General features: G+C 37.8%; 1 protein-coding gene across 1 annotated transcript; it reads right to left on the bottom strand.

Moving 5' to 3' along the window:
* Positions 1–29278: 29278 nt before the first annotated feature.
* Positions 29279–115862, bottom strand: zmp:0000000926 (uncharacterized). The gene is made up of 3 exons (XM_028811808.2): positions 115459–115862; positions 36943–38520; positions 29279–33028 (listed from the first exon to the last, which is right to left on the bottom strand). Exons 2-3 carry the CDS (start codon positions 38374–38376, stop codon positions 32666–32668), a joined length of 1797 nt encoding a protein of 598 aa, XP_028667641.2. The 5' UTR covers positions 38377–38520; positions 115459–115862; the 3' UTR covers positions 29279–32665.
* Positions 115863–144179: the final 28317 nt, after the last annotated feature.

Below are 144179 nucleotides of genomic sequence, written 5' to 3'. Positions count from 1 at the left end.
TGTAACCTATTAGTTGATCCCTGAAGAAAGGCCCATTTATAATATTCTGAAATTTCCTTTAATTTTTTGATACCCTCAACTTTAATTTTAAACATCTGGCAGTTTTCTGCTTATCTTTTAGATCCTTCATTGCATTTCAACTGGTTAAATTTGAATAAAAACTGAGATGTTCTAAAACTTTTGGCAGGTAGTGTATACATAGACTAGAGGTTTTCAGACAACACCTAAATGAAAAAACAGGATAATAGAAATAATGTACTCTGCACGGATGAGATGAAGGTGATGCTATCAATTCCTGAGTCTGATTGGTAAAAACCAAACCGTTAAGCATGGTGGGGAAATAATTGTAGTTTGGGGCTGCTTTTCTCAAGGCCTGGACAGCTTACCATAACATGAATTCCACATTTTACCAGAGAGTATGTGTTTAAAACTGTTTAAAAGTTGAACCTTAAATGAAGAACTATGTAACAATACAATGACCCAAAACAGTCAAACAAATCCACAAAAGAATGGTTCAAAAAGAAGATGGTTATGGAATGGCCAAGTCAAAGCCCAGATTTTTACCCAGAAGGAATACTGCTGGTGGACATGAACACACAAGAAAGCCCACAAACATGACAAGGAGTACTGTAAGGAGGAGTGGGTAGGAATTTCTCCAAGGAGACTGATAGACCATTATATGAAGCACCTGCAAGGAGTTATTACTGCTAAAGGAGGAAACACCCTCTATTGAGTGTTCCAAGAAATACTATTGCATTTCTGACTTTTTTTGTTGAAAAATTGATTGCAATGAATAATTTTCAATGTTATTTATTAAATTAGATAAGTAAAATATTGTATATCAGTATTGATAAATTGAAAATCATATACTGTATCTTTACATGCAAATTGGTCAAAGAATACATATTTTTCCTGGGGTGTACTTAATTTTTCATACCAGTGTATATGCACATTTTTCAGGTAAAATCTTAATATGGGACTTGCATAAAGTGCAGGTCCACTAGTTTTTTTTTTGTCATTTTTTTAAATGTGTTTTCTTGTCATGCTGTTTTATAAAGTAAACTGTCACATTCAAACTTGCCAACAATGTAAACCAGAGTTAGGCTATTAAAGCAACACTTTACACCTTCTATTTCAAACTAAAGAATGTGCACCTTGAGTGGAGTTTATAGGTTGGCGCAGGCTTCTGTGCACTCTGTGTGTGCTCTGCATGTCATTACTGCAGGTTTGCTTAGTTTTTGAACCTCATTCATTGCTTTTTATTTTGTTGCAGTGTTTAACATGCTTTTGCAATCTTTAATAGTCTTGCTTTATAAATTGCTTTAACCAGAATATTTCCTTTGCCTTTTTCTGTGTAATTGCAACAGACAGGTAAAAAAAGAAAAGGAAAAATATCTGTTTAATTATGGGGCACCTACCATGAATGTATGTGAGACTTATAGCTATAAATTAATATTTTTGTGTCATATCTAAATTACACTAAATGATTAATCTAAAGTGCAGTGTTAACACAAAACCAGAATGTTATGCTTGATAGGTTAGGTAATAAAGAAGACAGATTCACAAACATGATAGATAGATAGATAGATAGATAGATAGATAGATAGATAGATAGATAGATAGATAGATAGATAGATAGATAGATAGATAGATAGATAGATAGATAGATAGATAGATAGATAGATAGATAGATAGATAGTTTATTAATCCCCAAGGGGAAATTCACATATTAGAAGGAATTTCAAAAAGACAAAATTTTCTGTTTCCTATGCTAGCTAACAGCAAGTGCTGAGGTGGGAGAAAATAGGTTAGTTTTTCAGTTCTTGCTCAAACCAAACCCATGCACTAAAAATATAGAATATGAGTGAGACTTTAAACAACACTGTAGGAGTGATTTAATGCATACCATAAGACCGTCTATCAATTCTTATTTAAGTCGACCTCATACTACATGTCTTGTCCAATGATTTTCAGTCATAGCTTTCATTTAAACTTAAAATTTTAAGAAAATCACATAAGCTGCAGTCCTTCGATTTCTCGATACTCTTTGACAAGAAGTCACGTTGAGTCCTGTAGTGTACCAATAGCTGTAGATAGACATTATTTAGAGGTTGCTTTGGTTTGGAAATGAAAATAGTATTCTTATGAAACTGTAAAATGACTTGTTTCAACTTTCTTGTTTGTCTCTTACACTCATTCTTTACCCTGTGGCACTGACCCTGTCAAACTCACTGGCATGTGCGCCACATGTTCATTAAAGGTGGGGGGGGGGGGGGGGGAACTGGAGTGCCGCAGTTTTTTGTGGTAATTAAAACAATGAGAACAAGTATATTTTTTTTGTCCCTTGCATAAGTATTGTATCTGTACTATAATCTCTTAGAGTAAAAAAAAGACATTTCATCAGTTTATGTTAACGAAACACAGTCCAACAGATGGCGTACTCCAAACGTTAGCACCGTTGCTGAGATTCCTATACCAAATGCCATGCCCATGCTTAAGCAGAGCACTTGGATTTAATTTGATTTTTGCAGTGTTGCAATGAAGAAAGTAATAGTATAAATTTGGAATTTGCAAATATTGCCATATTAGTATGAATTCGTTACAGGGGCAAATTACCGACTAGAATTTTATTTCCAGTTTTAGCTGCAAGGAGTGCTTGAAGACAGAGTTATTTCATAATTTACATGTAAGAAACTGATGTGATAATGGAAAAAGTGAGGAAGCAATAAACCTCAGCTGATATCGTCGTCATATGCAAGCTCCTATGTATACATTGTTTATTTGTCTTGAAAAAGGAATAATAATGAGTTATACTATCTCCATTATTCTTTTTGCCCAAGTCAGCTGAAGTGGAATGCAGAGCCCTCAGACCAGGTGGGGTGTATGCCAGACCCCCAGTAGAGAATTTATGGATGACTTGATGATCACAACAGCATTGGTCCCAGGAAGTACATGGATCCTACAAGGACTTGAAAACGTTTTAAGCCCACTAAGTCGAGGTCAATGGTGCTGAAGAAGAGCAAAGTAGTCGACAAATTCCACTACTTATTATCTGGAACTACCATCCCCTCCATAACAGATCAACCAGTCAAGAGTCTGCGGAAGCTCTTTGACTCAAGTCTAAAAGAGACCCTTGCCATTCAGAGGGCAATCAAAGATAGCGAAGCATGGCTCACCAGAATTGACATGTCAGCCTACCCAGCAGATTCAAGGCATGGATTTACCAACATTCCATCCTGCCTTGAGTCCCATGGCCTCTGCCGGTTTATGCAGTTTCACTAACAACAGTTGAGTCCGTCGAAAGGAAGATCAGTGGTTTTCAGCAGTTTCCACAGCACAGCTATGTATGGGACCAGTAACATCTTGCAGCTTCCATTCAGTGGATTCATAGAAGAGTTTATGGTTGCACACACAAGAGAAGCTCTACAGTACATGGACTCCAGTGACCAGAAGGTGTCATCAGGGGGCACTGAAGTGAGGTCTGGGCAAAAATGGAGGGCAGATTGGGGGACGGCATTAACTGATACACAAACAGTAAACGGGACAATGAAACGAGACGCACTCAGAACTGACATTTAACACTAACTATGTGGCCCCACTACATTATAAATGAATGGAGGTGGCATAATCACTTCTAAGACAAAAAGTGATGGTGGGCTACATAGCAGTGGGAAGATTTCCATTGTGTCCAGTTCCCTGTGCAAGTTATCTATAATGCCCTACCTAGCCCATTAAACCTACATATCCTCTGTGCTCTGGAAGAAGATCTTTAGAGCACCTCCTCAGCATCTCCCCAAAGGTTCTTGGGGAAGGCTGCTGTCGCTGGTGATACGACCAGGTGCTCCGGGTGGTTGCCAAGAGTATTGCCAATGCCATCCCGTACAGCAAGTACCATCACACCTTAAAGAAGATCTCCTTTATGAAAGGTGAAGAGACACCCTGCCAACAACCAGAAATGAGGAAGAGCCTTCTCTCTATGGCCCCCAAGTAGCAGCTGCATGTTGACTTGGACAAACAGCTGAAGTTTCCGCAACATGTCATGACATCACTCCAGCCAGATAAGATCATCATTTCTGAGGTAACAAAACACTTGATCATGCTGGAACTAACAGTGCCCTGGGAAGAGCGGATTTAAGAAGCGGATGAGGAAAAAACATGTAAAGTACCAGGATCTGGTGGAGAAGTGTTGGGACAGAGGCTGGAAAATGCTCTGTGAGCCCACAGAAGTTAACTGTAGTAGTTTTGCAGGACATCCACTCTGCAAAGTAATCAATCAAGTGGGCGTTAGAGGAGAGGCAAGGAGAAGGGCCATTAAATCCGTGAGTGAATCCACAGAGAAAGCCACCAGGTGGCTTTGGGGGTCACGTGGGTGAGGGCATCTGATTTTGAAAGACCAAAACATTCCATGACCCCAGGGACATTGCTGAAGATGTGTCCCAGGGCATCCAGAAGATGAATCTTTCACGCATTCCTGTCCAGAATGGCATTTTTTTCTGCCCGAGTTAAAATTACGCTCCATGAGCAAATGAAAAGAAGGCAAGCATACTTAAAATAAAAAGGTAAATGGATGCAAAGCATCATAGGATTGTTTTCCCGTAATGGTTAATTATTACAGAATTTTTATCAATAATTGAAAACTGAGTAGCGGTAAGTACATTTGCTTGTGTGTGAAAGTGTAATTATTTCTCGAGAAAATATTAACAGTCTTTAAGTAATGCATAGCAATGTACATGTATGTAGGCCCGAGTATTTTAAATTTGAAATATTCAAATGTCTCTCCTACAAACAAGAACTCTCATCTCAAAGGGATTTGTCCGGTGCATAGCACAGATTATGTACCAATGTCTGCATTAGGTACAGTAAGTAAATATTCTCCACAGTTTTCTACTCGATGCTTGAAATTCACCTCCATAGTTTAAACATCCAGTGGTTTCTATGAACAGGTGTAACAGATTGACCTTTTTGCCTGTGACTTCAACTTTCAAACTAATAATTTATAGAGAATAAACTATTGTACAATTGAGATGTAGTACCTAATATATTGCATAACATAAAAACATCAGTGACATAAAGATCGGGATAATATTGTACTGTTGACTTCCTGGCAATTTCCCCAAATATTCTTGCCGTTTTTCAGTAGATAGTTTATAGTGCACACAAACGCTCATGTCCTGGGAAATGATGCTTTGATTTTCCATGATCTCACTGTTCTCCAGTTACTATGCAGATAGATTTATTTATATAAATAATAATTGCCCACTTGGACATTCAATACATATTACTCATCCGTAGTCATTGGTGGACGATTCCCATGTAATCAATATCCTTGGTTCAGAAAAACAGGAAGGGGTTGTACACATTGCCAAAACTCTAACTGGAATTTCTCAACATCTAATAAAATATTGGTATTACTTGTTAATACAACTAGAAACAAATATTAATACTACAGTGGCCTTTAATATCAAGTTACTATTTGGTATCTTTATTTTCTCATTTTCTAACTTGTATGTAAAAATAGAGTTGCATAATTTGTTTCTTTAAATAAAAGATGTGCAGTTCCATGAAAAGCATATGCCTCCTGTGTCATTTCTGCATTACTTCATAGTTTCCACACAGTCATGATGACATAGTCCCTGCACATTAGGGCATGCGTCTTGCCACAATCAAATTCTGAAAAGGTCTGAAAAAAAGTTACCAATTAGAACACAGAAAATTGCCCTAGTAAATATTAATTATCGTCAACATACCATCAATCACTCAGAATATAGAACCAATGCAGGATACACTTCAAGGCAGAGAATTTTTTTTCTGTTGCTCCTCTACACAGTAATCACTCTTTTCAACCTTCTCAGACATACACAGCATTCAATCTTTGGAAAATGTCCAGGATTAAAACACTTAGACAAATGTACGCAGATAATGTTTTTGCATCTTATGAACAATTACACTTAAAATGTAACTTCCCAGCAGCACAAATTTTCCACTACTTTCAAATTAGTATTTTTGCTAAAGGAAACCTACTAATTTTTCACACCTCCCACTCATTTCTATTCCAGTAGAAATGCTGATCAGTCCTGAAGACTCTGACAGTATTTCAACAATATATAAAAGCATCTTAAAGAATCTTCCTTTCAAAGATTCTAGAGTATGGTGGGAAAAGGATCTTTCAATTAACATCTCAGAAAAGAAGTGGAAGACAGCCATTCACAGAATACACTCTAGCTCCATATGCATAAAACATTAAATCATTCAAATTAAAATATTTCACCGATCACATTTATCTCATTTAACATTGTACAAAAAGTATCCAGGCCAAGATCCAACCTGAGAGCATTGCAATCTAGCTCTAGCCTCAATGGGCCACATGTCTTGGAAGTGCACCAAATTAACATCATTCTGGACCAAAATCTCTAAATGCCTTTCAGACAGCCTTGGAGTCACAATCCCTCCTAATCCACTAACAGCTGTGTTTGGTGGACTCCCAGATGGACTTCAAGTGGAGAAGGACAAATTGAATGTAACTGCTTATACCACACTACTAGCACGAAGAAGTATCCTGCTTAACTGGAAGAATCCGAACCCACCTGGGTAATTGATGTTCTATACTATTTGAAATTGGAAAAAATCAAATTCTTGCTTAGACGTTCTGTTCAAAATGTTTTTCAAATATATCAAGATTTAATTAACAAAATTTTATAATAAACATTTATATCAGGGGATAAGGACATTTTCTGTTTTTATTATTTCCTAACTATTTTTATCCATTGGGGTTTGGGGTTGAATTCAGTTTGGTTAGGTTTTGTTCCTGCTTTCTTTTTTTAACTTTATAGCTGATTTTTCTTTTTTCTAGTTGGACTATGAAGTCATTTGTTGCATATTTTTGACTTTATTGTATACAATATTATTTTCTTCAAATAAAATAAATAATAAAGAAATGCAACACAAATACTTATCTTGCTTATATTTTTCCAGGATGAAACTCAAAGCTTCTTAAACAATGTCCTATTATGTGATAGGACCTAGATGACTTACCTTTATAGAAAGAACTATTAATTCTGCTTAGTATTTGGGATTCTTCTGAACAATGCCTGGTTATTTATCAGTAAGATGAAGCTGCTTAGTGCCCAGGAGACTGATTGGAAAACATTTAAATTTAGAGTTTATGAATAGCCCAGTTAAAATCTAGACATAAACGCCCGTGAGTCGTTGTGGCAGAATGCAAGGAAGAGTGGGCCAGAATACCTCCACATGTTCTGAAAGAATGATCTCTAGAGAAACTAGGGGGCTCCGCCCCCTGCTCGCTTCGCTCGCCAACCCCTGGTGTTGGGAATGACAAAGAGCGTGATGTATGAATGAGATATAGAATAGTGTGACGGTGTAGATGATGCAAATAGAAAGCAAACAATAAAGTGTGTGGCACAGTGTAAAGATTTATTTGAAAATTTCTTTGTACACGCCGTTTAAGTGTAAAAGGTAATTCCAGCTCAGAACTTGTAAGGTTAATGAAGATGGTTATTGTTGTGATCAGAGTCAAGTTTGTCAGAGCTTAGAAAGAGTTGTGTCTCTCCAGGAAGTAATGGAATGACTTGGGTATTTATGTTTTGCACATTAATATTTTTTGGACCTAACATAGTGCGTTGTGTTAAAAGGGGCATTTGGTCTAATGAGATTGCTGTTCCAAATCTCTCTGTAACTAAGTTGTCGCAGATAAAGGCTTGAGGAATTGTAATAATATGTGGCTGAAGTCCATCTGTATTGGTGAGTGTACCATCTCTCAGTTGTAATAAGCAATTGTTATGATTTGGTTCTGGACATCGTATCTTTTTTACTAACTGTATCTTTTGAAAGCAATGCCAATTGTCTGCGTATTTTAATGTGCACTGAACAATAGCTGAGTGCATGGCATCTGGAAGAATAGCTAAGCACTGTCTAAAATCTCCTCCTCATAAAAGTACCTTTCATCCAAATCGAATATTATTATTCATAAACGTTTGTAGAAGTTTATGAATGGTGTTGAGTAAGTGACTTCATGCCATTGTACATTCATCAATAATTAACATTTTTTCAAGACGGATGTCACGTGCAGTGCCACCGTTAATGTTCATAGTGGATACCGATTTGTAGGATCTAATGCAGTTGATAAAGATTTCACTTTCAGGTACATCGTTAGTTAGAAGTTTCTGTAGATATTCAGTATATGAATGTAAAGAAGGCAGTCTAATTTGACCCTTTTGACAACAACGTGTAAATGTATTACTTGTATTGCCAGTTGTTTCTTCAGGGAAGTGAACTGAATGACAATGATTGCAAATGACATTCATTAATCCGAATGAATTTTCCTGGTGTATGTTTTGCTTGTGCCGTTTGAGAGGCGCGTTGTTGCATGTGTAGTATTTGGGACGAGTTGTTTTGGAGCTGTAATCGATTTGCCTGTGCTGTGTGAGAAGCCGTTGTAGCCTTCGCTGCCGTTAACGTATGTCTGAGACGGGAGGTGTTTCGTTTTGAATCCGTGACTGTTGCGATGCAGCACTTTGATTGATAGATTGCGTCATGTGGATCTAGGATGTAGATTTGTGCATATTTGCGTTGTTGATTTGTTTCAGGGTGCACTGTTCCAATGCGATGCAGTATTTGTGCACATATGGGAAAGCAGTATGGGCCATTGCCTTTTGGTGGCCTGATATTTACTCCGGTAGATGCAAAAGCAAATGAACTATTGTAGGATCTAATGCAGTTCATAAAGTTTTTTACTTTTAGGTACATCGTTAGTTAGAAGCTTTAGTTGAGCTTTGCGTTTTTGGAGTCGAGACATTTTTTCTTTTAGAAATATGGATAAGTAATAAGGAGTATTGCACTCACTGTTAATATGGAGCCTTTTTATGCGGTTGAACGGTTAATAGTGCCTTATTGTAATGAGATCCACCTATGCTGCATAGCCGTCTATTTTGTTGTTTCTTTCGTGTTCGTGTGTTTGTTCCTGTTGTCATTTCCTTTTCGTTTTGTACCCGTGACCGTGTATTCATGACTTGTTTCTTTCTCAGCATGCGAAATATGGATAAGTAATAAGGAGGATCGCAGTCACTGTTAATATGTTTCCTTTTTCTGCAGTTGAACGGTTAATAGTGCTTTATTGTAAGGAGATCCACCAATGCTGACACCTATGCTGTCTAGGGTGAAGGTGTTGACGTTCACTTTAGAATATGTGGCTTTGGGTGTCACTTCTTATGGATGTGTGTGTGTTTGTGTGTGTGTGGGGGGGGTGGGGGGGGGTTGAGGATTGTTGTCGCGCGAGCGTCTTCTTTCTTTTTGTGTTCCTGTGTCTTGTTGAATCCCCCCTCTTTGTGTGTTTCCCGTCCCTTGCTTGTAGGGTCTGTGGGGTGGTTTTGTGTTCTTTTTTTTGTGTTCCATGGGCTTGTTGAATCCCCCTCTTGGTGTGTGTCCCGTCCGGTGCCTGTAGGGGGGGGGGGGGGGGGTTGTGCCTTGCTGTTGTGCGCGAGCCTCTTTTGTTTTTTTTTTTTTTTTTTTGGGTCTAGTTTCGTGTGCAATATGTTTCGTGCTTTGCTTGCGTTTGAATACTTTTTTATGTGCCTTTTCCTTTTTTCAGTGCTCTTTGCGCCTCATTTCTCCATTTTTCCTGTGCTCACTCCTTTTTTCTGTGGTCTTGTCCGCCTCTCTCGCCCTCTTTTGTCCGCCTTTCTCGGCTCCTCAGCCGACTCTCGCGGACTGTTTTTGCGCCTGCGCAGTACGTCTTTTTGCAGCTACGGCCCATTGCCGGATGTGCCTGCGTCCATCATCCGGTTTAGCATTCTCGGTTAGTAATATGGATCTATCTATCTATCTATCTATCTATCTATCTATCTATCTATCTATCTATCTATCTATCTATCTATCTATCTATCTATCTATCTATCTATCTATCTATCTATCTATCTATCTATCTATCTATCTATCAAACGTTTTAGAATACCTCAGTTTTTCCATTTCTTCTGTAAATGTAATCAGTTTAACTGCAATAAATGACCTAAAATGGTGAAAAGGTAAACTGTAAATTGAGTATTACAAATGGACCTTCTTCAGGGAAAGCCATTCTTTAAAGGACAAAACAAGGCCTGGAAATACCAGCTGTGGATGACTGCAGACTGGAAGAAAGTCTTATGGACCGATGAATTAAAACTTGAAATCTTCGGTTCATCACACAGGGTGTTTGTATGTTTTTGAGTTGCTGAAAAGATGGTTCCTCAGTATGTGACACCATCTGTCAAACATAGTGAAGAGTGTGAGATGGTCTGGAGTTCTTTTGCTGGAGTTGGTGACTGGCACAGAATTACAGGGATTCTGAATCAAAAGGATTACCATAGTTTGGCTGTTATATCAGCAGAAGGTGGCTAGTTTGATGAATCTGAATAAAATTTTGTAAACTTAATGATTCCTTGACTTATTTTGTATTAGCCATTGTTTATTTGTTCTATGCATTAATTTCATGAAACATTAAGACATTAAACTGCATGCATTTTCATAAAAACGGAAAAAAACGAGGTGTTCTAGAACTTTTGACTGGTGGTGTATCTAACAGTTATAATTATTTAATGTATTTTTCAGAATGTTCCATCTATTTTTTATTCTAAAAACACACAAATGTGACCTAATAATAGAAAATATCACTACTGTATACTATCAAATGGAGCAGTGTGTATCTCTGTAGTTTCTGTGTGGACGACTGCATTTTCTTTCTGCTTAGGGGGCTGTTCACAAAGCAGTTTGAAACCCTGCAGATAAAGCTTATGCACCGCTTCAACATTTCTGAACAAACCTCTCACAGCATGTACTTCTTGTTGCTAAGTGACCAGACAAAAACAAATTAATGTAGACAAAGATCAGCAGAAACAGTTAGAAAGCTGTAGGAGTAAATCAAAGTACTGTAAATGAATTCTGGATGCAGCCAAAGTGAGTTGATATTTCTTTATAGTTTGGTCTTTTGTTCAAAACAAAGTAGTGCTAGTTCCTCATATCATACATTTCTGAACGAGCTAGCTCAAGAATGATCTGCCAAATTGTCTTAAGAAATTTAAGGAGAGATATGTTAGTTCTGATTGATGTCACTTCATCACATGTTGGTTGAAATACATAATAGTACAACAGAAAAGTTAATATTTATTATCTCCTGACATCATGTCCAGAGATTTATGTGGACCATGCTGCCCTTTCCCATTTTCCCTATAATCTGCACTGTCAAGTCATAGTTCTAACTGTCAGGAAGGCATCTGAGCTTCACTTCCATTGTCAAGACTGTCAGCTGCTCTCACCTGGGCTTCCCAAAGGACATTGCTAAATAGTGTTCTAAACCAGAAGCAGAACCAAAAGTCAGTGTTTGTGCTATGGTCTTTTTTGTTTTAGATGTGAATACAGCTATGTGTAAAGGTAAACAGTTAAATGCTTGCAATCACTTTGATGTAGTAGTGACACTACTAAAAAATGGTTTAGGTCTTGTATGTTGTACTGGGTTCTCAAAATTCTCCCATGGTTCCCATTTCCCAGGATGCCTCAGCACTGAAGCCTCTGTTGTTTAACATCTGTGTGCTGATTGTCACTGCTATGCTAATGATACTCATTTGATATTCATACCTGTTGGCAATCAACTGTGCGTTTGGTGGGGAGCTGGTAAGCAGTGGTCCATGTTGTGCTATTAATTCTTGTCTTTTCTGATTCTGCTTTTCAACTATCTGTGTCTTACTTTCTTTCCTTAAGATATTTCCTTTGCAAACCGTTTTTCGGAGGGTGGGTGTGAGTGATCCAGAGTTGTTTCGTCGTGTAGTGGGTACAGCAACGCACTGTACCAGTGTATGCTCCCCAGCTTGACATGACTTGGTGCGAGTGGGTGCCATGGGAGTTGTTGGTTATTGTCGCTGTTATTTTTTCAGGACTGTTATTTGTTATTATTTAAGTCAAATGAAAGAAATATTCTCTAAAAATATACTCAGGGTTGTATTGAACTTCCACATTTCTTCTACCCCCTAATATTATGGCCTGCATGCATGATATCAAGTTATGGCTGAAATCTGTTTTTCAAATCAAACAGAAATATTGCTTATTTTCAATAAGTCTCAGCTGACTAGGAGACGTCATTTTACAGAAGAGGTGAATGGTATTTCTGTCCAGACTTCAGTTATAGTTGGAAGTCAGGGATTTACATTTGATTCTTCTGTGTAATTTATTCCAAAAGTTAATAATATAGTGAAAACATCATTTTTTCGTGTAAAAAATTTAGCTCATCTTACACTATCTTTGACTTTTGCAGATACTGAATATTTAACTACTGTAATAGTTTATTGTATGGACTTCCAAAGTCAGTTCTAAATAAACTGTGGTATATGTGGAACTCTGTTGCTAAGGTTCTGACTCACACCAAGTCATCACGCCAACTCAGAAGGGAAGTACATTTACTGCCAGATAAATCATGTGCTCGTTATAAAATATTTGGCTAACTTACAAAGCCTTAAAAAGATCAAGCTTGATGCTATCTTTTGGATCTTCTACACTTTTATGCCAGCATGGTGGTGCAGTGGTAGCGCTGCTGCCTCGCAGTAAAGAGACCTGGGTTCACTTCCCAGGTCCTCCCTGCGTGCAGTTTGCATGTTCTCCCCTTGTCTGCGTGGGTTTCCTCCCACAGTCCAAAGACATGCAGATTAGGTGCATTGTTGATCCTAAATTGTCCCTTGGTGCGTGTGTGCCCTGCAGTGGGCTGGGATTTGTTCCTGCCTTGTGCCCTGTGCAGGCTGGGATTGGCTCCAGCAGACCCCTGTGTTAGGAAGTAGTGGGTTGGAGACTGACTGACTAGCACTTTTATGCTCCTGCCAGCCAACTATTGACTTTGGAATCTAGTTCTACACTCACTGTTCTAAAAGAAAGAAAATATTATTGGGAAATAGAGACTTGTGTGTCTCTGCTGATACCTTTTGGGGATCTCTTCCTCAAAGCCTTTGCAAAGTCAACTCACTTCCAGTTTTCAGAGTCAAGTCAAGGGGCTTCATTATCATACCATCCAGTATTGCAGCATAAAATAGTGCAGTATAAAGTAGTATGAAATATGGTTATGTACATAAACACACTACAAGTGCAAGGCAGGTAACAAACCATACTATAACATTATAGATTAATTAATAAATAAATAAATAAAAGAATAGATAGTAGGGCGGCACGGTGGCACAGTGGTAGTGCTGCTGCCTCGTAGTTAGAAGACCTGGGTTCGCTTCCCAGGTCCTCCCTGCGTGGAGTTTGCATGTTCTCCCCGTGTCTGCGTGGGTTTCCTCCAGGCGCTCCCACGGTCCAAAGACATGCAGGTTAGGTGGACTGGCAATTCTAAATTGGCCCTAGTGTGTGCTTGGTGTGTGGGTGTGTTTGTGTGTGTCCTGAGGTGGGTTGGCACCCTGCCTGGGATTGGTTCCTGCCTTGTGCCCTGTGTTGGCTGGGATTGGCTCCAGCAGACCCCCGTGACCCTGTGTTTGGATTCAGCGGGTTGGATAACTGATGGATGGAATAGATAGTAATAAAGAAATAAATGGCAACAACTATTAATAAAAAACAATAGTAGTAGCGAATGTAACAAATATTCTGCAAATAAATAAACCTCCAGCAGCAGCTCTGAGGAGAGGGTCCAGGCAGCCAAAGGGTAGAAGCTGTTGCAGAATCTGGCAGCACTACTTCTGATGATACATACTTTCTGCCAGATGGAATTGGGACAAAGAGACTGCGGGAGGGGTGGTCACAATGCTATAAGCTTTGCAGGTGTAACACTTGAAAAGGTTGTCTTTAAAAGAAGGTAGAGAGGATCCAATGTTCTTTACTGCTGTGCTACATCTTATATTCAGAAACACTGCCATTCCCAGACCAGATGGTGATGCAGCTGGTCAGAATGCTCTTGATGGTGTCCGTGTAGAATGTTGGTGAGAATGAGAGGAGGTAGGCTTCACTTTCTCAATCACCGAAGGAAGTGGAGACTCTGCTGTGCCTTCTTAGCTAAAGAGTTGGTATTAATTGTCCAATTAATGTTAGCTACCAGGAGTTTGTTGCTTTTAACCAGTTCCATAGAAGATCCCTCAATGTGCAATCTGGTACAGACAATATGGGCCTTCCTGGAGTCAACATTTATCTCTTTTTTCTTTTTGATATTAAGAGGCAGATTCTTGCTTTTACACCAGTCTGTTAATCATTGTATCTCCATTCTGTGAGCTAACTCATCCCCATTGCAGATGAGAAGCACCACCATTGTGTTGTTAGGAAACTTAATGATGGTGTTAGAGCTGTATGCAATTGTACAGTCATAAAGAAGATGGAAGTGGATTAAACTGGCTGCCGAGGGTGGTGCCAGTGCTCAGTGTGATTTGCTGGAGATGAGGTTTCCAATGCAGACCGTCTGGGGTCTCTCTGTCAGGAAATCCAGGATCAAGTTGCATAAATTTGTGTCATAGCCTAGCAGACTCAACTTCCATATAAGCCTCAGAGGGATTAGGTGCCTGCGGTGGGTTGGCACCCTGCCCGGGATTGGTTCCTGCCTTGTGCCCTGTGTTGGCTGGGATTGGCTCCAGCAGACCCCCGTGACCCTGTGTTCGGATTCAGCGGGTTGGATAATGGATGGATGGATTAGGTGTTGAATGCTGAACTGAAGTCTATAAACTGCATTCTAGCTTAAGTGTCTCTTTTGTCCACATAGGACAGGGCCAGATGAACAGCAGATGATATGGCTTCCTCAGTGGAACAGTTTGGGTGATATGCAAACTTGAGAGGGTCATGTGATGTGTGAAGTCTGGCTTTCAGGTGTTCCAAGACTAGAATCTCTAAGCACTTCATGATGATCAGTATGAGTGCTATATGGCGATTCAGTTATTAAGGCACAAGACAGATTACTTTTTCTGCATGGGTATGATGGTGTCAGTTTTAAAGCACTTAGGGATGAATGCCTGCATCAGGGAAATGCTGAAGATATCCCTCACTGCTCTGCCCAGTATGCTATCTGGTCCAGCAGCTTTGCTGAATTTACCTTCAGCAAAGTTCTTCTCAAATCAGCTGTGAACACGCACAATAACTTTTACTCCTTAAGAGTGATGGAAGGATATAAACTGATGTTTGTGTACCACTTTTGTCTTTGAAAATTAACTTTGGTATTCGTTTAGTTAAAAATATAATTTAGAGTAGAATGACCAGTGAAGAAGGTTTCTTTTTAAACTGTAGTTACAAACTCTTCAAAATGTCATGAATAGTTAGTAAACAATAATTCAGATTAAATCTAATAATGAAATTGAATATACCTTTACTTTTACACAAAACTCTTAAAGTACGGTCCTATCAGAGTTAAATTTCCCTGTGTTTATTCATAAAAATAAAAAAAAATCCATTCTCAGTCTTCTAATTCAAGCAATTTTGGATTTCTATACTATAATGCTGATATTGTTCTGTAAATTTTCAGGTACAAAGACAAAGGTTTGGAGGTAAGTTGTTACACTCACTAGTCATGACGCCAGATAGTGGTGACATGTTGCATGTTTGCCTCATTCAGGTAAGAATTTCACTGTACACGTGATAATAATGACACCATAAACCTATAAAAGCAAATTTAAAACATATTGTGAGCAGGGAGGCTGATCGCATCCCTAGAGGATATGGACGCTCCTCTAAAAAACGCTGAAAGACTACCTTCATATTGCTCCCTTTCTTGCTGGGTTTACTTGCGGCTGCTCTGTCGCACGATATGCTTCCCGCGCGGTACTTCACATACTTAAAAGCCAGAACAACACCTATTGGTTTTTGATTGATTGCTTTCTCACTCTCTCTCTGACATTCTCTGCTCCTGATGTGCACTCCTTTGAAGAGGAAGATATGTTTGCCTTCTTTTAATTGTGAGACGGAACTGTCATCTCTGTCTTGTCATGGAGCACGTTTAAACTTTTGAAAAAGAGACAAATGTTCGTTTGCAGTGTTTGAATAAAATTCCTGTCTCTACAACCTCCTGTGTTTCTGTGCAAATCTGTGACCCAAGTGGAGCATTGGATAAGCATCAAATTTAGAGACCTTATTCAAGAGCCTGAAATTGATACAGAAGCGAACCAAACCATCTTGTTTTGGGACTAATATGACCGGACTGCACCAGTCACTTTTACTTTCACGAATTACACCCAATGCCAGCATCTTTTTGACTTCCTCACGCACAATATTTCGTCACGCTTCCGGAATCAGATATGGGCATATCTGCACCCTAACACTGGGTTCAGTAGTGATTTTATGTTCTGCAAGGTTAGTCACGCCTGGCAAGTCTGAAAAAACATCAGTGTTCTGTTCAATCAAAGTTAACAACTCTGTCTTTTGCGAGTCAGTCAAATCGTCTCCAATGGCAGCATCGGTCTGGGAGACAACAGCCAAGGAAGCGTAAACCCCCTGTAGGTCATGCCACTCCTTCTAGAGATTAACATGTAAAATCTGGAATGGTTTGCACCGGCCCGGTATTCTAACCTTGTAATTCACTGGCCCCATACGCTCCTCAATAATGGCAGGACCCTGCCATTTCGATAGGAATTTGTGCAGGTCAGATGGAATCAGAACCAGAACATGATCACCAGGTTTGAATTCACGGAGCTTACAGTGTCTATCGTATAGACGTTTCTGGGATTTCTGTTCACGTCGCTGATTCCCCACAGCAATAGAAGAAAGTTTAGAAATTGTATCTTGCAATGAAATGACCCGATCTGCAAAGCTCGGCCCGTGAGCTGTTGTCCCGATTCCTGTCCATTCCTCTAATACAACATCCAAGATGCCTCTCGGGCACCTGCCAAACAATAACTCTAACGGACTGAAGCCAATGGATGCCTGCAGCGATTCCCGCACCGCAAACATAATAAAAGGCAGGACAGAGCCCCAAGACGTCGGATCATCATGAGTGACTTGCCTGATCATCTGTTTTAAAATCTTGTTAAATCGTTCAGTCAAACCATTCGTTTGTGGATGGTAAACAGTGGTACTCAATTTCTTAATAGCAAAGCTGTCACACAATTGTTTCATCATGCGAAAAGTAAAAGGCCCTGATTAGTTAAAATTTCTCTAGGGATGCCAATACAAGTAAAAATCTCGCACAAAGCTTTGGCTACAGTGTCGACGAATTGGCTTTTTTCAAAGCAGCCACTTCCGGATATCGCGTTGCATAGTCAACCAACACAAGCATATATTGATACCCATTTTTAGTCTTAGATAGAGGGCCTACAATATCTAATCCCACCTATTGAAAGGGGACTTCCAAAATAGGCATAGCAGAAAGGGGAGCCCGAGGAGGTCTATAAGCAGAGACGATCTGGCAATCAGGAAATGAAGTACAGAATCGCTCCACATCTTTCCCCATATTCAGCCAATAAAATCATTTGATAAACGTTCTCTAGTCTTATCAGCCACCAGGTGCCCACCCAAGATGTGAGAGTGAGCTAACTGCAAAAGAATGCCCCTATGTACTTCAGGTACAACTTACTGTTCAATAAATTCCCCCACTAAATGATCTGATATCACTCTAAAAAGGCAGCTGTCTTTCTCAAGAAGGTGCAGGGTTTTTAAGCCCCCGGTTGCACGCTCTTGGTAATAAGAGTCACTAGCAGAGCAAGCCTGTTTATACGCATAATCTAATGAGCTATCAGCATGCTGCAAGTGCACAAAATCCGTCTGCTCACCAGTGCTCTGTTTGTGTTCGGAGGCATTTGCAAGCTGAGAAGTTGTAGATGGGCCAGCCAGTCGCTCTAGGAAATTGGGGGGTGTCTCCCTCAGTCTCGTTGGAGAGATCAGGTTCAATATCTAATCGGGGCTTGAGATCTTCCCCAAAAGCCACCAGTTCTTCTTCTTCCCCTCCGCTAAGCCTGACAGGGGGCTCGATTACTGGTGCCCGACATTTGGTCATGAGTCTAGGAAAAAAGGCATTCCTCCTGCCGATCAGCAAGGGCCAAGGGCAGGAGTCCGAAACGGCAGACCAAACTTTAAAGTGCCGACCCTTATATGTTAAAGGAAGAAGCAATGTCTGATAGTCTTTAACATCTCCATGTACACAACATATGTTTACAGTTTCAGTGTTAAACAGGTACCCGTCGTCAAGACAGTTCTGTCTGACAATACAAAGGTTACTTCCTGAATCCAATAATGCCGAGATCTCGCGGCCCACCAACTTCACCAAGATCATTAAGCCATCCTTTTTATCTGAAGAATAAGGAACACAGGAGCAACAAACTTCGGCCAAACCAATTTCCATTGATTGAGCAGGGGATATGCGACATTCCCTCGCCAAGTGGCCGGGTTGATCACACCGGAAGCATCTTTGTTCAGCTCCACTGCCGAAATATCCACGGCAACGTCCATGGCCTCCTGCCAAACCAGCTATGGGTGCTACATCAACAACTGGATCCCCTGGAGGCCTACCTGAGGAAACCCGATTTTCAGGTTGTACAGCTTGTTGATGCTCTAACCTTCGTTCAAAGTGACGAGTATTCACTGGGTGATCCCTTGGAGGATGAAAAACAGCATAAGGGACAGCAAATCCACCGCTTTTTCTCCAAGCAGTTTGAGAACCCTCCAAACGTTTGGCTAAGATTGTCAACGACTCGACATCATGACGAAGAAATTAATCTCGGAGAACAACCTGCTGCATCAAGAAATCATAATCGCCGAGTTTATCACGAGGCACATTCTGTAACATTCTGGCAAGTAAGGCATCCTCAGACAAAAAAGGGGTGATGATAACAGCCCAGTTTTGTTTGTCCCATCCCATCAAAGTCGCCACATGCTCAAAAGCTAAAAGAAACATCTCTGGGTCCTCGGAAGGACCCATCTTCGTCAGCACATCCTTGGAATTAGCAGGTGGAGCAGGAACTGGATCATCCTTCGGGTCGGGAGGAAGAGGGACATTTTGAGTGATTTGAAACAACTCCTCAGCGTTCATCTGTGCAACCACTTCTGGTACCACTTGTCACACTTGGGTCACAGATTTGCACAGAAACACAGGAGGTTGTAGAGACAGGAACTTTATTCAAACACTGCAAACGAACATTTGTCTCATTTTCAAAAGTTTAAACGTGCTCCATGACAAGACAGAGATGACAGTTCCGTCTCACAATTAAAAGAATGCAAACATATCTTCCTCTTCAAAGGAGTGCGCGTCAGGAGCAGAGAATGTCAGAGAGAGAGAAAGAGAGAGAGAGAGAGAGAGAGAGAGAAAAGCAATCAATCAAAAACCAATAGGTGCTGTTCGGGTTTTTAAGTTTACGAAGTACCGCGCAGAAAGCATATCGCGTGACAGAGCAGCTGCTAGTAAGCCCAGCAAGAAAGGGAGCAATGTGAAGGAAGTCTTTCAGCGTTTTTTTAGAGGAGCGTCTGTATCCTCTAGGGGTGCGATCAGTCCCCGTGCTCACAATATCTATTTGTGATAGCCTATTTTTATTTGATTTATTATATTTTACTTCTATTTATTTATTAATCATTCATTTTTGGCTGTTTCTATACCTTAGACCTATGCTTTGAAGACGTGTTGTAAATAAAATATTATTTCAAGCAAAACTGTTTTCTAATTTATGTATGGTAATACTTGCTTGACCTTTAAAAAAGATTAAGTGAAATTAATCTTTGTAATAGACCGGTAAATTACATAGTTACACCCCACTTCATGGTAAAAGAAATTTCCACAACTCATTTGCTTCAAGTGAGCATTTCTTTACATACAGAACTGTAGTGACATGGAATTACTTACAAAGCAGTCGAGGCTAGTCGTTTTCTAGTTTAGTCCTTGAGGCCCCTCTGCACTGTAGGTTTTTTTCCCAACCAATTTCAAAATCATTGTGTCATTCTTACTTTTAATTGATCTTGTTGTTTTTAGTTGTCTGGCTTACAAATGTGTTTATGAAACTCCTAAATATTTGTATGCTTTGCCATAAATGTAAATATCTCATGTTTCTTTTTCCATTTTCTTTTTAGTTTATTCTTTTCTATAGAGTTTGCTGACTTAATTGCATCCAAATGCTGATCACTATTAATGACCATTTTCACTTGCCTGCTTCTTAAAGGAATACGCCTCCCAAAAATATTTTATATTTTAAATCTTATGTTTTCATGCAGAATGGAGAGAAAGAAGTTTATGACATAACCAAATTCAACAGTAGTCAGTGCTGTACAATGGCAACAATGTAAAAAAAATCCATGAAAAAAAGAAAAAAAAATCTCACGTTACTTGTTTTGCATAATCCACATGTCAGTTATCTGGACAAAGCAAATGCTTGGGGTCTTCAAGTCAATAAGTCACAGGTTAAATTAAATATAAAAACATTTTTGGTTTAAGTGTTCCTTTTTTTTTTTTTTTACAAATGAGCAGACAACTGAATGTGGCACTCAGGTCACTGCTGTCCTTTAGCATTCAGTGTTGTCAACATTTGGAACAATTGCTGTCTAAACTCTATAGAGCTGAGTATAGAAAATGGTAAAATCAACTTAAACATTTCAAGTTTTGGCAAACATATGAATATTTTAGGATTTCCTTAAAGAGAAGAATAAAAAGGCCATATTGCTAAGCACTGAGTGCAGTTAAAAGTAAAACTGTTGAAAAGAATGTGAAATTAGTAGGGGTGAAAAGGGCTTCAAATTTCAGCTTTCCCTTATTTTGTAAACATTAAAAAACAGGAATTCATGAGATAGTTAAGTAGTACTTACCCAAATTGTTGATGCGCAGATCTGAATAGTTGCCTCTGTTCTGTAGATAGCTAGGCAATAATAAATGAAAAAGATACACTTAATATCGCTTATATTCTTCCAGTATGAATGAAGGTTATTTCACTATTAAAGTGACCGCTTCCACCATTCGGAGACATGTTCCTTCGCCTCCAAACCCGATGGTGCTGCTGCTAAACAATAGTGGCACTCTCGTCTGCAATTGGTTACTCAAAGTTGCGAACTTTAGCGCCAACAAACAGAACAGCCTATCGCTTTAAGAGGCATTTCTAGGTGTTGAAAACATCCGGGCATTTGTTTTCCATTTGACTGTTAAAAAATTGGAACCATCCTGCTGTCTACCCATTCTATGGAAGCGTATTAGGGCCATCTTAGGAGAAAAAAAATATATGGAGAGCCTCCTCACACCCAGCATCAAGAGAAGGGTCTAGCTGCAGCTTGCAATATCTATGACATAGATCAAGTAATGCCCACAACGTCAGTCACAAAACGCCCTTTGACTCAGATAACCCTCCTACAACCCTAATCTTAACCATAGTGTAATGGGGCCCTAATGTTAACCATAGTCTAATGTGATGGGTGTTACGTGACTAACGTTGAGGGCATTTCGTGATATTGGGGCATTACATGACTGACCTCGTAAGTACTGCAGTCTACAATTCTACCACTCTGTTGGGCATCAAAACTCCACTGCGGTTCCTCTAATTAGGTCGAGTTTAAAACTGCTGCTTTTAGACTGTTAGTAGAAAATTTTGCTTCTCAGTAAAGATGCCCTAGTTCTAGAAGTGTTGTTTCCAAAGAATTAATAAATGCACCAGTAAGATCCAGGCAACTGAATGGTTTTAAAATTGATGTGTATTTAAATACAATATTTTTAAATTGTAGATAATCTTTGGTTTATTTAAAATGTTTTAATTAACATAAGTGGCGCATTTTGTGCTGATAAGTTGGCCCAATATTTTAAACAACACTCCCCGAACCGCTGTCAAAGTAATTGGAATAGTTCACATCAGATTGAAACAAAAATATACCCCCTTACAGGGGGAACCTATCGGGCTAAATTGCACAGATGTTTTTATTCAAAGTAATTTACCAAATTACGTCTTTTTTCTGTGTATAGATAGATAGATAGATAGATAGATAGATAGATAGATAGATAGATAGATAGATAGATAGATAGATAGATAGATAGATAGATAGATAGATAGATACTTTATTAATCCCAAGGGGAAATTCACATAAATATATTAACATAAATATATTCACATAAATATATTCACCTTAGGTAATATAGGATAAAATTTATGCATAGGACTGCTTGTCTGGGAATAAAGTATGATTAGCTAATATTTTGTCTGTTGACCTTGCAATTAATAAATGCCTCCAGTGGTCCATCGCAGGACCACCTGCTCTAACAGTGGTCGGCTAGCCACCAGAGGACCGATGTTAACCCACTGGATGGTTACCACTAGCGTTCTATCAGCTGCGAGCCGCTGATGAGCCGCTAACTACCGAGAGGCCAGCTGCCAGTGTGGGCCACCGGCTGAAAACTACCGGCTTGATGCTGTTCCCCCGCTGTCCGTTCGCTGACGATTTGATAACAGGCAGCGTGCCGCCCCTAAACAGACAGAGGACCGACAGATGCTTGCTTACTGGGGAACTAGTAACAGTAACAAAGCCTTTGCCAAATACCTAACAAATATTTTCACTAATGACTAAACTCTTATGGGTGTCCCCGTCAATATTCACAGTCAGTTTTGTTGTCATTGTTTTCTTTGTCTTTTTTTTCTGGTTTTGTTCTGCGTTGTAAGGTTAAAGAAGTTAAAAAAAGCAATAGGTTATATGATACAGAAGTAACAGCTCCCTTTTAATGTCATTTGCACCTCTCTGCTTTGCTGTTGGTTAAATGGATACGATTAAGAGTGGAATGTCAAATAAAAAATATAATTAGAAAATGACAAAAGAAATTTTTAAGTTTGTAAACTTATGGCAAACATTATACATTTCTTATAAATTTGTGATTACCATACCACGGAGAACAAAAACAGAAAAAGACTAATTATGAGATCAACAAAATTAAATTAAAATGTTTAACTCCTTGATTGCTGTTTTGAGCAAATTCCCCAGGAATGAACCTGAGAAGCACTCTTCTGAATGGCCGCAGCTTTTTATTTTTTTTTAATGTATTTTCCTGACAATATCGTATGCCTGTAAATAATATGACCGTGGTGATTTGAAAATTAGGAAACCTCTAACATCAGAGAGCAATGAAGTACTTGGTTTGATAGCACACGATTATCATTTGTATGAAAAATCAAGAAACAGGCTTAACTGGATGAAATTTATTTGTCTGTTTTTTCTGCTTGTAATTGTTACAGGTCACACAATTTAGATGACTGTGCTTACCAGTACTCGGTGCTGCAATTGGAAAGGTCCCACATACTGTAGTTTCATCTGCAGCGATGATCTGAATCAGGAATATTGGATGTCAAGTTGATGATTTATGTCTCCTTATTGTATGTCCAAATTTTGCCCTGCTCAACTGCACATATATAGCATAAAGATACTCATAATCAGTTTTAATGTGTGCCTCTCCATTTGGATAGGGACACTGATTTGCAATTCAGAAAATGTTATAAACAAGCTCTGTCTCAGTGTTTTACTCAGTAATTCAGATGAAAAATATCTATAAGCAGATAAATGCAAACATTTAAAAAATACTCAACCTATCCTAGAAATAAGAATGCTATGAAGAGCAACAAGACACACACACACGTGTGTCAGTTTTAGGTTATAATGTACACTTGGTGTATCTGGGAAAACAAAAAGATGATCAGGTTCACAGGTTTATCACTAGACAAGTAGCAGTTACAGGTTTCCATTCATACATTATTGTTTTCACTTATTTGTAGCAATTTATTGTTAAAAAATCCTGCATTCATCTTGCATAATTTTTCTTAATTCTCTGTCTTTGTATGTCCATCATTAGTCCCTTTACCTTTCCATGTATTTCTAGTTGTCCCTGATTGTTATCAGTATCTAATAGTTGTTCATAATTTTCAGCATTTAATAGTTGCTCCATTTACTACTAGTATTCAATCATTTTGTTGTTTAGTGATGTTTGTTATGCTGTTATTACTTTTTTCCTCTTCTTTCCAACGTCCCATACATGTCCTTGCTATCTTCTTTGCATTACTTGTCTGTGTGTTTGCTTCTCCTGTGCTGCTCTAAAGCCCCAGTTAAATGCTTCATTTTCCAGTCCTTAAATGTTATTGACTTCTCCCTCACTGCTTTCCCCACATGATCATCATTTCACCATCACTCCCTCTCCTCTGCACACAATCAAGTGGACCCTGTTTACCTGATTGTCCCAGTACCCCTCACTTTTTTCCTGCTCTTCTCCAAATGAGTCTTTTTCTTCTTGACATCCAAATGTGATGTCTGGGTTGGCTGCAGCTTGCATACTCCCTTGAACCTGGGATAGTGATAGTCATAGACTGAGGATGAACTGGGCAATGTGGACGCGTAACAACAAAAGTAGGTGCAAAATAGTCTGCTTCTTTTTTCCCCAATGCAGTGTTCCAAAAGCAAAATGCAGTGCAACTTCAATAAATAAATAATCCAAGATAAAAGCGGTGTTTGTTTATGTTAAAAGCAGTCATCAGCATAAATAAATTAAAATTGAGAGTTATAATAAAGTTAGGATCTTCCATTAAAAATAAATCATGATCCTCTGTACCTCTTTCTCAACTAGTGCTTCCTCTTCTCACTCTTTAGGTTACCTCAGCAAACAGATGACGCCAACTGGCAAGCACAGTCAATCCTTTTTGTTTGGCTAGTGTTATTGGTGCCAGTCCTTGGCATCCGCAAGGACCCTGTGAGCCATGTTCCACTCTCCTGCCACCATCCCTCAACCTTCAGCAAGAGCATAATTGAAGTGGTCGGTTGCTCCTGCTACTCTAGACACTCAGCAGGGTGACCCTACCGCAGCCGTTTGCTTTGTTTGTGCCTACTTTTCTGTTGCACCCGCTCTGCCTGTTCTGTTCTTCCTGTCAATTTAACCTTCTATCTTTTCTTTTTTTTCTTCATTTTCCAATGCCAGTCAATTGCACTGCTTTGACATTGCAAGCTTGGCATCGTCATACCACCTTCTTCATGTCCTTTTCCGGCTTCTTTTATAGTTGAGTGGGCGCAGTTGCCTAATTAAATTGGCTGAAATTGGCTGAATTGTGTTCATCTACACATGAATACTGGCTTGGCATTCCCCACAATAAAACACCCCAGTGCCTCTCGTCCATGCTACTGCAGAGCACAGTATTTTAGTCTAAAAGCCTGTACACAAACACAGACCCTAACATGAATCATCACATCTATCTGAGGTGAATATGCTGGCGTGGCATTCCTGATTTCATTGTATAAATAATAATCTTACTTTAAACAGTCTTTAACTTATTCCTTATAATATCCATCACCTTATCCCTCCTTTCTTTTAACTTTCTTTTATTTTCTAATCTGTAAGTCCCTGTCTCCCTAGGACTCATTGCTTTGAGCTTTATTTACAGTACTTCACAAACGATAAATCTTTTCCTCACCTCTCTAACACATCTAAAGTTTTTCTTGTTTTACCGATCATTGATGTGACATTCCAATACTAATACACATTCTTTCAATTGTTTTTAGTAACACCTTTATGTCATCTTTGGCACCCTAGTTCATTTCTTACAATAGTAGGGTGATACTGGCACATGTTGCCTGCAGGGAGCACCCTAGTACTTCTTCTTTTTCTTTCAGCTGCTCTTGTTAGGGGTTGCCGCAGCGGATCATCTTTTTCTATATCTTCCTCTCCTCTACATCTTGCTTTGTGACACCCATCACCTGCATGTCCTTCCTCACCACATCCATAAACCTTCTCTCAGGCCTTCCTCTTTTCCTTTTCCCTGGCAGCTGTATCCTTAACATCCTTCTCCAAATATACTCAGCATCTCTCCTCTGCACATGTCCAAACCAACGCAATCTCGCCTCTCTGACTTTGTCTCCCAACCATCCAACTTGAGTTGACCCTCTAATGTACTCATTTCTAATCCTATCCATCCTCGTCACACCCAGTGCAAATCTTAGCATCTTTAACTCTGCCACCTCCAGCTCTGTCTCCTGCTTTCTATTCAGTGCCACCATCTCCAACCCATATAACATAGCTGGTCTCACTACCATCCTGTAGACCTTCCCTTTCACTCTTGCTGATAATCCGTCTGTCACAAATAACTCCTGACACTCTTCTCCACCCATTCCACCCTGCCTGCACTCTCTTTTTCACCTCTCTTCAACAATCCCCGTTACTCTGTACTGTTGATCCCAAGTATTTAAACTCATCCACCTTCGCCAGCTCTACTCCCTGCATTCTCACCATTCCACTGACCTTCCTGTCATTCACACACATGTATCCTGTCTTGTTCCTACTGACCTTCATTCCTCTCCTCTCCAGAGCATATCTCCACCTTTCCAGGGTATCCTCGACCTGCTCCCTACTCTCACTACAGATCACAATGTCATCAGCAAACATCATAGTCCATGGGGACTCCTATCTAATCTCGTCTGTCAACCTGTCCATCACCATTGCAAATAAGAAAGGGTTCAGAGCCGATCCCTGATGTAATCCTCCTCCACCTTAAATGCATCCATCACTCCTACTGCAGACCTCACCACTGTCACACTTCCCTTGTACATATCCTGTACAACTCTTATGTACTTCTCTGCCACTCCTGACTTCCTCAAACAATACCACAACTCCTCTCGAGGCACCCTGTCATATGCTTTCTCCAGGTCCACAAAGACACAATGCCACTCCTTCTGGCCTTCTCTAAACTTCTCCATCCACATCCTCAGAGCAAACATCGCATCTGTGGTGCTGTTTCTTGGCATGAAACCATATTGCTGTTCACTAATCATCACCTCACTTCTTAACCTAGCTTCCACTACTCTTTCCCATAACTTCATGCTGTGGCTCATCTATTTTATCCCCCTGTAGTTACTACAGTTCTGCACATCCCCCTTATTTTTAAATATCAGCACCAGTACACTTCTTCTCCACTCCTCAGGCATCTTCTCACTTTCCAAGATTCCATTAAACAATCTGGTTAAAAACTTCACTGCCATCTCTCCTAAACACCTTCATGCTTCCACAAATATGTCATCTGGACCAACGGCCTTTCCATTTTTCATCCCCTTCATAACTGTCCTTACTTCCTCCTTGCTAATCCATTGCACTTCCTGATTCACTATCTCCACATCATCTCTCTGTCTCTCATTCTCTTCATTCATCAGCCTCTCAAAGTACTCTTTACATCTGCTCAGCACTTTCCTCACTTCTGAGTACGTTTCCATCTTTATCCTTTATCACCCTAACCTGCTGCACATCTTTCCCAGCTCGGTCCCTCTGTCTAACCAATCGGTACAGGTCCTTTTCTCCCTCCTTAGAGTCCAAACTCTCATACAACTCATCATACATCTTTTCTTTAGCCTCCGCCACCTCTCTCTTCACTTTGTGCCTTATCTCCTTGCATTCTTGTCTAATTTCTAGATCTCTCTGACTACCCCCCTTCTTCTTCGCCATCCTGTCCCTCTCTATACCCTCCTGTATTTCCCCATTCCACCATCAGGTTTCCTTTTCCTCCTTCCTCTTTCCAGATGTCATGCCAAGCACCCTTCTTGCTGTCTCTCTTACTACATCTGCTGTAGTTTCCCAGCTGTCTGGTAACTCTTCACTGCCACCCATTGTCTGTCTCACCTCCTCCCTAAACTCAACCTTGTAGTCTTCCATTTTCAACTTCCACCATTGGATCCTTGGCTCTGCCTTCACTCTCTTCCTCTTCTTGATCTCCAATGTCATCCTACAGGCCACCATCCTATGCTGCCTAACTATACTTTTCCCTGCCACCACTTTGCAGTCTTCAATCTCCTTCAGATCAACTCTCCTGCATAGGATGTAATCTACCTGTGTGCATCTTCCTCAACTCTTGTACATCACCCTATGTTCCTCCCTCTTCTTAAAATTCGTATTCATCCTTTTGGCAAAATCCACTATCCTCTGACCTTCTTCATTTCTCTCCTTGACACCATAGCTACCCATCACCTCCTCATCTCCTCTGTTCCCTTCACCAACATGTCAATTGAAATCTGCTCCAATCACCACTTTCTGTCCCTTGGGTACAATGTCCATCACCTCATCCAACTCACTCCAGAAATCTTCTTTCTCATCCATCGCACACCCAACTTGTGGAGCATATGCACTAACAATATTCATCATCACACCTCCAATTTCCAGTTTCAAAATCATTACTCTGTCTGACACTCTTTTCACCTTCAAAACACTCTTAACATACTGTTCCTTCAGAATAACCCCTACCCCATTTCTACTCCCATCCACACCATGATAGAACAATTTGAATCCATCTCTGATTCTCCTGGCCTTACTCCCCTTCCATTTGGTCTCTTGCACGCACAAAATATCAACCTTTCTTTTCTCCGTCATATCAGCTAACTCTCCCCCCTTACCAGTCATATTGCCAACATTCAACGTTCCTACCCTCAGTTCCACTCTCTGTACCTTCCTCCTCTCCTATTTCCTCTGGACATGTCCCCCCCTTCTTGTCCTTGTTTGGCCACAGTAGCCCAATTTCCTCCAGCACCCTGTTGGCTAACAGTACTAGTGGAGGTCGTTGCACCTGAATACTTCTAACAATCTTATATTAATCAGGAATGATTTATAATCTGGCATTGAGTTTTATGACTACATGCCCTATCTGACATCAGTCACAGTTTCAGCAGTACATCTTTAACTAAACTGTCTGACTTACAAGGCAAATGAAAAAGTCCTGTAAGAGCAGAGAGATAGGAATATGTATACAGTATATATCTGAGCTTAAAGAAAATGAGTTAAATGAGACATGCACACAAAGAGTTGAAGAGTAGAGGTAGTGCCTCCAGCGATTTGAAAACTTCATACTTTTCAGCCTGTAAAACGTCTGAATATTTCTTTACTTTTATGTAAACAGTTCACTATGGAGGATACAATTTCTGAAATAACTTGTTATTAACCAGTTAAGTCTCCATTTTCTCTATTAGTTTGAGTCCTTGTCAGTTGTATGCAGGAGAGGAGTTGGTTTACATGGTAGAGTTCAGAAGAGGGTGAGACACAAGGGAAAAAAAGAGCAGAATGCATTATTTTATGTCAGGAAAGTAATTGGGATGCTTGTAATGACTTTGTAAAAAATGGTCAGCTTTTGTTTTCAGTTGTTAAAGTATATTGTTAGTTACTTAAGTAACAAAGTTCTTCAGGCTAATCCTTGGCTACCTTAATAAAAGAAATCTTTATTGTGTATTAGAGGAGAGTTAACTATTGATTAAACTATTGTGTTAATGTTATGTACTAGTCCTAATCGAAAATTATTGTACTTTTTAACATCATTTTATTGCTTTACTGTTTATTCATATTGTTTTCTTTCTTTTTTTAAAAATTTTATGTGGTGCTGACAAAACACGTGTGAGTGTGAAGCCAGTGTTTTGGTCAAATATTGTAGGAATATGGAAAGCATATTAGCCAGTTTTAATAAAACAGAAACACTGAACACTTTTTTTAAAAAAAAAAATCTATAAAGTAGTTTTTATTTGTAGGCTTTTACAGGTCATTTTTGCAGGTTTAAAAATAGACAATCTTTAAACTGAATACTAAAAATATTTACATTATCCCCTCATCAGATACACCCCACGTAATAAACACTATATCTCAGAGCTTTGCATTGCAGTTGGACCCACTGTTGGACAAATTGTTACAGATATGTCAAGTTCAGTACTCCATAAAAAATGGATCTTAATAGTTTAAGAAATTTTTAAAGTGACAGGTATTTTACATTTCTTTTTAATCTAAAAAGTTCCTTGCATGTATGAATGTTATGTATTTCTATTTCCTCTACAAGTATATGTGTGCTTTCGGTAAATCCTTGTTAAATGTTTATTTATACTAATTATAGCAAATGTGGTAAGACATGATTGATGTTTTCTCAGTAGGAGATGGCAGTTGTGCACAATTTGCAAATACTGTATTTATTAGGTGGTGTATTAGTCAAGAATTTTCTAACCACTACCATTTTTCAGGTAAGTTTCAAAAATGGTTACATTTTTGCAACTCCTGACAAAAACCTGCTTTGTAATAAATAAGTATGGCAGGAGAAAAATAATCACATTTTTCTTACTCTCATGACACATTTTCTTGTTGACTGTCAAGCCTGATGAGTTTTTCATTACTAAAAAAGATCTGGTGAAGTATTTTATTGAAGTCAAGACATATTTGGGATATTGTGGGCAATGTCAGTTATGACATTTTAAAGCCATTGACATTGATCACAAACATTCACAGTTTGGTTTGCTTGGATCTGAATAGCTGTTCTCAAGACTTTTGTTAGTCTCCTCTTGTTGTTTTTGTCTGCATATATACACTGTACATTGCATTCCTAAACACTCAGGTCTATGCATAGTTAAACATTTTGTTGCTATAATGAAAACAGTCATAACACTTGATATGTGCCACTTTATATATTTGTTATAAAAGAGCAGAAGTTCATGGGCTGAATTTGGTATTAGAACCAAATATTTTGACTGTATTTTCAGCCGGTGAGAATGTCTAGTAATAATTCAGTTTACGGTTCTGAATACATTTTTATTCTATTTTTCCTGACATTTTACTATGCGCTACAGCATTCAGGATTTAAATGGGTATTTGCAATTTTGCAGAAACAGAAAAGAAGAGCTATAGATTACTTTTGGAAGCTATAGTATGTACAATTTCAAATTTGTTTTTTAATGTACTTTTTTGTAGATCAATGGTATTCAAAGCAATTATTTTAAAGTATTTTAATTAAAGATAATGAGGCATTTTGCTTACTGTAACTTTAATGTTTTATAGAAACAGCACAATAAAATGTTGAAATATTTGCCTCTGTAAAGTTACATAGCCCTTCTTAGCAGCGGTCATTCACCAGGCTGGAAACAAGCCTGATTCTTGTCCCATTTAACTGCAGGGCACATTTCCTGAACTGCAGGTTTACCAATTATTGTAATCGGAACAGAAGAGATGACGAAAATGGGGTAGCTGGAGGAAAATCCATGGGATGATGGTGCAGGTTCAACTGAAGATGTGGCAAGGCTGGGAATCGAACCAAGGTCTCTTGAGCAGGATAAAACACAACACTACCATGCCACCTTTGTTTTTGTTTCAGGAGATGAAGGTGGATGTCATATTTATGACCAAATCATTTAAGACTTTATATTCCTGCAGTGAAATCTGAGATACTGAGAAAATAGAATCTTTTAATTTTATAGCAAAATACTTTGCATTGATAAATTCATATGGCAAATTTCTGTTTAAAAAAATTGTGCTTCATATTTGGGAGGATACAGTAGTATTGTACAGTATGTAGAGTTTCTACAATTACGAGTTCATTATGTTGAAAATACTATATGGAATAATATTTTACTTGTGCAAATGCATATCAAAGTGCCAATATAGTTTTCTGCTGTGAACTGCAGATTTGCAAATTAATACATTGATAAGTTCTAAACATCCAGTAAGTTAAAATGCAACATTATTACAGTTATTTCTGTAAATTAATGTGAATTGGAAGATAGCCGATTTTGCATAAGAGTCTGATTGTCAAAGCTTATTGCGCACAAACCTTGTTTTCAGAATTTCAACAAGTGATTGATTAAAAATTATATCTTTCTTTTTTTAGCTAAACAATACAATGTAAGGGAACATAATTAGATTCCTTTTGCAGGTAGCAGAAAATAAATTCTTAAAACAACTCCAAATAAAATTATTATATTGCAACTAGCCTTTTACCAAAATGAGTTAATCTTACATATGTGCATTAAGTGCATTTTTATGCTGTCCAAATGCAATTTATTTTTCCAGAAGATTTTGAAAATTCTGTCGCTTAAAGTTTTTAAAAAATAGTACACATAGGTTTATATTTGAAATTCTTCATTTTTCCCCTTACAGTTTAAAGTAGCTGGTCATTTTTTTTGTGTTAATACTGAAGTTATCCTTCAAACAGGACTATTCTAGTGAAACTGTCTTAGTTCTTATCTTGGCTTCTTTTAGAAAGTATAACCTGTCAAAGAAATACTTGTATTTTTTAACATTCATGAACACATGGAAATGTGATCTTCAGTGTTATCTATAGATTGCTAGAGTGACCAGCTACAGTATGCTTTATTGTTAAACAAAATGAATAATCTCTCATCTATGACTGACTGATGAGGTCTTATCAATGGCAAGTCAAAACATTGCCTGCAATAGATACACTTTAATAAGATTGCTCATCTTGAATATATTGGCAAAATGGCCAAATATGAAAAATGTTTAGTTAGTTCCTCATCAAAGCAGTTAATGAAGAGGAAAAGGTGCCAGAAATGCCCTTCTTAACTTGTACAGGTAATGAAGGGTAGACAAGATGTTGTTAGGGTCTAAGATCAATTTCTGCAGAAGGTCCGCTTACATCAAAATACTAAACATTTAACCATACACTTTTGTGTACTTACTGCAGGTAGATCTGAGCCAATTTCCAATGTACCACTTAATTTTATCGAATTCCAAAAGCAGTAAAAATAGGAAAATAGTAATATTGTCTTAACCACAACTAGAACAGCACAAAGGAAGGAAAGTATACAGATACTTCACTGAGTAATTTTACAGTACATATGGGTATTTTTTTTAAAGTGGTCCTTATTTGTTCATTCCTTTACAGTCTTAACAATAACCTTTGGACTGAGAAGCAACTTGCATTCCAGTTTTGCTGAAATTTAGTAACCAATGTGGAAGGATTTTCCAGTGGCACTCCCCAAATTCATTCCACTGAGGTTTTGTCATTTAGTTCTGTATCTAAAGGTCCTTCATCTCTGAGTAGCTGTTGCTAATATCTGGAGCAGACCGATGTCGCCTTCTTGAAGTAAAAGTAGTCTGAGCATTTCTCAGTGTAGGTACTGCGCCATTTGGCAAACTATTAGAATCCAGTGACTTTTCCTGTGGTAGTTCTTCTCTAGGTTGGCTTGATGGTATGATCCACTTTTCATCAACTTTATGGCTGTGTGGAGTGGCCAGTGGGGTCAGTGCAAGGCAGATGTCTCCCACGGTAAGCTGGTGGCAAGGAAGGCCATAGATCTGTGTAGTTTTTTCTGGACAGCATGAAGACCATCCCCGGTTGCAGACAAAGAATGGGTATTCAAGCAGAACCTCAAGCAGTTCCTGTGTGATAAAAATAAATGAGCATATTATAGTAGTAATTATTAAGTAATGTCGTTTTATGTGGCAGATTTCTTTGTAGAAATTTTATAACAATCTAATCATCTATGGTGTTTGAAAAAAAATTTTTTTGAGATACTTCTCAATTATTTTCAATTATATTTGTAACATTGTTAAAAATTAAACCTGTTGGACATCTTTATCAATTTGCTTAAGCCCTTCCCTAGTGTCGGGGTCTCTCTTCTCTAGTAATTATAGGATCTCCATAAATCAGGTGGTTTGTTGTTTTGTAATGCTAATTTCTAACAACACATTTAAAATGATCATTAAGGAAAATCAATCTTCAATCAAAAAGTAACAGATTCAAGATTTTACATTGTTTTTTATGTTTATAATGGTCTCCTGTCAAACATTTTGCTTTGTCTTTCTTTTTTACATCCTTCTGCTGCCATCTTGTGATAGTTAAGTACTATCAGAATTATAATTCTGGTCTTTCTGAGATGCAGATTTTTATTTCTTAAGTTGGGGAAAAAAACAGTTACTTTATGTCTGAACAGTTATCCCATCCACGAAGAGGTTCTTATTTCTCATTTTTTTGCTGATGGGTCCCTTGTAAACCACAACAGATGCTAGAATGCATGCAGAAGGTGCATCACAAAATATATGCCATGGATTTTATAATTATGTGAAACTGCTAACTTGGGGACAAATTCTAATCTAATCAAACTGCTGTTTCAAGACTGCTAAGGGTTATAGGGGTGGTTATGGCTAATGCTAAATCTCTCAGGACAAGTTTAAAAAAAGACATGCATTGTATCAGATAATTATTAGGGCAGGAGTATCTTTAAAGTGCAAATTAAATCATTGGACAATGTGGATATCTATAACTATCATTTGTATTACTTTAATACATCGTTTGACCTGACATAGGGTCCCTTATAGGGGAATGGTTATGTATAGAATATCATGACACAGTTCAGTGACGTGGACCTTGGGCTTTGCTTCCCTTTTATGAACTCATACTAACTGCCCTTGTTCATATGATCATCTGTTTAATTGTGAGTATTTGTTTGCTTTTTTCTAGATTGTTGGCTTCAAAGATTGTTTATCTGAATACTAGATATTAGTTTTTTAATTAATGAGAGAGGTGTAGGATTTAAGCATCTTTATAAAGTTAGTAATGTATTTTCGGATGACTCTATGAATGTAGCTTTTCTATCCACAGTTTGTACTTTAAACTATTTACAGCAGGGGTGTCGAACTCCAGGCCTGGAGGGCCGCAGTGGCTGCAGGTTTTCATTCTGACCCTTTTCCTAATCAGTAATCAGTTTTCACTGCTAATTAACACCTTTTCCCTTCATTTTAATAGCCCTGTTTTTAAGGATTCAGTCCTCTGAATGTATTCCTTTCTTCATGAAATGATAGCCAAACAGAAATGAGATGTGAAACGAGCCGACAGATGACCAGATAAGCTGGAATTTCAAACTCCAATCACTTTCTTAATGATAAGCCGATTCTCGCTGTTAATTAAACTCATTATTTAATTCCATGGCTTGTTGCTGCTCTCATTCTGCCACAGCAGACATTTCCAAAACTGTTGATTTTTCTGTTTTTTCTAAGAACACCATCAAAATTGTGACCTGACAGGTCAGCCTTACTGAGAACTTCACCTTTCTTAATTTTCAGATACTGTGTTATGGGCACAGGGGAGCTGGTCAAGTGGCGCATCGTTTTGTGTCTCATTATTGTTTGGCTGCTAATTAAGGAAAAAGAGACGACTAAGGGGCCTGAGTCAATTTAATTAAAACTAAGGCAAAAGAAGTTAATTAGCAGAAAAAAATCAGGTCCCTAATGAAGAAGAAAGTTAGAATGAAAACCTGCAGCTACTGCGGCCCTCCAGGACTGGAGTTCAACACCTGTGATTTACAGTATATTCTTGGAAATTACCTTAAATAACATAGAGATGAAGTCACATGTAAATGTACGCAATGCCTTTTTGATTCTGTCACATTTTAATTGACTCCATAAGGAAGCATACTATAAACATGTTAAGACTTCTTATTTTTATGCAGAAACGAAACCTCAAAGTCAATACCATGTTTGGTGAAATAAGTCACCTGCTTAAGTTGCTTTGGCAGAGTTAAATAATCAGAGGTGAATAAAGTCACTCAACCACTGTACTTTAATTGCTTCTGAAGGGGGATAGTCAAAGCTTCATCCTTTCAGAATAAATGCTCCAACCCTTGTATGAAGAAAAAGCAAAAAACTGTACAGTTGCAAATTTTGAGCAACCCAGTAATTTGTCAAAGGGCATGGATCAACAGTAAGAGTGGAATCCGGCTTCTGGCTGGGGTGCACAGTAGGGTGACGTTTTTAATGAAATGGCATTTTATTGCTGAACAGCAAAGATGCTTGTGTTCCAAACCACTCTGTAAACTATGTATTATATATGGTGTGAGGAGCAGTAAATCTCATATCCTATTTGGAGTTTTTAAAAAGAGTTTTAAGTGATACAGGTAATTTTTTTGGTCTGATGTGAAAAAACTGGGACTTAAACTCTGAACAGCACATTGAACAGTTCACAGCAGGTAATGGCTACATTATGTTTTGGGGATGTGTCATGGCAAAAGAAACTGTAAAGTGCTGGGGAAAACAGACTGAGTGTGTCTTTGGGGGGGAAAAAAGATTAAATTTGCAAAATTTCAGGATAATTAAAGTTCAGCTTCTGGTATGGTCATAGTTTTGCTGATAAGGTATGGTATTACTCCTCTAAGGAACCTTTATTAGTGTTCACTTCCTGCCAGATATGCATACATCAAGAAGAAAGGCAAAGCAGAAAAAGCAAAAATAGTGTTTAAAGTGCTAGGCAAAACAATATTTGAACTTTCTCAGCACGACTACAATGCTTTCTTTTAGTATATTCTACCAGATGTTATGTTAAAAGTTATGTTTAGAACTAACTGGAAAAGTGAAAACTGTGCTAAACTGCTGGGGGAAGATAGCCGCTAGTCAGCATGGTCCATCTTCTTTCTCGTCAAATCCAAAGAAAAATGAAAAAGGTTGGGTCAGCTTTGTTAACAGAGATGTAAATTACACCTCTTGTAAAGCTGACAGGGACTTGTACACCTAGAATAGCAGCTAGATTGGCAGGTAAAGGCCAAGCCATCGGATATAGAATGAGTACTAATTATATGTAGTTACCTGACAGTTTTTAATTGATTTTTGCTTTGTTTGGTTTATACCATTTTCACCCATTAGTGTTCAGTTTTCAAGCTTCTACTGTTGACTAAAAATATTTACTTCACACTATACTTATGCTAATTTTTTAATCTAAGACAACGATAAATAGTCTTTAAAGACATTACATACACAAAGTTCATCTATCAATTATTTTTTTAAAAACCTGTAATAGAAACACTAATTATGGGGAGCTAGATGAAAAGTAATAGTCTTCATTGGATACATTTATAGACCATCAAAAGATAAGCTCCTACACTAAACATAATGGACCTTTTTAGATCTGCCAGTTAATCTGAAGAGCTCATCTTTATGAGATGGGCAGGAACCAGAGTAAACACATGTAAACATAGAGAAACTGTACAGGTTCAACCCAAAGCTCTAGAACTGGGAGGCTGCGGTGATAACCACTGCATTAAAAGTCAATTTTAGTATGTATAATACACAGGTAGGGAAATGCAATATTCTATGTTTTTAAACTCAATTTTTAGTGCAACTCAATTTATTTACTATTCTCTGAAATCCAATTTTACATATAACTTGCTATAATTACACTAAACACATGTTGGTTTTTACATTTTTTTTCCCTACATGATGGTCTGGAGGTCACATTTGTGACTTTGGGTTTCTGATTTCTTGCTGATTCACTTCAAAGTGTTCTTTTCTGAGTTAGCACACACCTGAGTCTTGTACTTGGCGAGCACAACCTGTAGCTGAGCAAAACCCAGGTTTTGGCTCTCTCTGATCCGCTGCACCTTACAGTAGCTGAGTTGAAATTCAGGACTGATATTTGCACACTGCAGAAAATCATTCATGCTCATGTCCTCTACTTTCTTCAGCTGACCTGTGCTTAATTCTATGAGTGAACCTTTTGTGAAATGAGGTAGGATGTCTAGGGATTTTACATTCTGAGAGGCTGAAGTGGTAGATGGAGTAGTTTTAGAAAGAGAACATGTGGTTGTAGATTGCCTATATGTTGATACAGCAGATGAAGATTGATAATCATTTGGAAACATCGTAGAAAAGTCCTGGTGGACACAGAGGGGAGAGTATATCCTTGAGAGTGGATCTGTGCTGGAAACACTGCTTAGGCATGATGTTCGGACTGTCTGGGCATGTCTTTCTTGCTGGCTGTACATGGGAACAGTTAGAATTGGATGGTTGTAGAGTGGATATGCTACTGAGGGGAGTGAATTGTTAAAGAACTGCAATGACGTTGGAACCCTGTAGTACATATTTGCACATGTATTTGAACTTGGTGTGCTTTCATTCTCTGAGGATCCAGTGGTCTGGATCTTGTTAAATAATTCTTGGTCTTGTGAATGTGGCAAGGAATGTTGTGTCTCTTCTGCTGCCCTTTTGGGTTTGGAAGAAATGTCTGGGAAAGATCTTACATCCCTGAAGGCCTTTCTTTTGCCATTTCTGACATCTCCTTGAGCACTGTCATTAAAGACTGAGGTCAGCTTTTCAGAGTACTGAGATGCTGGCCTGACTGATCGACCTGCAAAGACCATGTATCCATCACCCAAGCGATTATGTCCATTAGCACCTTCGTATGACTGGTATTCCTGTTTATGAGGAATGTGAGCACTTGAGTTTGATATTTTCTGAGGTTGATGAAAAACAGCCGAGGAAGGAGGGCCAGTGAATTCATGTTTCTTTGTTGGTGGCAAAGACCAGAGTTCTCTTGTTTCATAACTTAACTTTTGGCTCCTCACAGAATATAGGTGCTGTTGTCCACTACTGTGTTTCGGTACATTTTTTACAGGTAGTCTAGGGTGGATAAAAGTAGATGAGGTATTATCAACCCCAGTATACTGGTTCCTCAGTGAAGTCCGTAGGCCAGCAGTATCTCCTGTCTTGATGCCAGCAAGTACTTGGGGTACTTCAGGAATTGTCTCAAAGGAAAGCTTTTGAGCAAGTGGGTTTCTGTAGTGCATTGAACCAATTGTTACTTCCTGACTCGGACCTCTGTGCTGTGCTTGCTTTGCCTCGGGCCTCACATGCTTTGGTGAGGGTTGCTTGAACTCTTGGAAGGAGTCCTGCTTCAGTGCCTGGAATTCTCTCTTTTTGGGAGGTAAACATCCTTGGCTGCGATCCTGAGATGAACTCATTTGGCTTGCAGCAGGTTTGTACTCCTCAGAGGTGAGACTTAAGTCACATGGGCCTCCTGAATGAACACAGGTTTCAGAGCTGACAAATGTTTAGCGAACATCACTGATGAGTATAGGCATCCAAGGCACCTTTTGATTTCTTACCTGCATTAATAATAATAAAAAAAGTTATTAGAATAAATCCTTGAAAAGTTGCCATGTTCAAACAAGATGTTTAGGCAGGAAAATCACATTGGAGATGTTACATAACCAAAATGGTGCCTGTGGCACCATGTGAGCAAGGCAAAATAGGATAAGAAACCTTTTGCCAAAAGTTTCAACATTTAAGTAAAATGTAAGTTTGCTTTAACTGAAACATTTGCAAAATACACATTCAAATTATGGCGGAGATGGGATAAAATGCTAGTAAGTGGCTCTTAAGTAACTCGGATGTAAATTTAGCCACTGCACCTTTTCAGAATATGACCTAATTGCTTCATCTGAGACATGGGAATGTAATTTTGTACAGTAGCTTTGCTGTCCCTCTGCTGGACTGACATTCTGTCCCCTGTGTCAAAATCCACATTATTGGTCTTTGGAATTCCATCATTCCAAGCATTCAAGTCCTGAATGCAAACTAGCATGTTATCCATTGCATATCAAGAAAGACCTAAAATGTGATTCTTTCTCTCCTCTCTCTCTCTGTTTTTTTATTGCATTACTTGTGTCTAGAGATTCTCTCACAACAACTCCAAAACCAAGGTTTGTATTTCTATGTAACATCTGGAAACATCTGCCTGGACTGAAACACAATCAATCCACATTCCTGTACAGGTTGACTTAGAAGTGGAAGTATAGTTTAAGTGGAAAAAATGGTGGGGATAAAAATTACTAGCATGCTGTAAACTGTGTAGTGTGAGAGCAAAAATCTCTACTGTGCAAAAGTGTATTTTCCATATGCAATATGAGCCTGATGTTTTTCTAGAAGGCATTGTGTTACTTCCTTTACAGTGAAACAAACATTTATTCTTATAACAGCATGTGGGTTAGAAAAACCTGTTAAAATTTCAGTTGACAACAATGACAAAGTGTTAGTTTTCATAATCAGTTTTCCTTTTTTTTTAATAATGATGTCACATATTGGCTGTGCAGTGTCTTATTACTTATTTATTTGTAAAATATGTCAAATTTCACATCTGCTGTAAAGGTACTTAGGTTAGTACTACGTGTAAGTTTCAATTATGAATAAATTGACAAATGTCATCCATTTCAAATTCTAAATACTAAGTTAAACAATCCATGGACGTGTTTTTTTCTTTTGTAAGTACAGTACTTGCTGTGAGCTGGTGGTTTATCTCATTACAACTCTTGGACAGCATCATCAAGTCAGATATTGTGAACTTGTAGTGTGCAGCAAATATAATCAGTATGTAGAATGTCCGCTTAATGTATCATTTAAATGTTTGTTAGTTTAACATTTGCTTTTGCTGTACAGTACATATATATTTTAGAAATTAAACTTTAATTCATCTACACTTAAAAATCTATTTAATAGTTTAGACTCTTTAAAATATACAAATATACTGTAGAAACAAAATTCATACTTTTAAACAAAATAGACCTGAAAATCACACAGAACAATCTTTAATTTAATAAAAATTTTACTGCAGTATTCTGGTGACAGAGAAATAGAGACAATTTATTAGAATATTTTATGTAAATGATTAGAACATTAGAACACTCTAGATGAGAACAGGCCATTCAGCCCAACTAAGCTCGCCAGTACTATCCACTTATTTCTTCCAAAATAACATCAAGTCGAGTTTTGAAAGCCCCTAAAGTCTTACTGTCTACCACACTACTTGGTAGCTTATTCCAAGTGTCTATCAGTCTTTGTGTAAAGAAAAACTCCCTAATGTTTGTGCGAAATTTACCCTTAACAAGTTTCCAACTGTGTCCCCATGTTCTTATTGAAATCATTTTAAAATAACAGTCTTGATCCACTGGACTAATTTCCTTTATAATTTTAAACACTTCAGTCATGTCACCTCTTAATCTTCTTTTGCTCAGTTTGTATAAGATATTTGTATAAGATAATAAGAGTAGTCAGCATACCCCCATTGGGGTTTATCTCTATATTTTAACATTAGACTGCTAGAAAATGTTATTGCACTTATTGATATATAGTTTTTTCCAAACCAAACCACCTAGATGCTGCTAAAGAACTTAGAACTTGGCAACAGACAAAAAACACTTCTATGTTACAGCTGCACTAAGACCCTTACTCTGGCGATGATGATACTGTACGCTCTTTGTTTCAGTAACGGCTTGAACGTGCAAATTAAAACCAATGTTAAAATTCACACGAAATGGTCTTTTTTTTCTACAGTTTTTGAGTGCTTTATTCCTTGCCGGAATACGCAGGTTACAGTTGGTCCAAAATGCTGCCGCTCGCTTTCTGGTTGGGGCAAGAAAGTATGACTCTGTTTCTCCTATTTTAGCTTCTTTACACTGGCTGCCTGTCAGTTTTCGAATTGATTTTAAAATCTTACTACTTGTTTTTATATCTTTACATGGGCGTGCTCCTGCCTATTTATCTGAACTGTGTGTTTTACACCAGCCATCCAGAGTGCTTAGATCTTCTAGTCATCTGTCTCTGGTTGTCCCTCGTACCAAGTGTAAAACTAAGGGGGACAGGGCTTTTGCAGCTGCTGCTCCTCGCCTGTGGAACTCTTTACCTCATCATATAAAGGAGTCGTCTACAATTCAACTGTTCAAAATAAGACTAAAGACTCATTTCTATTCACTTGCATTCCATGACCTTCAGTAATACTGATGGTTCCCTCTTTGTGATTATATAACATTACTTTTATTTTTTATGTATATAACATTACTTCTATTTATTATGTATGTTATTTTATGTTCATATATTTTATTTCTATTTGTTTTATGTTATTTTGTTTTTCTTTTATTCTATTATTGGAAAGCACTTTGGCCACAGCATTACTATGTTGTTTTAAATGTGCTATATAAATAAATTGACATTGACATTGACATAACTTCTACATTGCAGTCACTGTTTCTGTGCCCCAAGACAGTGTAATGCAAAAAGAACGTTCAGAAAAAATATGGATGGATCAATCAATGGCTGTGTTGGGGAGTACTTGTACCGTATAAATAAAATGTTATTTTTTTGCTTTCTTACCTTGCATTACAAAAAAATAAGCATTTAATAATAACTGATATGATGAAGGAATATGACTCTTCACAATTACAGAAAATAAGACAAACTAAGTATACATTCTTGAAATATATACTGTATTATGGAATGTTATGGGCTTCTGGAAACTCACATTGGGATGTATTTTATTGATTTAGTTTGTTGTGAAATAATGTTTTATTTGTTAGAATTTTAAAATTTTACAAATCTTGAGTGACATCAAAGTAACAAATTGAGGGGTGAGGGGGGACAAGCTGATTACCTAAGTTTGTCTCATGCAAAAAAATGTATCAGCAGTAATTCCTGAAAGAGACTTCGAACAAGGTATGTTTATTAATCATTTAGATATTCTTTATATTAAGGGTTGTGTCTTTATTGCAGTCTGAGCCTGATGGAGGGTAAAAGACAAATTTCCATTTTTAAACTTTAAACAAAAGTTTCATTCTAATAAACCTTTTAAGCTTGAGCTTGGGCTGTTTTTTTTCCATTTACAAGTTGTGGTAATTTTTTTTTCAGCTTAAGAAATGCATTTCTGTGCAACATTTTGTGGCTGTGAACCACAAAATTACGTATAATCATTCTGTGATAAACACTGGATTATTCAGCTAGATTTAGGATGCTAACAGTTTCCATGGTGACAAGAGTGACTAAGTATGGAAAACCGGGTAGGATGAAATGGTGAACAACCGAAAGCAGAAATCTTTAAGCTAAAAATATCTTTTTTTCCCATATTGCTTCACTATAATTATGCAATTCAGATTTGTCCATTTGCTTAATAACAGGAAGAGTAGCTTCAAAAAACTCTCAGGAACCCGGGGCACTACCCTGATGGTACTGGGCATAAGGTGGACCCGGCCCTCAGTCTGATGCTAGGCTATCATTGGCAGATAGCCATAAACTTAAACTATGTGATTGTGTTAATTTGACCCATTATATCCAAATCAATGCTAACTGATACAATAACAAACAGCCCTTGTTTTATGTTGTGCCTTTCTTTAGTGAACACAGTCTGAAGAACCTGTGAAAGTTCTGATACTTGGTCCAATTTTTTTCTTTCTAACACCTGAAGCACAGGCATGTTAGTGGTCAGGGTCACACAGTACATCTGGGGCAAGCACAATGCCTTTGCGTGTGTGCGTCTGTCTTTCTGGATACACAGGCATACATGTACACAAAATGAGTAATGGATATAATACAGATAAACCTATAAATGGATTTTAACTGAGAAGAACAGTGCATATTTAGGTAGCACTGTTTTCATTATTTGTGTGTTTGCATGCGTGCTTGTCAATATACCTGATAACCGCACTTCCATAAAGACTAAAAGACTAGTAAAATCTGGAAAAGTATATACTCACTTATATTAGTGAGACATGCTTTGCTGGTCATTAAAATTGCACCAGTGGGGAAAAATATGTCATATTGGTCCAAAACTTACAGGATGGATAAGTCATGGTAGAGTCTAAAAATGATTACAAGTGCAGCACATATACAACTGATATGTACGAGTTACACCTCCTGGACTTCCCCACAGTTAGGAATCAAAGGCACTTGCAAAGAGAATCTCATTGACTGCCTGGTGGTTGGAGTACTCTTGGGGATCGAACATATCATGGTGAAGAGGACGATAGACATAAGTCCAGCTCTCAGTCTTTCAACAAGGGAAAATTATGGTAATGCGGGAAGGTGAATTATCCTGCAAGGACATCAGTGCTTGTTTTGGATGAAATGCAAGCACAGTGATGAGAGTGTGACATTGGTGGTTAGGGGAGCATCAGACCCACCAAGGTGAGGGTTCTGGAGTGCCACAACGCGCAAACTAACAGGAGGACAGAAATCTCGTGTGTGTGGCAGTGATGGACCAAAGTGCTATATCAAAGACCCAAGCCCAACAGTTTGGGTCTGTCACATGTCAACAGGTGTCCGCACAAACTGTTCGACACCATTTGCAGCAGCGGGGCCTTCTCGATCACAGCTCATTGCTTTACTTACCCTTGACACTTGAAAATGGGCTTCTTGAGACTACATTAACGGCATGAACGAGTCTTAGTTCAGTTTACTGCACTGTGATGGATGGATCTGTGTATGAAGGCAATACACCTGGATATGTGCATTCTACAGAACCATACGGGCAAATTCATTGCCGGTACCTTGAACAGACAGTGATAAAACACAGGAGTGTGGAAGGCTGAGGCAGTACCCTATCTCCAGAGGTTCCTTGGTGCCATATTCCAACAGGAAAATGCTTGACCAAATGTGGCATAAAAAATCTTAGAGGTCAAGGATGACCATCATATGCCATTAATTCCCTGGCCATCATGTTCTCTGGATTTGTCTCGCATTGGGCACATCTGAGACATAGTCAGAAACTGAATGACGTGCCGGAGACCACCAGCAGTTCTGTCATGAGAGGGGTCTGTAGCATTGAGAGTTTTTAAGCAGAAAAATAGTACAGAAGCAATGGTAGTGGTTTTAACTGCTTAATCCTTCTTTAGTGGCAGCACTCCCTGCTATAATGTGTGGAGAGTGCAAGTGTCAGCTTTGTTTAATAATTAGGCAATGAAAGCAGCACCGCAATCTGAGGGTGACAGCTGAGAGGGGCATGAAGAATAAAAGGGAGGTGGGTCGAGTGCAATGGGGAGCTGAAAAACGAGAGTGAAAAGAAAGGAAATGAAATGGAAAGAGATTGCTTGGAGTAGGAAAGGCAGATCATGAAAGGTGTGTTGGGCCGCTCCAGTCAGATGAGAAATGAACAGGGAGAAGGACAAAGGGTGACGTTTTCATTGGCTTTACAGCTGAAGAGGCGGAGCTGGTGAGAGGGTGTGAAACACCTGCACTGTTCTTTGTTTTAAGCACTCTGTTTTTGAGGAATATCTCATCATCTGTTGCTTGTTTGTATATTCGCTGTACTGGTTCATCCTGTTCATGACTATTGATCATTCTGGGTTTAAGGACAGTGTGTCAGCTGGAGCTCACCCAGACTGTTGCAGGTTGCCACAGATTAACTTTGCCTATAGAGGCTACTTTGTACTCCATTCCACAAATACACATACTGATATTGTGCATTCCTCATGTGTGACCAAATTGTACTTCTAATCATGTAAGCCATATATCATAAGTAATCTGCCATAGCAATACCACTATAAGTTACAATTTTAATTGACCAGCAGCATATAATAGAGGGATAATATACTTGGGAGCAATACATGATAAAACACCACTGAGCAGAATCTCAAAGACCTAACTTAACTCTTGTGGAGATGCAAACCATTCAGTGGAAGCAGTTTGCCGTCTATCTCATGCTTATGCAATTTTCATTTTATTTCTCAGATTATCTTGACCATATGTCTCGTACATAATTACTTCATAAACCATATTCCTTTTTGTTCGTCAGCCCTGTGAGATTTGTATCTGTGCTTGCAGCAGATTTTTTCAAACGATAGAAAGAAATACCCAAGGTCAACCAACTTCAGTGCTCCCTGCAGATACCAATTTCTTTTGCCACTTCAACGTCTTTTAATTTAAAGCCAGTGTCTGATCGAATGCTCCATTGTAGATAAGGGATGCTCTTAGGATAAAGGTGTATCAGGGTGTGTGATACAAAAAACACAAAACAGTGCTACCGTCGCTTCAGAATAGTTCAGGTATTACCATGTTGTCACGTAGGCACAATACATAGAAAAAAAGGCAGTGTGCTTTGTGGCTACTCTCTTAGGTGGGCGTTAGCATATCATAATCTCTTGGACCAATAGCGTGAGTTTCCGCATTTGACTTATACGACCGACATTATAAAATGCCGGAAATTATACAGTAAAATAAAGCCCTGACTTATCCGCGGGAGAACTTAAACATGGTACGATACTAGTTTCTCACACCCTGTTGTAACTAAAGTAGCACATTAAATGCTTCGTATTCTAAGTTTTCCCCAACCCAGCTGTTAATGTGCTTCTTAAACGGGCTTTCTCTTACACCGACAAGAGCGTGCAGGCACTAATCACCATACAGAATACATTACATTCATGATATTACAGCTCTCAGACCGTTTTAGCATACTAAGATGTGTAATTGATATAGTTTTCATGATGAAATGCATTAAAGCATGTATTAAACATGTGGAGGCATGGTGGTGCAATGGTAACAATTAGCTGGTGCCCCATTCAGGAATTGTTCCTGCCTCAGCATGAGGTTGGCTAGGATAGGCGCGACCCTGAATGGAATAAGCTATTACAGCAGTACTGTCTCTGTCAAACCCCCAATTCCTGTCCTTCCGTTTTCTTTTCCCATGTAACTAGTCGCCACACAATAAGCATCTGTAATAAATGTAAAACCAGCTGTAAGCTTAGAATGCCGATTCTTTGAAACTTTTAAGGAACATTGAAAAATCTTCACTACATGTTTAATTATTCCATCCAGGGTTCTGCCAGTTGTAGCAAGCATAGAGTGTGAGGCAAGAACAAACTGTGGAGTGGGCGCAAGCTCATTGCATGGTGAATATAAGCACACATATACACTAGTTAATTTAGCATTGCCAAATCCCCTATCTTCCAATCCTCTGGAAAAAAAAAACAAAGCATGTGGGGAAAACCCACCTGGAAAACATCTAAACTCCAAATAGGGGGCACCTGGGACATGACCCCCTTACTGCAAAACAGCAGCACTTCTGCTGCTTCGCTGTGCCCCAAATATTTAATTATTAACAGCATACAATTATTTAAATAAAGTTTTATTTGTAAAATGTAATATACATACCTTAATACATTTCTTCATAAAAATATTAGCTATAGATCCTAGTATTCTAACAGCACACAGCTCTAGTAGCTCTTGGAAATCTAAATCGATCTAAAAGCCATTCATCATCATAGACAGGAAATTAGAATGATCTCTAAATACGTGGTGCTCTCTTCTAACAGCGCTAAAGCAGCCATGGTAGTTGGAACATTTTGGCCATTCTGTGCACCATGGTTATAGAATGATTACAATCAAGTAAATTAAGTTTGTAAACGATATGCGATAATTTAGTTGTAGTTGATAAAGCCTGTGTTATGGATGCAAATCTAGAAAAGAAAGGTAGACCACACAGAAACAGCAGCATTGTTTTGAGCAGAAACATGCACTTGCATGGTCTGAGGCTGCTATGAAAATGTGCATGGCTTTACGGCAAGTTTAGCTTTTAAACATCTTGATGTGAGCATGGAAATGGGTATAGTTAACCTTTTTATGCATACCCAACGTTTATATATGAGGCCCTGGAATGGGAGAAAATTGTGATCTCAATGATGATCACCATGGCATGATTGTTAGTGCCAGACAGGCTAATTTGAGTATATCTGCAACTGTTGATCTCCTGGGATTTTCATACACGACAGACCTCTAAAGTTTACTCAGTATGGTGCGAAAACAAACAAACATTCAGCGAGTGGCAGTTTTGCAAATGGTGGTCAGAGGAAAATAGCCAGAATGGTTTGAGCAGACAGAAATTCTACAGTAACTCAGATAACCACTCCTTACAGCTGGGGTGAACAGAAAAGCATCTCGGAATGCACAGCATCTCAGACTGAGCCGGATGGGCAGCAACAGCAGAAGACTACGTCATTTCCACTCCTCTTACCCATGTACAGACAGTTGAGGCTGCAGTGGGCACAGGCACATCAAAGCCGGACAGTCGAGTACTGGAAAAAGTAGCCTGTTTTGATTGATCTAATTTTCTCTGGAGGCACACAGATGGTAGGGTAGTATAAGAATCTGGCTCTAACAGCATTAATCTATTCACCCAGCCTGTTTTGTGTCAACAGTCCAGGCTGGTGGTGGTGTAATGGTGTGAGGAATGTTTTCTTGGTATAATTTGGGCCCATTAATACCAATCAGTCATTGTTTTATTGCCAGGGCCTATCTGAGTATTGTTGCTAACCATGTGCATCTCTTTATGGCCTGAATTTACTCCTCTTGTAATGGCTATGTCCTGCATGGTAATGCATCACATCATAAAACAAATGTCATCTCAAACTGATTTCATGAACATTACAATGCATTCCGTGTTCTTCAGTGGCATTTCCTGTCATTGGATATGAACTCAATAGAACATCCTTGGGATGTGGTAGGTGATTCTCAGCATTAACGTGCAGGTGACACATCTGCAGAAATTGCATGATGCAGTCATATCAGCACAAACCTATCTCAAAGGAATCTTCTGAAATCCATGCCATGAAAACTTAAGGCTGTTTTGAGAGCAAAAATAGGACCTACCATTGATCCTTATAATTTTCTCAGTGAGTATATACTGTATAAATGTTATGCACATGCTTAATTTTTTCTATTAATGTATAATATTTTTTAATCTCTGTAATTGCCCTGAGTCTGTTTTTGGTGAAGTCCATTATATAACAATAAACTGAACTGATGTAGGTGTTCTAAGATACATTTATATCCTGATGTTTAATCTCTTTCAGGGACTTAGTTGGTTCTACTTGTCAGCACATGGACCAGGTGTGAAAACATGAAATTGTTTATTTAGGATTTCCATAGTACTAGGGTATTGTACCGCGTTAGCCATTATGAATGTAGTGAAAAGTCAAGCAAAATGACACCTTTTATTGGCTAACTAAAAAGATTACAATATGCAAGCTTCTGAGGCAACTCAGGCCCCTTCTTCAGGCAAGAAGAAGGGGCCTGAGTTGCCTCAAAAGCTTGCATATTGTAATCTTTTTAGGATTTCCAGAAATAGTAGAATAACTTCAATATATTTTTATTGGTAGAGACATGGAATACTTTTTTATATTGTCACACAAGTGCGAATAGGAAGATGTTGTATGGACCAAGCAAAGGTAATTCCACGCCAGGCCAGGGGGTGGCGGGGTGCACTAAACTTTCTCCTGTTATCTCTGCAGACCAGCCGCGGGAAAACCTGTCTGATTTAGAACAGAAGACATCACTTCCGGTTCCGGCACCCAGAAAAATATCACTTCTGGTTCCGGCGCCTAGAAGATTATCACTTCCGGCATCTACTCTGACTAATGAAGAACATCACTTCCGGTTCCCTTACATCACTTCCTGTCCTATCCCTTAAAACCACCATCTTGACAAACCATCGACAGTTCTGTTTTGGACTCGGTATAGAGAGCATCTCTGTATTTCAAAGACTCTTTTGCAGTCAGGAATAATATACGGGTGGCTGCCCCAAACCTTTTTTAAGTGTGTCGTGTCTATTCATTTTACAGGATGGTGACCTCCTGGAGAGAACAGAAGTCAGAACAAAACAAAGACTCGACACACTTAAAAAAGGCTTGGGGCAGCCACCCGTATATTATTCCTGGCTGCAAAAGAGTCTTTGAAATACAGAGATGTTCTCTATACCGAGTCCAAAACAGAACTGTCGATGGTTTGTCAAGATGGTGGTTTTAAGGGATAGGACAGGAAGTGATATAAGGGAACCGGAAGTGATGTTCTTTATTAGTCAGAGTAGATGCCGGAAGTGATAATCTTCTAGGCGCCGGAACCGGAAGTGATATTTCTCTGGGTGCCGGGACCGGAAGTGATGTCTTCTGTTCTAAATCAGACAGGTTTTCCCGCAGCTGGTCTGCAGAGATAACAGGAGAAAGTTTAGTGCACCCCGCCACCCCCTGGCCTGGTGTGGAATTACCTTTGCTTGGTCCATACAACATCTTCCTAGTCGCACATGTGTGACAATATGTATTCTGAAGAATAAGGGGCTAAAATTATTTATGAATTTTCCATATCTGGGTTTTTTTTTCTGAACTCTCAAATGTGAGTTACATTACGTTCAGCCTCTTCTAACCTGATTTTGAACAATGCTATCAGACCTACTAAATAATGCACAATATATACAGCATACATTTAGAGTACATATGCATTAACTAGTAATAAATGCTACATATATCAATGGGGAATTAATACAATGATTGTCATTGCTGCAGTATTAACAGTGCAGGTCCTGTCATTTCTTCAAATAGTCTGGAGTTCTCATATATTTTCCTACACTTTTGCATTGGGTAATGTCATCCTGGTTTGGCTTTACACAATATATAGTATGTAGGCCACAATTACATTTTCTTAGCACATTTCAAAGAATATAATTTTCACTGCACGTCAAACAGATGCATAATGAATAAATAAGCTGTTAAAGGATTTTGCATTCAGAATGGAATAAAGGAATTGTACACGCTGAGATTAAAAATTATAGCACTTTCACAGATTATGTGCAATATGCTCTGTAGGTGTAGCTCCCATTAACGCTGAGGAGATGGATGCAAAAGAAACTAATTTTCTTCTGTGTAATCACTGTTATGTAACCCAGTTAAACATTTTTAAAAATGTGCTTTTAGAAGCTGTTTTGCCTGTTTGTGTTATCACATGATCATACAAGCCTGGCACTGTGAACATAGTTGAAATACTGTACAATATAATATGCTAACTGTAAAGGATAAGAAGTACCAGCAGGATGGTGCTGTTTGTATGAAAGAAGGTAGGTGTGTGTTGAAAGTTTGATTTAGTCCATGCAGGCCTGTAATTCTGATCATCTTATACACAAATTTCTCACCTTGGTAGTGTTGTATTCTAATATGATAACATCAATAAATAAAGTTTTACCTTTGAGTCACACACTTCAAGAATTGCTTGACCTGTGCCGACTGACCACTATTCATCACTGCTGCACTTTTGCATCACCTCCCTTTACACAAACGACTGCACGGCTGCACATGACTCTAACATCGTTTCATTGTTTGTTAATAATGCAACTGTGGTAGGCCTGATATCTAACAACAATGATCAGGCTTACCTGGATGAAGTGGAGAGTCTCCTACACTGGTGTTGGAACAGCAGCAATGTAGACTTTGGGAGAAAACAGAAGAGGCACTACCACCCCCTCAGTATTAACAGCACTTAGGTGGAGAGAGTAGACAGTTTCAGATACCTTGGTGGCCACATCATGGAGGACCTGACCTGATCCAAGCACATCGGCAACTTGGCGAAGAAGACACCGCAGTATCTTTAACACCTCAGATGCATCAGGGATTTTAGGCTGCCCACCCAGATACTTAAAGAACGTGTTTTTACATCCATTGTCAAAAGCATTCTGGCAGGAAGTATCACTGCCTTGTTTGGAAAAGGCACACAGTAAGGAGAGCAAGACTGAGTGTGAACTCTCAAACGTCCGGGACATCTATACCAAGTTATATCAGACCAAGGCAAAGAAAATTATCTGTGACACCAGCCATCCCAACATTGGCCTGTTTTCTGTCCTGTGGTCAGGTAAATACTACTGCTGCCTAAAGTCCACTTCAGAGAGACAAGAGGAGGAGGTTTTCCCCATAGCCCATCCTCATCTTGAATAAGCAGAGTTTCTAGAAATGCATGATGCCCTATTGTTAACTCTCTAACATTAAGGTATTAAGTTACTTTAGGTATTTATCATGTACTTATAATTCCTGTAATTATCTTTCAATTTCATAAAGTCATGTATTATCCATGTCCCTTTATATTCTTCTTAAAGACACAGTCATTGGAGATGAGCAACAAAGTATTTCACTACATATTGAACTGTATGTATAATTTGTATGTGACAAAATGTGAAATGATTTGATTTGCTCAACAATAGTATGCTTAGTGACTTATTCTTTTGCTGTTAGGATTGCAGAATGCTTGTTCTGTCCTTTATGAGTCTGTTTGACTTTATATAATATTGCTATATGTCTAATTGTTATACAGTATTCTGGAAAGGAAACACTTGGCTACAAATAGCAAATTTCAGATAAACGGAAAACCTAAAGCAGAAAAATAGTCCAAGTGAAACAATTTATTTTCTTTTTTTAAACTTTCATTGCTATTACAAACGTGTAGGTAGGTAGAGAGCTCACATTTATGAAAACCAGCACGGTACTTTTTAGATTTAGAAATTAATTAGATCCTACACTGAATTTTCAATTTGTCCTTTCCAAGTATTAAAGCCTGATGAGGTGTACAATATTATATGAATTATCGCCCACTGGTGGCACAGATAATAACTACAGACTAAGTAAAAGACAGGACAGACCTGGAAATGGATGGTTGGCTGAAAAGCTGATTTCTGGTATTTTCAAAATTACTTAGTCCTTCAGATCAACCAAAGTAAAACATTTTAGGCACGCGTGACCCACTGGCTAAGGCTTTAGACTTCAAACCTTGGTGGTTGTGGGTTCAAATCCTGCTGCTGACACTCTGTGGGCATGAGCAAGTCACTTTAAAGATGATGAGGTTTGCTCGGTAGGTTTTGCTGCATAGCAGTAACCTTTCACTTGCTAACACCTCTTCAATCTCTTTCTCTATAAAGTACAAGCACTGGGTGTGTAGTGTAGTGAACTCACATAATCCACATTTCAGCTCTTACCACCACATGCCCTCCCACTTTAATACATGATTGATTGCTTCAAGTGTACTCAAGAAGAAACTTCTTATCATCTGGAGCTGTGACCTATGTGAAGGATTGATGCTAGCAGCTGAATGCCCACGACACCTTCCCCATGAAAGACAACGTTTAATGTGGGAGAGTGTAGCAAAGCTTGAATGAACAGTGTAACAAAACATTCAAGAGACTTCATGACATGCAGAAATAAGTGTGAAAAAAATGACAGTCTGTCAAACATATTCATTCAGGTGGTCTCACCAGTATGCGGACTTAGTCAGCAATGATACTTTTACTGTCCTGCACTTCCCCCTTTGTTTGTTTCTTGGCTGCTAGACAAAAACATTATGTATCCACATGAGACATGCAGGTTAGGTGCATTGGCGATCCTAAATTGTCCCTAGTGTGTGCTTGGTGTGTGGGTGTGTGTGCCCTACGGTGGGCTGGCGCTCTGCCCGGGGTTTGTTTCCTGCCTTGTGCCCTGTGTTGGCTGGGATTGCTTCCAGTAGACCACCGTGACCCTGTATTTAGGATATAGTGGGTTGGATAATGGATGGATATATCAGTACAGAGTTACAGCAGCGATCCCATTAGTACAGAGTGCAAGACAGGAAACAATCCTCTGTAGGTCATGCTCATTCACCCACCCATGCTCATCGCCTAGAGTCACCAGTCAGCATATTCTGCATGTTCTTGGGCTATGAAAGGAAAACTAAATAACAGAGGACATGCACATATTGGCATGTGGTGAACCTACACCAACACTCACTAAGCTGGGAATTGAACCTAACATTTTTAAATTGTAAACCAGCAGCATTAACCATTACACCGTCATGAACCAAACAAATAAAAATAAAAACTAAAATCACTCAGATTAACATACATGTGTTTAATTTATTTATTTATTTTTGGAAATTTTAATGATAAGTAATGACATCCCTTGACTGAGCTCACTTCATCTGTTACACATTCTTAGAAAAGCATATTAAAAGCTATTAGACGTACGGGATGACTAACCTGTTCCTCACATATTTCTTTGCTGTTTGACTGTCCCAATCTCCAACAAATCCAGGAATCCAGATTAATTTTTCCAATTATATCTCCAGCCAAAATGAAAAACATACATGCAAAAAAAAAAACCAAACCAAAAAGCGACTACATGCAGATGACACTAAACTTGCAGCAGCTTCACTGGTTAAAAAGTTCAAATGAGTCTACAGTCCTAAAGCAATTTTAACTTGAGTGCTGTGAAGCAATAACAAACTATCGCAGCGCTACCCGAAGCACGTCAGTGCTACTTCAGCTCAGTTCTAGGTCGGTTGCTGCCACCCCCTCATAATTAGTCACTTAGAAAGGGCACTGTGGCCAAGGTAGACTGGAATAAAAAGAGAGTTGGCTTCAGCACGCTACAAAGACAATGAAATACAGCGGGTAAAACCAAACCCAGCCCACGCTATCCCCGAGCTGTCAGGAGCTGACTCAAATCCAGAGTGACTTCGGAAACGCTTGAGCCTTGTGAGACTGTGGTCTTGTTTTTATTATTTTTTTTTTTTTACTTTTTTTTTGTTATTGAGGCATCTTATCATGATGGCCTTTTAATGATTTTGTTACTCAAAAATGCATGCATCAAATCCTTCACATGCTTGAGAGATACCAGACCTGGCCTGCTTTGTTTCTGCTAACATTACAGTGCAAATTTCAACACCTAATTAGTCTAGAGGTGAAAAAATACAAATTCTTTATGTATTTCACCCCTTTAGGTGGCCTGACATGTTTGTGTTGTCCATGTGGCTTCATTTTGAGTTTTATTTTTTTAGAATTCTACAAGCAAATACAGGATTGATAAAAATGAATTCAGTACTCTGAAATGTGGTGAATGAACAAGGTGAGTAGTGGTAGGAGGAAGTTGAATATTTATTAAGAAAATGAGAGCACAAATGTATGTCACTGTAAAAAAAATCCTGAAAAGAAAAACCCCTGTCTCACGATGTTGCTTCAGGGGAACTTGAAGCCTGTATTTTTACTTTTGTTTTTCTTTTAAAAGATTGTTTGCACTGGAATAGTTTTTGCATTATCATATCACTGGATATAATGTGCTTAAAAGGAAAACTGTTGTGGATTTTTACCCAAATCTTTACATATCGGTATACAGTGTTGGCAAGATTTGTTGCTTTTATGCTACAGTTATAGTGTGAAGATAGAAGGTCGCTTCAGTGTTTTTGAGGTAGGTGTGCAGTTCTCCTTTTTTCATTTCTCCTTGTAAAATTAGCTAAGAGACTGAAGCTGAGATACAGACAAGGTTCTGGCCACTGTGTGTAGGTTTGTGTAGGTAAGGGTGCATTTGTATCTTTCTACTGCTTTTTCTACGTGTTGCTTTGAAACTTTTAGCTTGGTTCCTCCAGTTTCTGCTAAATTTTGACCCTCACGGTCAATTCAAACCCTGCCCCTCATGCTACACTATACCTGCAAACAGCCTCGTTTGGTGACCCTCTGCAAATATCTTCATTGCATAACACTTCTAGGTGACACGTTTTGACATATTTAGTGAGAGGGCTGAGAGGAGTGAAACACATTTTGTGTTCTTTCAACTTAAGAGAAAGGCCATTCTGCCAGTGCTAAATTAATTATAGGCAGATGATGTTCAAACTGCAGATATCTTTTTGCATGGTAACTTCTATATAATTGGAAAAGAGCATAAATTAACTTTTACAATAAGATATATCAAATGATTATTAATATCTAAATGTTGCTTATTTGACTTTTTTTTTTTCAATTATCCCGAACAGGATGTTTTCTTTTAGCTTGGTTATATAAAACAAAAGCTTTTAATTTCAAAAATACTGCAACATTCAGCAAGGATAATCATGTTGCATTTGCTTCAGTGTACAGTGACTGCCCCAACAATCTGGCAATTGATGTCTCGACTAACCTCTGAAACATGCAGTTGTATTAGGACAACTATGGTTGTGGAACAGAGGAGCTTCACATACAGTATTAACCATAATAGCCACTTACTTTTAGGATCTGTAAACAAAGTTTGGGAAAATAAGGTAAATTGAATTTCTGCTTCTTTGAGTATGAACTTGAAATGTCTCATCTGACTAGGGTTTGGTGCTGCAAGAGAAACTGCAGACATTTTTTCAGATAATAGATTCTTTCACCTTGCAGATCATAAAAGAAGAAATGCGCATACTATCTGCATGAAATCAAACATATGACAATATGAAACACTACCTTTATCAATGTTTCCTATGACAGAGTTGCATTCTGTTCAATGTTGGCACGTACCTGATGTGGTTGGGATTAGTCCAGGCCCTTAAAACCCTGCACCATAACTTAGAGTTGGATGAATTGATGTTTTTGAGATTAGTCTGTGTTTTGATTATGTCTAGGTGCCTTGGTTTGATAGTTTTCTGGCTTTGACTGCTACATTTTAACTTAGCAGAAAAGTTGATTACTTTCTGTTTATCAATAAATAATGAACCTAGTACCCACTGTCTAGAAGATCTATTTTTCTGGTCTGCTAGATAGTGACAAAGAACACAGCATAGACCAAAGAGAGCACCTACAGCGGCGGAGACAGGAGATGGCAGAGGAAGTTGTATTTACCAATTTTAAAAATATTATTAAAAATAATTCAAAGTTGATTTAAAACGGCTGCAATCACAACTCAGTATTGGCGTCAAAGCATAAAAAAAGAATTGATTCTTTATATAATGGTCACGAGTACTTGTGTACTGACAAACAGTAAAAGTTACTAATTGTTTTCATTCATTCATACATGGCGTCCTCAATTGTTCTGCTAAATTTCTACCATATTATAAACAAGACTGTCTCAGAATATACTATACAAATTTTGGCAATTAATCTACAGTGTTTCACTCTGTTTCCTTTTGACTTAGATTATATTGCAGTATCTGCTTTTTTTATTTCCTCAATAATTTCCTTATCTTGCATGGATATACAATGCCACAAAAACGTAGCTATATCCTAACTAGAGGGTCATGGCGGTCTGTTGGAACCAATCCCAGCCAGCACAGGGTGCAAGGCAGGAAACAAACCCCGGGCAGGGCGCCAGCTCACCACAGAGCACACACACACACACACACACACACACACACACACACACACACACACACACACACACCAAGCACACACGTGGGACAATTTAGGATCGCCAATGCACCTAATCTGCATGTCTTTGGACTATGGGAGGAAACCCACGCAGACACATGGAGAACATGCAAACTCCACGCAGGGAGGACCCGGAAAGCAAACCCAGGTCTCCTAACTTCGTGGCAACAGCGCTACCACTGCGCCACTGCGCCTGCCACAAAAACATGTAACGTTAAATGCTGATTTGTTTTACAAACTTAGTAATAACATGAAGGTAGGTAGTGGTTTTGGGTTTTTTAAAAATCTTAAGGCAGGCCTATTCAAATGGTGGCCCGCGGGCCACATGGGCCCCTGAAGCAACCTCCGAGTGGCCCAGCCCATGGTTCTGCCAGGGCTCCAGACTGCAACTAAAATAGTCTCACATGCAACCAAAAATAGGTTTTGGTGATCATCATTTCAACTTAGTTTGCCAGTTGTTAATGAAATCATTGAAACTTTAAACTAATTATATTGTAACAAATGCAAATGGCCAATTTTTTTATTGTTAAATGGATGTGCCATTAACACATGAGTCGGTATAGGCTCTCCCTTGCATATCCCTGAGCCACATATAGGCTGGTTTAGATCCCATGCTGGGTGTGAGGGAGGGAGTCTCGGTGAAAACAACATCAGACTTGAAGATGAGTGCCGGAAAATATTTCTAAGCACACAGTGCCATGTATTCCAAATGGTGAATTTCGATGAGAGGCTGGTTATGCTTGTGCCAGAATAATAAACGAAGGGCTGAATATGATGCAACTGGTCATCAAAACAAAAGGTAGGTATGCAAAATGTTTGAAATTCATCTGCCCATCATATAGGTCCCCTGTTATGAATATATCTGTGCCCTGTGGAATTCTGTTGTCCCTTCTGATTTGGTGCGGCACACTAAGATGTGATTGTCACCGATCTTGTCTTTGCATATCGTTTCCCTTTTGATTTAACGCATACTCCATGCAAAATGCCAGCCTATCAGTCAGTAAGCATGTACGAGCAGTTGCCTGCCTGTTGTTTCATTGTGCACAATAATGTGATGAAGTCTGCGTTTTGAGGTTGAAAGTGTATTACAGTCGTTTTACTGGGGTGCTCTGTGATTGATGACGACAGTAAGCTTTGTTAAAATGTTATCAAAAATTCCACTCTGTTAGTTGATACTTCAGTCATTTTGGCATGCACACTATATGTTCTGTTACCAATAAATTCTTCAATGGGTGCTCATCAAAAAAGAAACAGGGAAAATATGAGTTAGTAAAAAAAAAAGTAATAGTAATAACTATAATTAATAATGTATTACTCAACACCCAAGGACTCTGTGCAAAGACATTTTAAAAATAGATTATTAAAATAAATGTACCAATCCACTTTCATGCCATACGTGGTGCCTTGCTCTTAAACATTTAATCAAGTACTGTCATTTTTTTTTTTACTGGGTGGCAGGGAAACAATTTCAACAGGAAAAGCTTTGTTGTAGAACTCAAATGTAACCTTTGTCATATGAGTGACTAAAACCGTGTGAATGAAATAGTTTAAGTTCTTTGGGAAAGAAAAATCCCTTGCCTGTCATGAACACCTATTTAAATTGGGGGAGGATCTCATATTTCAAAAGGGAAACAAAATGTTATTGATAATACTGTACACTTTTTTTGCTTTCATACACTTTGAGATGTACCTGGGTTAGACGTGAGCAAAATGTTTATTTTTTATTTCAAAAGTGGGAAAAAGTATTGCTACTACCTCAGGTTCTGTTCAGTTATAGATTTTTCATTGTTTTTTTTATACATTTTTGATGGCTCTTTGTTAGGTGTGACCAAATGTAAAAGGGAAACAATGAATAAACATTACTTGCTTTTAAATACATTCATTTGTGTTCATTTAAAATTTGTCATTACCTGCTGCTTACTGGCTGCTGAAAATGTCTGGCACAGCTAAATTTCTTGGTTTGAATTGCCCTGTCTTAAGGTTTCAGTTTGACAAAACACGTAATGCTGTGTAATCATAGTTCAGATTTATTATCAGGTATACACAGTACAATGAAATTCTTATTTACATGCTTCACCAACACTAAACACATGTCACTTTCCAGCACTGTGAACATTACTTCAGAGGTTATGTAAAATATAATAACACAGATTACAAAGCCAAATGTCGAGTGGCCCAAGGCTTGGATGGGCCTCATTGTTTTCTGATCCATGACATGTAGCATATGGTACCAAATATGGGGTGCTGGACATCCTGACTATTAAAGAACTAAAACCAGGCCAAAGTTTCAGCTATCAATCAGTCTAAAACAGTTGTTTTTGAGATGTGGAAGGGAAACTAGTAGAAAATCTCACACAAACACTAGGAGGACACACAAAAAGGAAATACCTACAATTTAAACCCATTATCCTAGAATTTTCATTTAGCAGCAGTAGCCATGCCTGTCCATTTGACAGTCATACCATGCTCATAACCAAACTTGAATTCCTAAATCTCGGCTGAAATGTTTCTAGAACAACAAAGTTTTTCTTTTTTGGTCTGCAAGCTTGTGTAGAATTGTTATGTCATGAATAAACAATACATGTGAAACATGTGAAAGATCCAACATACAGTGAGGAACATAAGTATTTGAACACCCTGCGATTTTGCAAGTTCTCCCACTTAGAAATCATGGAGGGGTCTGAAATTCACATTGTAGGTGCATTCCCACTGTGAGAGACAGAATGTAAAAAAAAAATTCAGGAAGTCACATTGTATGACTTGTACAGAATTTATTTGTATTGCACTGCTGCACATAAGTATTTGAACACCTGAGAAAATCAGTGTTAATATTTGGTACAGAAGCCTTTGTTTGCTATTACAGAGGTCAAACGTTTCCCGTAGTTCTTGACTAGGTTTGCGCACACTGCAACAGGGATTTTGGCCCACTCCTCCACACAGATCTCCTCTAGATCTGTCAGGTTCCGGGGCTGGCACTGAGCAACACGGAGTTTCAGCTCCCTCCAAAGATTTTCGATTGGATTTAGGTCTGAAGACTGGCTAGGCCACTCCAGAACCTTGATATGCTTCTTACGGAGCCACTCCTTGGTTATCCTGGCTGTGTGCTTCAGGTCATTGTCATGTTGGAAGACCCAGCCATGACCCATCTTCAGTGCTCTGACTGAGGGAAGGAGGTTGTTGCTCAAAATCTCACAATACATGGCCCCATTCATCCTCTCCTTAATACAGTGCAGTTGTCCTGTCCCCTTCGCAGAAAAGCACCCCCAAAGCATGATGTTTCCACCCCCATGCTTCACAGTAGGGATGGTGTTCTTGGGATGCAACTCCTCCTTCTTTTTCTTCCAAACACGGCGAGTGAAGTTTAGACCAAAAAGTTCTATTTTGGTCTCATCTGACCACATGACTTTCTCCCATGCCTCCTCTGGATCATTCAGATGGTCATTGGCAAACTTCAGACAGGCCTGGACATGTGATGACTTGAGCAGGGGAACCTTCCGTGCAATGCGTGATTTGAAACCATGACAGCATAGTGTTCTACCGACAGTGACCTCTGAAACTGTGGTCCCAGCACTCTTCATGTCATTGACCAGCTCCTCCCGTGTAGTTCTAGGCTGATTCCTCACCTTTCTTATCATCTGTGATACCCCACAAGGTGAGATCTTGCATGGAGCCCCAGTCCGAGGGAGACTGACAGTCGTCTTTAGCCTCTTCCATTTTCTTACAATTGCTTAAACAGTTGATCTATTTTCACCAAGCTGCTTGGCAATTGCCCCGTAGACCTTTCCAGCCTTGTGGAGGTCCACAATTTTGTCTCTGGTGTCTTTTGACAGCTCTGTGGTCTTGCCCATGGTAGTAGTTGGAGTCTGACTGACTGTGGGGTGGACAGGTGTCTTTAAAGAGCTCAGACAGGTGCTACTAATTAAGATTACTAAGTGGAGTAGAGGTGGACTTCTTAAAGGCAGAGTAACAGGTCTTTGAGAGCCAGAATTCTTGCTGATTGCCAGGTGTTCAAATACTTATGTGCAGCAGTGCAATAAAATAAATTCTGTACAAAACATACAATGTGATTTCCTGAATTTTTTTTTTACATTCTGTCTCTCATAGTGGGAATGCACCTACAATGTGAATTTCAGACCCCTCCATGATTTCTAAGTGGGAGAACTTGCAAAATCGCAGGGTGTTCAAATACTTATGTTCCTCACTGTACCACTTGCTTTTTTTACAAAATGGTTACCACAACATTGCAATATGCATCTTTTTGGTCCTGTTCAAATTCTCAGGTACTCAGATACTTTGCTCAGTCTGGTCTTAAACAGTTATCCAGTTGCATTTCCTTTAACAAGTCATGGAAAAATCATTAGTAGTCCGACAGTAGCACTGTACCTAAAGCTCTTCAGTTTAAGAATCTAGTCCATCTTGCACATCTTCTTGAGGATGAAAAGTTTACCCAACTTATAAAGAGCCCAGAACACTTCATGACACAATGTGCTTTAATGCTGTCCAGTGTCCGAGTATACTACACTTAATTCAGACTAGGCAGAACTGCTTGGTCATTTCATTTCCAATTTGGGTTCAGATATTTACTCACTTTGGAAGCAGCCTTGTACTACTTATCCTGTGTCTCCAGTTCTTAGCTTTGTTTTCCAAATTATTTTTTTATGTTACCCCATACAAATTACAAACTTGTGCTCTTATTTCTTTTGGAACAAACACTAAGTTAGTTGGATATGCCACGCAATATCTAAGTCTTCATCTTGGATTCAGAAAGATGAGAAATAGCTTGCTTTAAAGTTGGTCCTCACAGTAACCCATTACTGTGAATGAACATGCAGCCAGAATTGTTGATTATTTTTACAGATAGAAGAAACTCCTCTGGAATAATACATTTAATGGTTCTCAACAGCTTGACACACAACTTGTGTTTTTTCCATTGTCACTAAGAATTGAGTTCCATCTTGCTTCACTTGCATTTCTATTACCATATTTCTAAATGTTCCTGAAATTGCTTTTAAAATTTCATGAGTGACTTGATTCCTTCTGCTTATGGGCAACCTGTGCTGTTGGGAATGCATTTGACAAGAGCATCGAGAAATTGAAGTCACTGATTTGTTTTCTTCTGTCTTGTCATGTGGATGGCAAAACTATATTCAAAGTTTTATTACTCTGGCCATTGTTTTCGAAGACTTTACATATTGCTTATGTTGTTTTGTGTGTGTGTTTTTTTAATTTGGTGTTAAATGGAGTCACAGGTTTATTGGATCACAGAAAGTGCAAAGCATTCTGTCTGAAGACATCTTTGAGAGTTTGATCTGTTTCACAAAGTGCACATACACAATTTTCCACAGAGTTGTAAGGAAAAGATATTAAATACGGAGTAAAACTGTATTAAAAAATCTATATACTGTATTAGTAATTCCTTTTAAAGTATTAATGCTTATAAAGGTAAACATTTGGATCTTTTCTAAGAAGCCGATCCTGCTTCCTGACTATTTGTTTGAAAAATATAAGAATGTTCATTAAAACAAACTACATTCACCGTCACACCATTTTCTCTCCTAGTGGTAACCTTAAGTCTAATACAGATCTAGTGTTATGTACTCTTAATGTCCAGGTTCAATACGATTAAATATTTTCTGTTAAACTGGAATGGAGACAGTGTGTTCTCACTCCAGTCTTTTTTTATCCAGGCCTAATCATTTACCTTACTCTTCATGAGAAAGTTGTGGGTGGGGTCAGGCCAAGCTGTGCGACTCTAGCAAATGCTTGGCCCTCTGTCTGTCTGTAAATGTTGGTGTTTACTTGTCTTTTTTCAAATCACACAGTTTTATAACAGACATATTTTTTTTTCATATTTGTTGTAGTGTTAAAAAAATTGACAGAATACATTTTTTAATATTTTTTTGTTTATTATGTTGCAGTAAGCTTTCTCTGTTTGTTTCAGTGTGACATTGTATTCTTTTTCCTTAGTGTGCAATGTGCTTAAAAAAACCCTGAATATGTACAGTCATATGAAAAAGTTTGGGAACTCCTCTCAGCCTGCATAATAATTTATTCTCAACAAAAAAGATAACAGTGGTATGTCTTTCATTTCCTAGGAACATCTGAGTACTGAGGTGTTTTCCGAACAAAGATTTTCAGTGAAGCAGTATTTAGTTGTATGAAATTAAATCAAATGTGAAAAACTGGTTGTGCAAAAATTTGGGTCCCCTTGTAATTTTGCTGATTTGAATGCATGTAACTGCTCAATATTGATTACTTGCAACACCAAATTGGTTGGATTAGCTCGTTAAGCCTTGAACTTCATAGACAGGTGTGTCCAATCATGAGAAAAGGTATTTAAGGTGTTCAATTGCAAGTTGTGCTTCCCTTTGACTCTTCTCTGAAGAGTGACAGCATGGGATCCTCAAAGCAACTCTCAAAAGATCTGAAAACAAAGATTGTTCAGTATCTTGTTTTAGGGGAAGGCTATAAAAATCTATCTCAGTGGTTTAAACTGTCAGTTTCAACTGTAAGGAATGTAATCAGGAAATGGAAGGCCACAGGCACAGTTGCTGTTAAACCCAAGTCTGGCAGGCCAAGAAAAATACAGGAGCGGCATATGCGCAGGATTGTGAGAATGGTTACAGACAACCCACAGATCACCTCCAAAGACCTGCAAGAACATCTTGCTGCAGATGGCGTATCTGTACATCGTTCTACAATTCAGCGCAATTTGCAAAAAGAACATCTATATGGCAGGGTGATGAGAAAGAAGCCCTTTCTGCACTCATGCCACAAACAGAGTCGCTTGTTGTAGGCAAATGCTCATTTAGACAAGCCAGATTCATTTTGGAACAAAGTGCTTTGGACTGATGAGACAAAAATTGAGTTATTTGGTCATAACAAAAAGCACTTTGCATGGCGGAAGAAGAACACCGCATTCCAAGTAAACACCTGCTACCTACTGTCAAAGTTGGTGGAGGTTCCATCATGCTGTGCGGCTGTGTGGCTAGTTCAGGGACTGGGGCCCTTGTTAAAGTCAAGGGCTGGATGAATTCAACCCAATATCAACAAATTCTTCTGGATAATGTTCAAGCATCAGTCACAAAGTTGAATTTACGCAGGGGTTGGATATTCCAACAAGACAATGACCCAAAACACAGTTTGAAATCTACAAAGGCGTTCATGCAGAGGCAGAAGTACAATGTTCTGGGATGGCCGTCACAGTCCCCTGACTTGAATATCATCGAAAATCTATGGGATGATTTGAAGCAGGCTGTCCATGTTCGGCAGCCGTCAAATTTAACTGAACTGGAGAGATTTTGTATGGAAGAATGGTCAAAAATACCTCCATCCAGAATCCAGACACTTATCAAAGGCTATAGGAGGTGTCTAGAGGCTGTTATATTTGAAAAGGAGGATCAACTAAGTATTTATGTAATATCTGTTTTGAGGTGCCCAAATTTATGCACCTGTCTAATTTTGTTATGGTGCATATTGTATATTTTCTGTTAATCCAATAAACTTAATGTCACTGTGAAATACTACTGTTTCCATAAGGCATGTCATATATTAAAAGGAAGTTGCTACTTTGAAAGCTCAGCCAATGATAAACAAAAATCCAAAGAATTAAGAGAAGTTCCCAAACTTATTCATATGACTGTAGTACTTTAAAATGAATACTGTATATGTTAAACAGCAAAGAGCACGACTATGGAGTATTATAGCGTTAGCAAAAGACTGTGGAAAAATGTTAATCTATAATTCAGACATTACTTTTATATCACTTGTTTCAGAGAGAACCATCAAAAAGTGCTATAAAGAAAATTCAAAATGCTAATTCTGTAAAACTGCATAGCATAATATACATCAATTTAAACATCTTTCTTTGCAATGAAAAAAAAAATATTATTTTGAAAAAGTTGCAATTGCTGCCTGTCAGCAACTGCAGTTTGTAAAGTGTTTTACAAAAAAGTATTTTTTGCCAGCAATAAAGGGCAATGCGTTTTGCAAACCTTCATAAAGTTTGATGTAATGGTGGTAAAAAAACACATGATATGCAGTTCTCACAAGTCTAAGTTGTTACATGACTTTAGCACTCTGTAATCTGTCTGGAAGCATTTTAAATCTCAAATGAGACCCAAAGAATGTAACAATTACACGCCTTAATTAATGTTCATGTTGCATTAGCAGGTTTTCAAATATCAATTGCAATATCAGTGTAATATTAATAAGGTAGTTAGAAGCAAGCATGCAATTATACCTGAGGGTACCTCTCTGAAAGGGGCTTGCCATTCCTTTGAAAAGTGTTGTGACCCATTTTCAAGAATATTCACTAGCCTACCAAATGTTGGCCATCTAGCACTTATTGACAGTTATTTCATTTGTGACATGACGTAAAAGTAGAGCCATTTGTCAACATGACTTTCTATATTTCCATAGCTTTCTCTAAATCACTCACCTTGATAAAGTTTGGAAATCTCAACAGGATAACTTACCTATGTCTACACCAGAGTTATACAGAACTATGTGGAGATTTCTGACTCATGTCAATGATGTAAATAGGAATTTCTTACGTAGTCATTTCAGGGAGGGTTATTTTTCATCATTAAACAATGTACAGATTTTGGAGTTTGAACAAATGCTAGTTTTGAGATTGTATGTATAGTTTATTCTAAGGCATTTATGTCAGCGCTGACCCAGCTTCTGTGTTCTGTTCAGCCTACAATTAGTTGGGTGCCAGTGTGATTGTTGTGATTGTTAACAGTTTTACTTTTCATTCAGGCATTTGTAGCTCAACAGCCCCAGAGATCTCAGTGAAGTTGTACTAATTTGGACTGCATCTCACACCATTGAATGTTTACAAGCCTGCAATCTACTGCTTAGTGAATGCAAGACTAGCAGTATGCAGAACATCTCTCTATTATATAAAAAAACTTGGGACGAGACGAGACTTTTCCAGAGAGACAAGACGCGACTTTCTCAGAGAGACACTTGCTCGTCCCACGATACAAAGAGTAGATAACAAAGCAGAACGTCGTAAAGAATTCAAAAACGTTGGCACGATACACATGCAGAGCAGGTTAGATATAAAGGAAGTATGAAAATTCAAAAATCTTCAAAAAATTATAGCAAAGATTGCATTAGCGCAAACAAACTGAAATTATTACTCAGTGAAATAATGGAGCAGCAAAAAGAGATTGAATATATTGACTGGATTTAAACTTTAAGTCAGAGACTTGTGGATCGTCTAATTCGTGTTGCCATCAGGGAAAAGTAGTTTTTCTTCCCAATGAAGAGGCGTATCTGTGACAATTAAAAGATTTGTTGTTTGGTGAAAGTGAAATCCATATACGCTGTCACGCTTGGGTCACGGAGTTGCGCAGATACAGAGGAGATTTAGAGACAGAAACATTATTCAGACACTTCAAACAAACATAAGTCTCTTTCAGAAGTGAATTGAGCTCCGTGTGTATTTGGAGGGGACAGTTCCGTTTCTCAATTAAAAGAATAGAAAATCTTCCTCTTCATAGGGGCATGCCTCGGGAGCTGGACCCCTAACAGGAGCGGAGGATGTCAGGAGGAGAAGACAGACAAGGCAGTGAGACAAAAGGACAGCTGCTGTACAGGCTTTTAAATGTTCGAATCGCCGTGTGAGATGCAGATCATACGGCACAGCAGCAGCAGCAAGCCAGCAGTTGATCGAGCAAAGAGGAGGTACAAAAAAAACTGTATTTGTTTCCCATTGTATCACCATTTAAGAGGGGGTTTTGGAGGAGTGTCTGAGTCTCCTTGGGGTGCGTTCAGCCACCCTCTTCACAATGCGAGCGGCAGAGATGCATAGAGGCTGGCGTGTAGCGCAGGCTGGTGGATGGGGGGGTTGTCTCAATATAAAGATAGTCTTCTAGCCACTTTTTAATCCTTTTGTGTGTTACTTTCAGCAGCCAAGTTAATCCACTTTGTCTTTGTCACCACCACTGCACTAACTGGTGTGACTACCCCAGTGCACACTTATTACCCAAGATGGAAAAAAATACATTCAGCATTTACATTGAGACATTTCGGGTTGACTGGTGTTTATATAGCCCCTTGATAGGCAAATCCCATGTTGGCTAAAGTACTGACTTAAAATAAAATAAAATAAAATAAAACACTCTTTGTTCTATCCTTCCTGTTTGAGTGCATTATTCATGTATTTGTGTCTTCCATGGATAAATAGGTGCTTACATTATGAACTTTTCTGTCTAGTCTTCACAAAACTTGAAGGAAGGATAAAATAAAGCTGAATAGAATGTGCTGCATCAAGAAAAATTAAAAGTGGAGGAGAATTTGTCTACAGGTTTTATGACTTGTTATTCAATGGCCTAGTTGTGACTTTGAAAAGGTTTCTCCTCCTGCTGCACTTGCATTGATTGGGTTTCCTTTTTTCACTACTTGTCATTTTGTTCTGCCTTTTTATATACTCAGCCTGCAGTGAAATACAGTCACATCCTACATGTTGGCTCTTGCTTGCTGCAATGTTGCCAAGGCTTTGGCTTCTCACAATCCTGTAATGGAAGGAGTGGATGAATGATGGAAGGATTTATTATTTATCTATATATGTTACTAAAGCACAAAGACAATTGTACAATTCATTTTCTAGTGATGGATTGGTTGTGTATTGAGTCAAATCTATCATGTATAATGGGAAAAATATAATATACAAAAGAGTATGATGCAAATCTAGTGTAGTGTATTGGATTATATAATTTTATTCTAGCATTGACTATGGCATGTGCAAATGGGCCCTACAATAGACACCAATTTTATTGTGGGTTTGTGCCATATTTATACCCAAAGTGTCTAGGGTAGAATATTACGTCTCTGCAACTTTGTACTTCATAAAGCTAGTTCAATAAATGCATGTATTGTTTCTATGATTTAGGTGCAAAACAACACAATTAAACCCAGCAAAAACACTATGTACAATATCAAAAATATATGAAATATATCCATCCATCCATTTTCCAACCCGCTGAATCCGAACACAGGGTCACGGGGGTCTGCTGGAGCCAATCCCAGCCAACAAAGGGCACAAGGCAGGAACCAATCCAGGGCAGGGTGCCAACCTACCGCAGGACACACACAAACACACCCACATACTAGGGCCAATTTAGAATCGCCAATCCACCTAACCTGCATGTCTTTGGACTGTGGGAGGAAACCGGAGCGCCCGGAGGAAACCCACACAGATACGGGGAGAACATGCAAACTCCACACAGGGAGGACCCGGGAAGCGAACCCAGATCCCCAGGTCTCCCAACTGCGAGGCAGCAGCGCTACCCACTGTGCCACCCTGAAATATATTATTTTTTCAATTAAAAAATGTATACACATAGAAATACACACAATCAGCCAGGCATCATAATTCAGAAAAATCTGCACCCCTCTTATTTGATCTCCTTTGGTCATAAAAAGACAACTTTCAGACTTTTACAGTTCCTTAGTTTTTCTCTCTCTGCCCTCTTTATACTAATATATTTTAGACTTTGCAGCATCAATTGCAGCACAATTTCACACTTTTGTCTCTGTGAAGTACGTTGGGATCAGCTGCAAATTTAAGCAAAACAGCAGTTTTAAGCCCAGCTGGAAGTATAAATTTAAATAAATGCATTACATTTTTTTCTTTTTTTTTGGGGTCGGGAGTAGTTCATGGAAGATCTGAAATCACACCTATGGTTATGTTTAAAGAATTGGCATTTCTTATACTGTATCAAAAAATAACAGGGATAACATGAAAAGAAACTAACTACTGTATTGTAACAAATACTGTATATGTTTTATGGTAATGTTGCTTAAATCACCAGTCCACAAACAAAGCACATCACTGAACATACTGAAGTAGATAGATAGATAGATAGATAGATAGATAGATAGATAGATAGATAGATAGATAGATAGATAGATAGATAGATAGATACTTTATTAATCCCAAGGGGAAAGTTTAATAGAGTAGTTGATATTTCCAGTCATTGCAATTATTTTTTTACTTTTTTTGATTCTTTCACTAGAAACAATTTTCCTGAAGAGGATGCTATGGCCATAGCAGAGATTAGTACTGTTGCCTCACATCTTTAGGGACATGGATTTAGTTACTGACCCAGTCACTGTCTCTGTTCGAGTTTTTTCCAAGTACACTGGATTACTTCACATTTCAAGGATAGACAAGTTAGCACATTTAGTGTCTAGTTAACCTAAGTTTATAAAAATTAAAATTAAATGTGAACTATTTTAATGTATCCGGACTTTTGAAAACACTTTAGGCAAAAAGCATTAGCAAATATATAGTAGTATTAATGTAAATAAAAATAAAATTTTCTAGAAAAATCCAGGTTAGGTTAGAAAATCTGTCTTTTCCAAAATGAGTGCATAAAAATAGATAAAGTATACATCTGACTGCAAAGTGGCAATTAATAATTGCCTGTATGCAATTGCAGTTAACAACTCTATTATTATAGCATTTCCAGAATTTCTTGTAAGATATAGTCAAGTTCAATATGTGTCTGACAGAATAATTGAAACCTACACAAAAAGCTGGAGAATGCTTGAAAATGATTTATTAGGTAAAAGTACACACAGTCTATTCACACCGTATTTTTTTTAAAATTACAACCTAATTTAACTGAGAGAACAGACGGATGCCCTTGTAAGCAACAGCACCAAAGCACATGATGAGCTGGTGAGATGCAGATTTGTCACACCTGAGGTGATGGTAACTCACAAGACAGCTGAAAAGAAATCTACTGCAGAGTGTTACAATGTAGGGAAGTATATAGAAAGTACATTTTTCTTAATTTTAATTATTCTTCTTTGAATATCTTCAGTGAAGATCCTGATGTATTAGATTTGTTAAAGGCAAATACTAAAACCCTAAACTTTGATTTATGATTCAATAAATGTAATGTCAGTAGCTAAACACCCGTGTAATCTGTTCATCAACCAAGTGTATAAAGCCATACTCAAAATATATTCAACTTCAGTTAATTCCACATCTAGATGAAAATGCTTATTATTACTTATATCAAGCTATTCCTTCCTATGTGTACTCTGAGCTGAACTGTTCATATATTTAATACTTTAAGTTAAATTGGCAATTGGTTTATAAACTATCTCATTGAAGCTCATCTTATAAGATGTATTTGTTTTTTTGTTTTTTTTTTCCTCAACTGTATTGTGTTAATAAGGTTCTATAAAGTTCCACAGCATCCACAACAATTTAAAGAAATGAATTCTTACTAACATTTCTTATTAAAGAAATTAATATTTTTGTTATTTATTATGCAAATGGGCCAATGAGTATCGAGTGACTCTACTAGAATGTTGACGAGGTTCATTATCAGCAGTATAAAGGATGATAATACTAAGTTAGAATGTGATGCATAATGAATCATAAACTGAATATGGACAAAACCTAAACTAGCTCTTGCTGAAACTCTAACCACTTTTTAAAAATGACATATACTTGAGACAATTGCTAACAAAGTATGCCGTGGACTTTGCTTATTGTTGATTGCAGATAAGTATCTGGCACCCTGCAACCCTGAATTACATTGTATGCCAAGTGTATTTGGCAGTAAGTTAAAAAATGAAATGACAGCACTATAATTTTACCTCATACATTTAACCCTAATCCAGCTTTCACCATAGCCATTTAAAAAAACAGCAATTTGTGAACTTCTTTAGTTATATTTTTAACTTTATTAAAAAACATTATTTTAAAAAAATATTTTGTTAAACTTTTAACATTTGTGCACTGAAATAGTATCACTTCACCATGAGCATATAATGACATCAAACATCTTGATAACAAATGTGCTATAGCTTCTTTATCAGTCTTTAAATTACTGCTATTAAATGTGTTAAACATTACGGTAGGTACTCACTTAGACATTTGTGTAAGGTTGATGAACACCGCTTACATGTTCGACTGTGTTTTAACATGACACATTCTGTAATTCACTATGGTATGGTATATATTCATCTCAGATCATTTTGCTGATACATCAATTTAGCCTTTTGTTGAAAATAAACTGGTAATTATAGGTTCAGTATCTTAGCACAACCTTTATTATATCTGTGATCTTTTTTATTATATTGTGATCTGAGTTTTTTATATGTTAAATGGTCATTTTTTGCCGAATGTATGTCTGTCATAACTGGTAGTCCTAAAAGCAATCCCAAGAACGCACACTAGAGTGATAAATCCTGTTAAAAACCCCAGCTAGACACGAAAATGGCCTCATAGAATCTTTAAGAAATACAAATTTTATTCTTCACAAAAACTGCTCTTTAATACTATGAAGCTTTGATGGACACAAAAAGAATACACTGCCTGTTAAGTGCAATTCCTAAAGTGAATGAAGGTCCAGTGCAAACTACTGCATAAACACAGCAAAACACAAAGAACCTTGCCAACTCCAGAGCACATTCACACTAAAATGGCAGGAACTTTGGAGGCCCTCCAGAGCTATTGGGCAAAGGGCAGTTTCTGGTGGAGATTGGCAGGTGGCCCTGCCTCCTGCGGAACCACCCACAAAGCACATGAAACATAACAAAATTTACTTAGACAAAATCAAAAATAAAGAATGATGCACATAAGCAACATAGCTCAAGAATGAATATAAAGAGACATCAAACATGGAACCTATCACTAGAAAAAGTGGCTAAGAATATTGGTAGATCAATTTCAATCTTTGGACAGTTTAAAAAATGGATTTTAATGTATGTGTTGTTTAATTACCTTTAGCTGGTGGTAGGATCTTACCTGAGCAGGTGGCTTCTTTCCACAGTCATTAATTGAATGAGTGGGATTTTAGGATGGATTGTTGGATTATTAATTGCAGTCTTAGTTTAATCTACTTTACATGACATTTTTGCACATATATTCTTATTAATAATATTAGGATCTGCATTACATTTAAAGTATAGGGTGGTCCAGATATAACTATGCAACTTTTAATGCAATGTAAAGCAATAATTGCATAATTAGATCTGGACCAACCTGTATGTGCTGCATTGTAGGTTTATTATATATTTTATACTGATGGTTTTTTATTTTAAATTACTCATGTCAGCATGTCCTGTATTGTAAACAACTTGAGGCGTGTTAAATAAGAAAGAAATTGTATGAGTTTTTTTTCTCTTTTTCTATTTATAAAAAAATTACCCAGGTTTTCATCATTATTTAGACCAGTTCTGGTATATTAATGATATTTTTAAATTATTTTATTGATTTTATAATTATGTTTTTATTCTTTTCTTGTTATTCTTTTAAGAAGACAAGCAATTCACATCACAATTGAAAAAGTTCTTCAAAACAGTATTTAAAAGGGTGCTTTCCAGAATGTCAAGACAAGGAAGGATAGAGTCATCAAATGAGCAAGTGCACCCACGTTGAGTGGAATGTTACATTTTGATAGAGTTATGTGGAGTAGCCAATCTTGTGCTGTCTTCTCCACAATGACACCTGTGCTCATTTTTGTGCATCAAATGAGGTTCATGGGCCCCGGTCTGAACTTAGTATCAGAAGGTTCTTTTGCATGTCATCTAATGTGCATTTAGTGCTTTTGGTCTAGGTGGCTAAATTATTACTTCAGTTTTAGAGTGGGCCACTAATTCAGTGGGTTTTCTCCAGGAATTCCCATTTCCTACCAAAAATGAGAATATTAGATAAACTGGTAAGTTTACATTAGCCAAGAAAAGTTTGCACTTTTTTGCTGCAATTCTGTTGCAATCTTACAAGTATATGAATATTTTAAAATATGTTTTTAAAATGATAAAAATCACTAAATTACATCACCATTTTTGAAGTGTTTGAGGAGAGGTGGACCCATTTCCAAGAGGATTTCTGTGGCTATAGTTATTCGTTCTTAACAGTTTCTAAATTCTTGATTCATGCTTTTTTGGAAATGTTCAAGGTATTTGCTTGTTAAAGGTTTTATTATGATTTATTATTATGTTGCTTCATTCTGAGTTTTCAGTTACATTTTTCTTTCAAATTTTTTTTTTACCCTCAACAAGGTGCTTTTTAACAATAAGAAGCCAATAACAAGGATATAGCATCTAACTTGATCCCTTTCTTGCCCGTGTTTTATCATCATAAAGTATCAATTTCATCTAAACAAAAAGAAAAGAATATAAAAAGTTGAGATGCTGAACTAATAATTTGCACTTATCCACAAAACGTAAATGATATTCAATATTAGAAATGTCTGACATAACAGATTAAGCATAGGAACATGCAATATAATAACATGTTTTTCAACAACAAGAACTATTTTGTCATCAAGACATTGGTGGGAGTAAAGACCTGCAACTGCTGTTGCCCTTTTTGTTCCTTATTAATATAAAAAATAAGTCATTATAAAGAGCATAACAAAAAAATCATGCATGGGGTAACTATCTCTGTCTTCCCTGTTTTTCTAGTCTGATTTTTTTGTTTTTAGCTTATGAAAGATCAGGGTTTGATCCTTAACTTTGTTATAGTGGATTTCATGCGTTGGATGTGGTTAACGAACTGTATAAAATAGAGAGTAAATATTTTATTAATCTGTGTGGTTTAGTGCAACTTTAGAAGAAAGTAGAAAGCAATGCAAGCATTTTTTAAACTTTTACACATGCATCCAAATATGCCTGCACTGCTGAATGTCTGGGGACTTCCCAACTTAGACCACCAAAATAAAGCTCTTTAGCAGATAAACAGGCAACAGGCTAAATTGTAATTTCTATTTTTCATCCAAAAATATTTTAATTAAAAAACTAAGAATGAACCATGTATTTTTTTAGTTTCAGCACGAGATGATTTTTCAATATGTAATATATATTATACTGTATATATATATCATTTATGTATGTACTAACACACAGAAACACATATTCATAAACAGATACGTATGCATCAGTTATTACACTACCAATGCAGCTATTAAAGCCAGATATCCTTCTAATGGTCTTTAGATTGACCCTCAGTATAACACATCTTGAAATGCTTGTTAGCAGCAATTTCACAAAGATCCATAGCACAACATTTTTATAGTGTAGCACTGTAATGAGTTGTGGTTGAAATTCTTTAAATTAGAAGAAATAGTGTTAAACTGTCAGCCTACTTATATATGTTTTATTATGGTGCTTGCTTAAGAGAATACGTTCATTTTCTGAAACAATGAAATAGCTTCATGAGCCATGTTGTAACAGTCCAAAGAAAAAAGTTCTTATTTAAAATAATGAACTTAAAATTTATAAATGCAAAATACAGAAAATGTAACAATAAATCTGTTGAGACTAAAGTTATTTTACTTTACTTTATATATCTTTATTACTTTATACATTTCTAACATTTGTAATGAAAGCAGTTTGGTGTAAATTTAAAAGAAAAAACAGAAACAAAAAGATTGATTAAAAACAAATTCATTTACTGCATTCATAAAGGTGACCTCATTAACAAAAAGTTAAAGTTTAAATGTCATAAAAATGAAACAGGGGGTGAGAATGAAAGAGAGCTCTAATAAGTGCAGTAAACCTATGAAAAGCTACCAGAGTAGAATGACTGCCAAGCTTTACAAGTACCTTTCACCTTATAATACCCATCCTTGATGATTTTACAATATACAATACCGTATACATGTATACTTTATTACTCCCATCTAATCTGTTTTGTTTGTGTTTATGCACTGGATGCAAAGTGACCAAAGTTTCTTTAAAATGCCATCAGAATAACTAAAATAATAAAACTAGAAAGGGAAAAATAATAAATCACTGCTGTTTTGTAAAGCAGGTGCTGTCCTCATTTAAAATTCTTTATAGACGCACATAATACGGCCTGAACACACGGCAGAATGAAGAAAAGAAGAAAATTAAAAAGAGAGAAAATCTTCTTACTTGGCTGTTACAAAAAATGTACAATTTGCAGTTATTAAATATTAATACTTTAGTTTACCTTATGAACAATGTTCCAGTGATGGCTGCATTTCCTAATTAGAAAATATCTTTTTTTTTTATTTAATGATTTAGAAAAAGTCTCAGTTTTTGTCTGTTCATGTGGACAGTCTCATAATTTCTAGTTGAAAACGTGATGTCCTTGGTAGTTACATTTGAAGCAAAATATGTCTTGATAGCATGGGTTTTCTGGATTATTTTCAAAAATAATTAATTGTTCTGTTTATTTAGGCGAGTTTTTTGAAAGACTAGAATAAAGCTTTACACAGTTAGACTTAATAACTCATTTTTCCCTATTTTTGATCTTCCGGAAGCTGTGTATTCCTTAATCAAGCAACATTCTCAGTTATGAAAGTACAGCTCATTACAGGATTTAATTCCTTCTGCATACATTTTGTGCATTTGTTACTCACTTCAAATAGTTATATTTCCCTATTTTGTGTATTTGCAACCAAATTTTACTAGTATCTGTTTTTAAATTAATGGAAATTATACAGATAAATGAGGGTAATGATAAAGTGTTATGAGTAAGTGCAGGGCTGGACAGATTATTGAAAGCAGATCATTTAACTAAGAAGTATATTGTTAAGTAGTGAGTTTTATGTTTACATAAGAGAAAGCGTTACATTTTGTACACCTTCTTATCATTACATAAAGTTAATTATTAAAATGGGTCGACTAATGGCACAGTTGCCAGGTTCATGAAATGATCCATCCATTTGAAAGTCTTTTGGCGCCATCTTAAGGTAAATTAAGCAGGGTGTTGGGCTTTTGACAGGTTGCTCCTGTCATTTGTATGAAAATGTCCAATATAGTAAATAAATGTTGTTATTGTTGTTGGAGGGAACTGCCGAGACTATTTCTATAAGTTAAAGAAATAAATACTGAAATCTAACAACATCTAAAGAGATGTCTGGCTTTTGCATCTATGGTTACTCAGTCATTATTAAGTATTATTGATTTATTATTTACCATGCACTGTACTGTATAGGGACTCCATTATTTTCAAGTGACATATCAGAAAGCTTTTCAACAGATACAATTTCCAAAATGTAATACAGAAAATGTGTTTACTGCAATATGTGATACAGGACTTATTCATATGTTTTCAAATTTTATATCCTAAGAAAAGTCCAAGGTACAAAGTATCAGCCCTTATGCGTAAGTCCCCAAGTCGCTGGCCGTGAACTTTTTTGATTGACCTTGCAAAGACAAAAAGGACTTTAAACTGCAGACATTTGAATTCAAAATCCTTTACTTTTGGAATAATTGTGTGAAATGATTTAAACATTCAAAACATTGTCTTGCACATAAAAGAAGTGTGTTATTTTATAATAAGGGGACAAATTTTGGACCTGAAACACTACAACCCCGCTCAACCACCACTGTTTATAATTTAAATGTAGTTTCTTTCTGTTGGTCGTGTACCTATAAAGTAAGAAAAACTAGAATTATGCGGACTGAAGTTTTATTGTGGGGTTTTGTCTCCTTCGCTTTTTTGTACTGACAATACACTTTGTTTATTAGTTACTAATCTTTGCAGCTTGAAGTTTTTGTGTAAAGAAGAACCTATCTTGCATTTTGTGCTGGTGCCTGGTGTCTTGCTCATTGCCTAAAGGTTCCAGTACCTAAATGGCCATGTTGTTTATTCAGATGTACACTGGAAATGCAGTTTGTAATGGGTGAGGTTGTAGAAAGTTTTTATTGCAAGTAAAAATGTATTCAATATAGATGATTGATTTTCACATTTTATAAAAAAAAAATCCAAAATATAAAGCAGTCAATGATAAAAGCAAGGATTCTTGCTTTGTGTGCCTAGTTGCAACCACAACCTTCAGGATGCTGATGTGGCATAAACTGAACTTGTAACTGAACACCTTTGAAATGCGTATTTGACATTAAACTCATGTGAGTTACTAATTCATACGTAAATCCTTTTGTGAATTCTAATCATGGGTCATGACATTTATAAATGAATGTTATTTCCATCCTTTATTTAAATAGAGCCAAGAAAAGAATGAAATATTCATATCTTCTACTATAAAGTATCAAAGTGTAGTTCTGTTTTAAGGACATCACTCTCCATATACCCTTTTCCGTTTCATAATCTTATGTTCTGGAGACAAAATGTGAGCCTGACATGATTGTCTGTTCTGATGGGTGGGGTTCAGCTGGCTGCTACTCCATCACTTTCAGTCGGCACATCAATGTACATCATGCTTTTTTTTAATTATGTAAACATATTCCAACAGTTTCAGTCAAACCTCTGTGTCTATGGAGCTGTGAAAGTAGCTTGACTGGTTTGTTGTCATGTCTGTTGTGTGCTGCTGCCTCTGCTATACTTTCTTATACTGGAAAACTTCTTGTTGCTACTTTAAATGTTTCAGTTCTTATAGCAGCTGAGCTGGGGACTTTGAATTGGTCAGCCAAGGTGCTGGGATATATTATGAGGTAAAGTCAGGGATTTATTAGTTTAATTGTTTAGTTTCCCCTTTACAACTTTACAATCTGCATGTATTTCTCAGCAAGGCCATTACTTGGACTGCATTGCTTGTTTACTGTCTCATCTGTAAATTACAATTTTGTGTCAAAATTTTAAAATTAATTTGATGCATATTTGGTCATTTTCTAATAGGACAGTACCTAACCTATGTCTGGTTAATGCTGTTCTCTGCATTAAAACCGTGTATGTAAAACTATAAAGCCAGTATTTGAGTAAAATCTATTGTTTCCTATCATAATTGTGATGTTTCCAGGGAGAGTAATCAGGGAAAGTTGAACGTTTTCCAGCCATGACTTAAATATCCTTGCACATCTCAAGACTATAACGTCTTCATTTAAACCTTTCTACATTCGTCACTAGATTGAATGCATGACAGCAGCTTTACAGCTGCTCATGTTCGAAGGGAGGATGTTCAAATGTGACAGCTCTTGTCTGTAACTGCTGAATTTATCTGTGTTCCAAGTGTCGTTTCAGCTCTCTTTCCAGGCTTGATGTATGGCTGTGTGTGTTCTAAAATTCCTTAAACTGTGTATCACTCATAAGCAATTTGTTCTGCTTTGCTTGCAGCATGTCCAATAAAGTCTTGAAATGATAACAACATTCTGAAGATGAAGTCTGCTACAAGAAGCTCTTGAACAATGGGTGACGGTTTAACATAAGATCATATTTTGTGAGCTGAAGAATCATCATGTGTAGCTTATGTGGTGCAGATGTAAACACTTTGTACTTCATTGACTCCAGGGTGGTGTTTTTGTTATGTACTATGTCATCAGTTAACATATTAGTGAAAATCTTTTCACTTTAACATGATAGTATGTATCACCACAGCTTCATCAAGAACATGTTTGGCCTGTTTTCTGTTGGAAAACATGTTGAGTTAGAATAATGCCAAAATGGTAGACAGAGAAATTAGTAGATTCGAAATGCTATATTAATATGAGCCAGTATCCTGATCTGGCATCTCTGACACTAGAGTAGCATTCTCTTGTTCTTATGTGTGATGTCATCAAGCATCAGAGGTCTCTGTGGCAGTCAGTTGCTCAAGACAAATACAGAGCACTTTTGACCCTGCACAACTAATGCTTTAACCCAATGTGTTGTCTCTGTAATTGTGACAGTGATGTACAGCTCCAGAACAAGTATGCAGTATGAAAGATTCCAAGTCTCAAATCAGAGACAGCACTCTTTGCAGCAGAGATAAGTTGGGTCCCTCTTAAAATACCTGAAAAGTCATACATATGTAGATTTGCTTACATGACTGGAATAGTCAGAGGAAACACTATTTAAGTTTGCCTCGTAGCTGTGTATCTTTATATTCATGTTCTTGTGTGCCTGTGCCTTTAACATGTTGTCATTATCTAAGATAATCTTTCGCTCTGAGGTATCCAGTACAGACAGTATTAAACCTCATTCTGCAAGGTGTTCCATACATTGAAAATAAACAACTGACTTTAGCAATTTCAACCCAGTCACCTTTCAAATTAGACATGAGGAGATGTTTGTAAAAACCTGACCTTCACAAGAAGTCTTGTTTCCTCATGATTCAAAATATTCATGAACAGTTTGCTCGTCTCTTTCTTTTTGTCACTCTCTGCACTCCTACTTCTCAGCTGGAGCTACACAGCCCTACAAAATGGTTCAATTTTCTTCATGTCAAGCTCTCTGCCTTTTGCTGGGCAATGTTCCTGTTGGCTATAAGCCTTGTTTTTACTCAGGCCAAACTCTCAGAGATAAATATTTTCTCTGTCTGAGTTGGTGTTATTTGAGGTGCATGTTTTATCACTGTCACAAATGACTGTGCATTTTTGTTTATGCAAAATACTTAAACTGCTATTTTTTGATTTAAGTGTGTTTTGTGCTGTTTCACAATTGATGGCATTTATTATTTGCCAAGAAAAGTTTTTCTCTCTTACTCTTGGTGAATGTACTCTAAAAACAAAATGGTTCTTTTTATGGTATTTTTATTATGCAAATACCATTTTTCTTTTGAACACTATATACACAACATCTTTGGTTTTGAGTATCTTTACATAATAAATGGCTCTGCTTTATTTTCCTAGCAAGGGAAGTAGTAAGTTGTATTTTTGGCTCCTAATTTGTTCTTACATGAATGATAACATGCAAACTGCACATCTTAGTTTTTGTTATGTCCAGGACACGCATTATGGTCTGTCTGTGATGTGAAGGTTCACACTAGATTTAGGATATTTTTCAAAAGTGAATGTTTAGTTTTGCATAGTCTCATTCTTTGCTACTTCTTTTTTCTGTGACATCATACTATTTCAGTCTGACACCATTTGTTGGTTTGCACACTTTGTGAGTCTGGCACTAGATCCTGTTTTGCACATTTTGTTTTGGATACCAAATTGGAACAGACAGGAGAATGTATTTAACATATCCTTAATATGGAGAGAACATTACTTTTTGTGCCAACTACTATCTGATACTGATGCTTAGCATCAGTTGTATGTAATTTAAAGACCTCTCTCGATGTGTTCAACTCATGTCATGTGATGTTTGCTTGCAAAGAGTGTTGAACATTTGCATTGTACAACATTTGATGACTGATAATGTTCTTATGTCTGATGAGATTAAGTGGACAAAAGCAAAATGTCCTGCAATCTGTAGATATTCATGCTTAAAAACAAGTCATGAAGAACAATGGTTTGTAGTATGAGTGAAAAAAATTTAAAGATATTTTAAACTGGAGTGTGTGCCTGGGTGACCATGAAGATCATTATTAGAAATCCAGTGAGACATCTGGGTAGCAGCCTGTCCTGCCTTAAATATATTTCCAAGGAGGAAGGTCGAAAAATATATGTAAGGATGTATTGTTTTGACGTCAAAGTTGGCAATCACAAGGCATTTTGTGTTAAAAGTAGTCCATGACATTTCTGTGGACTGAGCTTTTTCCCCTGCTGTGTCTGATTGTTTTTATTCCATGAGTAACAAATGCATAAATTACATATATACACACACAAAAGATGATTTCTTTCAGAATGATCTATTCCAACACGTGACTGTGAGGAGCCAGAACTTGCCATATCTGAACTTGGAAAAGGGCTTGAACCATCCCCGGGGGGAGTGCCAGTCCAGTATAGGATACACTTACTTGTCAACTTTGGAACGATTGGAAAAATTTAAATTTGTTGATCAACCTAACCTGCACATCTTTGTTATATGGGGGAAATTATGGGAGAAAAAACCTAAAGTGACATGTTGGGGAGTGTTGGGGGTTCACTGCTGGAACATGCAAACTCCACACATAAGTGAGGACACTTAACCCTAGGTTAGGTGAGGCAGCAGAGTATTTCATAGAGTAGATCCATGACTTCCCTTATATATTTACCATAAATCAGTAGTTAAAATAAAAAAAGGTGAGTGAAGGTTAATGAACTGCCCTCGACCTCTGTATCTTTAACCATGAAAATTGAGTCTGTGAATCTGCAGTGGATCTACTTAATGAGCTGTAAACCCTTTAGCTAAGATGATAAAGGATAGTTTCTATTTTAAACAGAGAAGTATGCTGAGAGCTTGGACAGTACAGCCGTAAATTTATCATGCTAAACACACTATTTATAAACAGTGCCCGAGAGAATTACTGTAATTGTATAAACTTCTTAAGGGTGGTAGTGACTGAAACCTGCTCAGCTCATTTAGCAGGGATCACATACAAGTCCATTTGCGGTGTAGTGTAAAAAAGCAGATCTAAAGTTAGCGCTGTTGACTACAGAAATGGGGAAGCAATTCCTTGGTAAGCAGGCTTTAGAACAAGATGTGGTAAAAATAAGCTCTATTACTTTGCTAAATATGCTGAGGTCAAACTATCCATGCCACATAAACCACATGTTCAAAAAAAGATTTTTCTGAAAGCGGTAAGCATGCTTAATTTGGTGACTTATCCCATAAGAAACCCCCTTGCCCCATCCTTTACAGCAACATTCTTCAATTCCTTATTCACCAAGTGACCTGCAATTGTCTTCAAATATGTACAAAGCAGTTACTTTATTTTCGTTTTATTACTGTCAGTTACTACCAGATGAGCTCATATTGAAGGGATGCTGAAAACAAAAAAGATCACTTCACTAATGCATAATAGTGCCCTCCTGATGTTCCTTTAAATACGAGGCTTCATTCAGTTTTCTCATTAACTAGTGGCCAGTTGCTGTTCTGTTTTCTTCTTTTTTATGTTTTTATTTTCCATATCCTGGTAGTTATAACATTGAGGGGAAACGCAGGAGGTAGCTTTGTACAAGTTTGCTAGTACATTACAGAGTGCCTTCTGATGCAGTCACACTCATTCATTCCAGGCTAGTTTGTAGACTGTCATTTATGTATTATGGGATTTGAGACAAAATCAGAATATCTAGGGATAGCCTCATACCAGCATGGAAATTTAATGAAATAGTGACAGGACTGTGAATAACTTATAGACTAGGACCAGTACTAACTACTTTAGGTTTATCATGTACATTTCTAAAATTATCAGTCAGTGAGTCATTGTCCAACCCACCATATACTAACACAGGGTCTGCTGGAGCCAATCCCAGCCAACACAGGGCACAAGGCAGGAAACAAACCCTGGGCAGAGCGCCAGCCCACCGCAGGGCACACACACACAAACACCAAGCACACACTAGGGACTATTTAGGATTGCCAATGCACCTAACCTGCATTTCTTTGGACTGTGGGAGGAAACCCATACAGACACGGGGAGAACATGCAAACTCCATGCAGGGAGGACCTGGGAAACAAACCCAGGTCTCCTTACTGTTTCTAAAATTATTTTCCAGTTATTTCTAGCTGGCGTATTTTGTATTTTGAAAATTTACTTGTGTAGATACAGATCATTTAAAAGGAAAAATTAACAAAATAGACTGATGGGAAAAAGTTGTTGAAATAAAAGTCCTGACAATAGGAAAGTGTCCTCCTGCAGTACTTTGCAGGATTTGATGGCAGGAGAAATAAAAAATGAAGAAGAGACTGTGGGCCTGTTGCAGTGCTGAGCAAGCAGAACGACTGTTTAATGCAGTAGATAAGCATCCAAAAATAAAGGGTCTCTTATTTCTGTTATTGCTAATATACCCCCTTTATGCACAGCATATAACAACGACCTCTATAATCCAATTTGAGGCTGCAGTAGTCCTTAGCCTATTCCAGCAGGATTATGTGCAAGGCTTGAAACAATGATGGACAGTCTGTAAAGCTATGACAGTACTTGCCATCATTAGTTAAGCCATAATATATTTCCTTCATAAATGCAATACTGTAATGCATTTAAATGTATTTTTATAGTTATCTTTACATGGAAATGTCACCATCAATCCATTTTCTATATTACCTGAAAAGCAAAATATAACATCTCTGTAACAGAGACCTTAAAAAATAATGACTACTATATTGTAACATAATTTAGGTGCTAATCTTTAAAGACAAATTGATGACTTACTGAGGCAATGATGCATGTATGTGTTCTTACAGAAATGACAGTAGACTGATCAACTTCGCACACTAGAAATAAATTAACACAGAAATAGAAGGTGGGTAGCTTATGAAGGAAAGTGTGGCGTATGGCAAGATATTAATGATAGAAAGTCACAAAAGCAGCATAGTTTTAGGTTTATAAGAGCAAAATCGTAGCTTCATAAGCCATCTCAAGCATGCTGAACTATTTCAGTGTGATTAAGTGACTTAACCTGCCTGTATAACAGCTGCAAATTATACACAGAGGAGGGGGCACTTTGAGATGACACTCACCCTGACAGGTACTAGTAGGGAAAGGCTACAGGCAGCAATGGAAATCAAAGACTGTGAAAGCACAGAGATTGCTAATCAGAATCAAGTTAACAAGGTAAAGGTGTTCCTCCAGTTTGTTTGCATAACTACAGACTGCAAATGGAGGAAAGGAGGTTGAGATATGGCATTCATCACAAAGGAAAAGAAAAAGTAGTGGAGTTTGCAAGGAGTGTGAATATTGCTTGAGTTTAGGCAGCAGGCATGGAAATAAGATTGAACTGCTGGTATGGGTGCTAAAATAAGACAAAATTATTCTCTCTATAGTGTGGGTATGTACTAAGATGTCTAGGGACTTGTGAGGAAGTCTGTAACAATATCTGGGTGCAGGTTTAGCAGATGCAGCAAGAGCTGGATTGAATTACAGATGCAAGGTTATTTAGGACAACCTGACTTAAAGTACTGGGGGAAACCTAATATAAAAGCGAGAGGACTATTGCCTGAATATAATGGTATGTAACAGTAATGACAAAAGCACCCTTTCCATTTGTTGACATTGAAACAGTGGGCACAATTAAATAAAGCAGAATTTTGTTTCTAGCTTCAATTATACTCTTGGTAACTTATGCAATACCTAAGCATCTATATATATAATTCACTAAGCCGGGAGACAAGTAGCCACCCATGGAAAGCACGGCGGAAGGGGCGTGGATTCACTAAGCCGCCGACAAGTAAGACACCCATGGCGCACGCAGGAAGGAGCCACGCCCACCAACTCTAAGACCATTGGATACGACGACAACTCGCAGAGCCACGCCCACCAACTCGGACGCGACGCCTCGGAAAACATGCCGTCATGCGGCAAACTTTCAAAAAGATGTGAATGTATCTGCCAAAACCAGTTTTCAGTCACAGACAGTTGTATGTTGCTCTCTCCAGAGTTCCATCTTTTCATTCACTTACTGGTATGCCTGCAGGAACACGTGCAGCGAGCGAGAGAGAGCGAGCGACACACACACGCATACAGGTGCGCAAGAGAGAGAGAGAGCGCTGGACGCATAAGAATAATAATACTTCATTACATTGATATACCGGTGTTTTCAGTATTCAAAGCGCTATCCACACAGGGAGAAACCGGGAAGCGAACCCAAAATCTTCCACAGTCTCCTTACTGCAAAACAGCAGCACTACCATTGCACTACAAGGCAATTAAAGAATGCACCGGCCTCGATTTTGTTTTCACTTCTGTTTACAGCGATCGGATCGTAGCGTGCATTGTTGCAATGTTACTTTTCTTGGTGGCTTATTACATTACGGATGTTTCACATGTTAATTTTTTTCCCTGTGCTTAAAAGACATTAAAAACGTGTTTGTCAACTGTGACTCCAGAACAACTCAGTACACAAGCTATATTAAGCGTCAACAACGAAGACTCGCTACACCTTAATGAACAAGTGCTGAAACTTATCCCTACCGACGAAGTAACTTTCATCAGCGTGGCCTCCATCGTCACAGACGATCCCCCCTTTCAGTCACGGACAATTGTATGTTACTCTCTCCAGAGGTCCATCTTTTCATTCACTCACAGTGGTATCCACAAACCCAGCCCATTTGGACAACTGTGTCGTTCAGCAAGTGTTCACCCATCAATACATAATTATGCGGCGTATGTTACGCCGCGGGTTGGCTAGTTAGAATTGTCTATAGTATGCTCTTTAACATCCTTTAAAATGATGTTAATCATGTAAGCAAGATATATCCATCCATCCATTATCCAACCTGCTATATCCCAATACAGGGTCACGGGGGTCTACTGGATCCAATCCCAACCAACACAGGGTGCAAGGCAGGGCAGGTCGCCAGCCCACCGCAGGGCACACACACACACCCACACACACACCAAGCACACACTAGGGACAATTTAGGATCACCAGTGCACCTAACCTGCATGTCCTTGGACTGTGGGAGGAAACCAGAGCACCCAGAGGAAACCCACACAGACACGGGAAGAACATGCCAACACCATGCAGGGAGGACCAGAGAAGCGAACTCGGGTCTCCTTACTGTGAGGCCGCAGCGCTACCCACTGCACCACCGTGCCACCCACAAGATATATACAGCCAAATTAAAACTGATTTACTGAATGAATAATGCCCCATGTTATCCAAATTATTCCAAGTTGGACAAAAATACAGTGGTGGATGGATTGCTTTATCATACTTTTTGGTATTAGGGAAACCCAAACTGTGTGTAGACTTCCATAGGGGTCATACGTGGTAGTTGAAGGGGTCCAAAGATCCATTGAACAGATTTATTTAAAATAGATTTATTTTCATCCTGAGAAAGAATGCTCTCAGCATATTTTATTGTGAGGTGTATCTACTTCTTATATATTGAAATGAAAGTTTATTTTCCTGCAGAGTGGTGTCTATCATAAAGTATAGGAGACAGATATGGACTAAATAAAATGTGTGTAGAAAAGTACTAATATGCAGGCAGATGGTTGGTTTCAGAGTATGGTAGACTTTGATTACTGTGAACATCAGTAAAAGCTCCAAAACTCCCATTAAAGTATAACTTTTTTCAGTTTAATAATTCTGACACATAATCAAGTTTGGAGATGTAGGAGAAATAATTAATTCTGTTGACGCTCAGAACGCTTATGTCTGCGCATCATGACTGCCACATGTTCCCATCGCTCTTTTGAGGTGTCCTCTGAGCGTGTCGTCAGAAATTAACATACAATAATATTTGTTCCCTCCTATGTGCCTTATAGCCAGAGATTGATAGGTGCCAAGTCCAAAGTGCTTTAAGAGTAATTTATAAGTAGTGAGGCACAAGGACTGGAAGATGAAGTACTGAAAGAGTCTAAACAAGAATAGTAAAGAAATTGGAGCAATGGTTAGAAGTCAGGAGATCATTAAGCCTGTGTACCCAAAGTAAAACAGCAAAAAAAGTTAAAGTCAAGGGGAAAAACAAAGCAAAAAGGTTCCTAACAATAACTTAAGTAGGTTTTTCCCTAACCACTCTTACATGAAACATTAGATTTTTAAAAAAATTAAATTTACAAACTTTGATATTGAAGGGCAGTTGCTGTATGCATTCATCATAAATATACTCCATCTGTTCTGACTGGGATGGAGATATAGCGTTGATGAATTAATCATACTTGGTGTTATATATAATGATATTCAATGCATGTAAATTGTAATATTGATCAATTCAAATTTCTGTAGTATCTATATATATAATTCACTAAGCAGCCGCCAGCGCAAGCAAGACACCCATGGAGCACGCAGGACGGAGCCACGCCCACCAACTCGGACGCAGCAACTCACAAAGCATGACATCATTGGATACAAAGACAACTCGCAGAGCCACGCCCACCAACTCGGACGCAGCAACTCACAAAACAGGGCGTCATTCACGTTCATCTCTGCTACACTCCACATGCACCTCTGAGCCACGTTGACTTTTCATTATTCTTTTCGGTTATGACGCACGACCGCGTCCACCATCGCAAACTGTTTTACATGCCATGGTCTTAGAGTTGGTGGGCAGGCCTCCGTGAGTTGCTCTTGCGAGCGGGCACATGACCAGGCGGTTGTGTATGCTTTGAGAACGAGGGTGGACGCAGCAGGACCATCTAAGAAGAGGCATGTTTGTCGCAGATGTGAATCGCTGTATGCAGCGTGTAAAACAGTTTGTTTGTCGTGGATGTGAATCGCTGTATACAGCGTGTACAACAGTTTGTGAGGGGTATCCTATGGTCTTAGAGTTGGTGGGCGGGTCTCTGTGAGTTGCTCTTGTGAGCAGGCACATGACCAGGTGGTGTGTATGCTTCAAAAACGAGGGTGGACGCGGCAGGACCATCTAAGAAGAAGCATGTTTGTCGCAGATGTGAATCGCTGTATACGGCGTGTAAAACAGTTTGTTTGTCGCGGATGTGAATCGCTGTATGCAGCATGTAAAACAGTTTGCGAGAGGTATCCCATGGTCTTAGAGTTGGTGGGCGGGTCTCTGTGAGTTGCTCTTGCAAACGGGCACATGACCAGGCGGTGTGTATGCTTCGAGAACTAGGGTGGACGCAGCAGGACCATCTAAGAAGAAGCATGTTTGTCGCAGATGTGAATCGCTGTATTCAGAGTGTAAAACAGTTTGTTTGTCGCGGATGTGAATCACTGTATTCAGTGTGTAAAACAGTTCGCGAGGGGTATCCCGTGGTCTTAGAGTTGGTGGGCGGGTCTCTGTGAGTTGCTATTGTGAGCAGGCACATGACCAGGCAGTGTGTATGCTTCGAGAACGAGGGTGGACACAGCAGGACCATCTAAGAAGAAGCATGTTTGTCGCGGATGTGAATCGCTGTATGCGGCGTGTAAAACAGTTTGTTTGTCGCAGATGTGAATCGCTGTATGCAGTGTGTAAAACAGTTTGCAAGTGGTATCCCATGGTCTTAGAGTTGGTGAGCGGGTCTCCGTGAGTTGCTCTTGCGACCGGGCACATGACCAGGCAGTGTGTATGCTTCGATGTGAATCGCTGTATGCAACGTGTAAAACAGTTTGCGAGGGGTATCCCATGGTCTTACAGTTGGTGGGCGGGTCTCTGTGAGTTGCTCTTGCGAGTGGGCACATGACCAGGCAGTGTGTATGCTTCGAGTGTGAGGGTGGACGCGACAGGACCATCTAAGAAAAATCATGTTTGTTGCTGATGTGAATCGCTGTATGCAGTGTGTAAAACAGTTTGTTTGTCGCGGATGTGAATTGCTGAATGGGCGTGCGACGGAAGTCCTCCAATTGTCAGTCATGGACAATTGTATGTTGCCCTCTCCAGAGTTCCATCTTTTCATTCACCTACAGTCGTATCCTCAAACCCACCCCATTTGGACAACTGTGTCTTTCAGGAAGTGTTCACCCATCAATACATAATTATGCGGCGTATGGTATGCCGCAGGTTGGCTAGTAATGAAAATATTAAGGCTTACTGGTGTCCCTAATTACACTGTACTTACTATTTCATTACCTGTATATTTATTTATACATTTAACTGTCATTTATTCTTAAGTAACTGCAATAATGTTTGTAAAGTGTGCAATGGTAGATGATAAGAGTTTCTTCCATGCTGCAGTTCTTTGTCCTGTGGAAGTATGTTTGTGGGTATCCTCCAAGTCTGATTATTTTTAATTTTTTTTTACTGTGTTGATTATATAGAGCATATGCAATACTGTTTGTGCTGAAATGATGTATTCTTTATGGGCATTCAACAGTTGATGGAATTTTATATATTTTATATATACTGAACTTTTTAGTGATGTTTGAATTGCTAACATTATTAGAATAAGCTTTGCGTATAATAGCTGACAATTATCAAGATTATCCAGGGACATGGCAACTGGTTATTTCAGCAGCAAAACTGGGAATAGAGTCAAACAGTGGGAGCAACATTGTTTAAGGTGTATCTATTAACTTTTAACTATCTATACTAGTTTTTCTTTTTTGCATATTTGTTTTTGTTTCTTTTAATTGCACACTTACTAAACCCAGAATCTAGTGATAATGATGCCTCATGAAATGAAAAAAACAAAATGTAGACTTTGTATCTACTGATTTACAAAATTCAACATAAAGGGTGAAAGCACTGTAAGGTCTGTGGATTGGACCTTCTGTACTGCTAAAGTCCACTAATATGGATGAATGGCTGCTGGTGAAGTCTTGTTCAGGATTTTGGCATTGTGTCACCTCACAGTGTTAGGGAGAGTGAGACATCCTATTTATGACCCTAGGTATGCAGTGTGGGGGGTTGAGCTGTTGCTGTAAATGTGCATGCAGTGGATAAGGTATCTGAAAGCATGTGGAACCTTATGGAAGATCAGAGAGGCAACAGTAGTTGAAGCAATGCTCCATTTAGAAACTACCTATGACCGGTGTTGCTGATGTGCTGAATCCATTCCTTTGTCTCTCATTTACCCCAGCCTGGTACAATAAACAAAATTAAATCATTTCAATGCAACACTCAAGTGTTGACAAAGACATAGTAACCTAAGAGTTCTGGCAAATGTTTCCAGGGTTGTATTAATTTAGACAAGACTACCGGTTTATGAAGAGATAAATTCAGTAAAAATCTTTATTCACTAACATTAATAAATTAGCTCACCAATTGCAGATTGGACTAATAGGGCTTGCTAGGCTGAGCACTGAAATAAGTGTAGTATAGTCAGAAATACCAATGGCCTCTTAATTGTAAGATTTAGTAAAATGTAACAAATTGTTATCAGTGTTTGATTTGTGAATGCCTTTAATGCAGAGAAGTGAAAAAAGAATATTGTCTTGAATATAGGTGTGAAACCCTACTGTTCTGAGAATGCAAGATTTATTTTCCAGAAGTGTAAATTTGTTGAGGTAGATCCTAGTTAAAATTTTCCACACTCACAAGTTTGTAATTTCACATATTGTGAGTTAAACAAAAAGCTATTAGCTATACATTCATTATAGTTGGGTGAATAAATCTCATCTAGAATCTCTCTTTTATGATCCCTCTACGATAACAAAAGTACCTCTTAATAAGAGACTACCTCAAAGGCTAAGAGGATTGCATTATAGATCAATATTCTTATTTTCCTGTATTTATTGCTATAAATTGAGTGAAATAGCAGTAAAAACCAGAATTGTATTTTTGAAGGATTATTTATTGCATCTGTTACAGGAAGGCAGTTGTTGACTTCAGTGAATTGTATGTAATGGCGAATTAATACCAATTTTTTTTTTCTTTTTCTTTTCATTTTGTGGTGTAGACCCTTGACCTTTCATGTACTATAATTACTGAATAATCACAGTTATTCAGTTTTTTATTTCTGCACTTAGTAATTCCTAGTGACATAAATCCATTGACCATACAGCATGATCAATATTTGAGTTTTCCTTGGAAAATCAAATTTTTTCCTATTTACATTTAACTGAAGTACATGTTCTCATGCTATACCCTGTGGCATCTGATACCTTAAAATAATTAAGTCAGCAAAATGGAATGAAATTGAAAATAGCTCTACCCAATCCTCTCTGCCACCATGCTTAAATTTAAATATGCAAGGTTGCTCACCTCTGATAAACTTTACAAAAAGAGATCATAGAGAAACTAAGCAGCTGTAACTCAAGTTACTCCATTTATATTGTTATAGTTCAATTGATTACATAAGAAAAAAAATTACAACACTAGAGTAAAGATCAGTTCTACAGTAAGCAGAAAAATTACACAATATAAAAAGATATTTTAGGAATTTTTCTTCCTAAGCTTCAATGTTGACAGAACCCTGACATCAAACCCCCACCTCAACAGAATGGTGGGCACCAGCTTTCAATCAAATAGTTGGGTTTTTACACCCAAGAAGTCAATGGCAAAATGTCCACACCTTTCCTTGTAATTCAGTGTCCACATTTTCTCATCACTCTCTCTGCATCAGATCTGGTTGGGTTCAGCTTGAAAGGAATGTATATCCTTCCTAGTTTACCAGATCCTTGCACTAGAAGATGGAGCATAATGGAGTTGGGTGTGAATCCCACAATGTGTATGGTCTCGCTAAAGACAACGAAGAGCAAAAAGTGGGAGAGGCCATACAGAAAAAATAATGTGTTACATTCACTGAAGAAAAGCTGTTAATTTATCCTTAATTCACAAAAGATATATATTCTACGCGTTAAAGGAGGTCACTGTGTGAAACCTCAAACCTTGTAGCTTCAGTGCACCTACCACTAACCAAGGAAAAAATACCTTCACAAAGAGAGACAAAGTAAGCTTTTTTTCCTGGTGTGCCAGTAAAGATCTCTTTGTGGGCTTGGAAACGTTTAGGACAAAGCTTTTCCTCCTTCACTTGAGATGACAGGAATCAGACAAAACTAGACATATGCTATTTGTCCTTTTAGTTCTGAGGCTAATACTACTTGCAGTCTCCTACTGTAAGATAAAACAAGCCAATGCATTACCATGTGTACTTCTGGTTGTTGGTACTGTTTAAACTAAAAATAATTTAAAAATAATAATAATAAAAAAGAAATTGTCAGGTAAATCATGTAAAAATAAATTGAATAAGGGTATATTGATTCCCATAGTTGCAACTGAATATAAGCTTAAATTTGATTGAATGTCTAACTGTCTTCAAACAGCAGTCCGCATACAGTAATTAACATTAGCAATTACACAGTGATTTAAAGATCTTTTCAGCCACAGCCTTCCATGCATTAGACACGAGCGTTACTCGGGCTGCGACAACTGTGCTAAAAGCATTAGTCCCGAGTGTCACTCGGGCAACTGTACAGATGTGTCTTGTGTAAATGTTAGAACTGAGAATCACTTGGGCTGTAAAAGTGTTGTCAGCGTAAGTCCTGAGCATTACATTATAGGTGGGTCTTGTGAAAACGACGCTGTGTCTGAGCATCACATGGGCAAAGGTGTTGGTGCGTCTTCTCCTCTCACCTGTAAGTGTGATCAGTAAACCCCTCCATAATAATGGCATCTTGTAAGAAATGTTTTTCAGCAGTCCAGGTGTTGCATGCTCTTGCTAGTGATACGAGCAGTGATGGTGAGGACGTTGAGGAGCTTCTCGTCAGCAGTAATGTGGAAGTGAATCTGTCCTCAGGTGGTGAAACTGAAATGGACAGTAAGCCCAAAAGTGATTCTAATGAATCCAAAAGTGACCCTCACTTCTGGCTGTCTGTTGACCCTGCTTCGAATAAACCAATGCTACCTTGTTTTGATTTTGTGGGGAAGCCAGGAATAAAAGTGGACATTGACAGCAAAAATCCACTCACTTACGTAAAGTTATTCCTGGATGATAACGTGATTAACAGTATTGTTGTCGAGACGAATCGTTATGCTGAAATGGGTTGGGCAAATAACTGTACACCTAAGCAGTTTTCCCATTCAGAAAGATGGGAACCAGTAACTGCTGATGATATCTGGGCCTTTTTAGGCTTGTAGTGAAATTTCAGCAGCGATGGTACATGTCCAAGAACAAAGTTTTGGAGAAATTATGTCAGAGTGTAGGTTTTCACTAATTATGAAATATCTGCACTTTACCAACAATGAAAACTTTAATGAGAATACCCATCCAGCACCCAAACTGAAGAGAATTTGAGAAATACAGTATAGCAGGCTATTGTAGCAAAATGTTGGAGTGTTTAAATTCTGAACAGTGATGTCAGCATTGATGAAAGCTTCATGGTTTATAAGGGCAGACTGTCATGGGTACAGTACATTGCATCAGAAAGAGCAAGATTTGGCATAAAGTTTTACCAGCTTTGAGAATCTAAAATGGGATCATATTTCAAACATTACTGAAGTGCACAATATTTATTTTTTTACTCACTAGCTGTGATATAAATTCAGGTAATACCACAGATAATTAATGGTGTTCATCCCTATATACATACAATATTCCCTCAATCTGTACAAAACATGGACAGAACAACTCAAAATTCTAAATATAAATATATAGACTTGTCACTAGTTAGACAGTGGAAACATCTTTTGAGAGATGACTTCAGGCCCCTACTTTTCTCGGTCAAATATGTTTGGAATGTCCTCTTCTTTAACACTGATGGAATAAGATCTATCCTTATTTATCTGTCTTTTTATATCACAGCAACTCTTAATTCTCTAACAACATTATTTGAATTAACACATGATAGAGTATAACTGCTTAAAGTACAAACTATTGTGAAAAAATATATTTTAGTGTTAAACGAATAGCTAAATAGAAAAGGTATTGCTTTTGGGAAGCAGGGTTAATTTATTAAACCATGTGGAGTCAACACATTCTTTCATGTTCACATGTCGTTTTGAGGGGATTTCTGACTTCCTCCTACACTCGCAAGAAATTGGAGAATCAGCCTATCTGGTGTGTCTATACTTTTCTGTGTGGTAGACTCTTTCCTCGTGTCCTGTGTTGGGAGGCTCCAATTTTCCATGCCTTCACAGTAAAAAAAAAATCAAATTCAGAAAATGGATTCAGAATAAATTAAGAAAATAAACAGTCAAATACTCTCAATGAACATTTATAATTGGCAGCAGTATTTAACAGAGGTAGAGGAGAACACAGTCAAATGAAAGCTTGGGTCTTCAAATCTGACACCCCATGACTAGAAGACCCATTAATCTGAGTAACACTTTTTGTGCCTCCTTTCCTAGTTTTTGAACATGTGTGAAATAACCACTTTACAGTAAGCACTGAAAGGCATACAAATAAAAGTGGTACTTTATAAAAACTCTGTTCTGGTGGATGTGTCCTACTGCAGTTGCTAATGTAAAGCATAATCCACACTATGCCTGGTATACTCACTACAGAAATTTGTCAGTAATTATTGCATTTGGTTTTATTGTCCTTGCTTTTATAGCAATACTATTACAGTCTTTTCCAATTTTTGAATACCTGTACATTTTTAGGTGTTTCTAATTTCTTTCAATATATTGTAGCTTTTATTAATTTTCAGTCAGTAAGTCAGTCATTTTCCAACCTGCTATATCCCAACACAGGGTCACAGGGGTCTGCTGGAGCCAATCCAAGCCAGCACAGGGCACAAGGCAGGAACAAACCCCGGGCAGGGCGCCATCCCACCACAGGGCACACACACAAACACAACAAGCACACACTAGGGGCAATTTAGGATCATGCACCTAACCTGCATGTCTTTGGACTGTGGGAGGAAACTGGAGCACCCGGAGGAAACCCACGGAGACACGGGGAGAACATGCAAACTCCACGCAGGGAGGACCCAGGGAGTGAACCCAGGTCTCCTTACTGCAAGGCAGCAGCGCTACCCCATGTGCCACCGTGCCATCCCTGGTTTTAATATTAAATGAAATAAATAAATAAATAAATATTAATTAGTTTCTCTTATACAAAATTGGCTATGTATTTTTACTGATTAAGTATTATTTTCTTTATTATAGAGTCCCATAACATACAGTATTGGTGCCATCTACCATTTTCCTTCAGCTGTTTGTAAATTATTTTCTGTTCTTGTCTTTGAATTCATATTTTTTAACTTTGTTTTGTAATTGTTTAATTCTGGTTGTTTCTATACTGTTAATGCAGTTCAACAAACTCATTCTGCATTTAGTGGTCTTTTAACTCTGTTTTTGTCTTGTGATCTATTTATATTTTTTTATGGTAGGACCTTAGTTGCTTTCTTTCTTTCTTGACTCAACAACAACAACAAGATTTATTTATATAGCACATTTTCATACAAAAAAGTAGCTCAAAGTCCTATTGTGCTGACGATTATTCAGTGTTTTGAGTTTCTTCACTTCCTTGAATTCCATGTTGTATTTCATCATCTGATCCTTCTTGAAATGTCTTGAAATGATCTTATTTGCCCTCGTCTGTCAATTCCTGTAGTCTCTGCTTTAACTTTTTTCATAACATTGCAATTGTGAATGAGATTTTCATTTGTTCCCATTTATTAATCTTGTAATGTAGGTTCAAATCTAGCATCCTTTTAGTTTAAGCTGTCACTAGCACACGGTCTGAAAAGACTTTGACATTATAGGATTTATTAAACAAAATGTCTGACACACATTCTTTTATTATGATATAAGTAATTATAATCTGTTTAATCAATTTATCTGGTGGTGAATACTTTATCCATTGTATGTGTACATTAAACTCCTTGTAAGTTGCTTTGGCAGTTTATTTATTTCTCAGTCAAAATTTACTAAAAACTCATTCATGATTTCATCAGATTTACCTTAGGCATTCAAATTGTACACCCCAATATGGCTTTGCTTAGTATTTTGTGCGTTCTCAAAATATTGTTTTAAGTGGTGAATAAATGGTTCATACATTCACTTGATAAAGGTATGCCTTGAGCATTTATTCAAAATCTAATAGACATGATTTTAAATTTGCTTGATGTAGGATATATGGCTTTTCTAGTGTTCATCCTATTTTTCCGATGTCAGATTTCAAGAAGTCATGTTTTGCCCTCTCATGTGACATATCAATTTACTTGTTCCATTTTCAATATGTCTAAATTTCTCATTTTCCATGTGCCAATATGAGTTTTTACTTTAGAATATAATAATGGTTGTATGAGTTTCAATTGTATATTTGCAACAGCTAAACTATCGATTTCTTTTTTTTAGAACATTAGAACACTCTAGATGAGAACAGGCCATTCAGCCCAACAAAGCTCGCCAGTCCTATCCACTTATTTCTTCCAAAAAACATCAAGTCGAGTTTTGAAAGTCCCCAACGTCTTACTGTCTACCACACTACTTGGTAGCATATTCCAAGTGTCTATCGTTCTTTGTGTAAAGAAAAACTTCCTAATGTTTGCGTGAAATTTAACCTTAACAAGTTTCCAACTGTGTCCCTGTGTTCTTGATGAACTCATTTTAAAATAACAGTCTCGATCCACTGTACTAATTCCCTTCATAATTTTAAACACTTCAATCATGTCACCTCTTAATCTTCTTTTACTTAAACTATAAAGGCTCAGCTCTTTTAATCTTTCCTCATAACTCATCCACTGTAGCCCTGGAATCAGCCTAGTCGCTCTTCTCTGGACCTTTTCTAGTGCTGCTATGTCCTTTTTGTAGCCTGGAGACCAGAACTGCACACAGTACTCCAGATGAGGCCTCACCAGTGCATTATAAAGGTTGAGCATAACATCCTTGGACTTGTACTCCACACATCGTGCTATATAACCTAAAATTCTGTTAGCCTTCTTAATGGCTTCTGAACACTGTTGGGAAGTCGAAAGCTTAGAGTCCACTATGACTCCTAAATCCTTCTCATAAGGTGAACTCTTGATTTTCAGACATCCCTTTGTGTACTGTATTCAAATCTAACATTTTTACTTTCTGTGTGTAATACTTTACATTTACTGACATTAAATTTCATCTGCCACAAATCTGCCCAAGCCTGTATGCTATCCAAGTCCTTCTGTAATGATATAATGAATTCCAAATTATCTGCTAATCCACCTATCTTGGTATCATCTGCAAACTTAACCAGCTTGTTACATATATTCCTATCGAAATCATTTATATATATTAAAAATAGCAGTGGCCCTAGCACTGACCCCTGTGGAACACCACCTCTTAATATCGACCAATTCTGATGAAGTTCCTCGCACCATCACCCTCTGCTTCCTGTGTCTGAGCCAATTCTGCACCCATCTAAAAACATCACCCTGAACTCCCGCTTCTTTTAATTTGATGCCCAACCTCTTATCTGGCACCTTTTCAAATGCTTTCTGAAAGTCCAGATAAATAATGTCATAAGCTCCACTTTGATCGTATCCTTTTGTTGCCTCCTCATAGAATTCCAGCATGTTAGTAAAACATGACCTCCCTCTTCTGAACCCATGATGACTGTTCAGAATAACTCCTGTCTGTGCCAGGTGTTGCTCAATCTTATCCTTAATAATTCCTTCCATTAGTTTTCCTGTAATGCATGTTAAGCTTCCCTTTTTATATAATGGGATGATATTTGCCATTTTCCAGTCCTTCAGAATCTCACCAGTGCACAGTGACTTCCTAAAAATACAGTTGTGCTTGAAAGTTTGTGAACCCTTTAGAATTTTCTATATTTCTGCATAAATATGACCTAAAACATCATCAGATTTTCACTCAAGTCCTAAAAGTAGATAAAGAGAAACCAGTTAAACAAATGAGACAAAAATATTATACTTGGTCATTTATTTATTAAGAAAAATGATTAAAAATTACATATTTGTGTCAATGGTTTATATATGTACTCGCTAGCCTCCTTAAGGACTCGAGGGTAAATATTATCTGGTCCTGCCGATTTGTTCATCTTTTTTGTTTCATCTTATTTAATCTGAGCAGCACTTCTCTCTCTACAATTTCCAAATCCCTCAGTACCTCTTTAGTAGTCCAGTTTACCTCTGGGAGGTTATCCGCTTGCTCACTTGTAAACACCTCAGAAAAATGTAAGTTGATAATTGTTGATCTATATCTATTTTGTTATCTTTATTTCAGTTCTGTAACTAGCATTTTCAGATATCTTGTCATTCTTTTAGAATGATTGGTTGTCCAATTGATCCTTACATCGTCATGGATTTGTTTTATTAGAACCTTTAATTTGTAAAGAATTTAAGAGTGAGTTATGAATTACCCGAAATCCCTGAACTTTCTTAACTATCCCTTTGTAATAGGAGCATCCAAATACGAAGCTTCCTCGTATAGATTCTAGATTCAAGGAATCTAGAAAGGATAAGCAATACGGGGGCAATAAATTTGGCACTTCAAAAAACAATTTAAAAACTGTTTATGGATTTGCTTCAGTAATTAGTGATAGTGCCTAAGCCTAATGAAAGAAATGGTAGCAAATGAGACTTTATGACAGTGACAGAGGGCCAAGAGTTTGCTAGGGGTAGCTGCAGAATCCAAGTAAGATGGATCTGAAACTCTAATATTTGCACCAGAAGCGCGTTTAGCTTATCTGCAGCACTGGAAATGATAACTTTATAATTTTAATCCACTACGCAGTAATGAGACTTTCCCCAATAATGTTGGGCAGACACTCTGGTTTAGCAAGCTTTTCCGTTTTAGAATAATTAAAATATGATGCATTCCTATTTTTGTGCTTTTTCTGGTTTTGACCTGTGCTATTATTAAAGGTCTTGATTTCTGGTTTTGTGATTCTTTGTTTTGTTTGCTTATAGGAAAACATATTTTGTTCCTGTTTCTGTAGGTCTAGCCTTTTGTGCGTTTACGTTTGCTCACATTTCTGAGCATAGTGTTTAGCAGGAAACACGACAACTGCTGCCAGGGGGGAAATACTTAATATAAACTCACAATTTGCACCTTTTTTGGTATCTCAACCTCGTGGTTCACCAGTTTCAGTTAAAGGGCTACAGTTTTGCTGTAATTTCATCACCATGTTGTGAATCACTGAAATGCAAAGAGTATTTTCTCTTCTTTAATCTATGATTGCTTCCACTTAACAATGGCAACTTCCATTCTGAAATAAGCAAAGTGAGCATACTCATTGACATTTAGAACATTTGTTTATTTCATAAAGAGACCCTTGGTCATCTCCCAATTCAAGGACTTGGATCCACCTATGTCCACTGCAGACCTCCAGGTCCTTTTCAGTGAGTCAGAAACCTCTGAACCGGTTCTCTGGGCTGACTAAGAGATCCTATACTGCGGCTAGGTAAGTCTAATATCACTCAAATAGTATAATTAGCAGTGTGAGGTTGAAATGTGTGAGACAGTCATAGTTGCAATCACTGACAGTGCATCATATTATCCCTCCAACTAGCTCATCTTTCAAGTGTCATCCCCAATATAAAGAGATACAGTAGACAGGCTTCTGCGAGCCAGGAGTTAAAGCATTTTGGAGATGATGGTTGTGACCTTTGAGGCCAGTGTCTGGGTTGTTTTAATTGCCCTGTGCCATTGTGTGGAGTATTCAGTACTAAAGGTGCGTAGACCATTGACAAGAAATTAAGGAAAATACACCAACAGTCAGAGCAGTGAGAACAGAAAACGTCATGCTGTGTTGGAACATTTTTAACAATAGGGACTTGTTGTTGAAACTACTATTTTGAATGCAATTGTTCATTTTTAAATGCTTCCTGTTGTGTGATTCATCTTTTATTCAAAATGATACAGGCTTCTGTATTTTTTACATATGATGCTTGCTAAATAAAAATGAAAATGAGCACTAAAATGTCTTAACACTACCGTACCTGCTTATTGCTCCTCTTGAGTCATATGTTGTTAAGTTATTTATATTTTGTGAACATTATATTATAAGCAGATTAGCACTTAGTCCAGACACTAGGCATGTCATACATGCCATTTTATTATAACTTAAGTTACAATTTTCCTTAATGAATGATCCTTGTTAATTTCCTTTTCACTTAAATGAAGAAAATGTGGACAATCTGCCAAATTTTAAACCAGTTTCTTAGTGAATTATTATCAAAGCTGTTTGTGTTGAGCAAGTACTCATAGGGGTCTTGTATGAGAAATCTGAAGTTGTCAGCAGTTGATTTTAGAATATTGTGATTAAAATATTCATCCAGACACCCATTTTCAAACTCCAATAAACATCAGAATTGTAGAGCCAGAGCCCATCTCTAGTGCATTGGGCCCAAAGCAGAAATCAGCTCTGGACAGGGTGCAAGTCCATCACAAGGCACATTACTCCAAAAGTTGCCACTTGACCTAAAACTCCCATCTTTGAGGTGTAACAGGAGCACAGAAGGAATACCTGAACAAAAATCCAAATATTTGCCTGATTCTTTGTCCTGGCAACTCCATTTATGTTTAATCTAAACAATGTACATTTTCAGTAGTTTCTGGTAAATAACATTTTTTCATTCTAAATTATTAACTACTTTCACAATGAAATTAGTTTGTCATCTATATGTCACAGAATTTTTTCTTGTTCTGTAATGCCTGCATTGAATGTCAGCAATAATTTTCATAACCACATGGCCCTCAGTAAAAGTTGCTTGCTGCTTTCTACTGTATAATCAGTAATTATTTTTATTTATTAATTGCAGCTGCCTCTTTTAACATTTCTTCCTATGCTGTCTAAATATATACTCATCCCTTTTAAGAGTGATTTAAAACCTAAAGTAGTAATTCAAGTATGGAGTGATACAATGAATTTTCTTCAAGCAAACAAGCTGGACACTATTTTAAATAATTAACTGTTCATGAATAGGAAACACTTAAATCTATTTATTGAATTAAACACACAAGTCGCGTTTTTCTACCCCTCTGAAACTGGATTATAACGTCTCAGTAAATCAATGGATGCATAGTATTTCATTAGTGAGTCAAACAAAACTATCAACCAATTAAATCAATCAATCAATTGAATAATTAGGTTTCTTTATTAAATTATTTTGTTTAACCAAAGCAGAATATACTGGAGCCTGTGTCTGTTTTCATGTTTATTTTCTTTTGCTTTCTTCTTTTACTTTTTTTTCCTGTTGTTTTATCATTTTTACACAAAATTGTTCACAACAGATTTAGTTCTTTCCAGGTGGTTATGGGAGAATGTAAGAAAGATGACATACTTAAAAATCAAATTTTTTGTTTTTCAAAAGCATTTACATACCTCATAGCCTACAGCATTCAGACCACCGACGAATTTAACAAAGACAAGTGTAAATGTAATCCTCATTGCTCACAACAAGTGTCACTATGTACTATATGAGAAATGTTTTTTTGATATTGTTTATACTCCGTTTATAGCACTAGGGATGTGCAAACAAGCTGAAAATGGAATCATTTCAGTGAGGACTCTAAACACATTATCCTCTTACCCAGAAGTCAGTGATGGAGAATGGAGCAATACTGCATGTCCCCGGGTCTCAAAGTGAAAATTTTTTCATTGGAAGGATTAAAAGCAAAACTTCTATTACAGTAACACACAGTAACTAAATTCATTACCAACTTCTGCTTTCTGACATGGACTGATGAGAAATACAATTACATTTTTCCTATAAAGTAAGCGTGTGGTTTTCTTTTTCAGCTTGTGATGATAACAGGTGGGATTGATTCATGCTTGGCTTCAATGCATGGACATTCTGTCTCAATTAATATTGCACATATTGCTTCTTTGAAATTCAAAAAGATTGCATGGTACAGTCTCTGTCTTTGTTACTGTATATGTTTTATGTTGCGCTTTGACCACCTCCCAATCTATTAAACTTGAAATAATATAAAATATAATCCTAACATTATGTCATCTTTTTTAAACTTCTGGTCTTTGAAGTGATTATAACATCCTTTCAGAAAAGTCCAGCCATCTTTAATCACTATCCTGTGAAGATTTCTATCATGTGTGTAATGTTTTAGGCTGTAAAATCTGACTCTTACATGAAGTATCACAACACAGAGAGAGCTTGGTATGTTAACAGTCTGGGAAGCCCCCTCCTGTTTTTGGCCATTTGAAACTAGGAGAAAAAGAAACTCAAAATAAGTTGACCACAGATTTGTAAAATACAAGAGCATGAAGGAGAGGTGTGGGAGTCAGAAACATTACTGCTGGGGAAGTTTTCATTATTAGTGTCACTTGGCCTGCACAACAATTTACAACAAAATGTCATGAAATAAACAGTGCATCATTTGGCTTTGCTTATTTGAATGTAAGTAGTTGGAAAAAACAATTACATGTTTAGTGTGTAACTATATTCTTTACTGCCATTAAGATCTCACAAGAGTATCAACATTAATTACAAGAGGATATTAATCTTTCAGGCTTCTTATTCTAGTCTTCCATTCCATTTATCTTAGGGTCTTCATAATTTTCAGTCAGCACTGCATTCATCTTTTACATTTTAATTAGCTGTATACTCCAGGGGCCTCGTAAATAAAACTAACTGGATTTGATTATGAAAATTTGTGCGAGCCCAAAAACACAGCAAAATCCATATACCCCAAAAAATCAAATTTAGAAAACTTGGTGTATGCAGATTTCTGTGCAATTTATAGCTTATAAATCACAATCCCCTTGTAAATATGCGTATGTGATGGCATCTCAAATGCAGCCCTGAAAATTTCATATATGGAGCATGCTAATCAACTCACATGCAATCACAATGCTATAGAACTTCATTGGCTGGTAGAGCAGCCTCCCACCTGGCAAGTCAAGACCCTGCAAGCTCATGCATGGCATTGTAGCACCTTTCTTTTGCTCTCTGAGGGTCCAGGGAAGGCGTAAGGCACCAGTATCTGCCACTTTCACCTGGCACATGTAATGATATGAATAGTATGTGCCACATGAAATACCGAAGGTTCAGCCAGTTACCTTGCAAACATTTAAAAGGGACCGAAAATACCAGCTGCTCATCATATTCATCACTTTTGAGGTGTAAATTGTCATTTAGCTGGTTTGGCTGCAATGCCCTGCTTGGTCAATAGTGTTGGCATTCTCAAGTTTCACAGGAAATGTTGCATACACATAGGTCAGAGTTGCCGTATGTACAGTACCCTCCACTATTATTGGCACCCCTTGTAAAAATTAGTAGGATAGAAGGGGCCTGAGTTGCCTCGAAAGCATGCATATTGTAATCTTTTTAGTTGGCCAATAAAAGGTGTGATTTTGCTTGACTTCTCACTAAGAAGGGTTAGAAAAACATCACTGTTTGCTGAAGAACCGTCATCTTGCAGGGAAAAAATGAGAAACATCTGACTTTTAATTGAAACACGTTCATTCAAAGAAAAACAAAGCCCTCATCAAAAAATAATTTTTTTAACAAAAACACATGTGCCACAATTGTTGGCACCCTTGGAAATTAATGTGAAACAATGTAACATAAATTGGACATTAAGTTGATTGAAGTGTACAGGAACTTTCCAGCTGAAATCAATGACTTCCTGATTAACTGGGATACAAATGTGAGGAGACACAGAACCAAATTTCCTTAACCAGCCATTATCATGGCAAAGAAACAAGAACATTCAATTCAAATGAGGGAGAAGTGTGTTGCCCTTCATAACTCAGGGAATGGATATTAAAAAACAGCTACTCGCCTGAAAATGCCCATTTCTACTGTAAGGGCAATAATAAAAAAAAAAGTGGTCATCAACTGGAACTGTGACAAGCTTGCCTGGAAGAGGAACCAAGTTTATTTTACCCCCACGTACAGTGAGAAGGATGGTAAGAGAGGCAATAATATCTCCAAGGATCACTGTTGGGGAATTTCAAGAAAAAGTAAAATCCTGGGGTTGTCAAGTCTCCACAACCACCATCTACATGCCAACAGATTATTTGGAAGATAGATAGATAGATAGATAGATAGATAGATAGATAGATAGATAGATAGATAGATAGATAGATAGATAGATAGATAGATAGATAGATAGATAGATAGATAGATAGATAGATAGATAGATAGATAGATAGATAGATAGATAGATAGATAGATAGATAGATACTTTATTAATCCCAAGGGGAAATTCACAATATATACCAGATATACCAGAAAGAAGCCTTTTCTGTCAGTTATCCACAAACGTAAGCACCTGGACTTTGTAAAACGTTACAACAACTTTGACTGGAACCAAGTTTTATGGTCTGATGAAACAAAAATTGAATTTTTTGGCAATAAACATGCAAGTGGATTTGGTGTAAAAAGATGGATAGCTATAATGAAAAGAACCTTGTACCAGCTGTGAAATATGGTGGAAGTTATGTGATGTTGTGGGTCTGTTTTTCCTCCAAAGGCCCTGGAAACATTGTTAGGGTACATGGCATCATGGATACCATGAAATATCAGAAGATTTTAAGACAAACCTGCCTGCCTCCGCCAGGAATCTAAAACTGGGTCGTCATTGGATCTTCCAGCAGGATAATGATCCGAAACAAATGTCCAAATCAACCCTGCAATGGTTAACTGACCACCAAATGAAAGTTCTGCCATGGCCATCTCAGTCTCCTAATCTGAACTCTGCTGAAAACTTGTGGAGTGAACTGAAGAGGAGAGTACACAGGAGAGGGCCTAGGACCCTGGGTGATCTGGAAAGATTATGTAAAGAAGAATGACCTCAGATGCCATGCTCTGCATTCTCCAACCTTATGCAGGGGTGCCAACAATTGTTTTTATTAAAGATATGTATTTCTTGATGAGGGCTTTATTTTTCTTTGAATTAACTTGTTTCAATTAAAAGTCAGATGTTTCTCATTTATTCAGTGCATGATGAGGGTTCTTCAGCAAACTGTGATTTTTTTCTAACCTTTCTTACTAATTTTTACAAGGGGTGCCAATAATAGTGGAAGACAGTCAATTATTATTTATTTATTTACAAATAAATCCCTATTGTTTTTGTGAGAGGCTTTGAGCCTCTTTTTGTGTGTAAAAAGCTTTATAAATGAGGACCTTGGTCTTGGGTTCCATGTCCTAGGTTTGTCATTCCACAATTGCCCGCCCATTTAACTCTGCCATATTATTCATTTTTGGACCAAAATCCATCGTTCTAAGAAACTGAATAATTGCACATTTTAAAATCCATTACAATGCTCCAAACATTTCATATACAGAGACAATTCCAGAATCTGTTTGAATGATATCATCTGTAACTTAATTCCTACACATCATGTTCCCTTCCTTTAGCTTTTAGATATGCTATCTCTAACATAAATTCCTTCTTCCTTAATACAGAATTCCCAAATGGTTTGGCCAACTACATTATGAATTCCTTCTGGGCTTATTCCATCACTTCCACTTCTTCAACAATCCACGTTTAATTTAGACTTTAAATTGTGCTCTCGCTTGCTTTGTAAAGTGACTAATAAAGAATTCATAGTTGACGATTTTGTGTTGATTACCAATATAAGCTTTCACAAGTTCATAATGGCAGGAAACATTATTTGTGTTTCAAACCCAGCTTTAGATATATTATCAACAGTTGCAACTACAACATCTAAAACTGCCTGGACAATTTCACAATTTATTAAGGGCCATAACATCTTAACTACTTATTTATAAGACAATGGTGCTTTGTGGCCAGCGCATCACAGTTAGTCACATGTTTAAAATTTTTTTCAATGAGAAATAATATTCTGCCATCTTTTATGTCTTGCATGAATGATGGTGTATTATTATCTCAGACATTGAAATGCTCCTCTTGTTTTTAGAAATTTTTAGGTGACACTGCAGTACTGGAAATCCCTACAGGATTTATTTTTCTAACATAACTTGCCATAGGAAACTAAAAAAAATTAACACCAGTGTTAATTTGTTTTTAACATCATCATTAACACCAGTGTTAAAAAATTAACACAAGTCTTTCATCGATCATTTTGTTTAAAATTGTCTAAAATGTATTGAGCGCAAGATCCAATCTTACAAGCCCCAGCATCACTAGTCCAGATGTTTTGAGAATGCACCAAATTATTATCATTTTTGACAAAAATCTTTAAGTACTTATTATGCAGCCTTAGCGTCATAATCACTACAAACCCATTTACCGCTGTGTTTGGTGTCCTCCCAGGTAGGCTTAAGATGGAGAAGGACAAATTGCCTATACCACACTACTAGCACGTAACTTATTCTGCTTATCTGGAAGAATCCCAACCCACCTTTTATACCTCAGTGGGTAACTAATGTTTGATATTAAATACTAAATACTGAGACGACCTATAGTAGTTACTGAAGGCATTACTTTATGCAGTATTTCTGAAAATTCTTCATCAACTTATACTGTAATGCACTGACTAAAAATAATAATGCCATTCTGTACCTGCTGGGGATTTATCAGTTAGCAATGGTATAACTATGATAGTAACAAATGGAAGTTGGCTACTGTACAGTTAACGGTCTACAACATGAAGTGATTCTGTTGCAGTCTATAAAAGGTTGCTCATAAATTTCCCATTTAACTATTTATATATTAGAATTAGTTTGAAGAGGGCTTCTATTTACTTCAGAACAAATGAAGTTATTTGAAAACTGAAACTGATTTCTGACTGTGATATTGATAACCTTGTTAAAGTGCACATTAGGTAACCAAAGACTATCAGTAAAATTAATAAACTATGAGAAAAACTATCATCATAGCTAATACAATTTTAAAACACTTTACAATCAGCCACTAGGAGCACTCTGGACTAATCGGCCTAAAATTCTCCATTGTGAGTTGCTTTGCATTTAATTAGAATGTTTAGCATGCATTCTCATATTTTAACACTTATCTCTATGTGCCTACATATGTTTGTCACTAATTTTGGATTCATGTTGGATTTTCACAGGTGATTCAGAGTCCACGTCTGCCCTGATTACAGAGCTGCACAACTCAAGCCATGGTAGGATATATTGGCAGGCTGCCTGCTGAGTTATGATTTCATGGCTTCTAGGACTCTGACACTGTACTGCAGGTGTTATAAGAGGTCTAATCTGTGGGTGTTTGTAAAGCTATTCTGATAAAATATCTATACATTTGTATTCTACTCTTGCTCAATGCCTTTTAGTGTGCTTTATAAAACCAGGAACATAATGTAAATGATAAAAATATATTATGGGAGCTCTTAGTACAGTTCAGCTTACAGTATACAAGATAAAAATGTAGTATGCATTTACAAATTGCTCTTGAGTTGCCTGTGCATCAACTCCAGCATTTCTAGAGTTCCATTTGAAAGTGTGTAGTTCAATACTGTTGCTTACAAAATATACCAGATTTGCGAAAGGGCAATGAACATATTAGAACTGAACAGCAATGATCTCTGCAGTAGTAGAGATTTTTTACGTTCTGTATATGATGTAATGTACTGCAATGCATACATTTTCATTTGTCACTAGAATACACTCATTTTGACTTACTGCTTTAAAAATGGGCATTTGGTTTATTTTGGAAACATGAAATATCGGTAAATTAATCTTATTGTTGGTGATAATACACTGAGCAGCTGCATAATTAGATATGCTACCTATATGTTAATTTGTTGATTAGGATGGCCATTGCATTAAACTCTTTTCACAGTCAGCTTCCTGGAAACAGCACAATTTAGTTCGCTTTATAATTTTAGAATTATCCTTCTATAAAAGCCTATGCCACAGATCGACACATTGCTACAAAGAGGAAATGCATCTTATTGACAATTACTGTATACTGTATTGAGAGGTTGTTGACATCTAACAAGAAAGATCTGAAGATATCCTCATCCTCCTATTAGTTTTAATCAGCATGACCCAGGTTTCATTAGACAAGGCCGTATTTTTTTCAGTCTTTCAGTGATTCAGTATATCCTATAGTCCTCTACAGTTGTAACTAAACTGCTCAAAAAAATTAAAGGAACACTTCGAAAACACTTCAGATCTCAATGGGAAAAAAATCATGCTGGATATCTATACTGATATGGACTGGGTAATGTGTTAGGAACGAAAGGATGCCACATCGTTTGATGGAAATGAAAATTATCAGCCTACAGAGGGCTGAATTCAAAGACATCCCGAAAATCAAAGTGAAAAAATGAGGCTAGTCCATTTTGCCTAAATTTCATCGCAGCATCTCCAAATCATACTCAGTAGTTTGTATGGCCCCCTTAGTGCTTGTATGCATGCCTGACAACATCGGGGCATGCTCCTAATGAGACGACGGATGGTGTCCTGGGGGATCTCCTCCCAGATCTGGACCAGGGCATCACTGAGCTCCTGGACAGTCTGAGGTGCAACCTGGTGGAGTCAGATGGACCGAAACAAAATATTCTAAAGGTGTTCTGTTGGATTTAAGTCAGGCGAGCGTGGGGGTCAGTCAATGGAATTGATTCTTTCATCCTCCAGGAACTGCCTGCATACTCTCACCACATGAGGCCTGGCATTGTCGTGCACCAGGAGGAACCCAGCTCCCACTGCACCAGCATAGGGTCTGACAATGGGTCCAAGGATTTCATCCCAATACCTAATGGCAGTCAAGGTGCTATTGTCTAGCCTGTAGAGGTCTGTGTGTCCCTCCATGGATATATGCCTCCCCAGACCATCACTGACCCACCACCAAACCGGTCATGCTAAACGATGTTACAGGCAGCATAACCTTCTCCACGTCTTCTCCAGACCCTTTCACGTCTGTCACGTGTGCTCAGGGTGAACCTGCTCTTATCTGTAAAAAGCACAGGGCACCAGTGTTGGACCTTCCAGTTCTGGTATTCTATGGCAAATTCCAATCAAGCTCCACGGTGCCAGGCAGGGAGCACAGGGCCCACTAGAGGACGTCGGGCTCTCAGGCCACCTTCATGAAGTCTGTTTCTAATTGTTTGGTCAGAGACATTCACACCAGTGGCCTACCTGCTGGAGGTCATTTTGTAGGGCTCTGGGAGTGCTCATCCTGTTCCTCCTTGCCCAAAGGAGCAGATACCGGTCCTGCTGATGGGTTAAAGACCTTCTACGGCCCTGTCCAGCTCTCATAGAGTAGCTGTCTGTCTCCTGGAATCTCCTCCATGCCCTTGAGACTGTGCTGGGAGGCACAGAAAACCTTCTGGCAATGGCACGTATTGATGTGCCATCCTGGAGAAGTTGGACTACCTGTGCAACCTCTGTAGGGTCCAGGTATCGCCTCATGCTACCAGTAGTGACATTGACCATAGCCAAATACAAAACTAGTGAAAAAACAGACTGAAAAGATGAGGAGGGGAAAATGTCAGTGGCCTCCACCTGTGAAACCATTCCTGTTTTGGGGGTTGTCTCATTGTTGCCCCTCTAGTGCACCTGTTGTTAATTTCATTTACACCAAAGCAGCTGAAACTGATTAACAAGCCCTTCTGCTACTTAACTGACCAGATCAATAGCCCAGAAGTTTCATTGCCTTGAATACTGCATATCTGCTATACTCAGATTAAAAAGTGTTCCTTTAATTTTTTTGAGTGTATATGTGCAATTCAGTGGCAGGAAGAGAACTCGGACTGTTGGGAAGCCTATCTCACCCAAGACAGTACAGTTTGTTGTGTTTTCTCATATTTCTCTTTCAGAATAACTGTAGTACAGTTCTTGACTATTAATTGACTGACTGTAGTGTGTCTATAACTCTACAAAAGTTTTTTGTCCACAAAACCTGCTTTTATTTATGTGGTGTTCCATTCTCAAAGAGGTGGCACTGCAGTGCAGGAAATCCCTACAGGATTTATTTTTCTAAACACTGCCATACTGGAGCTTTTGACACCTACTACCTTGCTAGGTTCAAAACCATTTTAATCTTTGTATCTCCCCCTCTGAAATATATATTGGTATCTGTCTGCTTTAAACAATATTGTCAGCACTTGTGATGCTATCCTTGATTGAATTGTAAATTACTTTGGAATGGCAGGTGGACCTAATAAGGTAGGCACTTAGTACATCACACAAGTATTAGAATTATAGCTGTTGGCATTAATAGTCTTGTGTTAATCAAGATATAGTATAAAACGTCTTGCAAGTTACATTAAAAAAAATCATTTCTTTTTTCACCTTACTGTTAAACACCCTTATTATATGATGGCCTATAAAGATACTTGTCATTGTCAGATTGTTTTAAGAGCCATGATCTGCATATGATGATTGTTCCAGGGATTCACAATTTGCATTTCTCTGTGCGTAATTGAGACTGGGGAGACTCATTGGGAAATTATTCATTGTTCTTTGTTATTCTTAGAAAATACCCCAGCATAGTCATGGAAGAGCCACTCTGAGATGCCCGGGTTGCCTCCCTCTTGAACCTGGGACATCGATAGTCGTATACTGAGAAGGACTACGCAATAGGGACACATAACAGCAAGAGTAGGTGCATCAAAAGTGTACAGTGTTTGTATTATTCAAGCCATGTTCAACAAATGAAAGGGCAGTGCAGGTGTCTTCTTAAATAAACAAATAAATTAATCCCCAATAAAAACATGTGAAGGTTAAAATCAACAAAGTAATTAAATAAATAAGTTAAAATCTGAGGTTAAAACAGAGTCAGAATCAATCCAGAGGCCTCCTTCTACAAATTGACATATCTTCTTCACTCCCTTATTAAGGTCTCCTCAACAAGAGGAGACATTCACCAGCAAGTGCAGTCATCCTTTAAACTGGCCCGTCCTTGCAGCATCCATGAGGACGATGCAAGCCCAGAAACTTTCTCCCACCACCATCTCTTGGACTGGTTTGTTTCTCCTTCTCCTTGGACAATCAGCAGGAGTGACCCTGCCCTGGGAGTGCCATGAGCTTACTCAGCCCTGGGACATCCCCAAATGCTTACCTCCACACTTCTGTACCAGCTCAGTCATAACCCTCCTCTTTTTTTCTTTCATTTAGATTTAACCTTTTGTTTTTCTATTAGTTTTTTTCCCCCCAAACTCACGTCTTTCTAACCTAAAGTAACTCCTTTCTAGCGTCAGTGGAGGTAGGTGCCTAATTCAAATTAAGTCCAGAGTGCTTCTGAGAAAATCGGCTGAAATGCACGTGTCTGAACACGAACACAGATTCCCCCATCAACATCCCAGAGCTGCTTGTCAATGTTAGTGCATCTGCCTGGAGTCTGTGTTCACTGTTTTTACTAAAAACAGACCCCAAACTGCCATTACCAAACATTCACTGGTAAGTTAACAGTTTTAAGTCCCTTTCCTCTTTACTGGACTAATATACTGTATACTACTACCTACTGTATGTCCCCGGCTTTGCAGTTGAAGCTACACTAATCCCAATTTAAAACCGTTTGGATCAAGCGGTCTGTAAATTTGTATATGCTGTGGGCATAATGAAATCCTAATACTCAAATGAGGAACTTTGTATCATGGAGACTGCATCTCTAATTGCTCCATCATTTAACTATGGTCACAATTTGATTTTGATTGTGCTGTAATTCCCTTTCCTTCATATTGAGTTATTGCTGTGTTCTCCTACAGTATCTGAACATAGTATCTTTCAGCTAACAGTACATTTTGGCTAAGGAAAAGCAGTGGTAGTATGTCTGAGCAGCTGTGCATTTTAATATTATCCAGAAGTATATCTTCATGTTAACTTAGCCAATTATAGGTCTGTATCTACCAGACCAGTAATACAGTGCGTGGCAGAAACACTAGTGGCTTAGATTTGAACTATACTAAAGTCATTCTGATATATGTGTGTGAATCAGGAGTCATAGTAGTAAATATGAAAGTACATTTTTGACTTTTACTCAATGTGTGTGCAAAATAGTCAGGAAGCAAAATGTAGACACACCAAAATGTGTCCTTTCCAATCACTGGGACTCATTAAACTTACACAACAAAGAGGAAACAGAGAAAGAGAAACCTCAAGTGAAAATATAAAAGCATCTACAGTATGCCATATATGGTATATACATGCATATGTACATGAGAGAAGTCAAGGGAGATTATGCTAAAGCTACAGCTAAAGCTTTATCTGATATACTGTGTGCTTTTTTGGTGTTACTATCACAAAAGATACATAGTAGTGCTAGAGAAAGACCAGAGAAGAGTGAATATGCTGATTCAAGGACTGAAAAATATAAGTTAATGAGGAAAGATTGAGGGAGCTAAGCCTTTCCAATTTAAGTATATGAGATTAATAGAAGACTGCTTACTTTCAATAAGTGACTGCTTACTAGTTAACCTAATTTTGCTAATGTACTCTTTGTTGACTCCCTTGCTACCAAAGTTAGGGAGTTGGACTATGGATAGTCTTATGTTAGAACTACACTACACTTTCTTTAGTGTGGTGCCTCTAAATCACAGATGTCGAACTCCGGTCCTCGAGGCCCGCAGTGGCTGCATGCTTTCATTCTAACCATCTTCTTCATTAGTGAGCCATTTTTACTGCTAATTAACTTCTTTTGCTTTAGTTTTAATTAACTTAACTCAAACCCCTTAGTTGTCTCTTTTTCCTTAATTAGTAGCCAAACAATAAAGAGACACAAAACAAGCCACCACATAACCAGCTAACCTATGCCCACCACACAATAGCTGAAAATAAATAAAGGTGAAGGTCTCAGTAAGGTTGATCTCTCAGGTCACAAAAACATTTTGACGGTGTTCTTAGAAAAAACAGAAAAATCAACAGATTTGGAAATGTCTGCTATGGCAGAATGAGAGCAGCAACAAGCCATTGAATTAAATAATGGGTTTAAATAACAGCAAGAATCAGCTTCTCATTAAGAGACTGATTGGAGTGAAATTGGTTGGAGTTTGAAATCCCAGTTTAGCTGGTCATCTGTTGGCTCGTTTCACATCTCATTTCTGTTTGGCTGCCATTTAATGAAGAAACAAATCAGTTCAGAGGACTGAATCCTTAAAAACAGGGCTATTGAAATGAAGGGAAAAAGAGTTAATTAGCAGTGAAAACTACTCACTGATTAGGAAAAGGGTTAGAATGAAAACCTGTAGCCACTGTGGCCCTCCAGGCCTGAAGTTTGACACCCCTGCTCTAAATTATATTATATTAGGACAATTCCATGCACGTCATGGATTCTGTTTATTTTTGTCTGTTGCTATTCTAAAGGGCCACATGCATGAATGGGCATTGTGGCCGGGACTGGTTTCTGTCCATTCCCCCACTGGGGGGCCTGTGTGACAGAATGATGGAGGGAGGCTTTGTTCCAAAACTACATGCCTCTCCAACACACTAGATGGCAGTGTCCTTGGGCTTCAGGACCCATACCGATACAAACCATGAATCATGGGACTTGCAGTGCAGTGAGGTAGCCCTGCTGGGATATGTGGATGCCACCAGAGGGCACTACAGGGAGTTGTTCTCCCTGCTTTAGAGAACTTCAGTGCTTCAGTCAGTACTCCCAGGTCCAAGATTAAAGGAGCCATTCGACCTTTTTCAATGAGTTGGAGTCTGGAGGAAGAAGACAAGTTGGAGCCAGGTGTAAGTGGTCAAAGCTCGCCTGGGAGGTGTAGAGGAGGAGAAAAGAGTGAGAAACTGAGGAGAATTGTGCTTAGCGTGTTATTGGAACCTTTGTGGAAGGTAACTGTGAAAATAAACCAGTTTAACTTGAATGGGACTTGTGTCTGGGGTTCACACTCCAAATTAAATTGTCCCCTCCTTGTGTTTTGCCCAAGTGATACCCTGTTTGGACCTTGAGTATTTGATACAAACCTATTATGTCTGAGGTGCTAAAATAACCATGTTCATCTAATTCTGCTTTATTTCATGATTATTTTCCGTACCTGCCAAAACCTTCTTTCTTTAAGGCTACATCTGCCATTTGTCTTATTGACTAAAATAACACAAGTGTTAACTACACTTTTTACTTTGTGCCATTTTTAAAGTAATGTGAAAAGTCCACTTAGTGTGTGTATCATGGCATTCTCTTACTCTCTTGGTTCTTAAGTAGTAGGATGACATTTCTGTGTCAAGTCTAGCAATGTTTAAGCTACCTGGATATGGCTTTGTTTCTGTAGATTAACGTTTTTGTCAGGCTCCTTCATACTATGCTTCTTACCTCTGTATAGCTCTGGGAGAGTTACCACAGAGGGCCTTAAGCTTGATTTAATGAAAATCAGAAAGTTACATGTTGGACATGACAAATTTGGTTCAGGAGAAAGGTATTCCACTGAGTGCTGTCATGATCTGGGTTTCTGAGCCCTATGAATATAGTAGTTATACTCCTATTTTTTTTCCTTTTTTTAAAAAAAATGTTAAAAATGAGTCAATTTCTCATTTGGCACCATCTTGTTATCTAATGGATGCTGCCATGTTGGAGACTGGTTGGGGGTCACAATACTGCTGGGGCTAGCACCAGGTGTTACTGGTTGTCCAAGACTGGATTCACAAAGAATAAATCTTTACATCATTTTTTTGTGTTTTTGTTTTGGATTTACTGGTTATGACAATATGACTTTTGGCCCTCTGATTGCAATTTGCATCTTGTGTTTCTTTCTCTGCTCTTGGGCTTATGACTTACTGCTCTGTTCTTTGCCTACAATTCTGGCTACTTGTCTTCAGATTTGTTTACTTAATTATTGTCTTCCTGGTTACAAACTCTGTGTGAACTCTGACTTCTCTAAGCCATCTCCTGATTCAAGGGCATTCTGAACTACTGTTAATTTACAGGTGAAGTTGTCGATCAAGCAACAGGAATGTATAGAAAATAAGAACACTTTGGGGAAAAAGAATTTATCACAATACTTAAAAATTAAAATAAAATAATTCAATTAATACAATGAATCTCTGCAATGAAACAACAATGTTTAGCAGACGGGATAAAAGTGTCTTAAAGAATTAGTTTTGGCAGAAGTAGGTGGTATAGCTGGCACAGTATTTTGGGGGCCATTTTATGAACCTGCCTAATCAGCGGAAGCAGTTCACTTATATCTATTAATGGTAAGCTGTTTATTTATTTATTTATTGTAATTATTTAGCTAATTTGAAGGCTTCTCATATGTAAACATTTTAAGTAAGTGCAGCAGTTTTACGCATTTATGCATTGAACTGCAATTATGCCAGTTATTCTTAAGTAAAAAATAAATGAATTCTCAAGCGAATTACCATCCTTGTGTGTCTCTTAGTTGAAGATGCTAAAATATAATATCACACAGTTTGAGCTTCCTTTCTTTAATTGCGTTGAAAATGCTGCATTTAGAAATACTGGCACCATGTCAAATCCCTCAGTTAACCACTTCTAAAATGTCAGCTTTTAACTTACAAAAAATGCCTAAACTGTGTTTTATTTTTTTGATTTAATTAGAATAACTTTTGTTTATGTTTAATGTGTATATTATACTTTTTCCCTGCTACTATCCCATAATTGCTTTACACATTTCCGAAAATGATTAGCAATCGTTTTATGCCAAGTAGTGAATTCTGTATTTTTGCACCTATACTTTGCATTGAACAGAGCAAATCCATCATTTTTCTTACTAATATTATGATTTACAAGGAGATAAATAGAAAATTCAGATTTTTTTCATTTATCTGTCTAATTCTGGTGTAAATATTAACATCTTTAATTACGCACATTCTTCATAAATAGTTAAATATAGAGTGTAGCATTCAGAAAATAATTCTGAACTTCATATAGGCATACAATATGCTGTGCATTTATGCAAGGGTGTGTGTGTGTGTGTGTGTATATATATATACTATATATATATATATATATATATATATATATATATATATATATATATATATATATATATATATATATATATATATATATATATATATATATATGCTGTACCTGTAGATAAATGTTTACTTTATATATACAGTATATAAAATGTCTAATCCATTAGAGTATCATGCAGAGCCAGAGTCTGTCTTAGCAATTCTCAGTGCAAGTTGTGATCCAACCCTGAAATGGACACTTATCCATCCATATCTAAATAGAAATACACAAGCAGATTTCCTACTACAGGACCAATTTGAAGTCATTGGTCGAACTAATGTGGCCATCTTTTATATGTGATGGGAAGGTGGGTAACTATACAGACATGTGGTAATATCCATACTGCACTTAAGCGTTCTAGAATTGATGTTTGAACCCAGGTCACTGAAGCAGTAAAGCCACAGTGTTAACCACTGTCTATAATACATAATACATAATTATTATATGTAATATAATAAACAATATATAATATGTGATACATGTACATAAATGCCTGTATAGTGCAGTACACACATAAATAAAAATATTTAGTCATTGCGTAAGAAGCCTTTGTGTGTGTATGTATAAAGTATATGCATACACACACAAATAATGATAGCCACCTTGATAGATCATGATGCAATTAAACATTTCATAATCTAATGTACTTGATGTACAAGTAAATACAGTACATGAGATTTGACATATCAACTTCTTTGAAACCTATGCCTAATTCTTTCATATTTTCTGGCTTTGCACTTTTGATGCAAACCATTTTGTGATGGATTATATAGTTCCTATCTCCTTCTTACAGAATGCGCTACTCAGTAGCTACCTTACTCTGTTCAACTTGTGTAGAAATTGTGAATATTGAAAATTGTGCCAATATTTATATACATCAGAAAGCATTTAAATATCAGATATCGTTATTTCAGTAAGAGTATTTAGAGACGTTTCTTAGATAAAGGATGTTGCAAGTCCATATTAATTATGAACTTTCAGTTACACACCTACACACCAGCACATAACTACATGAACAGCAGGTTTTAATTTCAAGCAATAAATGCCGAAAAGCACAACTAGAATAGAAAACACAGAGATGAATTTTCAAGCCAGTTTCAGTACTGTAAAATGTTTTTTCTTTTATTTGTCCAAGGAAGTCCAAGGATATCACAATTTTATTTTACCTGCGTTTTAATTTTGTGCGCGTGAGCAGAAACAGTGATGCCCTGTCGACTTACTAACAGAATGCAGATGTAACACGCCTCCAGATTTATTGCTGAAATAATAATGTGCAGAAATTTGCAAGTAAAAAAAAAAATCTTTATATAACAGAACAACAGCCAAACAGAAACTGCAACATGAATCTTTTAGTGCAAAGTGTTAAAACTCAAAATCTTTAAAGGGTAGGAGTGATGGATCTCATCACTTGCAACTTGTTGCTAATGCATCTGGTCAGTAGTCAGGGATGGTCTTCCTGCAGAAGATGCATCTGGAGCTGTTACCCCGTTCACAGCAAAGGTCATATATAAATAAGGGAGCATGGTTATTTTTAACTGGCTAAACGTAATATAGAGAGCAGCATTTTTCTTGTACATTCAAAGCTGATTGCAAGAATATGATAATGTTACAGAAGCCTACCTGTCTCTGGTGAAGTCCAGCTGAAGGACTTGAAGAGAGGCAGAGAGGTACAAATAAGACCATCCAGCTTTCATACAGTTAGTCTCTCCTCTCTCTCTCTCTCTCTCTCTCTCTCTCTCTCTCTCTCACTTACTCACTCGATCTCACCCCTCCCTCCCCTCCTCCATTCTGTGACCGAGCTCTCCTCTGAGTGTATAATTAGAACAGGCTGTGTTGTGATACTCCTCAAACTCATTGTGGGAGGATGCTTCACTTGCGCGCCGCTCTGCCTGTTTTGGCAATCTGCCCAGAAACAGCTCTCATTAACAGTGACAGAGCGTGGAATTCAATAGGGCAACACCTTGGGCATTCTAGCTACCAAATGGGCATTACTGTCTGTAGAAGCCCTCCTAATCCCCCAACTCTATTACTACTGGAAAATATTTTGTTTTAAAGAGAAGGTAAAGTGGTTGACAATTTAAAAAAAAAAAAGTCTTTGCATTTGAGGAAGTAATGCCAGGTGGCAAGAGTTGAGGAGTCACCAGGAGATTCTCCTGGGGAGGGAGAGAGGGAGAGATATTAGGGGAATTAATTAATTTTGATGCAGGAACTCTTGGAAATTTTTCAGAGCACATGCTGATTGTATTTATTAAACACATATCACACAATCTTTCTAATTTAGAACCAGTTCATCAAGAAAAAAAAAAAGCTGTTAACATAGACAACTTTCCCATATGTGTAAAGAGAACTTCATGTCTCCTTAAGCTTAAAAGAGTTGTACATAAAAATGAATGCTATATGCCTTATGTGGATGTATTTTAGAGTGCATTCTTTAAGGTCACCTGATCTGTGATGCCCAGAGTTTAGCCACTGATTTTGTAGCATTTTTTTTCCTTTCATGCTTCATCTTCCTTCAGATAAAATGATAATACAACAGCTAGCTAATTTTCTACCTAATATGAGTTGTTATTATGCATGTGTCTTGTGGCTTTAAGCAAACCAGTACAGGTATGTAAAAATTTGAGCATCACCATTCTTCTTTCAGATCAGGGGGAAATATTTGGATGAGTTTTAGGTATATTTAGACACTTTCTCTGTCTTTTATGCAGTACAAGTAAAGGATTGATTAATTGAAAAGACAAATACCAGGGGTACCCATTCTGCTCCCCCTTGGTTAAGCCCATTTTTGCCTTCCCAGTAATTTAACTAAAAAGGTTAAGATATGTCTGGAAAACATTAGGGATTAAATCACTTAGAGATCTATAAATAGACAAAGTCTTTGCATCCTATGAACAATTACACTCCAAATTTAACTTTCCAGCAACACATTTCTTTCACTACCTCCAAGTTAGAAACAAAACCTGCCCGGTTTCCCTCACCTCCCACCTACCTCTATTCTGGAAAAAATATTGATCAGTCTTGAGGACTCCAACTTAATTTCTGTAATATATAAAGACTTTTTAAAGTCTCCCCCTTTCAAAGATCCCAGAGTACAGTGGGAAAATGATCTCTTATTCAATATTTCAGAAAAGGAGTGGAAGGTAGCAATGCAGAGAATTAACCCGAGCTCCATATGAGCAAAGCATACAATTATTCAACTTAAAATTACATATCGAGTGCATCTCTCTCGTTTAAAATTGTCCAAAATGTTTCCAGGGCAAGATCCAACCTTGCAAACGCTGCAATCAAGTTCCAGCCTCATTATGTCACATGTTCTGGGCCTGCACCAAATTAACATCATTTTGGACCAAAATTTTTAAATGTCTTTCAGACAGCCTTGATGTCACAATCCATCCTAACCCATTAACAGCTGTGTTTGGTGTTCTTCCAGATGGGCTTAAAGTGGAGAAGGACAAACAAACTGTGATTGCCTTTCCTACACTATTGGCACATAGACTTGTCTTGCTCAACTGGAAGAATCCTAACCCACCTCTTTTAAGTCAGTGGGTAACTGATGTTATATATTTTGTGAAATTGGAAAAATCAAATTCTCACTTAGAGGATCTGTACAAAACTTTTTCAAAACCTGGCAGGATGTAATCAATAACATTTTATAATAAGCATTTAAACTGGGGAAGCGGATTCTGTTCCCTTTTTTTACTCTATTTCTTCATTTTTCCTACTATTAAAGTTTTACTCTGTTGGCCTAGCTCTCTTTCTCATGGTTTGGGGTTGATTTGTTACGAACTTAGTTTTGCAAATCTTGATTCGCTTCTATGGAATGTTATTTGATTTTAATAAATTCAATAAAATGTTAAAAAAATGTTTAAGATATTTCTAGATTCATGGTTGATACAGATACTGTATGCACAATTTACAATCAAAAGCACTTAAGTACATCAAAAAGCTTGATGTTTATTCTTCCTTTTATGCTTCCATCACATTTCTTAATCTCTTTTTGTATCGATGTGCATATAAAAATGCTCTCAGTTTTAAATCCTTTATATATTCCTGTTTTTATCTGAAAGTTTGATTTAAATTATTAGCAAGAAAATGTAATATCCACATATAGATAGATAGATAGATAGATAGATAGATAGATAGATAGATAGATAGATAGATAGATAGATAGATAGATAGATAGATAGATAGATAGATAGATAGATAGATAGATACTTTATTAATCCCAAGGGGAAATTCACATACTCCAGAAGTAGCATACTGATAAAGAAAATATTAAATTAAAGAGTGATAACAATATATCTGTATTTGCCTACATGTTTTCTTGCACACATACACACACATGAACACACTCTTAAACAGTTTAGCATTTATAAATAAACAGGCAGCAATTTCTCTTCTGTGGGTGGAAACCAGAGAGGAGGAAAGCCAGGAACAATAAACACATTTGATTTGATATGACACCATCTTTATGTGTATCACACATCCAGTGCTGCTATATTTCTAAAATGTAATAGGTGCCCAAACTTGATAAATGTCAGGATCACTTAGAAAGCCAGTGTTAGGAACATGCAGCTTTGCTTCAAGTCTAGTACCTTAGTCACTGCCTAATACAGGTGAGCACCATAAGAAGAGCAAGCCAATGCTAAATAAAGACATTTTTTTGTAGATGAAGAGATGTTGAGAAACCTTTTAAATAATTTTTACTTAATGGCAATAATCCTTTGCTAAGTTGTACAGATACAAATAGTTTCACAGACAACAATTGTTATGACCATTTTCTGGCATACTAAATGAAACTACCTCTCCATTCCCAGCTGCTCTGTATTAGTGGTTCCCAACCTGTCATATATTTCATGCCAGCCTTTCCATATTTATGTTTTGTTCCAAAGTATGTATATGAGCTTTTGCTAAATGAGAGCTCAATGAGTAGCTGGTTGCTTACATAAGATATGCAGGTTGCAAAACAGCATAAACATTTGGAAGGACTGTCATGAAATATAGAATTGTTTATGAAAAACTACACAGGATTAAAGTATTTCAGAATTCTTCTCAAAGCTCAGCAAATGACCTATGAAGCTTTGAGTCTCAACTCAAAGGATAAAAAAAAAAGTTTTGCTTGGAGAAGTTCATACAGTTTACTTGGCTTATTTGGTTAGTTAATAGCAAAGTTTCTCTAATAACCCATCCTGACCCATTTTAAAAGCTGCCAAGGCTTCTACTTCTAGTTCTGTTTCAGATTTTCAACACATTTTGTCTGCAAAATTCCTGCCTGGTTTACATCTACTGTAGAATGTATTTGATATCACTTACATCAGAGTATTTGAACGTGCTGTTTCATTGTTCAAATGAAGTGATTCTCGTAAGTTCGTAGATCACGTCCCTCCATTACTTGCAACTTACAACGTGTACAACTACTGTGATCCACAGAGGGAATCTAGAGTTTATTATACCTTGTTTCTGATTAGCCAATTGGTACATATTTTGGCAATTCAGACTCAATCCATTAGAATGCTGTAGAGTTTTAATTTATGGGGAAGCTCAGTTTTTAGCTTTGAAATGGAAAAAAGTTTTGTAAAAATGTCAGAGAATCAGACATTTATATGTTATTGGAAGGAAAGTATAGCATTAATCACTTCTACTATTGGTGTTCATGATGCCTGGAATAGTATCTCTCTCTCTCTCTCTCTCTTCCTTTACCAGTCTTTCCTGCTAGACCTTTCTGAACGTACAGCATGAGAAAGGAAGACTAATCTTATGAACAATGGATAGGGTTGTGTAAGTGAGAGGTCTTGCCTCTCATCATTATGAAAATTCCATTTTGTAAAAGTACTGGCAATGGATTGCATTCTTCCACAGCTGGTTTGTGTAGATCGATAATATTCAGAGAATCGATATGATCTTCATTCTTCTTCTTCAGCTGCTTCCACTGGGGGTCGCCACAGAAGATCATATTTTTCCATATCTTCCTGTCCTCTACATCTTGCTCTGTTACACTCACCACCTTCATGTCCTCTCTCACCACATCTATACATCTTCTCTTAGGCCTTCCTCTTTTCCTCTTGCCTGGCAGCTCTATCTTTAACATCCTTTTCCCAATATACCCAGAATCTCTCCTCTGCACATGTCCAAACCAATGCAATCTCGCCTCTCTGACTTTGTCTCCTAAGCGTCCAACCTGAGCTGATCCTCTAATGTACTCATTTCTATTCCTGTCCATCCTCATCACACCCAATGCAAATCTTAGCATCTTTAACTCTGCCACCTCCTGCTCTGTCTCCTGCTTTCTGGTCAGTGCCACTGTCTCCAATCCATATAACATAGCTGGTCTCACTACCGTCCTGTAGACCTTCCCTTTCACTCTTGCTGGTACCCATCTGTTACAAATCACTCCTGACACTCTTCTCCATCCACTCCACCCAGCCTGCACTCTCTTCTTCACCTATCTTCTATATTGATTTATATTATACGGCCATGCAGCCAAAGGAGTGTTTGTGAGGTCAGGTACTGATGTTAGATGAAAAAATCTAGCTCACAATTGGCATTCCAATTCATTCCAAAGATGTTCAATAAGGTTGTCGTCAGGGTTCTGTGCATACCACTCCTCCACGTCAAACTTGTCAAACTATGTCTGTATGGATCTGGTTTTGTATGCATTGGCACAATTATACCGTAACAGAAAATGGCCTTCCCCAAACATTTGCCAAAAGGTTGGAAGCACACAATTGTCTAATTGTCTTTGTATGCTGTTGCATTAACAGTACCTCTCACTGGAACCAAATTGTCTATCCTAAATCTTGAAAAACATCCCTAGACAATTATCCCTTCTCCACCAAACTTTACAGTAGTGACTATGCAGTCTGGGAGGTAGTCTGCAAGGGAGCATTCTCCTGGCATCCACCAAACAAAGACTGGCTCATCAGACTGCCATTTAGTGAATCCAGAGAACACATTTACACCTCCAGAGTCCAATGGCAACATGTTTTACACCATTCCAGCTGACTCTTGGCATTGCATATTGTGACCTTAGCATTGTGTCCAGCTATTCTGCCCTGGAAATCCATTTCATGAAGTTGCCAATGCACCGTTCTTATGCTGAGAGTATTTGAGTATTTGACAGACTTGGCCTGTGAGTTTGCATGGTTTGGCTGAGCTGTTGTTGTTCCTAGACATGTCACAATATTAGCACTTACAGTTGAGAAAATGTCAAAGGTGGCAACCTATGACAGTGCCCCAATGAAAATCACTGAGCTCTTCAGTATATCACCCATTCTGCTGCCAATGTTTGTTAATAGAGATTGCATGGCTTTGTTCTTGACTTTACACAACTGTTAACAATAGGTACGGGTGAAACACAATAACTCAATAATTTGGAGGCTGTCCTCACACCTTTGACCATATAGTGTATGCATTTAATAAGTTTTGAACTTATTAAATATTCCTTATTATTACAATGTTAAGAAGATTACTTTTCCTTTTTAGTGTTTATTCTTGCTTTTGTTTTCATTATTATGCTATACTAGTCATTTAGCCCGTTACAATAATGGGCGCTAGAACAGTAGTGCGTAAACATTAGTAGGAACAGTCTATATTAAATGGCAAGGGACTTTGACCTCATTATTTTTGTTGGTCGTATTTTTCTTTCTTTCAGCCTTTCTTTTGTTGATGTTTACTTGCTGAGCTGACCGTTGTTCGTGGGCTGCCGCCGTGTATTGTGTGTCTTTAATTTTCTGTGACAGTAATACTGTCTTGTACGTCTGCTGGCTTGTAAGTCTGTAATATACCTTTAATTTTCTCTGGCGGTAATACAGGCGTGCGCGTCGGTAATATGCATTTAATCTCCTCTGACAGTAATACTGGCTTGTATGTGGCTGTAATATGAGTATCGTGTACCTTTAATTTCCTCTCGCAGTAATACTGGTTTGTATTTCCGTAAAACGCCTCTAACTTTCTCTGACAGTAAAATCGCGCATCGCACCGTGCCCCGCGCATGCACACTTCACCAGAAGCCCGGCGCATGCGCACTTCACCAGAAGACACACACACACGGACACCTGGACGCACAAAGGAATTTTATTAAAGAGGATAAGTCTGATAAAATATTTGTTGGACACTGCCAGGAGAAATGCCAACATGATTCTTTGTTTGCAGAGATTTCCGTCAAAACATTTGATTAATCTCTAGGTATGACACTGGTTCATTGTACTGAAACTATATTATCTTGAAGTTATAAAAATATGTTACCACACCCTGACATTTGAGATCATCACCACTGCTAACATGCTTCATTACCTTATATCCTCCAGACCTCTCTATGTTGTGGACACACCTGGACAAGACAACAGGCCATGCATTGAGAGCACCTCAGCTAACAGAGGGTGGTAGAGAGAGACAGCACGTTGACCGCTGCAGGAACATTCATTCTAACATTATCTAAATAGAACTGCCCTGACAAAGCAAGGCCTGGATTGTGTGCTGAAAAAAATCTTTAACACAAGCCAAGTATACAGTTATTATATATTGTGATTTTTTTGATGCTGTTGTTATGCTGTTCCCATTGTAGCTTTGATGTAGCACTGTAAGCAGAATGACCTTTCCACAGGGTGATGCCTAGCAATGAATGTGGTCCATTCGTGGAGCTACCTGTATTACTCCCTGCTAGATATAGTGTGATAAGAGTATGTCACTAGAGATTTCTGTCCCATGGCTTTTCATAAAAAACTGACATAGAACAGAATAATAGTTTTGAAAGTGTTAGTAGCATGTTGGCACATTAATAGTTTTTCAAGAGACTGGATTTAAATGTTTGCTTGGTCCCTGACTTTGCACATTCCCTCTGTGTTCTGTATTTATTTTCCAATGTTAAATTGTTCCACTGTGAAAAGGTGTAGACAGATGTGCTTCAGTGTGTCTGTAATGACTAGTACTCTGTATGGGCTTGATTCCCACCATGCATCTAGTGCTATCTGGATGACCGTCATGACTGTGCATTGTGTTGAGCAGTTCAGACAAAAAGATGGATGAATTTTGTAGATTGTTATTTAAACATTTATGGAAATGCAACAGAATGCAAAGCAGAGCATTGGAGGGATCAGATATAATAACACAGTAAGCTGTAGCGGCCAACCTTCCCTAGCTTTTTAAGTTCTTGGGTTCCTCACTGTACAGTAGGGCATTTAGTCCTGCTTGCTCATAAAGCTTTGGTGTCTTTCCATTTCCATAAAAGTTGTACTCAGTGTGAAATGTAGTTTGGATATAGGCACTTGGCCGTGCTAGAAAAATCCAGAAATGAACCAGAATAATCTTTCTGCACTCTCATTTCTCTATTAGTATCATTCTCACTTCTGTAATTTGCTCATTTTTGAGCTTACAGCTGTTGCTTCTTTACAAAAACAGCTTCATCATCACTTCTCATTTGAATCTTGACTTAAAAAGAAGTCAAGCTTATTCAGAACAGTGCAGTAAAACAGTCACACCTATTGCTCCAGAATGTTTGGTAGGCCTTCACCCTTTAATGTATCATGTTGTAGAAATCTCTGACAAACTTTAAATTTTACTGGTATATCAATTAGTGTGAAGTATTATTGAGTGCTGGCCAGGTGTAGAACTGCCATGAGTCATGATGAATGATAGGAAGGAGTGTTGGATGTCTTCATTTATACCAGGCAAGCATTTTGCATTTTATGTTAGGGAAAATACACAGCATTGCATTAAAATCACTAGCAGGTTCCATATTTATTTCCTTGATTTACTGTTTCTGCATTTGATCTATGAAGTTAGAATTCATCAGAGGCATGAAACTTTGAGTATGTGTGTATTAATGTTGTGACAGTGAGATCTGTGCCGGCACATTAACTAATTTCTACTTGTGCTACAGGTTCTAATAGAGTATCCAGGTGATTGTATTTTTTATTAGAGATTAATGAAATCTCTTAGCACTGCTGCCTCACAGTTAGGAGACCCGGGTTCACTTGCCTGGTTCTCCCTGCATGGAGTTTGCATGTTCTCCCCGTGTCTGCGTGGGTTTCCTCCTGGTGCTGTGGTTTCCTCCCACAGACCAAAGACATGCAGGTTAGGTGCATTAGTAATTCTAAATTGTCCCTAGTGTGTGTTTGGTGTGTGGTTGTGTGTGTGTGTGTGCCCTGCCCAGGAATTTGTTCCTGCCTTGCACCCTGTTTTGGCTGGGATTGGCTCCGGCAGACCCCCGTGACCCTGTAGTTAGGATATAGCGGGTTGGATAATGGATGGATGGATGGATGGATGGATGGATGGATGAAATCTCTCAATACTGATATTTAAAAAAGAAATTATACAAAAAGTGAAACTGTTTTTCTAATTAGAAAAATATCTTTTCTGTGGTTATATTTAAAAACTATTGAATTCAGTTGAGCTCTTTTTATTATTAACACTATAGTACTAACAAGCAGCACAATTTTGTTGCTGCTAGGTTTGCTTCCTCATTGTACATGAATTCTGGTTCAGTTTTTTGCTTGAGTCTCTTCTGTGTAATATTTGCCTGTTCTCTGTGTGTTTGCACAGCTGTTCTCCAGGGACTCAGGGTTTGCAGTTGACATTCAGGTGCTTAAGTGACACCTGCACCTGCATCCTGTTGAAGGTTCTGTTCCTGCTATATGCGTACCTGTTTTTTGGTGGGAAGGTAGAAAGGCGTCCAACAGGTTTGTACTAGAATGGGTTAAGAATATGCATTAATGAATGATTATACATCACTACAAAAAGTGTTTTTTAATGAAACTACAGATCAATTTACATTTTAACATGTAAATAATTTGCAAAGTTGTGGATATTTTCATTAGCCCATCGTGATTTCACACTTACCAGTAGTAGAGCTGCTGTGATGGATTGCTTGGTGGACAACAGACTGCCCGGAGGTGTGATACAGGGTCTCCCAAAATCCTAATACGTAAATGATACAAGACCATGCACCTGCCAGGACAGCCACTACACTCATGTCAATGTAGAAGGAATTCCTGTGTGAGAAGCTGGTCAAATTTGTTACAATGTTAAATGTCGTGAATGGACAAAGGGCCATGAAAGGGCAATCATTAAATGGTAAACAGAGAGACTGAGAGAGACAGAGAGTTGTAGCTTGGAGGGGAATTGCAATATACTTCTCCAGGATGCTAGAGGGCAGGCAAACCAGCATTTGCCAGGGATGCCTTATTCTATCTTATAATGAGAGGAGCATACCAAAGAGGGGAGCAAGAGAGTAGAAAGACTGCTTCTTGGTTGAAAAGATTATGTTCTAAACTCTAGAGTGGTGGTGATGTCTGAGATGGTTGGCCAAAAGCCTGTTGTTTACTCCAGTTCATTACTTAGATGTTCCTTAACTCAAATGAGGGTGTTGTTGTGACCCCTTTAAGTGTAAATGCTATTTAAGGTACCAAGGCACAGTATTGTAACAGGCTGCCATAGGCCACTGTGTTATGTTGGCTGTAGACTTTATAGATAGGTCCTCTGATCCTGTCTGGAGGTCACCCAGAACACTTGTTAAAGCTGCTGCAAGACAGAGACCTGATATGTTTAGAGCTGTAATGGGGCAATTGATGAATGTGGATAGTGTAAAGGGATAATGTGTGAGAAGAGGAGAGACAAGGGATGTGAAACAAGGACTTACAGATGTGCTGCTTTGTGGTGGGAAAGTGGGTTAGCACTTCTGACTGATTAACAAATTTCCATACCAATGAAGAAAAGATCAAAAAGGCAGAAAAGTTTTTTTTTTCCATTTTATTTGTATGTTGTGTTTTAGCTGTTGGTCATTATTTTCTCCTTGGCATCTTCCTGAGTCAGAGTGATGCTACAACAGAGCCATCTACTTTACACTGCTAAAGAAATTAGAAATTCTGTATGCACCAAAGAGCAACATGCTAGTATCCATTTTTGTGTGGTCTAAAGGTTTGTCAGGAGCATATGTTGTCTACTTTCAGCACAGTTAGAAATCAGTGTTTTATGAATGGATTAAAAAGTTTAAGAATGGCCACACAAATGTAATGGAAAAATGATCAGGATGTATATCCACTATTGCTTATGTACTGGATGTGCCCCTGATCGTTGTGGAGTCCCAATAGCACTTTTAATGATTGCCCTCTGGAGTTGAGGGATACCAGTTAAACCCAGGCTAGAAACACAAAGGTCCTTGAAAAATCTTTATTCAATAAAAGGTTTATTTTAACAAAAGGCTCTGAAATGCATGAAGCTCCTAAGAGCATGAAGGGATTGCCTGACAAAGCAAGGCAGTCCACATCAGCGAAAGTCCAAATACAGAAACTGAAGTCAAAGTCGAAAACATAGCACAGGTTCAAAAAAATCCAGGAAATTCAACGCAAAAGGAAAAAACACATTTAAACACTCCACTCTCTAGTGCATGATTGGCACGTCACATCCGCCCCTTGGGGAACCCCCCACAAAGCACATGGGACATAATCATATAAACACAAACAATAATGTAAATAATAAACAAAAGTAACAGTAATACAAATAAATGGCGCACAATTAAACAAAACAGACAAAAAACACAACTTTCATTCCCAGCAAGGCAAGAAATACTGACTGAAACATGAGAGACATGGTCCTGGTAAACAAGGCTATGCTAAGTGTTTTAATAAACTAGGAGACTGTGTTGAAAATAATTCTGATTTAAACTCTGTATTCTTTTTGTATACATTTTTATAAGTATATTGTGGTTTCTTTTCTGATTGTTTTCACTCATAACTGTCATTGTCATATTGGAGAAGAAGCACCCAGACAGTTACAAAGAGTGTAAAGCAATTTAATGTAATGAGAAGTACACTGCACTTAAATAACCAAAAAAAAGCAATAAAAAACAAAGCACTACTTCCTGCTCATTTTCGAGATGAATGTATAAGATGCTTATGTAGCAAACAAAACAGATAATAAATGAAACCTCATCAACCATAGCATTAACAAGTAAACATTCCGAATACAGCACTATCAGAATGTGAAGCAAAATACCAAAAGATCACAGAAGTGTCTCTCTCAGGTAAGAGTTGATCCATTAATGGTGTGACTGAACCTCTTTAGTTCAGATTCAATACTGACATTGACAGGCCAACCAAAGCCACTTTGTAAAAAGAATTCACACATACAAGGACCCATCCAGTTTGCACCCATGGGCAGTTGGTTGATATCCTTTAAGAAGATGATTAAAAAATCACTAAAATGAAAAAAGATACTATAACACGCAATAGCATTGTTTTAGTCTCCATCTTTGCATGGTAAGTGTATAAAATATTCATCCATTCATTTTCCAATACACATATCTTTTTCAGATTTGTAGAGTATCGGTGTTTCTCCATCAGTATTTTATTTATTTTTAGGTGTTCATAACAATCAGAATTCCAAAATCAGCAGGCTTCTTACCCACACAGAATAAATAAGTATTTTTTCCACTTAACACACCCTGTGTCCACTAGGCCCCCTAAAAAAGCATATTGAAAAAACATGAAAATAACAAAGAAACAGGATAATTAAGCTTCTGACTTATTCCTTAATCCATTTTGGCAGCATGATGCATTGGCCCTGTGGTGCCTCATTGTATGAGAAATAGTCAGCATTGAAACTGTTTGCTGCAGTTTTTCATGGTTGCAGAAGACCACCAAAATCTAAATCCACAGAACCTTGCCTCACAGCTGATGAAAGTCAGTGCAGCTCCTTAGTTTTGGTGCTTTTGCTTTGCCACTTGTAATAGGTAAGCCCTTTGTCCACCTCTTGAACCCTCAGGTACCACTCTGGTGACCAGGTGAACGTATAAATATTCTTTATTTTATAATTATATTGTGCACAAAGCACTCTCCACACCACACTATTCATATAACCACTAAACTCTTCAACAATAAACAATCCTCCTCGCCCAGACACTTCGCCCTCCTACCTCCCAGCTCAGCTCAGTGTCTGGGCTTTCCCATAGTCCTTTAATATTCCCTGACCTGGAAATGGTTCCTGGCAAAACCCACAAGTCCGTTTCCTTCCGGGTCAGGGTAAACAGTCCTCTTCTTCACCCCGGGGAGCACGTCGTTTCTTCCGGACACGTGATGCTGACGCACTCCCAGGTTATAGGGCACACAAGAGCCCACTAGCCCCCCTACAGCGACTCCCGGTGGTCCCCAAGGTATCCAGCAGGGCTGTGTATAGAAACTACAAAGTCCATGAGGCCCTGCTGGAACTCGGGGCACCATCATGCGGTCCGGAGGGCTCCTCCTAGCGGCCTGGGGGTGGCGACCGGAGTCTGTAGCCGGTTGTCCATCACAAACTACACACCACTTTCTCTTGTCCTCCTGGGATAAATTAAATTGTATGTGACTGTTGCTACTGCGGGCGGCACGGTGGCACAGTGGGTAGCGCTGCTGCCTCACAGTTGGGAGACCTGGGGACCTGGGTTCGCTTCCCGGGTCCTCCCTGCGTGGAGTTTGCATGTTCTCCCCGTGTCTGCGTGGGTTTCCTCCGGGCGCTCCGGTTTCCTCCCACAGTCCAAAGACATGCAGGTTAGGTGGATTGGCGATTCTAAATTGGCCCTAGTGTGTGCTTGGTGTGTGGGTTTGTTTGTGTGTGTCCTGCAGTGGGTTGGCACCCTGCCCGGGATTGGTTCCTGCCTTGTGCCCTGTGTTGGCTGGGATTGGCTCCAGCAGACCCCCATGACCCAGTGTTCGGATTCAGCGGGTTGGAAAATGGATGGATGTTGCTACTGCAGCTAGGTAATCTCACATGGGAATTAAATTCACTCTTCTCTTCTACACAAACTTTATTTAAGCAGACAGAAACTCCACCCATTTATCCTAAGCATTACGGAGCAGCAACACATCATAATGTGGGCTTAGGAGAATATGGTGAAAAATAAAATCAGAGTAAAAAATTAAAGGAGTTAGGACATCAAACTCTTACTGTAAGCAAGGAAATAACTTGAAGGTTTGAAAATGAAAATGACATAGGAACAAGAAATCATAACTAGTACAAGTGAAAATCCCACCACAGGTAGGTATTATGCCCAGTAGGCAGGAGACTTCAGAATGCACCTGGAAGACACAGATGTAGTCAAAAAACCATAGTGAGGGTCAGACAAAATCAAAGTTAGAAGAAATGCAAAACAAAGAGATTTTGAAATAAATGTAGTTTAATGTGGCAGCATATCCCTGGATGACCTTTTATCCCATTATGTCTTGACTGACAAGCCATAACCTCTGAGGTCACTGCCACTCCAGGATGATCCTAGCAACAGGACTCAACAATAGCACCATCAAAATGGAAGTTATATAATGGCTGAAATCAAAATTAAAACTATTAACTACAGGGAGATTCACTCAAATGAGACCTGAATATTCTGTAATAACTCTCACTAGGATGAAGCAATCCAAATTAAACAATGTGCAATGTGCTCCTCAGTATACGGAGCTTCAAACAAGCCAGGATGCCCCTGCATCAGAGCGATGAGGTAGTCGCCGGACAGCCGTCGTGTCATTTAACCTCAGTTTGCAACTTCTAGGTGCATACCACCCATACCCCGTCACTCAGTCACTTGACTTCTCATCAGGATGGTGGTGTACAGTATTGAGCAGCACGTCTTCATGGTGCGAACCTATTGGGTCACCAATTCATTTAAGCGATGTCAGAATCAACTGGATAATCATGAGTTAATGGAAGGTTACTTTCAGCAAGTTGGAGCAACATGTCACACATTGGAAAGGAGCATGGCAAAAATTGAGTCCTTCTTCGGCAATAGGGTAATTTCAAAGGGGCTTTGGCCACCATCGCTGGATCTGACACCACCAGACATCTTCCTCTGGGGTATGCTCAAAGGAAAAGTCTATCGGAACAAGCCTTTCACTGTGGAAGATTTGAGGGAAAACATCCAACGTGAAATTGCTGCTATTCCCCCCAAGATGCTTGCTGATACGTTCAGGAACATGGAGCGCCACATCAAAATGTGTCTGGCAGAAAACAAAAACCACTTTCAGCATCTCATGTAACGCAATCGATTACACATACGTCAAGGTATATAGCATATTTTTTTGGTTCAGATTGCTTCATCTTAACGGGTGTTGCAACAGAATATTCGGGGCCTCTTTCGAGTGAATCTCCCTGTATATTTAAAAAATAAATTAACCCAATAGGTATCAACACCCCCAACAGAAGCAAATGATACTCAAAATAGGTGTCCCTGACAGTAGGATCTGTGACTCTTATCAAAATCAAACTATTTGCACAGTATGTTTAATCCATAAACAAAGCAAATTAAAATGGTTGTTACTATGCCAAATTCATATTGAGAAGTTGTTTTTTTTAATTTTGAAAGATTGATTGTTAACCCCGTGACCCTGTGTTAGGATATAGCGGGTTGGAAAATGGATGGATGGAATGGATGGTTGTTAATGAACTGGCCAGAAGAATTGAGATGCTGTACTGTGAGCAACCTTAACCATGTGCTATGCACTACATGGTTTCAGTCATTTATGGCCGTCAGTAAAAACTGTCAACTCAGTGAGTATTTAAAGTGTAAACATTATGAGAGGATATTTTTGTTCTGTGGTTTCTGTGTGTGCAATATGCTGACTTTGTGCTTGTGGTGCAGAACCAGCAGCATATGCAGCCTCTGTGATAGTGACCGGCTTACTCCAGTGCACATTTCCTTGGTATATTTATTTTAATATCATCATTATTAATTGTTTGTGCGGTGTGAGATGCATCTTCTGTTTTTAGCGTTTCAAACTGAGTAAGTAAATGAGAGACTTGCATGACCTATTATTTTTCAGGTAATTGTCAGTAGAAAGAAAAAAAAAGTCTTTGATGTATGATGATGTTCAAGTCCTGTCCTAAAAATTTATAAGACTGATATCAGAGAACCTGGTGGTTCTCCAGATTCAGTGTTCAGACGTGGTACGGGTCTACTGTGCTGTTCATTTCCAGGCTTCAGAAGCAACATTCTTCTATTAAGGATCATTAGGACATTGAACTCTATACTAAAAAAAACTTTATGTTTGCTCTAAGTTTAGTGTCACTCTGTAATTTCATTTATAGTTTTGGAAGGTTTTCCAGTGTCATAGATACTGCCCAGTTCAGTTTTCAAGCAATTGCCCCGTATGGTTTTATTTCATCAAATCAAAGAAATCCCTTCAAACTTTATAAAGTATAGTTGACCCAGAAAGCAGTCCATCTTCAACATTTTTGTTTCATACAGCTTCCCATTGATAGAATTATAGAACCCTAGCCATCCCAATGTCAGTGGACATCATTGAGTCAGTAGATTAACTCACTCCCACTTTACAAGGGTCAGAATGCTGTCTAGGTTTGGGTTTCATTAACTAAAAAACTGTCCCAGTTGGGATCAGTCTGCTTATTTGAATTACTCAAAACTCTTAAGCCTTCCTGCATGCATGATACCTGTTATCTCTGTTCTTAAAAGCAAAAGCATAACTCATACATCTGCCCCTTCAGAATCTTAGAATTGTTCACTTCAGACCACAGTGGGGGCACAAGGCAGCTGCACATACTAGTTTCTTTGCTGCCAAGAGTCTCCTCTCCCACTGTTTATTGGTCACAAAGCTGCTCATTTCCATATACATTTGAGTAAACCAACATATTAATCTTAAAGATTAGCATTAGTACACTTTTAAGATTTTCTTTTAACTATTGGAAGTACTTTATATTTTATCAACTCCTTTTGATTTGACAGAAGCAAATGTTGTTTATTGATTTGGATAATCATAACAGCCAATTAAGCTAGAATTAACCTGGAAAGGAAACCAGATTGGTTATACAATGTTTCTTGTACTAGAAACCATCTTTAAACAATAAATGTGATCAAGTGTATTTACACAGATAAAGAAGAAAAACATGCTGTGCAAAGTGACAAGCATCTGTTCCTCTTCCGCCCATAAAAACATGGAAAGCTATAGCAAGCAAAGTACAAGTTCCTGTAAATAAGACCCTCACTGAATGACTAACCTGCCACACACTGAGAAGAGCAGCAGCTGCTAACCACAGGCTGATAATATTGTCCAAACTGTGAGCCACCCTGTCATTGAAGGCCTAACTTACTTTTGCAGCAATGAGGCCTGGAAGAGGATGACAGTGCCACACCCCAGACCTGAAGCTAGATAAGTCATCACACCACAGCCATCTTGAACCTTCATAGATTTGCATGACATCTTCTTTTTTTGCTTCCCCAATAGTTTCTTTATGATAAAAAAGTCAAAAACAAAACCATACATAAAAAAGAGGTTTGATTTAAAACAAAAGCAAATGTTTACAAACAAGAAGGAGGACTGTTTGAGAATTTTCAGTTTTCATTTCTGCTCATTTCTGGGTAATTACCATGTTCTGTCCATCCACTTATTCTCAAACCTGCTTAGTCCAAAATTAATGTTTAGTTCTAACATCTTCTGAAGTATATCTACCCAGAACAGGGCCGTGATTGCTATAAACATGAGATAGTTAAGGTCTTCAATACATTATTTAGTGCTGTCTGTCACCAGTCTCTTCCATCTCCTCATTACTGGTTATATGTAACTGCCCACATTTACTTTCATTAACACAGGCATGTCATGAAAGTCTAATGAAAGTAAAAAGAGTATGATTTTCTTATTTTATAATTTTTCACTTTATCTTCATCGACAATTTGGCCAGTGACTGTCAAATCAAATCAAATTTTAGTTACAAATTTTACATACAGTACAATATGTTGTGAAATGCTTAGTTGCTCAACTCCAATGACTGTGGCTTTAAGAAGAATAATAAAGGACAACACATTTCTTTTTTAATTACTTTTCAATAATACATTTCTTTTTTTGGTTTGCACAGTTTTACAAACATTGCCTTAGAGTCAGTGAATTGTTTGTGAACTACTTTGCCTTTCTGTTACTGCCCTTGGTAGTCAAGTGTACTGTAGATACATCAGTTGTTCAGCTTTTTAATTCAAGGTTGCTACTAACTGACTACTAGTCAACATACCCGCAGATATAAAGTACACCGATTCTAAAGTCATATATTACAGAGGTGACAGCTAATTCCAAAGAATCACCCAAGGTATTGGATATGGACCCAACGTAATGGAGGTGTTATTTTATAAATGCTATTGCTTCTTCCAGCATTTATTGTTGTGGTGTGATTACTACTGACTGACTGTTTTGAGTTATACTCATTGCTGACAGCAGCCAAGTTGATTTAATGCAAATGAATCTTTCTGCCCTGACGTTCACTTCAGTGCATGCACATGCATAATGCATTTGCTTGTACAAAGCTTGCTGTAAATGAATACATAAGCTAAGGTACAATGCAAAAACCAAAGTGAATAATAAAGACCAGAGAAGCTATCATTTAAAATGTATGTAAGTGTAGTAACTGACTGATTTGAAAGTACCAGGCATACTTTCTGACTCGGTAAAGCTCTCACATAAATGGACAGATTTCTCATCTGACTTATTTTAGCCTCATACGTGACATTTGAGTTTGGCTAATAGCACCCTCTAGAGACAAACAACAGACGAACAGTATGTACTATCTGTTTGATACGGAAGTGATGAACTACTTACTTACCTAACAAGAAAAAAGGAACAAGTAAAAAGTAAAAGCACAATCTAGCTGTTTGGTTTAAAGATAATCTATTTTATAATTTGTGAATTTCCCCTTGAGATTAATAAAGTATCTATCTATCTATCTATCTATCTATCTATCTATCTATCTATCTATCTATCTATCTATCTATCTATCTATCTATCTATCTATCTATCTATCTATCTATCTATCTATCTATCGAATGTTCTAATTTATGTAGAAAATTTCCTGAGCACTGAGCATCCTTACAAATATAGTAAAAGTAAATACAAAAACATTATTTAGTAGAATAATAGCAGATTTACTCTGTGACATAATATAATTGTATCCAGAAATATTTCTTTGTATAAAAAAATGTAAATTACACTAATTTCAAATCCACCCTTGCACACTTGAATGGGATTTAAGAATATTTTATAAGGGATGGGTGGCTAATTCCAAAACCAGAGTAAAGGAGTGTGTTATTGGTACAGAGCAGAGCATTACACGGAGTTTTAAGAAAAAATATTCATGTCAACTGTGTATCATGATTTAGAGATAGGCATACAGGTGCCAAATAGTGTGTCCTGTGAAACTATCAACCAAGTATTGTGTAATTGCTCTGCCATGGACTCGACAGTGAAGTTAGTGTCCAGGGGCCTCATGTATAAACAGTGCGTATGCACAAAAATGTTGCGTATGCCCGTTTGCATGCTCACATCGCGATGTATAAAAACTAAACTTGGAGTAAAGCCACACATATTCTCACACCAGGTCAAACCATTGCATACGCGGGTTTTCGGCTCAGTTTTGCAAACTGGCGGCACCCAGCGTCAAAGCAGTGCTACTGTTCCTGTGTAGTTTCCCTTTATTTATTTGAATCACATCCCTGACGCGGCTTTATCAAATACACTGACATTAACCACATATCATTTTTTTAGTATAAGGCATCTGATTGTAATCAACCTGCAACCATATAATGGTCCATGGAATGGCCAAACTATTCCAAATACCATAGCTGCTTTAGCATTGTTACTCTCAGTGCCACCAGTATTTTAGCCCATTGTATCTGAGTGGAGAATCACAGCTATACAGCAGCTGATTGGAAAGCTCTACGGCAGATTGTGTCAAGAGCGGAGAAAATTATCGGGGTACAGCATCTAGCACACGCTGCCTCAGCCATGCTCACAGTCTATTTGAACTTTTCCCATTTGGCAAACGCTTCAGAGCCTTTTCTGCATGAACGTTGCTGTTCAGAAACAGTTTCATCCCAAGAGCTCTAAATGCACTCAATCAGTCCATCAAGTGCTCCCAGCAGAAGTGTTTGTACTTATAAGTACAATTACCTCACTGTAAGGTTGCATTACAGTTGTAATATTGCACAACCTGGGCCACTTATGCTTTCATAGTATATTTTTCATTGTTTTTTGTATTGTATTATTATTGTTGTTGTTATTTTACCATTTTATAGGAAAATAAGTTTATGGAGGATTTGCATATTGAATCTCATTGTACCATACAATAACAAGAAGATAGCTCATATTTACAGATGATGATGACTGGCTTCTAAGTCGATTTAGATTTCCAGGCGTTATCTTCTTGGAGCTCTTGATATTATTTTTAAGATGAAATGCAGTAAAGCATACAGTATATATTACATTATACACATACATTTTTAACTTCATTTAAATAATGTATACTTTTATTAATTAAACGTCTGGACACAGTGGACAGTGCTAGCAATGAACTGGCACCCCGTTCAGGGATTGTTCCTGCCTCTCGCTCTGTGCTTCCTGGGACTGCCGTGACCGTAGATGGATAGATGGATGGAATAATTAAACATGTAGTGTGAAGATATTTCAATATTCCTTAACAGTTTTGAAGAATCGGCGTTCTAAGCTTACAGATGGCTTGACTTTTATTAAAGAGCTGATTGTGTGTTGATAGGTTACTTGGAGAAAGAAAAGGAAGGACAGGAATTGGGGGTCAGTATGCTTGAAAGAGACAGTACTGCTGCAATAAATTATTTAATCGAGGGTTGAGCATGACTCAGCAAGCATCTTGCGGGAGGCAGGAACAATCTCTGGACCGGGCACCAGGTCATCACTACCCCTGCACCATTGTGAGCTTATGTTTAATACATGCTTTAATTCATTTCATCATGAAAATGATATCAAGCATACATCTTAGTATTTAAATTGTTCAGAGCTGTAATATCATGAATGTAATGTATTCTGTGTCCTGTTGGCATAAGAGAATGCCTGTTTAATAAGATGCAAGTAGTGATTCATACACATAGAGTATATAGAATACGAAGCATTTAACGTGCTACTTTAGCTACGAAGGGATATGAGAAACAAGTAAATCAAAAGATTTTAAGATGAAGTTTATGATGTTCTACTTTAATAACAAAATAAACTATGTGATTAAAGTGCAAATTTTGAGATTAAAGTTGACATTTCAAGCTTTTTTTCCACTGTGTCCCTATTTTTTTTCTATTCTCTGCACCCTAATAAGCTTCCATATGATACTCACACGACTTGAATATCTGACAACTTCTTTTTTATTTTTGCCACGGTGCGACTTTCTGATCTTGAACTTTCAATCAGCTTCCTTTTGTTGTTTATACAACTGCTTAAACCAACAAATAGTATGTTTTTTCATTACCTCCACTTGGCATTCGCTGAAATTCTTCTTTTTTCCCAGGGCTTTTGCCATGGTCTTTTCACAGAATGTTGTACTTAAGGGAACATTTAAATTGATTTGCATATTCAAAGAGGTGTAATTCTGGGAGAAGATGGGGTGGGGCGGCAGACGCATGCATGAGCATTACATTTCACGCAGACCGGGATTTATGTAGCGGGAGTACATGGAAGTTGGCTTACGCATGGTTTTGTGCATCTGAATTTTTTTGTGCGTACTCACACTTCGACTTTTGCCCGTACGCCATGTTTTAGTGCGAATTCTACGCACGGCATTATGCATTAGGCCCCTGGTGTTTCTCACTTAGTCTATTATTATGGCCGAGCATTTTCTTATTGAAAAATAGCAGTAGGCCACCCAAGTACTTAAGGTCATATGCTAAGTGACAGGATCTTCCTAACTGAATAAAAACACTGAATTAAACTGATACAGGCCTGTTAGTGATTTTTGTAACCTGAAACATATAGTTACGGAATCATGGGTGTGCTACAACAAGAGTGAAATTGTGCCAAGGACTCTATGATCTAAGCCTGTCTGGGTATTATGTTTTTAAAACAGAGCCCAACAAGAATGAGCCCAACAAGAATGACCATGCAAGTGGTGACCATGAGGGGGTTGCACGGCACTTTAAAGGCTTCCAAAAATGAAAATATGTATACTGTTAAGTAAATGGTAACTTAAGTGTATGTTAATCTACCTTTAATTCTAGTTCCTACTTAGGCCTGCTACTAGAAGAGGAGAAATCAAGATGACAGAGAAAATAAATCAAGAGACCTTCAAAATCTGACTTTAGCTAATTGGTCACTCTTGCAGGGAATTTGATGAATTAAAGCAAAATTCTGATGATGAGTCTTTTATTTGTGATACTAATGTCTGTAAGCTTTCTAGGCACAAAAGAAACATTAATCACTGCTGAGGTGATGGACATTGTAACTACAAGACTCCAGGATGACAATGTGAGTGGAAAATATACAGTTAGTCAAGTACAGATAGGCAGTTTAAATGATTGCCACCATTATTCAATAGCAATGTGGGCAGATTTACAGATAAGAGTAACATTTTTGATATGAACAAATTTTTAATAATTAAAGGAGTAGCTGCTAGCACTAGCTGTGTTACTCCTTCAGTTTTTAAGAAAGCCCAATCTTTTGATAGCAATGTACACTCTAAGAAAGGAGGATTTAACGTTGCCTCTAAATGTAAATAGAATCCAGAATAGTAGTTTAGACAGGAGTTATACAGTTGTATGTCCTACTTTTAGTTTTATTCTGTGTTGAAGCATATTAAATTAACTGTAGTTAATATATTGTAGTTAAATCATTTTGATAATATAAGCTACCCTTTCTATGTTGTGAAAATTATGAAATCACTTTAATTTTGCTTTTGTTTTTAAGATGGAGAAGCTGATATTAGCTAGTGTGCAAAAGCGAGGACTGAAGGTTAGATCAGTGTCAAAGATAACACACAAATTAAGTGCAAATTTAGCCAAACTGAATGTTGTGAGATTTTACTTCGTATGCACACGATTTCCTTTAATGAAATAACCTTTTTTTCAGAATATATATTTTACTCATCTACTGTTCATAATTGCTAAAGCAGTTATGTAGAGATAGGACATTTTAATTGAGTTTTTTGATAATCCTAGCCAAGTGTGAATAGTATGTGAATTACTAGAACTACAATTGTACTTGTATCTTGTTGTTCTGGATTAGTTTTAGGGTCTTGGAAAATATATTGCTCTATGAGATTTTTGAAATTTATTTTGCTTGTATATTTTCTTTGTCTTTTTTGTTGATGGCCTCATGGATCTGGTACCATTCTTCATTCATCAACGGATGACTTAGGTGCTGTCTCTTTTTGCTTTCCTTTTTTGTATATGTATAATTTTAAATTGTACATGTTTTTAATGTAATTTAATACCATATTACTGAGTAGTCTGACACAGTCTAGGACTATCTGAAAATAAACCTGATCTACTTCTCAAATTCTCATTCATCACTGGTCACACTTTCATCCACTGCAGAATTTGCACATGTATTACATTTCACTTCAGTTGTTGAATATTCTTTGCAGACAAAGTCATTGCAAGAAGAACATCGCATTACTGTTATACATACGTAAGTACCTGCATGGTGTACCAAATGCACCATATGGAACTGTGCATCCACTCATAAAACCGGCTGGGAGCACACTGGAGGGAAACCATTGCGACGCTGTACTTATAGTGAATCAAGCTGGGGACAGATGGCGGATGCTGCCAGTAGGTTCAAGTTAAAAGACCTTGGACAAAAATAACAGATTGGTGTACAAAATACACCCGCGTGAGTAGTTAAGGGTTAAAAAAAATCTGCGATTTTTGGCCTGCACAGTGCTTTTAATAACAAGTTTCAATAAATGATAGACATCATTGTCATTGACAGGAGAGCAAGAAATATAAATTACTATTTGAAAACCAGACACAGCCACAGAAAAGGTTGGTTTGATTATCAACAAAATTTTATCATTGTCACTATCACTTTCTTCCAGAGTCTGAGAAACATTTGTCCCCATTTCACCCTTGGTCAGTTCACTGGAGACAAGCATGTTGTCTTCAGCATACACACAGTCATTAATGTGCAGATGAGCTTCCTTTGCAACTGATGCCTGCAGATCTGCAACTGAAGGATCCTTGTCATTTTCTTCATTTGCCTTTTGGAGTGGAAAAATGTGACTTTTAGTCCATTTGGCAATTGTGTTGTCCTTCACACTGCACCACCCAGCTGCTATAATTTCAATGGCGTCCTTGACATTGATATCTGACTCATTATCTTATGGTAGTAAACCTTTAAAGCTCTGATGATGCTCAAGTCTAGTGGTTGGAGGATGGCTGTGCAGTTGGGAGGTGCAACATTATTTACACATTTTCCAACCAAAGTTTGTTCCAACCAAAGCTGCACATTCTCTCTCTGACACACTAACACTGAGGACTTTCAGCCAACGAATCACTGAGCAGAAGTGTGTCAAGAAACACTATGGGGGCTCCTTTCTACCAACAGCAGCATGCCTGCATAATGCTTCACTGGGACTGTGATAGCAAAGTCAGAAGTGTATTTTCTTTCTTTTTGCACTTTCTTTTTTTTATTCATTCTAGTGTTTGTTCAGACTATAGTCTATCTATTTATGTATTTATTTAATGAGCTTCTGTAAAAAGCCAAATTTCCCTTGGAGACAAATTAAGTTCTATCTATCCATGTAAGTCAATTAAGAACAGGTACACAGCTGACAAGGCACCACCCCTCAGCTCTGCCATATAAAGCAGAACAGAATCAGACATTATGCTTTGTCCCAGAAAGAGAGCATCTTTGTTACTTTGAATGCCACCTTTTATACAAACTACCATGAAATGATAAGACTCAAGAACCAACCCAATGCTTTGGGGCTGTATGTAACGTAATCCATTTCTGTGGGACATGATCAGTAGCAGAGGCAAAAACCCATTTTTACTGCTATGGCTTCTCTCTGTCCATACCAACATATTTTATTCTGTTGAGGTAATAAAACCCAAGTACGGTATATTGCAGGGTGATGGTTGATTCAATGATCTAAGTCATCACTACTCCCAGTCTTGCTTCAGATGAGTCTGCCTTCAGAATAAAATAATGAATAAACCTAAAAAAAAAGAACCTTACCACGTAAAAAAATGCATTTGAATTCTTAACTGACTGAAGTTCTGAACATTGTATAATATAGCTTTTCATACAAGTGGGCACTGGGAAGAAGAACCAATAAAAGGCAAATGGGAAGAAAACACACATGCTGCAGACACTGAAATAGAGGTCCAGCTGCTTAAAAGCAAGTCAGGGCACTTGGTACATTGGCAATACGTTCAAGCACAATGTCTGGGGATGTGAGCCAAGCACAAACTCTCTAATTGGGATTGTGGACCTTTATAGATGTATGAACAGGTAGGAAAACTGCCTCAACTGACAGACAGAAATCAAATCCTAACTGGGTAAAAGGTGATCGTTGTGTTTGTTGGTTTCATATAATATGCTGTGTTGTCTGTTGTTTTTTTTTTATGTTTTTTGGATTTTAAACAAGCTGTTTTGAAACTTTTTTTGGCACTTTTCTAGTGGACCATTTTTGTACAGATCCTATTAACAACCTTTTCTTTGTCCAGCTTTTACCATAAAGTGCTTCACAGATGTTTACTGTTCTATAAAGGAGATATTTTCTAGGTGATTCCCAATCTCTCTATTATAATAAAAAAATCCTGGGACAAGATGAGACTTTTTAGCCTGGGACGAGACGTGACTTTTTCAGAGAGATACTTTCATGTCCCACGAGACGAGAATTTTTACCAAGAGATTTAATCACGCCCAGGGCAGGAAATAAAAGACAAAGAGTAGATGACAAAGTAGAACGTTATCAAGAATTCAAAAATGTTGGTGCGATACACATGCAGAGCAGACTAGACATAGTGAAAGTACTAAAATTCAAAAGTCTCAAAAAAATTATAGTAAAGATCGCATTAGCGCAAACAAATGGAAATTATTACTCGATGAAATAACGGAACAGTGAAAAGAGATCGAATATATTGTTCGGATTTAAAGTTGAAGTCGGAGACTTGTAGATCGTCTAATTTGTGTTGTCATCAGAGAAAAGTAGTGTTTCTTCCCAATGAAAAGGCGTATCCACGAGAATTAAAAGATTTGTTGTTTGGAGAAAGTGAAATCCACATAAGCAAGTGGCAGAGACGCGAAGCGGCTAGCACATAGCACAGGCCAGGGGGTTGGCAAGCGAAGCTAGCAGGGGGTGAAGCCCAATATCGGCACCTATGATGTAGTTTGCAGTTCTAATAAAAACATAAAAACATGAAAAAGCTTTTGAATTAAATAGGTAAATTAAGTAGATGTCCCAATTTTCTACAGAAATTTCTTAAAGGATGTCTGGGTTTCTGTTTCAATTATTTGTGTCAGCAGTTTGTTCCTGATTTCAATTACCCTTGGTATGGAAAAAATACTCTTACTCTATATTTTGCACCAGCGACTTTGAGTAAGTGGTTCTCTGCTTTAACTGAGTGAGTTCTACAAAACCTTTGCAAATTCATTTTGGAACATTGTACTCATGGATTAATTCACCAAGTAACTGTCTTTGTTTTGGATTAAAAAGAGAATTATGTTAACCTTCTAGAGCAGGACATGCTCGTTTGTTTAAGGATGCATTGGGCTGCTGTTTTCTACACAGCTTCTTGAGCTGTTTTTTTTTTCACTGTACAAAGTACTCTAGGTACAGGCTCACAGGCATTTTATAGAGCCTGAGCATAACGTCTCTTGAAACATTTTTACAAAAATAGCCTAATACACCGAAATGACTCTCAGATTTAGCTTTGAAAGGTTGGCATAATTTACATGCATGTAACATTTTATTTGTGTATTTTATCTGTCAACATTAGGCTCTTGTTTTTCAGACTCTGCTATGCCTCTACTTTTGGCATTACCTGCAAGTTTCACACCTTACTAACTGTACCAGAATAACTTTCATTTATGATAAATTAGCAAAATTAACAATCCCTGCAAAGATTCCTGAGAGTGATTCTAGTGGCTAGTTTAATTCAAAGTGGGGGATTCTTTCCCAGGATCTCCTTAAAATTCATTTTCTTAGTTTACCACTGATGCCTGTGCTCTCTAGTTCTTGGAGTAATCTTAAGGGCCAAACAATATCAAATCCCCTTTGAAGATCTAAGATCATTGAAGCTATTGGTCAAAAAAAACCTCACACGCAGTAAATGTACAGAAGGTTTTATTAATTGAGATTCAATGTTTTATCCATCTTGTGGATTGTCCTAACTGTTGATGTAAGGATTGCTGGAGTGCAATACAAACAGAGCTCAAGTGGCACAGTAGTTTTTAGAAATGAAATACATATTGGATTACATTGTGAAACCAACTGATCTTAAGTTTCAAACCTGAATACTGTTGATTGCTTTAGTTTCACTCGTGAAATGGATAAACCATAGCTATGATGTGTTGCTTGCATTGGTTTTGTGCAAAATATTTTCCATGTGCAGCTCAAACTTTTTAAGTTTGTTTAAAAACGTAATGCCTATCAGTGTGTGCTTCAAGTAAAAAAATATTACATGAGAAAACACACAGTAGAACTATAAATTGTGTATATTATCCATAGAAAATATTTCCTATATTTCCCAAAAATGGCTAACATTAAATGTGGCAAAGCTAAATGTATTCTTCATCCATCCCTACATTTTCAGTATTTATATTTCTTCATCCAGCTTTTGCTGGATGGGTTGCTAGTGGATTCACAAAGGACAGTCACACACATCAAGCCATTTAGAGTTACCAATAAGCTTAACAGCATGACATATCTGTTTCACTTTAGTTATATAGTGATGTCTGTTAATCCCTATTCTAATATAATGGTCTTCTTCTTCTTCTTCTTTCGGCTGCTCCCATTATGGGTTGCCACAGCAGATCATCTTCTTCCATATCTTTCTGTCCTCTGCATCTTGGTCTGTTACACCTATCACCTACATGTCCTCTCTCACCACATCTATAAACCTTAGCTTAGGCCTTCCTCTTTTCCTCTTCCCTGGCAGCTCTATCCTTAGCATCCTTCTCCCAATATACCCAGCATCTCTCCTCTGCACATGTCCAATCCAACGCAATCTTGCCTCACTGACTTTGTCTCCCAACAGTCCAACTTGAGCTAACCCTCTAATGTACTAATTTCTAATCCTGTCCATCCTTGTCACACCCAGTGCAAATCTTAGCATCTTTAACTCTGCTATCTCCTGATCTGTCTCCTGCTTTCTGGTCAGTGCCACCGTCTCCAACCCATATAACTTAGCTGGTCTCACTACCGTCCTGTAGACTTTCCCTTTCACTCTTGCTGATATCCGTCTGTCACAAATCACTCCTGACACTCTTCTCTACCCATTCCACCCTGCCTGCACTCTCTTTTTCACCTCTCTTCCACAATCTCCATTACTCTGTACTGTTCATCCCAAATATTTAAACTCATCCACCTTCGCCAACTCTACTCCCTGCATCCTCACCATTCCACTGACCTCCCTCTCATTTACTCACATGTATTCTGTCTTGTTCCTACTGACCTTCATTCCTCTCCTCTCCAGAGCATATCTCCACCTCTCCAGGGTCTCCTCAACCTGCTCCCTACTATCGCTACAGATCACAATGTCACCAGCAAATATCATAGTCCACGAAGACTCTTGTCTAATCTTGTCTGTCAACCTGCCCATCACCATTGCAAATAAGAAAGGTCTCAGAGCTTATCCCTGATGTAATCCAACCTCCAATATAATATAATATAATATAATATAATATAATATAATATAATATAATATAATATAATATAATATAATATAATATAATATAATATAATATAATATAATATAATGGTATTAAAGTTTTTACGCCTGCTGAATAATGATCCTTGTGATTGTTACAACAAATATTTTTAAATTGGCAGAGAGCTCTGACACAGTGTCATCTCATGCTGGTTCCAAGAAATGGTAAAGGTTATCTTAAAGGTGCACAACCAAATTCTGCAAATTGCATATATTTCACCAACCTTATTTTCAAGAATAGTATTATCCTGACCTGATGCAGCAACCTTTTGCAACAAAGAGTTGTACTTATTTTTTTTTGCTGTTTCATGCTATGCTTAGAAGGTACAGTTAGGTTCATAAGTATTCGGAGAGTGATACAATTTTCATAATTTTGACTTTGTGTGCCACCACAATGGATTTGAAATGAAGCAATCATTAAGTGACTGAAGTGTTCATGTGCAGTTTTAATTTAAGGCATTTAACAAAAACATTGTATGACAAAAATTTGGGGACCATGTATAAAAGTGGCTGTCATTCATAAATGGCTCATACAAAATTCTGTTCAATCATGTAATTATTTCTTCATTTCAGATCCATCGTGGTGATTTATTGATCCAAAATTATGAAAATTGTGTCACTGTCCAAATATAGCACCTATTGACCTAACTCTGCCATTTTATTACCACTGCTTCAGATTTTCCAGAAATATAACAATGAAAAATCAGAACTG

The sequence above is a fragment of the Erpetoichthys calabaricus genome, chromosome 10 (genome assembly GCF_900747795.2).
Source record: "Erpetoichthys calabaricus chromosome 10, fErpCal1.3, whole genome shotgun sequence".
Taxonomy (NCBI): domain Eukaryota; kingdom Metazoa; phylum Chordata; class Cladistia; order Polypteriformes; family Polypteridae; genus Erpetoichthys; species Erpetoichthys calabaricus.
This window is presented reverse-complemented; position numbering and strand designations above follow the sequence as displayed.

Excerpts from the sequence above, each read along its gene's own strand:
- zmp:0000000926 (XM_028811808.2), bottom strand. The coding sequence starts at position 38,376 with ATGAGTTCATCTCAGGATCGCAGCCAAGGATGTTTACCTCCCAAAAAG. Across the intron at positions 33,029-36,942 it reads TCGCCAAGTACAAGACTCAG|GAACTGCTTGAGGTTCTGCT; the intron begins GTGTGTGCTAAC and ends TTTATCACACAG.